This window comes from Procambarus clarkii, chromosome 86 (assembly GCF_040958095.1).
Source record: "Procambarus clarkii isolate CNS0578487 chromosome 86, FALCON_Pclarkii_2.0, whole genome shotgun sequence".
Classification (NCBI taxonomy): domain Eukaryota; kingdom Metazoa; phylum Arthropoda; class Malacostraca; order Decapoda; family Cambaridae; genus Procambarus; species Procambarus clarkii.
Window position 1 is genome coordinate 14,997,283 of NC_091235.1, and position 121,945 is coordinate 15,119,227.

The window sequence follows — 121,945 nt, forward strand, 5'->3', positions numbered from 1 at the left end:
AGGAGAGTAGAAATAGCCTAAAGCTAATTCATCCTTTTGGGATGTTCTCCATTATCTTTTATTTATTTATTTATTTATTTGAATATTTATTTATTTATTTATATACAAGAAGGTACATTGGGTTTATGAGAGTACATAGCATTAATATTAGTTTTTACAATCTTGTAAAGCTACTAACATCCATAGTGTTTCCAGCACAAACATATAACCAAACCTATTTGAACGTCTACATATATACACACATAATAATAATAATAATAATTATAATAATTTTTATTTAGGTAAAGGTACATACATAAAGAGATTTTACAAAGTTTGTTGGCTTTATAGGTAGAGCTAGTACATACAATGCCTAAAGCCACTATTACGCAAAGCGTTTCGGGCGTTTCGGCGTTCCGGTATGTACATATACTACAATACAATACAATACAATACAATACAATACAATACAATTTTATTTAGGTAAGGTACATACATACAATAAATATTTACAAGGATTGTTTAACTTATAGGTATAGCTAGTACATACAATGCCTAAAGCCACTATTACGCAAAGCGTTTCGGGCATGATAAACTTAAATGACAAGCTTAATACTAATTGAGCATAATGAGTAGAATGAAAACAAGAAATGAAAACATAGATGAAAAAGCAGCACAAATACAATTATGTCGACAAACAGCGCTCTTTAAAGAAAAAAAACAGACATTGGTTGACAATAGAAGGGTAAGGTAGGTTACAGGGAATTTATTAGGTATAGCTTCACTTTTAACTTAAACTGGTTGAGAGAGGTACAGTCTTTAACATGGTTGGGAAGGTCATTCCACATTCTGGGCCCCTTGATTTGTAGAGCATTTCTAGTTTGATTAAGTCGTACTCTAGGAATATCAAAACTGTATTTATTTCTGGTGTGATGCTCATGGGTTCTGATACAACCTTCTATGAAGCTTTTGAGATCAGTATTGGCATTATAGTTTAGCGTTTTATATATGTATAATACACATGAGAGAATGTGCAGTGACTTAATGTCTAACATATTCAGAGATTTAAGTAGGGGTACCGAGTGATGTCTGGGGCCAGAATTGGATATTGTCCTAATAGCAGCTTTGTGTTGAGTAATTAGAGGACGTAAGTGATTTTGGGTAGTAGAGCCCCAAGCACAAATACCATAGTTGAGATATGGATAGATAAGGGAGTAATAGGGAGTCACCAGGGCAGGGCGTGGTACATAATATCTGATCTTAGAAAGAATGCCCACAGTTTTTGAAACTTTTTTTGATATGTTTAGAATGTGTCCCTGGAAATTAAGCTTGTGGTCAATGAGAATGCCAAGGAATTTGCCATCTAATTTGTTACAAATTTGGGTATTGTTTATTTTGAGATTTATTTGATTAGAGGATTTATTGCCAAACAGAATATAAAAGGTTTTGTCAATGTTAAGGGTGAGTTTGTTGGCAGTTAGCCACAGATGGACTTTATTTAGCTCAGTATTTACTGTGGCATTTAGAGCAAGGGGATCAGGACTGGAGTAAATGAAGGTTGTGTCGTCAGCAAATAGAATTGGTTTGAGGTGTTGGGAGGCATTTGGAAGGTCATTAATGTAGATGAGAAAGAGGAGAGGGCCAAGTATGCTGCCCTGGGGAACACCAATGTTGATGGGTAGGGTGGGAGAAATTGTATTATTCACAGAAACATATTGGAGCCTGTCAGTAAGGTAGGATTTGAGGTATTGTAGGGAGTGTCCTCTGACTCCATAATGATGTAATTTAAGAAGAAGGTTTTGGTGGTTGACAGTGTCAAAAGCTTTACGCAGGTCCACAAACAACCCAACAGAGAACTCATTTTTATCAAGAGCTGTATGAATCGAGTTAAGCATACTAATAAGTGCATCGTTAGTGCTTTTTTTGGGTCTGAAGCCATATTGGCAAGGGCTAAGTATATTGAGTTTGGCTAGATATGAGTAAAGCTGCTTATAGATTAGTTTTTCAAAAAATTTTGACAAGTTTGGCAGGATAGATATAGGTCTGTAGTTGTTAACATCTGTGAGATTACCACATTTGTGGACAGGCGTTACTCTCGCTTTTTTTAGAATATCTGGGAAGGTTTGGAGTTCAAGTGACTTGTTGAAGAGCAAAGCAATAGCAGGGGCTAAAGATCTGGAGGCTTTTTTGTAAATTAAAGTTGGTATCTCCTCAAGGGCACCAGACTTGGTTTTAAGGGAAAGGATTATCTCATTGACGTCAGTGGAATTAATAGGTTTTAGGTACAGAGACTGTGGATAGTTACCTGAAAGATAGTCATTAATGTCTGTACTGGAAGATGGAATATCATTTGCAAGGGATGAACCAATGGAAGAGAAGAACCTATTGAACTCAGTAGCAGAATCAGAGGCTGAAAGCTGACCATCGTTATTAGACAGGAGAGTCGGTTTGTTATTTAAAGACTTCTTTGATCCCAATATTTGAGAAATTGTTCTCCAAGTTTGTTTAATGTTGCTCTTTATTTGGGTAAATTTATCTTCGTAGTATTTAGTTTTGGCTCGTCTAATTATCTTAGACAGCAATAATGAGTAATTCTTCTACAGTACAGTAATTCTACTGTACATACCTAGATGTGTATATATATATATATATATATATATATATATATATATATATATATATATATATATATATATATATATATATATATATATATATATATATATATATGTTATATATAGGTTTACCCTCACGATGACTGCACATGAATGCATGTATGGGCATTGGTGGCTGATTAGACAGCACGCAGGATACGTAGTCCTGTAGTCCAGGATTCGATTCCCGGCACCGGCGGAAACAGATGGTCAGAGTTTCTTTCACCCTAATGTCCCCTGTTTACCCTAGCAGTAAATAGGGCTGCTTCCTGTGGGTGGGGGGAGGAATTAGGTAGTTAGTAACAGTTGATTGATTGACAGTTGAGAGGCGGGCTGAAAGAGCAGAGCTCAACCCCCTCAAGCTCCCGTGAATACATTGCATTATACATGTTTTTTTTAGTTTGCTAACTGTAGGTAGGAACTAAGTGATTGTAACCTATCCACCGCTGCCCACTGGATGGGGGGGGGGCGGTGTGTAGGACAAACATATCAATTGTGACACTAGCTCTCTACATATGTCAGTTGCTTAATTTAGAAACTGTACTTGTGGTCGATCTCGAACCCATTGTTGATGTGACGACTTATACTGAATTTTGTAACTAGCTCATCAAGATTGTAACTTGCTTAGCTAAATGAATTGTGGGGTTCAGTCCCTGAGCCCATTATGTGCCTCTGTAACCCTTTCCACTACCGCCCACAAAATGGGTATTGGGTGCATAATAAATGACCTAAACTAAAAAAAACTTTTGGTAGCAGTCTTTCTTGTAAACATATGTTGTTGAATATGACCGCAAGGGTAAGATTAATAATTCTAACACGAATCTTCTCAATATTTTTTATGTTTTTCTTCACTGTCGAGGGGAGTTGAAAAATTAACTCTCCAACGTTCATTTTCACACTATATTTATGGTCTGACGCCTATGGAAGCGTTTCGCAAGGCACTCCTTACATTTTCACAGACACATTTTCCATTTGTTGTCGTTTAAGATTCAGTTACTCGGCACAAAAGTTCCAAGTACCACGGGCTATAGTGAGCCCGTAGTGGACTTACCTGGCACAGGAGCGGGGCTGTAACACTCCGTAGCAGAGAGCGGGGGACTTTTCCATACTCTGCCAAGGCTTATATTCGCTTGGGGTGAAATGATACCGGACATGATTGAGATGAACAGGTGAATCAATGGCATAATGGGTATTAATAGGCCATTGCGTGTTATATGTTCTTGCTTCTACTGTTTCTGTGTTGGTTCAGGGTCTTGAAGTGGGTAGAAAGTAATTATGTGTTACTTGGCTGTTGATTGCTAGTTTGGACTTTTTGATGTGTAGGGCCTCGCTGATGTCGAGTCTCCTGGTGCCGTTGTATCTGTCGTTACAAATCTGTTTACATTTCAGGAAACGGTAACCAGCTACTGAGACAAAGGACATCCAGTTGATGTAATATACACGAACGTCAGTAAAGCTTTGGATAAGGTACCGCATGAAAGATTAACAAGGAAAGTACTGTACATGCAAATGGAATAAATGGTAGAATACTGGAATAGATAAAACAATGGTTAAAGCAAATAAATCAAAGGGTCGTGCTAAATGGGAATGACTCTGACTAGAGAAATGTGGTGAGTGGTGTACCACAGGGGTTCATTTTGGGGCCAACTATTTTTGTCATATACATCAATGACAAAGATGTTGCCAGCCACATCATCAAAATTGCAAATGACACTAAGAGATATAGTAAGTTGGGAAGTGAAAAATAACATTGAGGCCTTACAAAGAGATCTATATGAACTCCACAAATGGTCAGAAGACTCAAATATTTTTTATCATTAAAAATACAAGATTTTGCATGTGGGGCATAACAATCTACACCACAACTACCAAATCAATAACATTACATTACAGCAGACTGATGAAGAGAATGACCTTGGGGTCAAAATCCACCACTCACTGAAAGTTACACAACAGGTAGAAACAGCAGTAAAAAAAGTTAACCAAACACTTGGAATAATCAAGCGTACCTTTGACTTTAAGGAAAGAAGGCAGTAATTCAATTGTATCAATCTCTGGTGCGCTCCCCCCCCCCGTTTGGATCATTGTATCAAGCATGGAGACCTCATCTTCAGAAGGACATATCTGTCCTGGAGTAAGTGCAACACCGGGCAACAAAAATGATTCCAGAACTAAGTTATCTTTCGTACCGAACGGTCGAGTGCGACTGACTAACAGCACTACAAACCAGACATGACATGGCGGAGCTGATCGAAACTTTTAAAATACTGAACAATTTAGAGGATATTGATCCTGATATTTTTTTTCAAAAGGTCAGATGTAACACAAACAAGGAGCAACGGTTTCAAGCTCAACATTAAGCCACAGTGTAGGACTGAGAACAGGAGATGCTTTTTCACCCACAGGATTATAAACCCATAGAACCGCCTACTCGCTGAAGCCGTATATGCCAAAACTCTGTTGAACTTTAAAAATCCCGCTGGAATGAATCACGAGGACAAATGGGAGGACAAACCGCCGGCTTCCTGTTCTCGTCGAAGCCACTAGAGTGTTAGTGGCTCTCAGGTAAATTCAGGAAAATATCTGAAGGTGTATTCGGTTCGGCTATTTATTTGCAAATAAAATGTAGTAAGTCTCTCCCAAGTTTAGTGTGAGTTTGCTGGTCGACATCCATGAGTGGACTTTTTTTTATAACTCTTTTGTTTTCAATATTATCTAGAGTGTGTGGATTGGGGGATTAGGTTATTCACTCAATGTTGGGTGCCTTGTTATCGTCAACAATAGCTTGCTTGGTCTCACCTTTCAACGGGTTCTGCTGAGTCGTTCACCTTGGTTTTACCTTAATATAGGCACGAAACTACTTACCTTAATATAGGCACGAAACTACTTACCTTAATATAGGCACGAAATTACTTACCTTAATATAGGCACGAAATTACTTACCTTAATATAGGCACGAAACAACACAATAGGGTGCACAATAAACTACCGCTCATGGTCGTGAGGATGAGTATGGGGTGCACAATAAACTACCGCTCATGTTCTTGAGGATGAGTATGGGGTGCACAATAAACTACCGCTCAAATTCGTGAGGATGAGTATAGGGTGCACAATAAACTACCGCTCATGGTCGTGAGGATGAGAATGGGGTGCACAATAAACTAGTCGCTGTGGGAGACAACGGTCAAATCACCATGATATAGTTATAGAAACAAGGCAGCTGAATAACTACTTAACAAAGACGATGCTGAACTAGAGAACCAATATTGTTCACGCCTCACTACTTCAACGATGTATAATACTAATAATAATAATAATAATAATTATTATTATTGTTATTATTACAATTAAATAGAGCTAAGAGAGACGCAACCACCCACACACAAAGGGTAGAAAATACTAGCAATAGGATTTGTATGAGAACTATGACCTAGTTCTAATTAAGGTACCTAACTACTGTACATGTACTGTAGTGTACATGCACTGTACATGTAATGTACTGTAGTGTATATGTACTGTACCGTACTACTGTACATGACCAGCAGACAGCGTCAACCAAAAGAGATTCAAATGTAGGTATGATAGAACCCAATAGTCTCAGGAATCTGTACACCGGTTGACTGACAGTTGAGGGGCGGGATCAAAAGAGTCCAAAGTTCAACCCCAGCAAGCACAACTAGGTGAGTACCAAACTGCGTGACATTGTAATTGCCAGAATTAGGCTGGAATATCGTTACTTATGATAGACACCTGCAGGTAATGAATCTCTCAACATTGAGCACTTGTAGACTTTGTGAAAAAAACAGATATAGAAGATTGTTATACCGGAATCCATCCCAATACCAAACCTAAACCTGGTTTAGGCTCGTATTGTCTGTCAACACAGGTGGTGGCGGGAGGCCTCATCTCCATCCGATCCCAGGATCGTTGTCACCCCAAAATTAACAACTACTCTTCTCCAAATTGGTGGGCACGCAGGGCCTAGCCCCGCCGATGGTCCTAATAACGAGAACAGCGAGTGGTCGTGGGTAGGCAGGTGTATAGGAGTGCTGGCACCTCAGTAGAGGGCAAGAGCTGTTCACATAGCAAGTGTCATCAAGAAGGGACTAGAGAGGACTGCAGGAGGAACATCAATCTTCACGCCAACTGCACCTTACATTAACAACACGGGTAAGTGTCTGCTCTGTAGGGTAGCCGGGTAAGTGTCTGCTCTGTAGGGTAGCCGGGTAAGTGTCTGCTCTGTAGGGTAGCCGGGTAAGTGTCTGCTCTGTAGGGTAGCCGGGTAAGTGTCTGCTCTGTAGGGTAGCCGGGTAAGTGTCTGCTCTGTAGGGTAGCCGGGTAAGTGTCTGCTCTGTAGGGCAGCCGGGTGTCTGCTCTGTAGGGCAGCCAGGTGTCTGCTCTGTAGGGTAGCCGGGTAAATGTTTGCTCTGTAGGATAGCCGGGTAAATGTTTGCTCTGTAGGATAGCCGGGTAAATGTCTGCTCTGTAGGGTAGCCGGGTAAATGTCTACTCTATAGGGTAGCCGGGGTGCATCCATCTTATGATCATCATCGCCTCTAAATCGTCGACAAGAAGTGTGTGCCCACTATCATTAAAGGTTATGGTTCCCCATAACACCAGAAAATTGACAGTGTGGCTGTGTCTGTTTAAGAACTCTTGTATATCAGCATCTAAAACCAATAAATACCTAAGTTCATCTTTATAGTTTCCTACCTAGTGCTTGAAACTCGCACTGTTGTGTACCCAATTCCCCAATATATGTAACTTATGCCATAAAGCTTTACCATTGTAATCATTACTGTTATCTTATATCATTTTATACACATAGTTTGCTACATTATATCTTGCAATAATCCTCAAATTATGCTAAAATGTTCCTGTGGATAACCCCTTAAATTTACTCTTAACGTACCTACTTTTTTTCTTTGTCAAATTTCTTATACAATGTATTTTTTTATACTTTCTTACAATGTATTTTTATACTTTCTTACAATGTATTTATATATTTTCTTACAATGTACCTGTAAACGTTTTTTTAATTTTGCTAGAAATTACCTTCTTAAAATTATACAGTATGTTAGAATAAGGATCTGCCTGAAACGCTATGCGTGCTAGTGGCTTTACAAGAATGTAAAACTTCAAGTCTCTGAACTCTCATAAACCCAGTGTACCTTCTTATATATAAATAAATAAATAAATAAATAAATAAATATAAATAAAATAAAAAAACATAAAGGCTTATGAAGTAGGATTCATCCAAAATATATCATGGAACACCAACATTTAAATGCCGTCAGTGACAGTCACTTGTGGGACTGATGGTTCAACCTCAAAGCTGAGGGAACTTTTGGCTCTTGCTCTGCCTGACTGAAAGGAAATGTTATTAATTAATAATAATAATTAATTGTCTTGGGGGACAGGAAGCCAGAGTGTATTCATACATGTTAGGCTTATGTCTAGGGCCCCAAACGGTCGAATTACTGACCTCGCCCAGGATGCAACCCCAAAACAAGCTGACTAACTCCTGAGAACCTTTTTACTGCTAGGTGAACAGACACATTAGGTGATAGGAAACGTGCCCAACTATTTCTGTCCCGCCCGGGATATGAACTCGGAATTCTCGATTGTCAGTTGAGAATGGACCCGACTATACTACAGGGAACCTTTATTGTTTTTGCTCTGCTTAGTACTTATATTTCTGTAAGGAGTCCTTCAACTACTCAGATTTATGTGATGTGTTTTCCATATATTCCCAGAGGTTATAGGGAAGTGTGTAGATTTTTATGTCACTGTAATTGGTTTGTCCTTTGAGCATGGTTCCAACATAGGTTTGGCTGACGGGTGCCAGAATTTACCCGAGGGCCACTATTTCTTTAGTGGCCTTGAAATGGACAAGAAGCCGGAGGCTTGTCAAATGTCCCTCCCCCCATTTGTCCTGATGATTTTATTGAGCGGGATATTAATATTCAACAGTATTTTGGCTTTTTCAACAGTATTTGCAGCTTTGATGAGTAAGCGGTTCCATGGATTTTTTAACTCTGTGGACAAAAAAGCATCTCCTGTTATCTGTTCTACATTGTGGCTTGTTAAGCTTGAAACCCTTGCTCGTTGTTTGTGTTACACCTGGTCTTTTGAAGAAGTTGTCTAGATCAATATCATCCAAATTGTTCAGTATTTTAAAAGTTTCGATGAGATCAGCCCCCATTCATCTGGTTTGCAGTGTTGTCAGCCCTGTGACCCTTGCCCATTCCTGGTACAGTATGAGTGTCGACTCAGTTTTAAAAAAAAAATCAGGAATGATTTTTGTTGCCCGGGTTACATACCTGCAGCAAACCTGGAGAGGGATTCGGGAGTTCTTCTACTCTTCCATATTTATGGATTTTCAACAAACAATATATCAAAATCATATAAGCAAAATCAATAAATAAAAACCATATAGGCATCATTCTTGTGGTCAATCGGAAGAACACAGAGGGTAATCAGACACTCGGGACAAACACTGTGAATGCAGGATGTGTTCAGTATAGAGATTCAAATGCTCTGGAGAGAAATTCAGAAATATTGACGGAACAAAGGTAGATGTTTTCAAGAAACATTTAGATAAGTTCTTGGAAGAAGTGCCAGACCAACTGGGTTGTAGTGGATATATGGGCCTGCGGGCCACTTCAAGCAACAGCCTGTTGGACCATGTAATCATGAGACGAGCCTGGCCCCAGGCCGGTCTCATTGGGATAATGCATACAGGTTCATGAAATTTTTTATTTTTATTTTTATTTTATTTATATATACAAGAGTTCTTACATTCTTGTAAAACCACTAGCACACAGCATTTCGGGCATGTCCTTAATCTTAATTTTCCCCGGAATACAACCCACCAAATCGTTTAACAACCAGGTACCCATTCGCTGCTGGGTGAACAGAGGTTACAATTAAGGATTGGTCAATCCCAGTCGATCCTTCCCAGCCAGGATATGAACCCAGGCCAAAGCGGTCGCGAAGCGTCATGCAAGTGTTTTATCACTGTGCCACGGGGATTGCAAATCTTAATATAAAGAACATTATGGAACACCAAAGCAGGCCTTTTATTATGAGCTTGAGCTTGAAGGACCAAAGGGTTTGGCAAGCTGGGGAATGAAGAACTTGAAGACAAGGATGAAATCTCAGGAAACAGGAAGAGGATGGTGTTGAGAGGGCCAAATAGTTCAGTGGCCTATCCACTTTGGCTTCAGTAGTCGTTGGTAGTTGATGTTGTTGTAGTTTCATTCTTTATACGACAATCTTCAATAGGCTGTCTAGCAGCTTGGGAGGCTTTATGGCAAGTTGAGACCAAGGAGGAAGGGTTCAGTCTTGTTGGTAGTGCTGTCTCGAAGGGTATATGGTGATAGATGCCAGGTACTCACTTAGTTGTACTCGCCTAGTTGTGCTTGCAGGGGTTGAGCTCTGGCTCTTTGGGCCTGGCTCTCAACTGTAAATCAACTGATATTTTTTTGTTCACACACACACCCAGGAAGCACCCTGCAGCAGCTGTCTTAACTTCCAGGTACCTATTTACTGCTAGGTGAACAGGAGTATCAGCATGAAAGAAACTGCCCATTTGTTTCTTCCTCTGCCGGGGATCGAACCCGGACCTTTAGGACTACGAATCCCAAGCGCTGTCTACTCGGCTGTCAGGCATTTCATGGTGGTGGTTGTTGGTTGAATTGATCATCTTTGTCATCTGGTTGTGTCTTCTTTCTTGATTCTTCAGTCTTCTTTCTTCATTCTTCAGTCTTCTTTCTTCATGAAACTATCTTCTCAATCTTCTTTGTTTTCTTTGTTGTTGTTGTTGTTGTTGGCGTTCTTTGTATGCTTCTCGGTGCTGTATTGCTTTTTCTAATGTCATACAAGAAATCGTATACAGTATACTGAACAAGATGCTCTCAAGGGATATTATTGTAAAGTAAAAAAGTGTTTAATACTGTATACAATTATGTATTGCAGAGCAGAAAATTTATATATGAATTTTATTTATTTTACTGTATACATGTATACCTTGATACACAGTATGATGAGTTTGGTTATGTCTTGTCAGGCAATTGTCAAATTGTGTAGCTTGGTTAACTACAATTTTGTTATAAAATGTACTGTATATAGTAATGTATAAAGATTAACAATTGCCAAAGAAGGGGAGCTTGATTGTCACAATATATTTAATAACCTTTATATTTCAGATTGAAGTTGGAAAGAGATCATCTTGTTTGGCATCAGTGAGGGATCATCAGCAAAAAAAGTAGTACAAGTCACAGGCAAAATGAGTGAAATAGCTCGACTTGAGCGTGAAAAGCGCCGTGCAGAGAACAAGAACAACCTCCGTGAAGTTGCTAACCTCTCAAACCTTCTCGGTCAGGAGTTGCAAAAAGCTGGAGATTACGAGGGAGCTTTAGCTCAACACCGAGAGGAAGGAGCACTGTGTGAATCTTTAGGAGATACTATAGGAGTTGCAGTTTCCCACCGTCGAATGGGAGAAGTTTACTGTGAAATGGGACAGTGGAAAAAAGCTCTTCAGCACCAACATCTACATTTATCACTGGCTAAGGAAGTGAAGAGTATAGTTGAGAAGCAACGTGCTTATGCTACAATTGGCCGCACTCATCTGCAGAGAGCTGAGGAATGTGGAGCACGTGGACAAGAGGAAGAGCAGGCTACAGCTCTGTCTGAAGCTGAGAAAGCATTTCTGCAATCTCTTTCAACATGTGAGCATCTCAGAGGAGCTGTTGATGCTCAGGAGCACAGTCAGATGCGTTGTCGACTGTATTTAAATTTAGGGTTAGTGTTAGATTATCGAGGAAATACCAATAAAGCTCGTGATTTCATCGGTCAGGCTTTAGATCTTTGTACCAGTCACAGCCTTTATGAAGATGCCCAGAGATGTCATTCTGCACTGGGAGTTATCCTCCTCCGAGAAGGTATCTTAACAGAAGCACTACAAGAAGGTAAAAAATCTTTGGTTTTGTCAACAAAGCTTCATGATAAAGTTCTACAGTGTGAAGGCCATTCATTTCTAGCACAGGTTCATCTTGCTAACACGGACTATGAAGCAGCAAAACGTTGTTTGTATAAAGCTTACAAGCTGAAACATCCACACTTGGAAGATAGACAGCGTATTGAAAAGAATCTGAAAACTGTAGTTGGTCTCTGCTCAGCTGAAGATAATCTACTAACTTGTGGGGAAGCTGAGGGAGATGAAAAGATAAAGTTATATGAAAAATTAGGTGATGGATCGGCAAATCTTTGTCTCTATTCTCAGGCTCTGGAGTATTACCATAAAATGCTGAATCTAGCTCTGAAACTGGATAAAAATTCATCGTTCCTTGCTCCTGTGTATTTATCATTAGCACAAACTTATTCTGATAATAAACAATACAAGGAAGCCAAGTCTTACTACATGAAAGAATTTGACATAAAAGTTAGTGAAGATTACAGTGAGGCTTGTAAAACACTGATCAATGTAGCAGATACCTGTGAAGCATTAAAAGAAAAATATGAGACAGTTAGCCTAATATACCAACAAGCTAAGGAATTGGCAATGAAAGCTAAGAATCGTAAACTTGAAGCTTATGTTTTACATTTGCATTCTTCATTGGAGGGGATCCCTGAATCGGTGAAAAGGGAACTTGAAGAAGAGAAGAATAGGCTTATTGAAGAAAATGACCTTGATCCAGAGCTGGAGTTAAGTGAAGAAGAGAATGAAAGTGAAGATGAGATTGATCTGGACTTGATATACATTTCTGATAGTGACACCGAACAGGAGAATTTTGATAGACCTCGACAATTACGTCAGAAGAAATCATTTGCTGTCAAGAGAAATGAGAAAGGGGAGACTCCATTACACAAAGCTTGTATAGATGGTAACCTAAACATGGTAAAAAAACTTCTTCAGCAGGGTCACCCAGTGAACCCAAGAGATAATTGTGGCTGGCTTCCTATCCATGAAGCTGCAAATCATGGTTTCCATGATATTGTTCTGTCTTTGATAGAAGCTGGTGCCTGGATCAGTGATCGTGGGGGACAACAGTGTGATGGCATTACTCCTATCCATGATGCTGCATCCTGTGGAAATTTGGAAGTTGTAAGGTTATTGATGAACCGAGGAGCATCAGTTATATCCAAGACTGATGATGGTGATACGCCCCTTGAGAGCCTGGTCAAGTATCGTATGAGGACAAACCTATCACAGTGTGAAAAAGATGAATGTTTTATTTTAGAGAACGAGTTAAAGGAAAGAATGGAATTAGCTGGGCATAAAATACCAGAAATAACTCATGACAATTCCACTATAGATGAGAATGAAAAAAAAGAATCTCGTAGGTTGCAGAGAAACCAGAGTGATGGAGTGACATCTTCATATTCAAGGAGGAAAGCAAATGGTATTAAAAGTGAGTTGTACTCAAAAAACAGATCACCAGGAGATACAACTGAATCTTATTCACGGCGAAGTTCAGCCAAAGACGTTGTGAAATCTTCCTCAGATGAGAAAAGGCTAAGCTCTAGAGGTATTAGTGATCTTGAGGGGGATAGTGAAGATGATTTAACCAATGTATTATGTAATTTGGCAGAGGCAACAGGACCAATAGAATCTTTATCCGACAAGGATAATGTTGGCATTGATAAGGAGGATTTTTTTAACCCTTTGTTAGAAGATCTGCATGACGAACAGAAATCTGCTACTGGTACATATGCGAGTGCAATAAGCAGTGTGGGTAGTGCTGCACATAGAGCAGACTTCCAGAGAAGTTCCAGTGCACTGATGCTCAGGAAAGATAAAAAAGTTGCTCTTGTTGCAGAAGAGGAGGATGTTGGAGATAATTGGCTTGATGATGATTTAGGTATCTTCACTAAAAAAAGGAAAAGGATGGAAAAATTGGAGTTTGAATATAAGGAACCAAGGAATAGTAGAAATAGTTTGTCCAAAAATATTTCAAGGATACAAAATCATTCTCGTTCGAAAAAGATACGGCAGATGACGTTAACGTCACTTGTCGAAAGATATCCAAGTAATATTCCTGAGAGAACTGGTATTTCAGATAAACATGAGAATGAAACTGTGGTTGGGATACCTGAAAATCATGTAAATACAGCATCAGAGACAAATATTGCTGCAGATCTGCCATCCAGAAGTAACAGTGGGAGTCCTAATAACAATATTATTGGGACACAATCTGTGGGTGGCAGTGCACTTCGCTTAAGAGTTCGGGTGCAGAATCGAGTGTTACTGGTGCCTGTGGCAGGTGGTGGTTTGGGCCGCACTGTAGGATGGCTGGCAGAGGAGGTTACTCGCAGATACTACCAACTAGCAGGGTTGCGTCCCCATCTCACTCTAACTACACAAGATGGAGCTGTTCTTGATGCTAATGATCCAATAACTCTTGTCCTTCCCACAGAACAGATTGAACTGCAAGCACAAATTAAGGGATGGGATCTTCCACCATTATCAGACCGCTATACTCAGGCTTGCCAAGCTCTTGGATGTACACCTATATCATCTCTGAACTCGATTCTTCATCGTACAGAAGCTTCAACCACTCTAGATCTAAGTCGTGCTGGACGGTTGACAGTAGTACAGCTGCAACCTGTTCTAAGGGCTGTTCAGTGTCAGCAAAATTTGCACTGCCTCAACATTGCAAATTGCCGTCTTGGAGACGATGGTTTCCATCATTTAATGGAGGCTTTACCCTCATTGCCAGCCTTAGAAATTTTAGATCTTAGATCCACAGCTTTAACAACATCTAGTCTTTTTGAACTTACTGAAGCAATCACTGCAAATAAGATTTTAAAAACACTCAGTTCTCTTGACCTCAGTTACAACACCTTTCCTGGAGTTAAAGTGTCACATATAAAAACTCTATTTAATCTACCTTCACTTAGTGTTTTATCATTAAAGCATTGTTGTCTGTCACTGACTGGAGAGCAGCAGCTGCCTGTAGTCACTTCCTCTCTCAAATCTTTAGCTTTAGATTATAATACCATTTGCAGTGTTGCCTTAGCTTCTCTGTTATCCTGTTTGCCTCAGATCTCGGTTATAACTCTGAGTGGATTAAACTGCAAGAAAGACAAACCTTCAGAAGCAAGTACTCGTCTAGGCGTGGCTCTATCTGGGGTCTTGGGTGCTGGGGAGGAGTGTCGGGTACAACACCTTGATTTGAGTTCGTGCAACCTAGTAGATGCTGACCTGGAGGACATATCGGCTTATTTGTACCGGTGTCCTCTCTTAACCTCCATTAACTTGGCCCATAATCCACATCTTACGTCCTCATCTATCAGTGCCCTTCTCAATGAACTCACTACAAATATTATCCTTCCTCTCTCAACCCTGAATCTTCATGGAAACAAATCTCTCTCCTCTGATCTGACAGGCAAGCTAGCTTCTGCTCTACAACACAAAGCTGCCACAACGCATCCCATAACAAATCTTTCCTTATCAGTTGACGACACAGGTACTGTGATACAAGACCTCTGGAAATCTCAGTACCAACATAATGCATCCATTAGAAGAATTGGGGAGGAAATGTTTCTTTCATGTAGTGGTAAATAATTTTTTAATATTGTAAACTCACCAGGTATATAAGAACTTGAAAATGTGATCACAAGGCTGAAAAATACTGGAGTTTGACATTGTAGAAGAAAATTTGCACTATACTGCATTCTTTTTTAAATATCCATTTTATACAGATTATTAGTTTAATTTTGCATAATACATGCTAATAATGATATATATTTGTTTTTGTTATCCTGTCATAAGATAGAGCTAATATATTTTGAATACCTAATGTTTTATATGTTAGTGTTTATATGTCACCGAGTAACAATTGTTTTTTTCCAATGGTTAGTATCTTGTAGCATATTGTAATTGCACATTATCTTGTCTCCAGGTTTAACATCTATTTACTAATCAGTGTTTAAAACATAAGGACATACTTGAATTTACCCGAGGGCCACTAATACTAGTGGCCTCGACGAGGACAGGAAGTCGGCAGCTTGTCGAAGGTCTCGACATTTGCCCTGATGATCTTTTCCAGCTGTAGTTTAAAACCCAACAAAGTTTTGGCATTAACGGTTTCGGCGGGTATGCGGTTCTATGGGGTTAATAACCCTGTGGGTGAAAAAGCATCCCCTGTTCTCTTTAGATGTATAGCTATTGATAATATATGCTCTGCCTCTATCTGTTGTTGGCTCTGGAGATCAGTCTCCCTGTGGCACTGTTTGACCAGGTTGTAAGAGGTAGCTGCATGCAATCTGACACTAGTCACAGCCCAGTTGGTCAAATATCCTTTGTAGATGTTTTATCAACTTTTCTCTTGAACACTGTGAGAAGTAAATGGTAAATTATGAAGTTTTATAAAAAGTATAATTGAGAGCTTGGTGAGAGAAGTAAGTTTAAGAATGTGTTATATGAGAGCAGTAAGAGGAATGTTTGTGATCTCACGGTGTTGGTGTGAGTAAAGCAAGATAAAGTGGTCAAAATAACTGTAGACAGTCATCCCAGTTTATGTATGGCCAGACAGTACAACCTAAGCTGGTATGGGTAGAGAATCCAACTATCAAAATGAGTTGAGGAGTGTGTTGATAGCTGGTGTCATGGGTCAACATCCCTCTCCAATAAAAATGAATAGAAAGCAAGATATAATGAAATTAAAAGTACTTACAGAAATTGTCAAAACAAAAATGGTGTTCAACATAAAAATACATCTGTAAAAACACACAGGAAGGAGGGAAAGGGCTTTACAAGCTAAAAACTTAATCCTACAATAATAAAAAAATTGCAGAAGCTACCCCGGTTAGGACAACTAAAACTAGATGGTAAATTAAACATTACAATGATCATGCTCAATAAAAACCACAAGTAGTCCATGTTGGAATAAACTTTATTTCAAATTATACCATAACAAAATAAGGGTGTGAATATTCTCAAGATCTCTGGAGGCCAGGTGGGAATCAATAATCTAGTGGATGCTGCCCCTCTGGATTTCTACCCTGAGCTGAAACATGTTGAGAACACGTCTCGAGAGAACACGAGCTGAGAACAACCAAGGTAGATTTTCATGTTTTGTCACACATTAGCTATCTTTCATTCTCCAGGAATGAAAAAGTCACACGGGTTATCTGAGTGACCAACAGCATGGCAAGGATTATGGGGAATGTTGAAATTCAGGCTCCCTTTGCTTGGCACTGGACTGTGGCAAAGCTTCTCATGCTGTCACTGACTTCACTGTCATGTATGCCATTGGTAGAGCTTCTTTAGTGATCTTGCTGCCTGGAGTAGAGCTGTAGTGATCTTGCTGCCTGGGGTAGAGCTGTAGTGATCTTGCTGCCTGGGGTAGAGCTGTAGTGATCTTGCTGCCTGGGGTAGAGCTGTAGTGATCTTGCTGCCTAGAGAACATCTTCTATATGCCTGGAGAACAACTTCTATATGCCTGGAGAACAACTTCTATAGTAATCTTGTAGCAAGTAACACAGTATCTATGGTAATCTTGCTGCCAGGTTATAATGATAGAAGAGAACATTGTTTGTGTCTGCAGACTTAACACTTGTTTTGTGTTCCTTAAGTCTGTCGTTCAGTGTACGGCCAGTTTCACCAAAGTATTGGAGAGGACAAGACGAACAGGAAACAGAGTAGACACCAGCAGTATTGGAAGAAGGAGGAGCAGTGTGAATCAGATTGCTACTAAGTGTGTTAGTTTGTCGAAAGCTGAGTTTTACATCAAGAGGGCGAAGGGTATTAATGAGCTTTTTGAGTTCAGATATAAAGGGAAGGCACAACACAGTGTTACCAGAGGATGTATATTTAATAATGACATTAATATGCAAAAGCGTCTAGTGATTTAAATTTTGCCCCGAGGGACGAGTTTATTGGGCAGCGCCACTCATCCTGTGAGTGGACTCTTCCCCATAGCAGCATGTACAACACTCCCTAATAGGAAGAAAACCCGCTGGGTTGTTCTGCCTATCCGTCTCAGTGATGTCGCCAACATTTTATTTATTAACAAGGTTAGGTATATTGAGCAATGTACCGTAATGTACATAAAAGATTACACAGTGTAGATAAAACACTAGCTATAACTTCATCTAATATCCCTATCTCACAGGATGGTCAGTCATACATGGAATCAGGAGAGAACATAAAATGTAAGGCTGTTTTACTAGCCTCTACTAGCACACAATGAGTACAGCACAAGAATATCCTCCAATATTCCTGAGTGTATGAAGTAATTACAGAGCTCAAAGTCAACCCGTTCTCACAAATTTAATAAGTCAATATTGACTTATTAAATATGTGCATAGGTGACATACTTAACATAATAGTTTCCCTTGAAAAGCTTCATAGAAAACACCGACCTTACCTAACCTACTTAGTATGTTAAGATAAACATCTTATTGCTTCGTAATTACAGTCATTACCTAACCTATACCTATAATAGGTTAAGTAACAATTGTAATTACGAAGCTATAAGATGCTTATTTTAACATACTAAGTAGGTTAGGTAAGGTCGGTGTTTTCTATGAAGCTTTTCAAGGGAAACTATTATGTTTAGTATGTCACCTATGCACGCAACTAATAAGTCAATATTGACTTATTAAATTTGAACCCGTTCTCACAAATTTAATAAGTCAATATTGACTTATTAAATATGTGCATAGGTGACATACTTAACATAATAGTTTCCCTTGAAAAGCTTCATAGAAAACACCGACCTTACCTAACCTACTTAGTATGTTAAGATAAGCATCTTATTGCTTCGTAATTACAATTATTACCTAACCTATTATCTCAAAGTACCTCATACCATTTGGTCTGAAGTCACTTATAACAGGGCAGTTACAGCTATACAGTAGTTTTGGAGAGTATGTCCCAACTCTTGTTCACATAGTTTACATTTGGAATGTTCACCATTGGGAGATTCATTACCTGTAGCCACCTGCCATAGATATTGATGTACCAGCCTAATTTTGGCAATTATAATGTCACACTGTTTAGTATTTACCTAGTTGTGTTTACGGGGGTTGAGCTTTGGCTCTTTCGGTCCGGCTCTCAACTGTCACTCAATCACCGGTTTTTCACACATACACACTTGGGCGTTGGTAGCTGATTGGACAGCGCGCGGGACTCGTAATCCTGTGGCCCGGGTTCGATTCCGGGCACAGGCGAGAAACAATGGGCAGAGTTTCTTTCACTCTAATGCCTCTGTTACCTAGCAGTAAATAGGTACCTGGGAGTTAGTCAGCTGATACAGGCTGCTTCCTGGTGTGTGTGTCTAGGAAAAAAAACATTAGTAGATAGTAACAGTTGATTGACAGTTAAGAGGCGGGCCGAAAGAGCAGAGCTCAACCCCCGCAAGCACAACCAGGTGAATACACACGCACGCGCGCGAACAGATGCAGCAGGGTGAAAGAAACTGTCCATTTGTTTCCGCCATCGGCAGGGATCGATCCCCGGTCCACAGGACTACGTATCCCGTGTGCTGTCCTCTCAGCCACCAGGCGCCCTTAGATAGAGGATGTTTTGTGCTGACCGTACATATAGGTTTTGGTTCTTGTTTAAATTAAATTACATTTTTTATTCAGGAAAAGTACATACATAGATGAAGAGTTACAAACATAATGTTGGAATTATAGATAGAGCTAGTACATACAATACCTAAAGCCACTAATACGCATAGCGTTTTGGGCAAACACCCGAAACGTTCCAGTTTTGTTTGTGTCAACATGCTGGACAACACGTACTGAGCGTGTCGGTAGGCTTGTACCGAGGTCCTGAGGTGGAACTACTGACTTTTATATATATTATAAATCAGTTATGTATAAAGTGCAAATACCACCGAGAACTTGGGTCTCTTCAGGTGAATTATGAATCGTACGTCCGCCCATATAACGTGGGCGGTACTGAGTAAGTGGGTGCGGGATATCCAATAATTAATTCTGCAACAAAAATATTCACTTTCTGCACAGAATCGGAATGAAATAACAAATCATTGAAAATAAAACAGTACAAAATTCAACAACAAAGATCATTTGTGGAACAAAAGAATGTATAATTAATTGAAGACTAAATATCCGGGCGGGAATTCCCGGTGGAGCGGACGCCGCGGGCGGCCCTGGGGGACCCCGCCAGTGTCACTACAGACTCCGTCGTGTCCGGTCACGCGCCACCTCACTCTATAAAAGTTATCTGTTTATTTTTCATATTTGAATAAGTGCCATACGGTTTTAGGATTGCCAAAGCCAGTAAGTCATTTTTGTGTTGTATATAAGTTGTAACATTAAGCTTGTACTCACCTAGTTGTGCTTGCTATGAGCTCTGGCTCTTTGGTCCCGCCTCTCAACTATCAATCAATTTGTATACAGATTCTTGAGCCTATTGGGCTCTATCAAATATATATTTGAAACTGTGTATCCTCTTATGTTCCTGTGTATCCTCTTATGTTCCTGTGTATCCTCTTATGTTCCTGTGTATCCTCTTATGTTCCTGTGAATCCTCTCGTGTTCCTGTGTATCCTCTTGTGTTCCTGTGTATCCTCTTATGTTCCTGTGTATCCTCTTATGTTCCTGTGTATCCTCTTATGTTCCTGTGTATCCTCTTATGTTCCTGTGTATCCTCTCGTGTTCCTGTGTATCCTCTTATGTTCCTGTGTATCCTCTTATGTTCCTGTGTATCCTCTTATGTTCCTGTGCATCCTCTTGTGTTCCTGTGTATCCTCTTATGTTCCTGTGTATCCTCTTATGTTCCTGTGTATCCTCTCGTGTTCCTGTGTATCCTCTTGTGTTCCTGTGTATCCTCTTATGTTCCTGTGTATCCTCTTATGTTCCTGTGTATCCTCTCGTGTTCCTGTGTATCCTCTTGTGTTCCTGTGTATCCTCTTATGTTCCTGTGTATCTCTTATGTTCCTGTGCATCCTCTTGTGTTCCTGTGTATCCTCTTGTGTTCCTGTGTATCCTCTTATGTTCCTGTGTATCCTCTTATGTTCCTGTGTATCCTCTTATGTTCCTGTGTATCCTCTTATGTTCCTGTGTATCCTCTCGTGTTCCTGTGTATCCTCTTGTGTTCCTGTGTATCATGTTCCTGTGTATCCTCTTATGTTTCTGTGTATCCTCTTATGTTCCTGTGTATCCTCTTATGTTCATGTGTATCCTCTCGTGTTCCTGTGTACCCTCTCGTGTTCCTGTGTATCCTCTCGTGTTCCTGTGTATCCTCTTATGTTTCTGTGTATCCTCTCATGTTCCTGTGTATCCTCTTATGTTCCTGTGTATCCTCTCATGTTCCTGTGTATCTTCTCGTGTTCCCGTGTATCCTCTCGTGTTCCTGTGTATCCTCTCGTGTTCCTGTGTGTCCTCTGGTGTTCCTGTGTATCCTCTTGTGTTCCTGTGTATCCTCTTATGTTCCTGTGTATCCTCTGGTGTTCCTGTGTATCCTCTCGTGTTCCTGTGTATCCTCTCGTGTTCCTGTGTATCCTCTCGTGTTCCTGTGTATCCTCTTATGTTCCTGTGTATCCTCTCATTTTCCTGTGTATCTTCTCGTGTTCCCGTGTATCCTCTCGTGTTCCTGTGTATCCTCTTGTGTTCCTGTGTGTCCTCTTGTGTTCCTGTGTATCCTCTCATGTTCCTGTGTATCCTCTTATGTTCCTGTGTATCCTCTCGTGTTCCTGTGTATCCTCTCGTGTTCCTGTGTATCCTCTCGTGTTCCTGTGTATCTTCTTATGTTCCTGTGTATCCTCTCGTGTTCCTGTGTATCCTCTCGTGTTCCTGTGTATCCTCTCGTGTTCCTGTGTATCCTCTCGTGTTCCTGTGTATCCTCTCGTGTTCCTGTGTATCCTCTCGTGTTCCTGTGTATCCTCTCGTGTTCCTGTGTATCCTCTCGTGTTCCTGTGTATCCTCTCGTGTTCCTGTGTATCCTCTCGTGTTCCTGTGTATCCTCTCGTGTTCCTGTGTATCTTCTTATGTTCCTGTGTATCCTTTCGTGTTCCTGTGTATCTTCTCGTGTTCCTGTGTATCCTCTTGTGTTCCTGTGTATCCTCTCGTGTTCCCGTGTATCCTCTCGTGTTCCTGTGTATCCTCTCGTGTTCCTGTGTGTCCTCTGGTGTTCCTGTGTATCCTCTTGTGTTCCTGTGTATCCTCTTATGTTCCTGTGTATCCTCTTATGTTCCTGTGTATCCTCTGGTGTTCCTGTGTATCCTCTCGTGTTCCTGTGTATCCTCTCGTGTTCCTGTGTATCCTCTCGTGTTCCTGTGTATCCTCTTATGTTCCTGTGTATCCTCTCATTTTCCTGTGTATCTTCTCGTGTTCCCGTGTATCCTCTCGTGTTCCTGTGTATCCTCTTGTGTTCCTGTGTGTCCTCTTGTGTTCCTGTGTATCCTCTCATGTTCCTGTGTATCCTCTTATGTTCCTGTGTATCCTCTCGTGTTCCTGTGTATCCTCTCGTGTTCCTGTGTATTCTCTCGTGTTCCTGTGTATCTTCTTATGTTCCTGTGTATCCTCTCGTGTTCCTGTGTATCCTCTCGTGTTCCTGTGTATCCTCTCGTGTTCCTGTGTATCCTCTCGTGTTCCTGTGTATCCTCTCGTGTTCCTGTGTATCCTCTCGTGTTCCTGTGTATCCTCTCGTGTTCCTGTGTATCCTCTCGTGTTCCTGTGTATCCTCTCGTGTTCCTGTGTATCCTCTCGTGTTCCTGTGTATCTTCTTATGTTCCTGTGTATCCTTTCGTGTTCCTGTGTATCTTCTCGTGTTCCTGTGTATCCTCTTGTGTTCCTGTGTATCCTCTCGTGTTCCTGTGTATCCTCTCGTGTTCCTGTGTATCCTCTCGTGTTCCTGTGTATCCTCTCATGTTCCTGTGTATCTTCTCGTGTTCCTGTGTATCCCCTCGTGTTCCTGTGTATCCTCTCGTGTTCCTGTGTATCCTCTTGTGTTCCTGTGTATCCTCTCATGTTCCTGTGTATCTTCTCGTGTTCCTGTGTATCCCCTCGTGTTCCTGTGTATCCTCTTATGTTCCTGTGTATCCTCTCATGTTCCTGTGTATCCTCTTATGTTCCTGTGTATCCTCTCGCGTTCCTGTGTATCCTCTTGTGTTCCTGTGTATCTTCTCGTGTTCCTGTGTATCCTCTTGTGTTCCTGTGTATCCTCTCGTGTTCCTGTGTATCCTCTCGTGTTCCTGTGTATCCTCTCGTGTTCCTGTGTATCCTCTCGTGTTCCTGTGTATCCTCTCGTGTTCCTGTGTATCCTCTCGTGTTCCTGTGTATCCTCTCGTGTTCCTGTGTATCCTCCTATGTTCCTGTGTATCCTCTCATGTTCCTGTGTATCCTCTTATGTTCCTGTGTATCCTCTCGTGTTCCTGTGTATCCTCTTGTGTTCCTGTGTATCTTCTCGTGTTCCTGTGTATCCTCTCGTGTTCCTGTGTATCCTCTTGTGTTCCTGTGTATCCTCTCGTGTTCCTGTGTATCTTCTCGTGTTCCTGTGTATCCTCTTGTGTTCCTGTGTATCCTCTCGTGTTCCTGTGTATCCTCTCGTGTTCCTGTGTATCCTCTCGTGTTCCTGTGTATCCTCTCGTGTTCCTGTGTATCCTCTCGTGTTCCTGTGTATCCTCTCGTGTTCCTGTGTATCCTCTCGTGTTCCTGTGTATCCTCTCGTGTTCCTGTGTATCCTCTCGTGTTCCTGTGTATCCTCTTGTGTTCCTGTGTATCCTCTCATGTTCCTGTGTATCTTCTCGTGTTTCTGTGTATCCCCTCGTGTTCCTGTGTATCCTCTCATGTTCCTGTGTATCCTCTCTTGTTCCTGTGTATCCTCTCATGTTCCTGTGTATCCTCTCATGTTCCTGTGTATCCTCTCGTATTCGTGTGTATTTCCTATTGACAGAAGGGTGGAGGTCGAGGGAGCGAATCTCTAATATCAAGAATTCCTATAATACCCCAAGGAGGTCGAGGGGACGGGGCCTTTGACAAGCCACTGGCCTCCAGTCTTCTTCGAGGCCACTAGTGTAAGTGGCTCTCGGGTAAATTGAGGCAATTCGTCTTAGATAAAAGTTCCAGTTGGACAGTTCCACCACTTACTCTCTGTCCCAGAGAGTAAGTGGTGGTCAAAGTCTGTTGCCAAAGACATGCCTGGACCTCCCTCACTGTCAGGAGCAATTAACTTGTCCCCTCTACGTAGAACGACGTCGTTTTTCGCTCGTATTAGCGTTAAATACGGCCAAAAATTGTCGTACATGGAAGCGGCTGGTGAAAGTTACGTACTGTCCCATTTTCTGTATTAGGACACGTTAATTTGACCGTTTTCTTGATTTAGGAAACAGGGTAGACTGACCTGAGAGCCTGCTCACTCCCTTTTCCATCAAAAATATATGTTTTATGATAAATTACATGTTTTAAAAGTTTGGAATGTTTTTTTGCCAGTGTGGTGGCGTTTTAAAAATAATTTTTTCCCCGTTCTGTACCCTGAAAGATATCGCAAGTTGGATGGTTCGAATGTTAATAGCCTTGTTTGACAACGTGTTCACTCGCGATAGTGTGCCAGTCGCGTCTTTGTAATTGGGACACGATATTGTTGTGCTCCATGCTACTGCGGTGTGTCCACTCACAGGATGAGTGACGCTGCCCAATAAATTAGCTCCACTGAAGAAGAATAATTATGACAATTACGAAACAAGTATATCCGCAAACATTCAGACTAGCTGTTTCTACCAGTAATTATTCCATCATTCACAGTTTTTCTCCTTTTGACTGTTTCTTGCCCTGGGATCTCTAGCCGCCTCGTTCCTGCCAGCGTTCCCAAACATCGAGAAACTGTCGTACTAAAGTGCCGTTATCCTAACCTACCAGAGGACCCAAAACAGAAAACGGGACAGAATTTCAATTTCGCCAGCCGCTACCATTGTCTAATACGACAGACTTTGGCCCTTTGGGGAAGTGTACGTACAAAATGCGACGTGCTATGAGGAGGCCGGGTTGGGTGAGGTGGGAATGGTCCGAGTGCCAGCCACCGTGACACGTGGCGCTGCCGCAGTTAACAAGGAGCGTCACTCTGCTGCTGGCACTCGGTGCCGGCACTCAGTGACTCACAGAGCAGCGAGGCGCACATGGCCCCCTCTCCCCTTACATCACCCCTCCCTTAATACCCTCACTCCCAAGGTAAACACCCCACTACCCTCATCCCACCCCACACCCCCACACCCCTCCACATTATACAACACTTAGTAAACACATCAATTGTTTTTCACACATCTTTATCCTTTTGTTGGAATATTTAATTGATATGATGGTTATTAGGGATAATTAGGGTTGAATGATTTTAGATGAGAGGTAATTGATGAGTAATGGGTGGGTGGAGGGTGGTGTGGGGGGTGGGTGAAAGGTAAGGGTGGGTAGTGGGTGGTGTGAGGGTGGGTGAAGGGTGGTGTGGGGGTGGGTGAAAGGTAAGGGTAGGTGGTGTGGGGTGGGTGAAAGGTAACGGTGATACCGTTACCGGTGGGTGATAAGTAAGGGTGGGTGGAGGGTGGACAACAGCAGCCAGGGGTGTTACCACACCAACCCACCCACTAACCATGTCCATCCTTGTTGTACTACAGTAGTCCTAGCTGACTGCTGCTGGTGGGAAGGTTTATGTTATCTCTACGTGTTCCTTGACCAGTGTGTGTCCACTGTACCGCCCATATAGACCCCTACATGACCAGGGGACCCACTTAACCATGACTTTAGTGCCTTGTAACCCAAGATTACAAGCTTCTGGAAGAGGAGGAGGAGCAGGACTGTGCTCCTCAACTTGACATATGTGTTAGTGATCACAGAACACCACTACATAAACTAAACCCTTAAAACTTGCCAATTGACTATGTATATCTTCAGTTGATTTCGGGGCTTAGCGTCCCCGCGGCCCGGTCCTCGACCAGGTCTCCTTTTTGTTACACCCCCCCCCCGAGAAGCAGCCCGTAGCAACTGTCTAACTCCCAGGTACCTATTTACTGCTTTGCGAACAGGGGCATCAGGGTGAAAGAAACTCTGCCCATTTGTTTCCGCCTCCGCCGGGGATTGATCCCGGAACTTTAAGACTACGAATCCCGAGCGCTGTCCACTCAGCCATCAGGCCCCGTGTATCCTACAAATACTTTGGACTCTTGAGTCTCTTGTACCTTAGCAGCAGTTAATGACTTGTCTCAACAATGTAAGGATAGACTCAAGGCTCTGGTAACTGTTGTAGGGTGTTAGTACTCAAGACGGTTGGGTTATAGCCAATCACAGGGGAGTAGGCCTCTGACTTCATGGTCCATGGAGCCGGCACTGGCCGCTCTCGAGGTAGACCTCAGTGTATCACGAGACCAGAGTCAGGTAGGACCTCAGCAGGCCGCATCTATATGTTGACCAGACCACACACTAGAAGGTGAAGGGACGACGTCATTCTCAAGTCGACAATCGACTTGAGAATGGTCCAGGACGGACCGAAACGTCGTCGTCCCTTCACTTTCTAGTGTGTGGTCTGGTCAACATTCTTCAGCCACGTTATTGTGACTCATCGCCTGCGCATCTATAGCTTGTTGCCTTTACCCAATAAACTACAGAAGTGAACTACTGTGTATTCTCTACAACCAAACAAGCACTGTACAGCTAAAGGCATTGAATACTGGTGGCAGCGGTGTGACCCCTCAATACGGTGTAATTATTTGATAAGCTAAAATTTTGTACTTAACATATATATATAATGCCTCTGACAATAGGGCATTGCTCCTGTGCCAGGTAAGTCCACTATGGGCTCACCATAGCACGTGCTACTTGCCCCGCTCCTGTGCCAGGTAAGTTACGGGCTCACCATAGCCCGTGCTACTTGGATCTTGTTCCGAGTAGCTGAATCTGTAACAACAACAAGCCTCTGACAGACTATTATGCACCAGCCCTGGTCTTATATTAACAAGAGCATGATAGACTCGGTGAACTGCAAAATGAAGCCTTCAGAGTTATATTTGGCAGTCACTCACGTACGAACGAACAAGACTGTATTACAGAGATTCTATTTTTAATATGTTCTTAATATATTCCTCACCCAACCACTTGGGCTGGGCGGTAGAGCCACGGTCTCGCTTCATGCAGGTCGGCGTTCAATCCCCGACCGTTCAAGTGGTTGGGCACCATTCCTCTCCCCCCCCCGTCCCATCCCAAATCCTTATCCTGCCCCCTTCCCAGTGCTATATAGTCGTAATGGCTTGGCGCTCTCCCCCTGATAGTTCCCTTCCCTTCCCTTAATATATATTGTTAGTGTGTAATATTCACATTTAGAAGACACACAATGGAAGTACAGTTACTGAGGGAGGAGTCCAAGAACAACCACTGGTATTAAGATAGTTGCAAAAACTGTGCAAGGACGCCTGACAGGTGAGTGGACAGCGCTTCGGATTCGTAGTGCCGAGGTTCCGAGTTCGATCCCCGGTGGAGGCGGAAACAAATGGACAAAAATATTTCTTTCACCCTGATGCCCCTGTTACCTGACAGTAAATAGGTACCTGGGAGTTAGACAGCTGCCACGGGCTGCTTCCTGGGGATGTGTAACAAAAAAGTCCCCGAAATCATCTCAAGATAAGGTCAAGAAGGGTGAGAAGATGTGGTACTTCTTTAAAAGGTCACACGTAATACATTCAATAACAATGTATTATTGTTGTTGAATGATACAATAATACCATTCATTTGTATCTTCAACAGCTGCGGCAACAGCTTCAACTTATTCAAGCTCAACACGCCACAATGTAGCATAGAAAACAGGAGAGGCTTCAGTACACACACATTTGTTCAGGAGAGGCTTCAGTACACACACATTTGTTCAGGAGAGGCTTCAGTACACACACATTTGTTCAGGAGAGGCTTCAGTACACACACATTTGTTCAGGAGAGGCTTCAATACACACACATTTGTTCAGGAGAGGCTTCAATACACACACATTTGATCAGGAGAGGCTTCAATACACACAGATTTGTTCAGGAGAGGCTTCAATACACACAGATTTGTTCAGGAGAGGCTTCAATACACACACATTTGTTCAGGAGAGGCTTCAGTACACACACATTTGTTCAGGAGAGGCTTCAATACACACACATTTGTTCAGGAGAGGCTTCAATACACACACATTTGTTCAGGAGAGGCTTCAATACACACATTTGTTCAGGAGATGCTTCAGTACACACACATTTGTTCAGGAGAGGCTTCAGTACACACACATTTGTTCAGGAGAGGCTTCAATACACACACATTTGTTCAGGAGAGGCTTCAATACACACACATTTGTTCAGGAGAGGCTTCAGTACACACACATTTGTTCAGGAGAGGCTTCAATACACACAGATTTGTTCAGGAGATGCTTCAATACACACACATTTGTTCAGGAGAGGCTTCAATACACACACATTTGTTCAGGAGAGGCTTCAATACACACACATTTGTTCAGGAGAGGCTTCAGTACACACAGATTTGTTCAGGAGATGCTTCAACACACACACATTTGTTCAGGAGAGGCTTCAGTACACACACATTTGTTCAGGAGAGGCTTCAGTACACACAGATTTGTTCAGGAGAGGCTTCAGTACACACACATTTGTTCAGGAGAGGCTTCAGTACACACACATTTGTTCAGGAGAGGCTTCAGTACACACACATTTGTTCAGGAGAGGCTTCAGTACACACACATTTGTTCAGGAGATGCTTCAGTACACACACATTTGTTCAGGAGAGGCTTCAGTACACACACATTTGTTCAGGAGATGCTTCAGTACACACACATTTGTTCAGGAGAGGCTTCAGTACACACACATTTGTTCAGGAGAGGCTTCAGTACACACACATTTGTTCAGGAGAGGCTTCAGTACACACACATTTGTTCAGGAGAGGCTTCAGTACACACACATTTGTTCAGGAGAGGCTTCAGTACACACACATTTGTTCAGGAGAGGCTTCAGTACACACACATTTGTTCAGGAGAGGCTTCAGTACACACACATTTGTTCAGGAGATGCTTCAGTACACACACATTTGTTCAGGAGAGGCTTCAGTACACACACATTTGTTCAGGAGAGGCTTCAGTACACACACATTTGTTCAGGAGAGGCTTCAGTACACACACATTTGTTCAGGAGAGGCTTCAGTACACACACATTTGTTCAGGAGAGGCTTCAGTACACACACATTTGTTCAGGAGAGGCTTTTTCACCCACAGGGTTATAAACACATGGAACCGCCTACCCGCCGAAGTCGTAAATGTCAGTACATTACTGCAATTCAAAATCCAGTTCGAAAAAATCCCCAGAATAAATGGGGGGACATTTCACAAGCCGTCGGCTTCCTGTCCATATCGACGGGCAGGGGAGGTGATGCCTAAATATCCCACCAAGAAACTAATCGCACCTTGCTGCTAAATTAAATACCCTTGAGCACAATATACAAAGTGAAAGCATTACTGAGACCCTATACACGGACGGGCCTGCCTAAGAGTCAGTAGTCGGCTGTTTTAGATTCAGCAACTGGGAACACAAAATTTCAAGCAGCACGGGCTATGGTGAACCCGTAGTGGACTTAGTAGCAGGGCGTCCGCCTTGAACTGTTGGCCACTCCCGCAGCACTCTAGACTACTGAAGACACTGTTGTAGACAGTTTAATTATTTCCAACTCCCTTTTCCTCATTACTGGCATTAACAAAGGTACCCGGTACAATCATGCTGTACCGTGCTTATCTCTCAAGGCAGATATTGTTATGTTCACCCCTGTTCACCCAGCAGTAAAATGGGTTCCTGGTTGCTAAACGACTTGGCGGGTCGTATTCCGGGGAAAATTAGGATTAAGGACCTGCCCGAAACACTATGTGTGCTGGTGGCTAACTTAGTCGAATCGTCTCGTGTCCGAAACGACCTAGATTGTTCTACCTCTCACTTGTTGTGATGTAACGAATATGTCATATGTCGAGAGAGAGAGAGAGAGAGAGAGAGAGAGAGAGAGAGAGAGAGAGAGAGAGAGAGAGAGAGAGAGAGAGATATGAAGAACAACATAGCGGTAGGAAGAGGGAGATGGACAGTGGATGATTGATGAAGATTAAGCCCCACAAGAGGTGGCACGGGCATGAGTAGCCCGTAAGTGGTGGATGTTTGGGATGAATGTGGTCTTTGGTCGTGAATGTGGAAAGTGGAGGAGGGAGGTGAAAGATGAGAGGGTGGAGAGTGAGGGAGAATGGAGGAGGAGTGAGGTGAAAGGGAGAGTGTAGAGGAGAGATAGAAGATGGTATGAAGGGTAGAGTTAATAAGAGAAACAGAGGGGGTAGAAGAAGTTGTTGTTATAGATTCAGCTACTCGAAACCAGTTCCAAGTAGCACGGGCTATGGTGAGCCCGTAACTTACCTGGCACAGGAGGGGGGCTGTAACGGGGGGTGGGGGAAATAGCTCTATCTTGTCCATTATTCCACCCCCCCCAGTTAACTAACGAGGCCGGGGGAAACAGCTCTCTCTTGTCCGTTATCCCGTCCCCAGTTAGCTAACTATTCTAGAGCACTCCCAGAGTTCCTAAGGCAACCTCTCTCGTTCAACACCTTGTAACCTAGGTATTTGACTACCTAGGTGCTAAGACTACAAGGCGCCGTAACTTGATCAGCTACCCGAAACTCTAGAGAGAACTCTAGAATACAGAATCATTGCCACAAACGTATAAGTGAAAACGAAAGGAAAGAAATGAATAGTGAAGTAATTAGTGAGGGTTTGGGGTGAGAGGCAGAGAGGTGGGAGGAGCGAGAAGGGTCATTAGTTGAAAGTGAGAGTTTAGAGAAGGCTGGAGGGAGAGGTGTAGATAGGTAGAAGTAAAAGAGTAGATAGTAGAAGTAGAAGAGTAGATAGTAGAAGACGAAATGCTGCCACCATCCATTCATGATCATTACCTACAAGACAAGGAATGGAACTTGCCTGTATCACAAAATTCTCAAAGGATGTTATCAAGAGATCATTATTAGTAGTTCCCATCTTTATCATGTACTCATTCTAAACCATGAAAACAGTAACCACAGAGGCTTTCTCACCTCAACTCAAAGCTCTAGGGAACAAAGTTAAACACAATTTAAATAATAAATTCATAATTATATTTCACATGAAGTATCATAATTTAGCAATTCAATTAAAATGTTAAAGAGAGTCATCATCCAAGAATTCGAGAACCCTACAACTTGACTGCCCCTGATCATCACACAACATATGTAAACACGACCAAGTCACCTTAATGTTCACTCACCGAGGACTGAGTCTAAGTTGAATAGAGAGGGGGGGGGGGGGGGTCTGTAGTTGACAGAGACTCCCGCCCTGCCGGCCGACAGCCTTCCTGGTAGGGCTGTCTTCTCTCTCTGCTGGCTCGTGTGCTGTTCTGTCTCGTTAATGCTTTCTGCTGGATAGCTCTCCGAGTTTATATTGGGGAACCTAGTAGCTAACTCCGCCCACAAGTAGATAGCCTCCGGCACTACCAAGCCACTCCTTAAACGTCGGCTTGTTTGAAGGCTACCAGCCTACAATTAAGAGCTTAGCGGAAGCAAGGTGAAATTCTCATGATCTGACCTCAGGTCACTTGAGGTCATTAACGCTTTGAGGTGTGAGATCTCAGGCAGACAACTGGCGCCTTTCCAAATCCCTGTCTGTGACTCATATTCTATATATATTTTAAATAAACTAACCCAAACACTTTTACAGTGTTACATCTCCCCTTCTCCCCGAAATAAAGTTTTTGCAACACTGCTAAAGCAAGCTAGCTGTGTGCAACAACTTTATTAACGAAAAAAAAAATACATCCTAGCTAAACAAATATACATCATCCTACTCTAAAAAATGAAATATGTAGACAGACGTCCATTGTCTCTGGCTGGGCGACGTCACTGCTTGGTCTTGTAGATAATCCTGTACCACATTTCTTCAACACAACTGCCTCCGTCGCTTCTCCGTCGTTAACGCACAACAACACTTGGTCAACCCGAAAGCCGTTACTACTTGAACTGAGCACAGGACCGTGGAATTCGGTTGTCCCAGCTGATCTGTAATTGGCCCTACGTCAGTCACCATGAGAGACGTATATTGGGGTTCTTCACAGCTATAGGGACTACAAGTTTCGAGACCTTCATATAGTTGCCAACAGTAGAAATCCCATCCTACTCTTCTTCCTCCCTGTTGCTCCAGCACGCCTCCTTCAGAGAGCTACTTCTGACAGCCACATCAAGTCCGCATGACACAGGAAGAATCACTCAACAGAGCAACATGCTTGTAGGAGGGGCGGCCAGTCAAGGCAAACGATCCTGTCTTGCAATTACGCTCCATGCAATAATGCTGACACCAGCAAGGGACACTAGGTATCGTGTCTCAGCTTGGCTTATCTTCTTCTTTCTTCTCTCTTCTTTCTTCTCTCTTCTTTCTTCTCTCTTCTTTCTTCTTTCTTCTCTCTTCCTCCTCCCATGGGTCTTTGACAAGCGACCTGGGGTCCATTGGGGGTCTGTCCGTCCTGGGGTCCATCCTGGGTAGACCGATGTTGGTGGGACAGACTGGAGTCGTTGTTGCTCCTCTTCCATCATTACTGGGTCGTCTGGGGTCGTCTGCAGAACGACCTGGGGTCCACTGGGGGTCCGTCAGTCTTGGGGTCCACTGGGGTCCGTCCGTCTTGGGGTCCACTGGGTAGACCAATGTTGACCGACCGAGAGGGCTGCATCTTGGGGTCCCCTGGGGTGGTGGTGGTGGTGGTGGCCCTGACATCCAGGTAGGGGCTGGTCGTCGTGGTGGTGAGGAACAGCCGTGAGTGTGGTATAAGGCAGCCGTCTCCCTCTTCTGTATGTGCGTCTCTCCTCTCTTCTGGCTCCCACCTGTGAAATGAACAGAAAGGCGACAATACGTGTTCCCAAGATGTTTGTGTGACCCTGTCGTTTGTATAGGGTTACACAGTCCTATCATACCGCTCTCCTCCTGGCAACAACTACACTTCAATTTTTAATAATTCAATTAACTCTGAATGATATTGACTTGGTGGAACATAAAACAGTAACAGAGTAAAGTTAGAGAAGAGAGAATAAGGTCATCACTACTTAATTTGTCACTAAACCAATCTCCACAATAAATATCAAAACTAATAGACCAAACACTAGCCTAACTTAACTATACCGTTCCTAATCTTAAGTACATAATTAAACGTTACTCCCACCCTTAACCTACAGCCACCTACGTGACCCAGAGTGTCTCCCTAGCATCTCCGCCGGTCAACAACCCCAAACTGTTGCCACCCCTGTGACCAGACTATCTAACGTCGAGCGTCCCCAACGTGAAGTCTACTGACATACTAAGGCTCCCCCTAGCATGCTGTACAAGACCAGTACACCTCGGGTTATTGCGTTCAAATGGAGTAAAACAGTCGATCGCAATAATCTGAGCAGAACCACTACTAAATTCTACTTAAGAACTACACCTGCCACTCCCGTCTGACCTGGAGACCAGCGGTGGCTGGGTGTCCCCGTGGGACATGCGAGGTCACCTGTCACACTCAGCTGACCTGCACTACCAACACCGCTAAGTTCCCAAATCGCCAAATCTTATTACTAACATTAATCACTACACACGCAAGTTCTGGTGAACATTCCCTGAACACCACAAAACTCACAAAATCACTAAACCACAACACCAGAGAATCACAATCTCCTAACCTGAAAAAAGTTCGCTAACTCGCGAATATTAAACACCTGTCAAGATCTCCCTGATAGCGCCTGAGCGGCAAAAAGACACGTGGGACTGAACAATGTTAAAAGAACACCAATACCTTAAACATTGTTCAACACCGCTGCCATCATTGTAACGGGGGGTGGGGGAAATAGCTCTATCTTGTCCATTATTCCACCCCCCAGTTAACTAACGAGGCCGGGGGAAACAGCTCTCTCTAGTCCGTTATCCCGTCCCCAGTTAGCTAACTATTCTAGAGCACTCCCAGAGTTCCTAAGGCAACCTCTCTCGTTCAACACCTTGTAACCTAGGTATTTGACTACCTAGGTGCTAAGACTACAAGGCGCCGTAACTTGATCAGCTACCCGAAACTCTAGAGAGAACTCTAGAATACAGAATCATTGCCACAAACGTATAAGTGAAAACGAAAGGAAAGAAATGAATAGTGAAGTAATTAGTGAGGGTTTGGGGTGAGAGGCAGAGAGGTGGGAGGAGCGAGAAGGGTCATTAGTTGAAAGTGAGAGTTTAGAGAAGGCTGGAGGGAGAGGTGTAGATAGGTAGAAGTAAAAGAGTAGATAGTAGAAGTAGAAGAGTAGATAGTAGAAGACGAAATGCTGCCACCATCCATTCATGATCATTACCTACAAGACAAGGAATGGAACTTGCCTGTATCACAAAATTCTCAAAGGATGTTATCAAGAGATCATTATTAGTAGTTCCCATCTTTATCATGTACTCATTCTAAACCATGAAAACAGTAACCACAGAGGCTTTCTCACCTCAACTCAAAGCTCTAGGGAACAAAGTTAAACACAATTTAAATAATAAATTCATAATTATATTTCACATGAAGTATCATAATTTAGCAATTCAATTAAAATGTTAAAGAGAGTCATCATCCAAGAATTCGAGAACCCTACAACTTGACTGCCCCTGATCATCACACAACATATGTAAACACGACCAAGTCACCTTAATGTTCACTCACCGAGGACTGAGTCTAAGTTGAATAGAGAGGGGGGGGGGGGGGTCTGTAGTTGACAGAGACTCCCGCCCTGCCGGCCGACAGCCTTCCTGGTAGGGCTGTCTTCTCTCTCTGCTGGCTCGTGTGCTGTTCTGTCTCGTTAATGCTTTCTGCTGGATAGCTCTCCGAGTTTATATTGGGGAACCTAGTAGCTAACTCCGCCCACAAGTAGATAGCCTCCGGCACTACCAAGCCACTCCTTAAACGTCGGCTTGTTTGAAGGCTACCAGCCTACAATTAAGAGCTTAGCGGAAGCAAGGTGAAATTCTCATGATCTGACCTCAGGTCACTTGAGGTCATTAACGCTTTGAGGTGTGAGATCTCAGGCAGACAACTGGCGCCTTTCCAAATCCCTGTCTGTGACTCATATTCTATATATATTTTAAATAAACTAACCCAAACACTTTTACAGTGTTACAGGGCAAGTGGCACGGACTATGGTGAGCCCGTGGTGGACTTACCTGGCACAGGACGGGGGCAAGTAGCACGGACTATGGTGAGCCCGTGGTGGACTTACCTGTCACAGGAGCGGAGGGTAGAAGAAGAAGAGTGTAATAAGTAGAGAGGGTTACAATGTGAGAATATTAGATAGAAGATAGAAAGAGGTAGATAGTAAGGTAGTGAAGAGGAAGTATTCCCACCATCCATACCAAAGTTTACCGAACAAGGAATGGCACTCATCTCTGTAATCAGTCATGATAATCAATGTTTATAGTTAAGAAAGGACCGTCTCACTACCTAAAGCTTCCTAGCATTACGTAAATAATGAAGAACTATGCCATATTTACTCACTATAATGTTGGTGCTGAATATAAAACATGAAAAAACATATTTTAACTCTGAAATAATATAATTTAAAATGATATTAGACGAAACTAACTGGCAGGTGACGCTATAGGAAGTCGACGATCCGAACCAGTTAACAAGATCTACCTTTATTGTATGATTATACAATATTTATTTATTTGTATTATAGTTGAGATAATACAATACAATACAGTACAAAGGTTAATGCAAAGTAGTTTCTGTGAAAGACGTTTGCAATTCACAATGTAAAAAATATCACCTTAGGTCTGATTAAAACCTTTTGTGCCCTCTGTAATCATATTTGCACGACCACTCACACTAAGAGTGTGAGGTGCACAATGAACTACCACTCACACTAAGAGTGTGAGGTGCACAATGAACTACCACTCACACTAAGAGTGTGAGGTGCACAATGAACTACCACTCACACTAAGAGTGTGAGGTACACAATGAACTACCACTCACACTAAGAGTGTGAGGTGCACAATGAACTACCACTCACACTAAGAGTGTGAGGTGCACAATGAACTACCACTCACACTAAGAGTGTGAGGTGCACACGTGGACTCCTTATCTTTGCACAAATAAACTAACGCTCTCATTCCATGAATTATTCCACCAGCCAATTATCACATAGATGGTCGAGCAGCTGAGAACTGCGAGACTTACCATAGTGTCCCCATTAACTCTCCCCGGGTCGTTAATGGGGACTCGTCCCTCTTACAAATAACGTCGCTTTCAGTTCTTAAGGTGTTGAAACCTTAGGAGAACTTCCTGGCCTCCTAACCTACCATAGGACTTGCTGTTTTGGAAAACTAATCCAAATTTTATTTTAAATTATTTGTCATTTTTAAATTACGTCCATTTTCGGCCATACGGGTAAATGGTCAAATTCGGACGAAATTTATAAGCGGACAGGTTGCCTCCTTCTCTTAAGAGGAGACTCTGGGAGAGATTAGAGCCCTTGAAGTTATCTTGAGACGATTTCGGGGCTTAGTATCCCCGCGGCCCAGTCCTCGGCTAGGCCTCCTTTTTGTTACATATCCCCAGGAAGCAGCCCGTAGCAGCTGTCTAACTCCCAGGTACCTATTTACTACTAGGTGACAGGGACATCAGGGTGAAAGAAACTTTTTGCCTATTTGTCTCCGCCTCCACCGAGGATCGAACTCGGAACCTCAGGACTACGAATCCGAAGCGCTGTCCACTCAGCTGTCAGGCGCCCTGGACCCTTGCGGGTCCTTGTTGGCGTCAATCATGGAATTAACGTGAGACTTGCTAGAATGTTCTATATATCATATATCCGGACTATGATTGACTACAATGCTCCATTTATCACACTATACAAAGAGCTGAGCTCCCTCGAACTTTGCAGAATGAAGCAATGCGTCTCATCCTTGGGGCTCCAGAGTCCACGAGAATAGTTAATATGAGAGCAGAGTTAAATGTTGACCAGACCACACACTAGAAAGTGAAGCGATGACGACGTTTCGCTCCGTCCTGGACCATTCTCGATTGTCCGACTTCAGAATGTCCGACAGTCACAATTGACATGAGAATGGTCCAGGACGGACCGAAACGTCGTCGTCCCTTCACCTTCTAGTGTGTGGTCTGGTCAACTTACTTTAGCCACGTTATTGCGACTCATCGCCTGCATGTCCTCAACTTAGTTAATGATTAATCAACCAATTAATCCACGGGATAACTGTGATCTATCATTTTATTTTATTAATACACGCAAGAAAGATAGTGTTCACTCTACATTATACAACAGTTAACACTGCAGCATCACTGAGAGTACTCAGGTTATGGGTAACGATGTGTATCAGTGCTATATTGATGGCTTTGTAGGAGAGTCACTCCAAGTGACTTGAGACCAAATGGTATGAGGCACTTTAAGCTCTGTAATTACTTCATACACTCAGGAACATTGGAAGATATTCTTGTGCTGTACCTAGAGTGTACTAGTAGAGGCTAGTAGGCCTTACATTGCATGTTCTCTCCTGATTCCGTGTATGACCGACCATCCTGTGAGATAGGGATATTGGATGAACTTATAGTTCGTGTTTTATCTAACTGTGTAATCTTTCATACAGAATAGGGCAGCAGCATACTTTTACTGTGTATACCCCCTTGAGGTGCTTCCGGGGCTTAGCGTCCCCGCGGCCCGGTCGTCGACCAGACCTCCTGGTTGCCGGACTGAACAACCAGGCTGTTACCTAAGCTTGTTTAAAAAATAATAATGTAGAAGAAGGTGGAAGATGTACCGGATGTGCATATAATATATTTTAAAAATTTTCTCTCGCTCATACAGCAATGCAATGCATCAATGATTGGGTTAGTACGACTTAAACTGATATTGCTCTCATATTCCTTGTCAGTAAACTTTTTAAAAACATATGCAATGTTGCGAAGTGCACTCCTCACACTGAACCCCCATAGTAGTACCACCCAGAAATTAATCAGTGATCTTAGAGTGAATGTTTTAACTGTTAAAGAAAATAGCTTTAAAATTAAATTCCTTTGGATACCATCATATATTGGCCTCTTGATGCATGATACTGTTGACATGCTTGCAAAGACCGCCTGTAGTGGACCAGTGGTAGAAATTGATATAGGTGTTCCATTAGCAGGAGAATCACAGAATTGTTCTTATTGAAGTGTTTAGTAACATTCTCTAAGAAAATTGTCCAGTAGAATAAGGGGGCCGTGCTGGGTGAGGGGAAAGTGTTGGGTGAGGGGACATTGTTGGGTGAGGGGAAAGTGTTGGGTGAGGGGACATTGTTGGGTGAGGGGAAAGTGTTGGGTGAGGGGACATTGTTGGGTGAGGGGACTGTTGGGTGATGGGACAGTGCCGGGTGAGGGGACAGTGCCGGGTGAGGGGACAATGGTGGCACTGTGCCAGTATCAAGAGGAGTGAGGCGCGCTCCTCACCACAACACCCACCTTGAGTCCCATGTTATTTTTTGTTTTTTACTCCAAAGTATGAGTATATTGGGCAGCGTCACTCATCCTGTGAGTGGACACACCGGTATAGTGACAGTATTGGGCAGCGTCACTCATCCTGTGAGTGGACACAGGATGAGTAACGAACACTCGGAACTTTTTGTTCCGAGTATCTGAATCTAAAACAAACAACAACAGCACTGTCCCCAGTTACAGTCCCGCTCCTGTGCCAGGTAAGTCCACTGAGGGCTCACCATAGCCTGTGCTACTTGGAACTTTTAGTTCCCACTAGCTGAATCTAAAACAACAACAACAACAAACACTGTTCCCACAAGAAGAGCAGTTGAAGAATGGGACACACTAGTGAACACTATGCGTCTATATCCGCCACTAAGATAATGTTATTAAAACAAGACTAAAACCAGTATGCTAAAACAGAAGCGAAAAAGAAACTGTGGAAAATGAGGAAACCCCACCTCCATTTAAACCTTTGACCCAAATATCACAGTAACAAGATTATTGCGAATAACCGAACTCAATTACGGGCGGACTCCTGGTTCAACCTTGACGACTAGCGGACGTCCTCCTCCGCCTGGGAGACGCCAGATTTTTTTTTTTTTAATTTTGCCTCTAGGGGCGAGTTTATTGGGCAGCGCCACTCATCCTGTGAGTGGACATACCGCCACAGCAGCATGTACAACACTCCCCAATAGGAAGAAAACCCGCTGGGTTGTTCATCCTGTCACTTGTACCCAGACATAGCTGGGACTTGCTTAACTGTCTCAAGTGAACAGCTAGATCACGTCCTGTTTTCGCGTTTTGGCTTTGCTCCTGCCGTTTGGCATCCCTATTCAACGGTCCGGTTGTACGACGCCTGGCGCACATATCGCCCTGGGTCACGGGATTGTTGGTAGATTTTTTTTGACGTGTTCTGGCTGGTCCTCCTGGTGGATTGACGGTGTTCGGGGGCCGGCTTGGCCGAGAGGTGCCGGGGGTTGGCGGGTCTTGGTGGGCTCCTGGTGTTCCCTCAGCCGTGGTGGGCGGCTGGCTTCTGCTCTGCCGGGGGACACTGGATGACTTTTGCGTTTTAATTGGTGGCCGAGTTTTTAATTTTGCTACCTAGCGTTCTCTGTATGGGGCGAGGTCGGTGCTCGTCACCCTGAGGGACTCCTGGGGCTCCTCAATCATCTGCCTTTCTTTGCCGCGAGGCATATTGGTTTCCAGTGATTGGCATTACTCGTTATGCGATTATGCTTGGCGTTTCACCTTTCCGGGCTTCGCGATTAACCCTTCTTGGGTTGGCCGGGGCGCATCCGATCCCACGATCGTCGTCGCCCGTAATCAACAACAACAACAACAACAATTACGGACTCACCATAGCCCGTGCTACATGGACATTTCGTTCTGAGTAGCTGAATCTAAAACAACAAAATACAGTACCACATCCGGTCCACACCAGCAAGCCTGAGTAACTTCACAAGACATCCATCGCCACTGCGACCCGTTGAGCGGGTTTTAACAACAATGCGCCACAAACGCCTAAAAGTCAGGACTCGCCCAAAGACGGCATGACTTTCACCAAAAGCGACGTCTTGAAGATCCTAAAAGAAGGCACCGTCATTATACCTATCGACCATGGTCAAGAAAGGGAGAATATTGTGCTCCATTTCTCGTGTGTGGAGGATCTCGAAAAAAATTCAAAAATTCGATCGCACACTTCGCTAAGTGCACCACACCTCTGTCCTCTCTTCCCACATCAGTGCACCGCCGACCGAACAGTCTGGCTGGGACGGGCCGCTTTATCAGCGGGACCAGTCGCTGGATCGTGGACCGAGAACAAAGTACCGTGTGATGTACAAGGCACTAGAGTACTGCTCTAATTACAGAACTGTACCTGACGATGCTGCGGGTGGCCACCAGATGGACAAATAGCAGACGACACACACACAGTCGAGAGGTGTATAACACTTCCCCTTGTATATATATAATGACAGTTTACTGTCATTATATATATACAAGGTCGTGGACTGGAGTAAACTGGAGTACTTGCTTGAGTATGCAGGACTCAAGTATACTTGCTTGTAGCGTCATTAATGATCATCCTGGGGTTGATAGGATGTAAGCCCAACACCAAACTAAAAGTAATAGACTTGCAGGGAGTGCAAGCTTGCAGTGTGTGCACTATCTACAATAGGCAAAATATGTTGAATTAAACTTGGATTTTGGGTAAAAAGTTGTCTACATAAAATAAACAGATATGTCATAAACATTATTGACAGAGTTGTGTCCAAACTCGAGGATTTTTGACACATTCAGTTGCATAGTGGAATGTAGATATTTTGCTGACACAGTTTACATTTGGTAGGTCTAATTTTACTGGACGAGCCATTGTTAGTTGTCTCTTCCTGCATAGTAGTATAATGACGCAAGGAATCGTATGATGATACATGAAGTCGCTAGAGCAAATTTCATTTGGTTTCAGATCTATTAAATTTTGTTGAAGTTCTCTTGTACGACCTTTAAGACTGGTGGTAGGGAGCCCAGAGTGGTAATCTTTATATACCCTCTTTATAACTACGGTATATGGTCTAGCTAATGTGTCAGTTCAGGCATACATTGTGAGGCCAACATTATGCCTTGGTTACTTCAGAGACAATTATGTTACAAGATAAGTGTGTAAGAGCGTGAGATAGTGGTGAAGTGTGTGAGTGTGTTATCAAGTGTGTGAGGTGGGTGGGAGCGCCGAGTGGCTGAGGGGGGCCGGCCACGGCACCCCACGAGAGGTGTGGGAAGGAAAGCCTATTGGGCTCTGTCATATCTACATTTGAAGCTGTGTATGGAGTCTCTTCCACAGCTTCACCCAACCACTTGGGATGGACGGTAGAGCGACCGTCTCGCTTCATCCAGGTCGGCGTTCAATCCACGACCGTTTAAGTGGTTGGGCACCATTCCTTCCCCCCGTCCCATCCCAAATCCTTATCCTGACCCCTTCCCTGTGCTATATAGTCCGGCGTATGGATAGTATGGAAAGATCCTATGTGATTCGAGCTCCTTAGTCATGTCCAGCCCCAGCAAGTGGCTTCTCACTTCATTCCTGGTTAGCTCAAGTCAATGCTGATGGCGATATTCCATCTCCCAGTTCAGAAACTTGCTCTTGCTCTATAGCCAACACCGGGAATCTCTTGTTGAGTTTTGCACACACACTTTTGTCCTTCTAAGTGAATGAGTTCCTCCTAGCCTCAGTTTCATCACCTGATTCTCATCTGTTCTTTTCCTCCTAATATGGACTGTGAAGCAACCTGCAATGTCCTTGTTTACCTGCAGTGGCATTTTCAATTATCCCTTCTGCTGTCCTCGCTCAGAAGACCATAGATCTGGCGCTGTGGTTCCCGTCGTTGCTCTCTTGTTATTTTGTTCTTGCAGTTGTCCATGACCTCGTGCTGGTGCACTCTGCTTCTTTACAGTCTTGGTTAAACCTTAAGTTGGTCCAATGTCAATATCCTTCCTTTCAACAGGGATAAATTGGTTGGCTGCTTCCCAGCATTACTTATTGAAATGTTCAAAAATTTTTATGGCATCTTCTTTACGAGCTGTATTTCCCCATGTTGAAATAGAGCTCAAGGTGAGACACCTGGGAGAAAGTATCTCACTTATTCATTCCTTTCCCTTCAGTATGCCTGTCTATACAGTATACCTAGGTCATAAAAGTATTTGTGTGTACGTCTGATACCATACTACTTGTGTAAAGGAGGAAATGTATATGTTTATCTCTCAGAATGTTCGGTAATATGTTTATTGTTTGTGATGTGTGTCTATGTATGCATTAACACGATGTACTGAACGGGGTGAGAATAGCTTGACCTACCTCATCCCTTTGTGTGTATTTTACCTCAATAAACTTATTTCAATTTCAATTTCAATTTCAGTATGCCAGCCTTCTCCCTCTGGTTGTGGCCCCTGACAGTGCATCTCCTTCATAACATACTTAAATGTCCTTTATATCTGACACTGAGTGACTATCACCAGGTCTTGACTGGCTGCCTGATCATTACCACTCATTCTCACCGGCACGTTCACGTACGATGTTTCTGATTGTCACGTCTATTCCTTTAGCTCTCCATGTCTTGCTATCCCCCTAGGGTTCACTATCCTTCCAGTTTATCTTAACACGGTTGAACTCCCCTATGATTAAGGGGGGTAGAAATAGCCTAAGTTACTCTATCCCTTTGAGATGTATTTCTTTCTTGTCTCAATAAACATGAACTTGAACTTGAACCTGTGATTAAGACACAAGACACATTATTGTCTGAAGCTGTCGTAACTCTTCGGGGGACAGTAATGCAGCTCCTGTTGTTTCTGTCATTCTCCCTTCTCGGTTTTTCTGTAATTTCGTGGGAGGTTGTATAGGAATCTTACTATTATGTGATCCAAGCCTGTGTGTGGAGCCTATAGAGGAGGTGATCCAAGCCTGTGTGTGGAGCCTATAGAGGAGGTGATCCAAGCCTGTGTGTGGAGCCTATAGAGGAGGTGATCCAAGCCTGTGTGTGCAGCCTATAGAGGAGGTGATCCAAGCCTGTGTGTGGAGCCTATAGAGGAGGTGATCCAAGCCTGTGTGTGGAGCCTATAGAGGAGGTGATCCAAGCCTGTGTGTGCAGCTGGGAGGTGTGGGAAAGTCTCATCTTGTGTTTACAAACAGAGTGTCAGTACCCAGGCAACTTGAAACTTCATTGTTGCCTCTTTTTATTTGTTAGAGTATTCTTGATTTTTGTCGGCCTCTGTGTCGACAAATTGCTTTATTATGATCCCTTCTCTGTTATTCCAGCCTGAATAATTCTTACCGGGATCCCTACGTCGTCGGCTATCAATTAACACGAGACTCTTTTTATGCGTTGATCAGACGAGTTTAACTGAATATAATGGAAGAGTTACAGTGACTGTTATAGGTGTTGCATACTCGACCCGCCAGCAATTTCGTCTGGGATCGAGCCCTGTCAAGGGAGGATTGATTGGGCACCAAGCCTTAACTGGTCGCTCCTTTTCATCCAGCTGTAATTGGGTATCAAGTGTTGTACCCTGACTGTTTGAAAGAATAAATTTAATGGATTTTTTTTACCTGAGAGCCACTAATACTAGTGGCCTCGACGAGGACAGGAAGCCGGCGGCTTGTCGAAAGACCTCCCCTATTTGCCTGGATCTTTTCCAGCTGTATTTTAAAATTTAACATAGTTTTGGTATTTACAGCTTCGGTGAGTAGGCGGTTCCGTGGGTTTATAACCCTATAGGCGGAAAGGCATTTCCTATTCTCAGTCTAACACTGTGGCTTGTTGAACTTGAAACCGTTGATCTTTGTTTGTGTTACATCTGATCAGCCATTGACCTTTTCACTGACCTTTTGAAAAAATTGTCTAGATCAACCTCTTCCAAACTGTTCAGTATTTTGACAGTTTCAATAAGATCGCTTTGTCATACCTGGTGTGTAGTGTTAAATGTTAGCCCTGTGGCCCTCAACTGTTCCTGAGACGCGAGTTGAGTTAGTTCTGGAATAATTTTTGTTGCCCGGCGTTGCCCTTTCTCCAGAGCAGCTATGTCCTTCTGAAGATGAGATCTCCATGCTTGGATACAGTAATCCAAACGAGGTGGGGGGGGGGGGGGGCGCACCAGAGATTTATTCAGTTGAATCACTGCCTTCTTTTCCTTAACGTCAAAGACACGCTTGATTATTCCAAGTGTTCGGTTAACTTTTTTTACTGCTGCTCCCACCTGTTGTGTAACTTTCAGTGAGTGATGGATTTGGACCGCAAGGTCATTCTCTTCGTTGTCCTGCCTATATATTGAGAGCACCGGGGTTGGTAGGCCCCCAAGTAGGCATGTAAAGACATAGACTACATTTGTCTCCTTAAAGGTGTTCCATCTGGTGTGGGAAGACGGTCGTCATGAGCGAGGAATTTGACAACTGCAAGACCCTGTATTATGTAGAGCATAATGATGAACATCACAATTGTCACATCACCAACACTACTATGCACCTGATTGATGAAAAGAGGGATCTAGGAGTTTATCTTGAGTTTATCTTGAGATAATTTCGGGGCTTAGTGTCCCCGCGGCCCGGTCCTCGACCAGGCCTCCACGACCAGGAAGCAGCCCGTGACAGCTGACTAACTCCCAGGTACCTAGATTCAGATTCAGATTCAGATTCAGATTCAGATGTTTATTCAGGTAAGGTATATACATACAAGTGATGTTACATTAATGGATTGATATATAGATAGAGCTAGTACATACAATGCCTAAAGCCACTATTACGCAATGCGTTTCGGGCAAGAAAAACATTAATATCTAGAACTTAATACTAATTGAGCATAAAGAATAAAAAGTGTTGAGAACAAATACAAATAAAGATAAAAAAAGGGGGAACATGACTGAAAAAGCAGCACAAATACAATAGGTTGACAAACAGTGTTGATTAAAAAAAAAGAAAATAACAGACATGGGTTGACAATAGAGGAGTGAGGTAGATTACAGGGAATTTATTAGGTAGTGTTTAGTTTTTATCTTAAACTGGTTGAGAGAGGTACAGTCTTTAACATGGTTGGGAAGGTCATTCCACATTCTGGGCCCCTTGATTTGCAGAGCATTTCTAGTTTGATTAAGACGTACTCTAGGAATATCAAAACTGTATTTATTTCTGGTGTGGTGCTCATGGGTTCTGTTACAACCTTCTATGAAGCTTTTAAGATCAGGATTGGCATTATAGTTTAGCGTTTTATATATGTATAATACACATGAGAGAATGTGCAGTGACTTAATATCTAACATATTCAGAGATTTGAGTAGGGGTACCGAGTGATGTCTGGGGCCAGAGTTGGATATTGTTCTAATAGCGGCTTTGTGTTGGGTAATTAGAGGACGTAAGTGATTTTGGGTAGTAGAACCCCAAGCACAAATACCATAGTTGAGATAAGGATAGATAAGGGAGTAATAGAGAGTCACCAGGGCAGGGCGTGGTACATAATATCTGATCTTAGAAAGAATGCCCACAGTTTTTGAAACTTTTTTTGATATATTTAGAATGTGTCCCTGGAAATTCAGCTTGTGGTCAATGAGAATGCCAAGGAATTTGCCATGTAATTTACTGCTAGGTAACAGGGGGCATCAGGGGTGAAAGAAACTCTGCCCATTGTTTCTCGCCGGCGCCTGGGATCGAACCCGGGACTACAGGATCACACGTCCAGTGTTCTGTCCACTCAGCCACCGGCTACAGATGGTCATTGTAATCACACGGCTTGCCCTTGGTCAATCTTGGCTAAACGTCCAATATATCAAGTGTTCCATTAACTCTGCATCTATGTATGTACCTTTCCTGAATAAAATATTATTATTATTATTATAATAATATTCACTGGGGTGGAAGAGCAGAGTGGTGCTACACCTTTCGTCCCAACTTCACACAGAAATCACAGACTCCAGCTGTTAATGGAAAAGTAAGGGAGGTTATATTATTGATATTGATGTGTCTCTTATTAAGATATGATCGAATATAGTTCAGTGCAAGGTCTCGGATTCCATAATGATGACGTTTAAATAAGAAGTAGTTATAATAATACCACTTTAGTGCTGGATTTGAATACCCTATATTTTAAAACGTATTTCATCAGCTTACCCTTTTGTTTTGTTTACAGAGCCACAGATCATGAGATGTGCTTGTCCAAATGAAGTTTCCATCCCATGTTTCAATAACTTTTGTGTTTCAACAGTTGTGGACTGAAGGACGGTCACCACAGCAACACCGTCATTGGAACAGGCAGATGACTACTTAAGCTGTCAACCATGTGTGCCACTTGGGATCACTGGCATGCATCACTGAAGTTTCTGTAACTTGATCTACAAACAGTGAATGTTGCAATAAACCAAAGACTAGCTTTTAAAGAAAGATAAATAAGATAAAACTACTGAAACTTATGTGCAAAGCTTTGCCACTCTCTGTTACTGGCAATAATTATGCGTCAGTAACCATTTGTTTTGCTGCACTCAGTAGCAGTGATCATGGCCGTTAGGAAATCTCTATTTCGTTATATTTCTGTAGATGATTCAAACCCAGGGACACCCCTCAGTAGAGGCCCTAAGCCCGATGCACGTTTCATTGCGCTGCTGGAAGCACTGAAGGCACGAGAAATTCAAGGAGTCCGAGCACAGTTACTTCAGGGATTTCCAGTCAACCACCGGGAACCAGCTCTAGGTAACAAGACGCCACTCATCTGTGCCTCAGAGTATGGCTTCGTGGAGGCTGTGGCGGAGTTACTGGGTGCAGGAGCTAACGTCAGCATAGCGGACTCTGCAGGGGCTACACCACTACACATGGCTGCTGGAGGTGGGCACCTTTCCACAGTAAGACTCCTCCTTGCTCATGGTGCCCATGTGGACCCACTCGACACTCACGCCAGTACCCCTCTCCACTACGCTGCTCGAGCTGATAAGCAAGACCCCAAGAGCAGTAGTGTGGTAGCTGTCGTAGAGGTGCTGCTGAGAGCGGGCGCACGGTGTGGTCTGAGAGATGGAGAAGGACGTTTGCCCTTACACAATGCCGCCACTGCAGGCAGTGCCAAACTTATCAAAGTCCTCGCTGCTGGGGCTTACAAAGCTACAGTTAATTTAAAAGATAATGAAGGACGTACGCCGCTACACTGTTCCGTCCTTGGAGCACGGTCTCTGGATGCTGTGGCAGCCGTGCTTGAGCTTGGGTGTAACATAGACTCCCGGGACTCCCAGGGCCACACAGCTCTGCACCTGGCAGCTAAGAGACAGGTTAACTACGTGGACGACGAGTTCGACGGAGCATGTTTGGAGCTGCTCTTGTCGCACGGTGCTTCAGTAGCTGCCAAGAATGATGAAGGCTACAATGGTCTATCTCTAGCCTTGCGGCGCACCATGTGGTGGGGTCGTCCAGGAGCTAGAGATTATATCCTGCATGCTGTGCAGCAGCTGGTAGCTAAAGGTAGCTGTATACAAGACGGGTTTGCCATGTGGAGGATGGTTGAAAGCTTCCCTTCACTCGTACCTGTGGCTCTTAACAGATCAGTGTGTGCCAACACGTCTGCCCGCGACTCTCCTCATCTTCGTCTTGACTTTGATTTTGGTCCATTGTCGGTAAATTCTAAGCAACTTAGAGAAATTCACCGTCAATCTCCACTAAACCCACAATCAGAGTTGCCACCACCGCTTCTTAGGGATTCTGAAGTAGCTATGTTGCATTATATCATGTGGGCCGGGCGCAAGCAACTCCTACTTCACTCACTCTGCAAGTCCTTCCTTCACTTTAAATGGTCAAAAGTTCGAAAATACTTTCTTGCTAATGTTATATTTTACTTTCTTTTTGTATTGAGTCTCACTGCTTTCCTGCTGTCATCCAGTAACTGCCCGGAGAGTATTAATAAGGACAACAATGAGACATTTACAGGAAGGCCTAAGGTCCGTCACACAGCTGGGAGCAACGGTACAACTGTTGTGTGTCGGTGGGCCGGGGAGGAGGCCGGGGTGGTGGGCCTAACATGGTGGTGTCTAGTCATCTTTTCTGCCTTACTCGACTTTCGGGAAGTTATCCAACTGATGCAGAATCCGCTTATATACATCTACAACCTTGGGAATCTCTTAGATGCTGCTTTAGTATTCTGTGTGCCACAGCTGTTGGTAGGAGGTTCGGCAGATGAAACAGCAACCAATGGAGAACTGGCAATGTGTTGCCTAGCAATATGGCAGCAGCGTGTTGCTGCTATTGCCATAATATTGGCCTGGGTGAGGCTGATGCTCTTCACAGGGCAGTTCCCCAGCTGTGGCGTCTACATCGTCATGTTCTCTACCGTGGCCAGAAATGTGCTGAAGTTTCTAGCCATGTATGTCTTCGTGTTGGTGGCCTTCTCTCTGGGGTTCTACGTCCTCCTGCGCTCACTCCCCACCTTCAGGACGCCTGCCACTGCCCTCATCACCTCCCTGGTTAGTATCTACCCACTTATTGGTACATTGGAATTATATTGCTTTTACATTACTGTCGTAAAATTAAATTAGACGACGTAATAGGCCCTAAATCTTCCCAATCAACAAACTAAGCCGTGTTAGGTTAAGTCAGGCAGTTTTTATTTGACCTTGAAATTTTAATTCTTTGAAATGTATGTATTTTTTAGCCATAAAACAAATGACTGTCCTACAATCACATATACCTTGCTCCTTTCTCTTCGTTACCGATCACCTGTATTCTGTTCTTTTTAGACTCATGATTTAACATTTCCATAGTGTCGAGCTCTTTCTAAGTAATTGCCCGTAGGCAGGAGCAGCATTTTAAAAATACTTATATTTTCAAATGGGTCAAAAGTTTTACTTTATAAAGTACAATACCTGCCCCAGTTTTGAATAAACTGCATATTTTGGTTCTTAATGTTATAATTTGTTTTGTACGGGCGAATATAACTAATTTTATTACTGATAACGATTTCCCTCAACCAGTTTACTAACATTTCAAAGCTTCCCCACCCATTTGAAAATATTGCTAGTTTTTATAGTTATATAGGGGGATAGTTAACTACCACTATATAATTTTACTTTTAGTCAAGTCTATTTTCTTCTATAGTTTATTCAACTGATTTTAGTGGAAATTATGCCAAAGCCGAGAGCTGTGATTGGGGTCATGTAAGCCATAGGTTTACATGCCCCCAATCACTTAGAACAGTTGTTCCCAAACTCCTTATGGTCATTACCCCTTTTTCATATAGCGTCGTTATTAATGGCATATTTTCGGTATAAAAAGTCGTAATTTGAAAATGAAAATAGGTGCAGAGAGTCAGAATTCGGCTCAAAAATCACGCCCAGGAGTTAAATGGCCCCCTACACTCAGTAAAGGTTCCCCCTCTGGTAACATAACCTATACACTGCCTCAACTTATGGGTCCCTACATATTGGAAATAAAAGGCCCTGCAGGGAGCCATGGCCCGGTTGGGAACACTAGTGGAAGCCATTTATTACATCCAATATTTTGTAAAGCTATCGCACCGTATGTTTATATTCTTTGAAATAGGATACTACCCTATATTTATAGCACAATTATAATAAAGTTTGTTGGTGTAAGTAATAATTTAGCCATTTTAATATTAACTTTAAACAATTACTCCAATAATAGCCTACGATACTATAGTTATATCTAAGTAATTATCTAAAGAATATATCAAACCTGGGAGACTACATGTAGCAAGCTGTCTAAATTATGTATCGTTTTATCTTTGAATCTCAAATATTTTTACCATCTTCATAACCCATAACTGTTATTGTTATTAAGAATGTTATTAATACCACTCTTCACTATTATAAAGAATATATATTGAAGTATTCACTGTAATATGTGCCACATTATAATGTGTGTGTACATGGGTCATTATATTGTGTGTGTGTGTGTACATGGGTCATTATAATGTGTGTACATGGGTCATTATAATGTGTACATGGGTCATTATAATGTGTGTACATGGGTCATTATAATGTGTGTACATGGGTCATTATAATGTGTGTACATGGGGTCGTCCATACAGGTGATGATGACGGGGGAGCTGGACTACGAGTCTACCTTCCTGGCCGAACCATCTGGCTCCTCGGTGCTCTGTATTTTCATCTTGGTGGTTTTCATTGTGTTGGTCTACATCATCCTCTCCAACCTCCTTGTGGGTCTCGCTGTCAGTGACATGTATGCCATACAGCAGAGGTAGGAATACCAGAATTTCAGTGTTTAATGTTAAACAGATTGATTGATTGATAAGGATTAAGTTACTGTACCCAAGAGGTGATGGCACGGGCATGAATAGCCCGTAAGTGGACGGAAATCAAACGGGTAATCTCATGCTGTCTTATATAACCCATGAGATGGGGTGGGGGAAAGGATATGTGGCTATTTACGGGTCTCTCTCTCCTCAATATCCACCCTTTCCCTGCTCTTCCCCTTTTCCCACTCTCCAACTTTCTTTCCTCTCTCCCTCTGCCTCTTCATCATCTTTCCTTTCACACACATCCCCCACTCTCCCTCCCTCCTTCTCTCTCTTTCTTATAAAAGTAATAACTCAACCTTGAGGACTTGTGGGTGGTCCACCGATGGGAGGAACCTATAGTGTGTGAAATATTGAAAACGTGTAATTTTACCTATTTGCTTTGAGAAAGAGTGAGGACTTGAGAAAGCCTTCTAACCTGTGGGATGATTGTCTGTTTCATGCTACTACAACCCAAGTACAGTATGAATAACATAAAATTAATGTTAATTGTCCAGAGATCAGTGAATGGTGAATATTACTATACAAAAATGATTTTGAAACTTTATTTTCAAAATATTTGGCCAAGTGTAGCTGGAGGGTAGTGCCAAGTTGTTGTTGTTGTTTAAGATTCAGCTACTGGGAACAAAAAGTTCCCAGTAGCACGGGCTATGGTGAGCCTGTAGTGGACTTACCTGGCACAGGAGCGGGGCTGTAAGTGAGAGGAAGTGCCATGATGATGATGATGATGATGATGATTAAGCCACCCAAAAGGTGGCACGGGCATGAATAGCCTGTAAGTAAGTAAGTAATTATCAAAAGAAGGCACCAAACCGGGAATGAATAGCCTGTAAGTGGTGGCCCTTTTGAGCCATTACCAGTATCAAGAGCTGATACTGGAGATCTGTGGAGGTGGGACTGCACCCTGCGTGACGGGAGATGTCTCCTGTGAAGTGCCAAGAATCATCTTGTGTAATATATATAAACGACAAAGAACGACTAAATTATGCAAAGGATAAATAACTACCATTTATGATGTATTATTTATTTTTAATTTTATTACTGTATTTAAAATATATGAAAACTGCAGTTAACATAATCTATATAATTTCAGGTCAGAGGTTCTACGATTAACACGACATGTGGAGCTGATGATCCAGGTGGAAGCTTTGTTTAGGAATCGTTTCCTTCCCCAGAAATTGCAACAGTGCCTCCTCAACAGTATTGGAATTATGGGATCTAAGGAGAAGCCCACTCTCTCTGTTTACCCCAATCTCGAACGGGGTTTTAGTGACTGTTTGTTCCTGTTCTTCTCCAGGGTGATTGGAACACGACGGCTGATGATTAAACTGTTTGAGATATTCATATCTGGGTTCATTCCTCCTGAGCCTGAACCATCACTTCCCTCGCAGCTCATGAGAGAGGCTGTTGATGTGGCACTGCGGGAGCATGAATTAGATAAGAGAGAACGCCTCTTACATCTTCGCGCTTTGCAAATTGGAGCAACTGGGCACCAAAGACAAGGGCAATTAGGGCAACTAGCACAGACACAGCTGCCTATCAATCAAACCACACTCACCAGAGGGCCATCATACATAAGACCTACAAATGTAGCTGTTCGATCTTCCTGGCGCTGGACTTTTATGAGTGATACAGATGGTGAAGATGACGCTGTTAACATGACACCAGGACATGGCCAGCCTTCTATTTGGTCATCTTCTCATCCTGTGGCAACACAACGAACTGTTATTCCAGATCCAAATGCACGCTTGGAAGAACTCAGAAATATGGTTCTTCGCCTGGAGGCTAAAATTGAATCACTTTCTGTAGTCATACAGCAACAAGAAACGGATCATCTAACACTTTCCCAAACTACAAATGGAGTTGAACCAGAAGTAACTGTGTAACATGAAAATTATTGCCTCACTCAACACCGGAGAATGTTTCAAGCACTGTATCGTCTAGTACTTATGATAACCAAGTAGCTGGAAGTAAATACAGTACCCTACACATCAGATTTTGTGATAAAATTTATATATATGCAGTCTGCTGGTTGTTGTTATTGTACTTTATGCTTTATTTTGTCTGGGATCACACTTTCTTCAGTAGAGAAGCTGCATTTCATCTGTCTTCAATTTTAATGACAAAAAAGCACACAAATTCTTTACTGAAGAACTCTACCAGCTGGTTTGGCTAACATAATGCTCAATGAGCTGCTACTCATTGGAGCTAAAAAAACTAGAATTGTGTGTAGTTACATGATGAAAACTACACTTGTGGTGTCCCATCTTCCCAGTACTGTCATATAATGCTTTGAAACTACTGATGGTTTTGACCTCCACCACCACCTCACTTAAATTGTTCCAGCCGTCTACCACTTTGTTTGCAAAGAGAACTTTTTTATATTTTTTGGCATCTTTGTTTCCTTAACTTGAATCTTTGACATGTTCTTGAAGTGGCGATTTCAAAAATTCTTTGTTGTCTATTTTTAAAGATTCTTGTTATTATTTTGTACATAGTGATCATATCACCTCCTTTCTTCTAGCACTGGCATGTTTAATGCCTCCACTCTCTTCTCATAGCTCATGTTTTAAAGTTCCAGGAGCCATTTAGTAGTACAGTATGTCTTTGCATCCTTTCTAATTTGTTAATATGCTTCTTGAGATATGAGCACCACACACCACTGATGAATATTCCAATTTTGATCTCAAATTGTGTTATCAGTCTCTTAAATATTTCTCCATCATATATTTAAACACAGTCCTGAAATTTGCTAGTGTAGCACAGGTTTCTCTCACAATACCCTTTAAGTAGTCCTCCGGAGGCCACTTACCATCCAGAACCACTCCTAGATCTCTTTCCTTGTCAGAGGTTCTTAATATCTTTTTACATAATTTTTAAGTTAAGTGTGTCCTGTTCTTCTCTTTTCTGCATTCCATGGCATTTGTTTATGCTGAATTCCATTTGCCATAATCTCCACTAAATTATGTTGTCTAGGTCATTTTGAAGGTCAATACAGTCATTAAGTACCTAATTCTCCATAGCAACTTTGTTATTGAGCTTGCATGCTTATTATGCTTGCATCATCTGCAAGCATAATGTAATTGTATTCCCTCTGGTAGATCATTTATATAGATAATAAACATTATCAGTGCAAGAAGTAAACCTTGATGTACTCTGGTAGTGATATTTCTCCCCTCAGGTTACATTTCCTCTGATCACTGCTCGTGTTTGTCCGTTAACACATTTCTCATAAAATTTAGAAGCCTGCCTGTCACCCTGTCAATGTGTTCAAACTTTCCAGAAGTTAGAACTGTGTGGGACTTCTCCTGTGTGTGTGGTTCTGTCAAAGTTTTTTTTTTTTTTTTTTAAAGTTCAGGAATATACAATTGGCCCAACCTTCCCATTCTTGCAGCATTACGTAGAAACCAAGTAGATTTGTTACATAAAAACCCTCCCATTTGAAATCCAGTTGTCTGTCCATTATTATGTAGCTACTTTCCACGTACTCCGTCCATTTGATTTTAATAATTTTTTCTATTGATTTACGACCAAGCTTATGAATTATAGTGTAGTGGATCTGCCTGTTTCCATTCTTATAGTTTGGAACTATGTTTGCCTTTTTTTTCATGTCAGCCAGATTCCCTATTGGTAAGGATGTTTGGAAGATAATCTGCAGTGGGGCACTAATCTCAAATGCACATTACCAAAGCCAGACTCCAGCTGATCCAACTGCTTTATTTCTGTTTAGCTTCCCCAGCACTTTGGAACACACTTTGGAACATTTAGTGTTACACACATTTCATTTTTGGTCTCTGCAGTCTTTCTCCCATTTGTACTCTTGTGATTTAATTTTCACTTGCAATTTGCTTTTTATGAAATTTATAGAATAGGCCGGGTTCTGTTTTACATTTTGCAATTTCTTCGTCTCTTCTCACTGGTGTGTAGTTGTTTCTTACTTGTTTGTAGTACTGTACTGGTATGTTTTATAGGTTTGGCCTCTTCTCATACTGGTTTTATTTTTCCATCTATTGTTCTAAGGTCCTTCTTCCAATTTGTATTAAATCACTCACTTTCTATACTTGCTTCTCTGTTTCAGTATTAATGTTTGGCTGCCCTTCTCATATCTTGTAAAAGGCTGGCATATGTCTCATTTATTTTCAGTAGCTAACAACAAATCATTCTAGTCAATCCCAATAAAAAACATTCTTAGATGCCTGTACTGTCATTTCTTAAAATTAAGCTTTTTCTTATTGTATTACTTTCTCCATTATCTTCCCTGTTCACTTACCTATTGAAGGCATGTACTGTATATTATAGAATCTTCCTCATTCCTGGTCAATATTAGTTACATTATGAACGTTCCCTTCCTTCATTCTTGTTGTTTGACATGCTGGTAAAGGAAGAGGTTCACAAATCTATTGATCTAGAAATCTTCTGTCCTTGTATCACAGGCCTTCCAGTCTACTGTTTTCATTAAAAGTCTCCAAGTAGCATGAATCATGTGGGTAAGAATGGTGGGTTTCCCCTGCAAGTAGTTATGGAACAGCATAGAAACGGGAAATAAACACCAAACAAAAAAGAAATTTTACACCAGTTTTTGTTTTATCAATTTAAAAAATGTCTTGTGCAGAATTTGCATTTTCCAAGAATTACGAACATAATCCATTGTTCCACAAGAAAATAACATTTAAAAATTGAAAGCAGCAGTATCATATTCAAATATAAAACAATACTGTATTAAGTTATATTATATGTGGACAACTACAGGAATGTGGAGGTGCTTGTTAATCCAGGATGATATATATAGTTCTATGAATGATATGATGAACTGACTAGTGATAATTTATTTTCATTGATGTCTATAACATTCTTTCAGGCTGGATCAGACTGTCTACTGCATAAATTTTGATCTACAAATTTGTTGACTAATTGATCTGAAAAAAAAAAGCTCTTTATACCTATCCACAAGACAAATAATACAAGTGCTGTGAACAAATTATACACTGGTGCAAAACTGAGTTAAATAGTAACACCCACATGGTCACAAATTGTCCAAGTGATACCTGGCAGTGGTGACTTCTTTAGCTTGTATATTAACCACAAACACTAAGATTATCACATCATTATTCCAGGTGCATTTCCAAATTTAAGAAATGGTGTGAGCAAAAATTGGCTCTTACTCTTCTCAATAATTCATGCATAATTTGGGATTATTATGTAACACAATAATTAATAACACTAACCTTGATGAGTCCATCAGTTTACAAAGCCATTGAGTTCAGTCACTATCAAAGCAAAATACTCTATAATCTCAACTTTAAATGCCTTTTATAGGGGTTAGTTAATGCTATGGTGTAATTACAAAAGTGAGTAAATCTAGAAGATATACGTTTGACATTGCAGAATAATTGCCAAATAAGCCTACGGGGTATTTACCTTGGTACTATACAACCCTGCATATATCATGAAAGGCAAACCTAGATCCTGCCTTGCCCAACCACTTGGGGTGGACGGTAGAGCGACAGTCTCACAAGTCGGCGTTCAATTCCCGACCGTCCAAGTGGTTGGGCACTATTTCTCTCCTATCCTAAATCCTTATCCTGATCCCTTCCAAGTGCTATATAGTGGTAATGGCTTAGTGCTTCCCCTGATAATTACCACCTTGCCTAGAGGCTGACCTATGCATAATAGTAAGGGTTCCCTGTATATATGTTGCCACCATATATAAGTGTGTACAAAACAAAAGTGTGGCGACTCGAGTCTGTGATATGTGCACTGTAAATATTACATCCATTTCTCATAAAGTGTTTCATCATCATTCCAGAAAGCTTATTTATGTAAAAGAAGAAATTATTTGATGTAAAAACATTCAAGCTATTAATTTTTAAGAATTTATACTGAATATTTTTTTTAAATATAATATAATTAAAAAATTTGCTTCTTCATCATCCTGTCATTAAATAATGGGGCAATAGGTCTTCTGCAGTTTCATTTATTTATATCTTCCATTTAGTAATTGTAACCAAGTGTAATGCTAACCATTTTCTCTAATACAGTACTATAAAAATTATTATAAATTCCATAGAGCTATTTATTTACAAGTACTGTATTTGAGTTTATGTAGAGCTTACAAGGTTTTGAGAGAGAAAGACTATAGGTTTGTATCACAGAGTTGGGACATGGCCAATTATACCCAATAGATTACATAGGATTACACAACATGACCAGGTGCAGGTATGTATGCTCTTTAATGAGGTGTATAAGACAGTGTGTCTATGATCTTTAAAGTAAGGCCAGATAGAGAGGGTACTGAAATGCAAAGTAAACAGCACCAGTATGTACATTATTCTAGATAATTGAAAAAAACAAGAGGTAAAATGCAAGGGAGATAAAGCTGTAAGCATGGAAAGAAGGGAGCTTGCAATGTATTCATGTCAGCATGGGCCAGGTATCATGTGCAGGAGCTGGATGAGGAACACAACATTTTTCACCCGAACCAGGGACTCGCCAAGGCAGGAAAAAACAGCAAGGCGAACAGCCGCCTCCTGAGAAAATGCCATAACAACACACGTGCCATTCCAAGTAGGGTTAAAAGTTACCTGGGAATCCACAGAGTTAACCAAGTGCCGATGGATATGTACATCATCAGGGTGAGTACGGTCATCGGTACAAACATCATGATACTTTGCCCACGAAGCGAGGCTGAACAAATCCTGAAAATGTAGCAGGGGAAGCAGGAAGCAAATGAGTGCTAACCCAGGGATGGTGCCAAGAACCCCTATGGAAAGGCACAGTCATGACAATGGAAGGAGAAGCCACACTAGGGGATGAAGTCATTACCACAGGTTGCTTGGAGCTCAACCCAGTCACAGAAGTGGGAGGGGAGCAGCGAGAGTGAGTAGGAGAAATGCTTTCAGTTTTGTATAGGCAAAGAGGAGAGGGAAACAAAGACGTACATTGGTGCACAGTATCCCCAGTATCCCAATCATGGAGGCAAAGCAGAGGGCTACTAAATGACCTATGGTTTTGGTGCTTAGTTTTGACTTCATGCAGTTAATAAGTTATTAAGAAATTCACAAATGTTTACAGTGAATACAAAAGTGTGGGACAGAAAAAAAAAACCTTATAAGGGGATGAACGTTTTATCTCGATAATAAAAATTTACATTTTTCACAAGTCATTTGGAAATTAAAACAACACCTATTGTCAAATTAGATTATTAACTTGATGTGGTCAGAGATAATCTTTTGGCAAGTTGTTGAGCCACACTGGTAGTGACAGAACTTATAGCAGTTAGTCTAGGTTTTGTGTAGTGTGGCGACACTTGTAGGTGTAGAAGACTACATAGGGAGATCAGCTTCTGCTGACATCCACCAACACTCTGTAAGACAACATAATAGTTTACTACACTACATATATACACACAATGCATTGTAGTCAAATCTATAAGAGGACACAATATATTACAACACTACACTATTGGCAGTTAGTCTAAGGTTAGAGTAATATACATATGCTGCAGCTGTAAAGACTACAGAGAGTTCATTATGTTGACAAAAGAATAGAGGGAAACAAAGGAGGTGGTGTAAGGGTGTGAATACCATTACCCACAGGCCAGAGTGTAGGCGGGCCTATCGTAAAAATCCTGGTTAGGCACCAGTTCACCTCCAGAACCTCCCAGTGAATTCAGTAGAGCTCCTGGTTGATAGGAATTTTGTCCTATTGTGGCTGAGTGGGTTAAGGCAGATGTCTGGGAATCACCTGAAGACTCATTTAAGTCACCTCATTGACCCAAAATGATTTTCTTGTTCATATATCATGTCATTGTAATTTCTTTGTCTCATTCATACATATATATGATGACAACACCATTCAGCCACTATGGCTGAATACTGAAGGAACAACCCCCAGGAGGTACCCAAGCCACACCCCAAGCTACTGTAAATCCTGCCTCAACCCCAAAACCTCAAGATGCTTCAGGGGCTGGAAGCAGGGGGAAAGGTTCATAAAAAGGGCGAACAATGCCCAGAGGGCAAGGAAAAGGCAATGTGGACTGGAACCAAGGCAGAGTTTACCAACATCACCAAACTGAGGTTCCTACAAAAATCAGCGGCATCCAACCGGGCACGCAACCCAGACTGTCGCAACCTAAAAAACTTAAAATGCAAAGTGGTTGCTACCAGATAAGCCCAAACCCAACTGGAAGGGCCAGAAGGAGAGCAACAAAGGCAGCAGACCCCACATAACTCAGGGTTAGAGGTGTCACCAACGCAATAGGCAATATGGCCTGGAGGCAGAAGGAATGAATGTTGCCATGTGGCACAGATGATGTGCAAGTCACACAAAATCACAAAGTAAGAGTGGGTTCCGGGGAAGTAGCCAGAGGACTACTGAACCAACGAGGGATTTCCAAAGCCTGCAGGTGAAGTGACCCTTAGTGTCTAGTGACTGAGACACTAAGTAAACACAGCCAGGCTCTTGCTGCTGTGAAGGTCAACCTTGACACAATGAGTGCAGCTCACAAACCAAATGTGCCAGCCAGCCAAAATCACTCCTGACCTGAGCAAAGTCAAAGACAACCAACTCGCCCAGGGCAAACGACCACTACAAGCGAGGAGGACCTCTAATGGAGCAATCCCTGAACACTCCAGGGAAGATAACACTGGCAGCAGAAGGGGAACACTATGGTGCACACAGGGAAGGTTCAAAGGTATGTCACCAGACTAGTACCTAAGCGAAGGGGTATGAGCTATGAGGAGAAACTACAAGAACTAAACCCTCACAATGCTGGAAGACAAGAGTTAGGGGAGACATGATCACCACATGTAAGATTCTGAGGAATTGAGGGGACAGATAAAAACAGTTTATTTAACACAAGGGGCACATGCACAAGGGGACACAGGTGGAAATTGAGTACCCAAATGAACCATAGAGACATTAGAAACAACATTTTTAGTGTCAGTAGTTAATAAATGGAATGCATTTGGAAGTGATGTGGTGGAGGCAGACTCCATACACACAGTTACAAATGTAGATATAATAGAGCCCAATAGGCTCAGGAATCTGTACACTGGTTGATTGACAGTTGAAAGACTGGTCCAAAGAGCCGAAACTCAACCCTTGCGAGCACAATTTGGTGAGGGAAGAGAACCCTGAGCACATGCAGCACAGTACAGTACACAAATTACACAAAAGTGTACAGGAACAGCAACAAAGGCAAAACACCACGACTTAGTTGAAATCAAAACACTGGCGACAGAGTAGACCTGACACATGTCTATCATCAGAATAGAACTAAAGGTGGGGCGGCTGGCTGACCATGGCTGCCTCCCTGCTTCCCCCACGAAGCGCGTGGGGGGGGGGGGAGATGGGACAAACAGCCTGCTGCTAATTTCGTGAATTTTCGACCCCTTGTTTGCACAGTTTAGGGAGTTCTTTTGGCAGTTCTTAAGGTTGCAGTCTGTACAGTGTTTGGTTTTGAGGTTTTCTTTAATTTACTAACTGGGTGCCTTTCCTGGTGGGTAGCAGACATGAATAAATTCCTTCACATGTTATTGTCACCTGCTCCCTGCATCTCTGTAAAGAGGACCAGTTTCTGGGTCATGGCCCCTGGTAGGCCAATAGAACTCGGCGACTAATGGCACCTAGTAGTATGGCACGCTATCAGAGATCAGCCCGTCCTCCAAAAATTGGGTGGTAAATGTAAGAAGACAAATAAGTGCAATTATGTACTATTCATAGCAGTTAGGAATTGTACTTATTTTCACTTAGTATTAAATCGTACTGTCAAATATATTGTGAATATTTGAGTTTACCTGAAAAACTGAATAGAAAACCACAACCTCACCTAACTGTCTTAGTTTTTGAAGATAATTTTATTGCTTCTTAATTACAATTAGTACTTAACCTATAGCTATATTGATATTACAGTTTTATAAAACTAATAAAACAAAACTAAAATATATCAATAAATTGTAAAGTAACTCAGGATATTTTAAAATTTTGTATAAAATCTATATTGTTTAATAAACATGAAAAAGAAATTCCTGATACAGTATTTAAAACTTGTGTATAGCAAATTGAAATTGAAAACTTCATCCTAAAATTCTGAGTGTCTTAACAGAAAATGAGGAGAATTAAATCAGGGGAGGGGGTTGGGTAAATGTAACAGCCCCATAAGTGCAATTATGCACTGTTTATGACAGTAAGAAAATGTACTTACAGGGCTGTATTACACTTAGCATTAAATCGTACTGTCAATTCGGAGGATGGGTTACAGAGATAGTAGCTTCAGGGAGGGGCTTTCCCCAGAAATGTAATTTGAGGAAAGGCAATCAACAACTGTGTGTTTACATACCTTAGCAAGCTGAGATTTGAGAACTGGATTACTCTTGGCTTCAATTTTTTTCAGATTCATTTCCTCAACACTCAATCCTATGAGTTCCTGTAGAACCTAGAAGAAGCAAAGATGCTCTGAACCAAGAGGAAGCATAGCAACATACTTATCATCATTGCTTGCATCTACAGTGTTGTGATAATTAATGGTAATTAAACATGGACAAAATAAAGTGTGACAATTTAACCCTTTTGAGAGTGAGAAAAACAAAGGTCTTCCAAGATTGCAGTTCCAAAAAATCAAAAAGAAAATCTTGCAAAATTAGAAAGCATTTTCTAAGGCATAATGTACAGCATTATTAAACTTAAAATATAGATCACCGAGAGTAATGAAATGCCTAATTAGCACCTTTGCTTAAACACTGGCCATTACAAGAGACTGAACATGCCAGGCACTGGATAGAGTGTCCATCAGGGACATGGGCTTTTGCTATTTATTATTCCTTTGCAAATGGGGATCAGAGATCAACCCAGAATTGAGATAAATCCATCTGCAACAACAAATACAGGTGGTCACAGAATACTTGATCATAACCAGGTGTGAGGTCTGGCCCGCACGAAGTCTGATGTGGTCACTCCACATTCATAAGGGCACCGAGGCCTGGGAACAAGAAGAACAGAGGAAGGGCGAACCATGCCCGAAGGGGAAGGAAGAAGGAGGTGCAGACGTAGCCATCAGTAGAATTTACCAACAACTCTCATTCCGAGTCCCTAACACCAAATGGAGCAGCTCTTGGGGGCATCCACCCGGGAACACAAATTAGAACTGCTGCAACCTAGAAAACCTAACATGCAAACTAGTAGCTGCCTGATAAGCCCTAACCTCATCAGGAGGGTCAGAAAGAAGAATTACATGGGGTGAACAAACCCCACATTATTCAGGGTCAAAGGTGTCACCGACTCAACAAGCAGCATGGTGAAGGCAGAAAGAATGACAGTCATCACTTGGCACGGCCGACGTGCAACCTTCAAACTTGCATACCTGGTTGATGGGGGTTCTGGGAGTTCTTCTACTCCCCAAGCCCGGCCTGAGGCCAGGCTTGTGAAGCAGGAGCAGGAGCAGGTTTAGTGGGTGGCACCATGTGCAATGAGGTACTATAGGACCACCCAACCTACAGGGAATTTCCAAAGCCTGAAGAGGAAACTCAAGCAGAACACACAGGCACTGGAAAACACTATGCCATACCTAAAAGTCAGCATACACAGCCAAGTCTAAGCAGCTACGAAGGCCAACCTCAGCACGCTGAGAGAAGCGTGTGTAAACCACCAGTGCACTCCCCCAGCCATAGTTGCTCCCATTACGAGTGAAGACAGGAAGTTCCAGAGACCCGATTCACCCGAGGATATGGCCACCACAAGCAAGGAAGACCTTTAATGCAGCAACTCTTCAACACTCGAGGGAAGATAACCCTGGCAATGCAAAGACAGCACTAGGTAGCACACAGGGAAGGTATCCCTGTACATATGCACCTCCAATCACACTCTAAGCTTGGTTCACACCCTACACTGCAGTGTACAGAAAATGCCATTAAGGGCAAACACCACAACCAGCACGAAAGAGAGGTAACTTGGTAACCACATCAGCTATAGAACTGGGGCTGAGGCTCCAACTAACAGAAAGGTACCTTCCCTCTCCCCCAAATGAGTGGGGAAAGGTGGGGCGAACAAGCTCATGGAGGTGCCGAGATTTCACTCATTTGTTTACATAGTTGGGGGAGTTCTCTAAGTGGGGTTTGAGGTGTCGGTCTCTTAAACCCAGCAGTTGTTTGTTTTGACTCGCTAACTTTCTGGATACCGTCCCCCAGCTGAGGTGGCAAAAATAAATGTCACAACTCTCTGTTCATCTTTGAATGGGCCAGGTTCTGGTGCTGGTCCCAAGCAGGCCTATAAAATTCCATGGCTGATGTGACCAAGTAGATGGTACCATCTCAGCATAGTAGCTTCAAGAAGTCACAAGGGGCTCTTACTAGAAAACCTGCATATGTATTGCCTAACATTCCTCAAAGTTTTGTACAACATATAAAGACAAATCCTATAATTCATACAGAACAAAGACATTTTCTTTCATACTGGCACTTACATGGTCATCGATGTCCACCTCACACGAAGCAGTTCCATCGTTTATCATGACAGTCAGTTTCCACAGACCTGCCAATTGTTCCAGACGTGACACTAAAGTCATGATGAAACCCTTCACTATGAATTCCTATTAGAAAAGATAAAAATATATTTATTCATTATTCATGTGTTTCATGTTCATTGTTTCATATAATCATAAATGAATATGACACTTCCCTGTCTGTAGTTTAACGATTAAAAATGTAGTTTTTGTACAATTAAAAGCTCTTTTCTGATCCTGTTCCCTGGTTAATGTATGAACTAGCGCTCAGAGTTCACCCAGGTCAATGTTAGGCACGTGAGGCTCCGTCAACCTCCTCCCCCCACTGTCACAAGTATCTGTCCAAATTGTCATGTCACCATGTCATGTGACTTGGGAAAAGGAGACAGTTGGGATTTCTCAATCTTTTGCCAGTTCCTACCAGCAGCACCTCAATGGACACAGAAAAAAAATCAGGAAAAATCTAGTAAAAAATTAAAGGTCCAAGATTGAAGGTTGAGTAAAGAACCAGTAGGCTATCTGCGAACTTGGCACACAAACACTGATCCTTGCAAACATACATAGGAAAGGGGAAAAGGGAGAACATATCAGTAATTTTGTTTACATAGCTTAGTAATTACTTTGGGTGTGCCTCAACTGACCTGGCTCCAACTATAGCAAGGCAAGGCAGGCCCAGAAAGCAACTAGGAAAAGGCAAGCCCCAATCAATGGCACCTATAGCAAAAAGAGGCAAAGGGAAGTGGAATACTACAAAACATAGCCCAGCATACACAACACCTCACTGTAAACAGGAATCTTGTAAATTCCAGAACAAAGATACACACAAGACCTAGTACACAGCAGATCAAACTTGACAGAAACTAAATGAGGGCAGGATGCCCTCAGGTGAATATAATTCCCCCTCCCCCCAAATTTATGTTTGAAAGAGCTTTGAGATTTTTGGAATATGGATTTTGGCAGTTATACTGGGAAGAACTAAGAATTTTGTAGTGTATTCTGTAGCATCAGCATGACCCAACAGAGAACCCTGCTGAGCAGATGCAGCCTTGCGATCTCCCCCCTGACTAAGAATAGACATGTTCTGGTGACATCACATTTTTTGCCTTAGGAAGCAACCAAATAACATAGCTCAGAAAATGGATCTAAATTTCTTAAAAGAAAATACAAAAAATTGTCTTTTTACAAGTATATGGTACAGATGCCAATAGTAAGTTGAGCAGTTTCAAAATGTTTTGCTAGTTAAGGCATGTATGGCTACATAATATATATACATACAGTATTAAACAAATTGACAAAAGATCACGCACCTGAGCAACAGTTGGTTTCGTTGGTATGAAGATCATGTACGTAAAAGGGGGTTCTTGCTTAGACATTTGTGTTACTGTTAGCTTTAAATCTGAAGGCCGTGCCCCGACTGCACCTGGAGCTTCCATATCTAACGATTCAGAGTGTAAAGTTCCTTCACATTCGGAGAGAAAATCTTGTTGAATATCATCTTTATTTTTCACATTCTGCTTAAACTTTTTGGAATCTAATGAACTGTTATTTCGTGAAGATTGGCTCGATTGCTGGGAGAAAAAACTCTTTAGGTTCAATTGCTTTGATTGAAGTTTGTTATTTTTTTTTAATGCTACTGGTTGGTTTAGTTTGCTTAGTTTATTAGCTAGTGGTTGAACATTTGTAATATTTGGCATTGATGTTCTAATACAAGAAGATTTAGCTTGTCTAATGCTTGTCAGTGCTTTACTTTGTAAAGTTGCTGGCAAGTTAGAGAAACTACTCGACTGCTTAGAGGATTCTGATAACGTTTGAGCACTTTTGCGGGTGGACTGAGGTGTTGCTATTGTTGATGTTTCTGAACATGACGATGATTCATTAATTTGACCTTCTGCAGACAGTAAGATCTCATCATCAAAATCATCAGTAAAAAAAGAACTGTCGACATTCATTTCGTCATCCATACCTCCATCCTCCAAGATTAGATTATTATGCGAGACACTTACAGTATTAGTTGGGTTCAAACTCTTACTGCTCGATTCATTAATAGTTCTGTAATTAACATTTCTAGAAGTTCCAGGTACACCCAGATTAGCTTTTGATTGGTTGACAGATGATTTGTTATTTGCCAGCCGGGTGGACTGTGGATGTATTTGAAGAAACCCGCATTGCCTGATTCTCAATTTGGCTTAAAACAGCTTCAATGTCTGAGTCTAGGAAGTCATCATCGCCCAAGTCATCAAAGTCACTGGTGGAATGTACAGAGACACCAGTCTGTTAGGAGTAAACAAAATATAATTATAACTTGGTACAGTACACAATATAGACAACAAATGATAAATCAAGAGTTCAAGAGAGAGAAATCAATTTTATATTCATGACATTCATGCAAAATATATACTATAAGAGAGAGAATGTCTGTGTGTGTGTAGCAAAGTTGGAGGCCAGATGCTTGGGGCTAACCTCATCTAAATTAGCAGAGGGAATGGTCTGATGTACGGGTTGAACATAGGCTCTTTTGGGGGGTCATCAGAATTCAAAAGGGAATATGCTAGTGCTACATTCAGACCCTCCCATGACAATTTTTTACACTGCCCATTGGATACATGGTCAAATATTTTGAAAAACCCTTAAAGAATTTTTTTTGTTTTTTTTTAATGGTGTGTATTCTTATAGTAATACACACCATTATTCACTGATCTTGGAAAAAGTAACAGAAATTTCATGCTATCAATAATTTGCCTGTACTCGCATAAACATTCTTCCCCCTACTTCAAAGGTTTCTTACATCACGCCCTTTCTCTTGAGTACAGGGTAACTGTTTTATTACATACTGCTCAGCTCCCCTTGTCGGCGACAATGTAAACACTAGACAATAATGGCTTTTATGAGAGTGAGAGAGACAGAGACAAAGAGAGAGAGAAACACAGGGAGCTAAGACAGAGAGAAAGAGACAGACAGACAAACAGAGATTAGATAGATGGATGGATACAGTCGATGATGGGTGGGTTGATGGATAAATGGAAAGATGGATGAATGGATAGATGGACAGATGAGTAGATGGATGAATAAAGATAGATGAATAAAGGGATGGATGGATAGGAAGATAGATGAATAGGAATATAGATGAATGGATAGATACATGAATGTTTAGATGAATGGATATAGATAGATGTATGTATGTATGTATACAGATGAATAGAGATGCAAAGATGGATGAATAGATAGAAGGACACAGATATATAGATGGATGGATAGACGCTGCATTGTTTGTTTACCTTGTGACCTTTTCATCTTGCAGCCTTGCTTCGCTTTCTTTCTGAGGGTGTGTTTCTTTGGTGAGTGTTATCTTAAGATGCCCTGCATGGCCTCACCTCTGCGAGGGAGGCCATGTTCTTAACTCTGGTCTCCTGTACGCTATTTAGAACTCCCATGACTGACGTGACATGTATGGTTGGAGTTATCTCAGTGTAGCTAATCAGGGAGCCGCTATTCGGACCCTTCAGAAGTACAGTAATTATACAATGACCTGCATGATTACACATTATAATAGGCTAAATAAATACCTGGCCCCTATTTCCAGATGAAACTTGTGTACCTCCTCTTCTAGGAGGACGAGAATTTTGAGATCGGCTGGGAGCCGAGTTGAGCTGGGAAGGGTAATACTGGGAGGTCTGACTTGGTGCCACCTGCGTAGAAGTTGTCTCTTCATAATCTCTTGGCTGTTCATTTTCCTCAGCACCTCTACAAGACATGATATATTAGATGTTGATAGGTTGTGATCAAAGTAGAGTAAGAGAGAGATATCAACTAGAAGGCATAATTCAGGATACAAATATAAAAGACAATAAGTGAAATGAAATGCCCCTTTCAGAATTTATTCCTCTTTTGGTCCCTGGCCAGCCTCGAGTACATGCCAGAATCTAGTAGACCTTTTCCCCAGTGGTAAGCAACTTTTCAAATGGGGTTTGTCCCAAAGTTGGGGCAGGGAGACTGACGAATCTTAATTCGTTATCAGTCAACTAGTAAAAAAAAAAAAAAAAAAAGGAGAACAATCCACTCAATCCTCCCCTGCAAGATTTTTACTGGAATGATAGAATCACAAGAAAATCCATTTACTCTTATGCTAGATGCTACGTCGATTGTCACCAGATGACATCTACGTCACCACAAAAGAGGTCAGAGGATCGGCAGCCTCCACATAAAGCTTCAGGCCACCCAAGTATGCTTTTAGAGGAGTTTTATGTTAGTATGGAAGTTAAGAAAGAACTGTGAGGTAGTATATTACTCACAGCCCTGATATACTGTAGTGAAACTTGGATATAGAAAAGGGCCGTGTGTGCTCATGAGTACATGCAGTGGATGTTTTGTTTATAAAACTATGCTGGAATGGTATAGCAATGAGGAAATATATGAGAGATGTGTAAGGGGAGAGAATATTAAATGTGTTGTAGTGGGTGAAACACAATACACTGAGGTGATATGCATATGTTAGTAGAATACCTAGTGAACCATTTAACAAGAAGACTGAAAAATGTATTTAATGTTAAGTTCCTCCTGGGAAAATGTCTACTATGGTCACTCCCTGATGAGAAGCTACAGGAAGGTACTAAAACATTGGGGTGTAGATACAGATCAATAAAACACCCCTTCCTCTACCATTTATGGTAGAGGAAGTGGTGAATAAATCTCAATATATTCTCTACTGACTTTCTTGCTTCCATGTCTTTTTCACTTTTTTAATCTTACAAACTTAGGAAACTGAAAAAAAATTGTACATTACTTACAAATGCCTGGCAAGAACATTTTCTAAGGCATTTGGAATAAGCAAGGCCTCAATCTCCCCTCCCAAAATAGTTATGTGCTCTTGAGTCAAGAGCAGAACTCCTCGACGGGCACATATAGTTCCAGATATCATGACCTGCCAAAAAATAACAGATGCTGTAGAGATAAGCTCACATTAGTAAATTCTTTCTGAAGATGATGTCTGTGATTCAGTGATCCTTGTTCAATGTAGACTGAATTAGGGAAAAGTTGTACAGTACTGTATATATAATTTATGAACCTTGAAAATTCCTAAAAAGAGTACAAAATCAATAACATGACACCTAAGTGACCAAACAGTATCTGCACAATTGATATTTAAGAAGATATTTGTTACAAGCTAACATAGTTAAGAAAAGATATGTACCCCTTCCTAGAATGCTATACATCAACAGTGGCATTTTGGAAACAGTCAAGGCTTATACACTGTTCCTGTCAAGACAGCAAGAATTTGCCAGGCTCTGAGTGACTCTAGCCCCAGGCAAACAAGTATCTTAGTAAATAATCGTGTCTGAACTACATGACAGAGCAGGGAACTCAGTGGAGAGTATACCTCAATGAGTCACTTGCCATGAGTTCATCACTTTTTAGTCTTTTAGATTTTCACAGGTAGCTTCATGATCTTTGAGGTCTCCTGCATTGTTTCTCAATCCCCACACATTGATTTCTTGTACCAAAGCTTATCTATCATAGCATATTAGTATGATGGTTAAGCTTAATCAACCCCATGCCCATGGTTTCAGACTAAATTCAAAATGATAAAATGATATAACCTTAATGTAAATTGATAAGGGGGCCAATGAGCTTAAAACAAAATCATCATTAGAGATTCTGGATGGTTATTACTGGCCAATATTTACCCAGTAATCCTAAAGTAGAATTAAAAAAGTAGAATAAAGTAAAAAAATAATATTAACCATTAATACCTTTAAGCCAGGTTTAAGATTGGCATTGAGACTAGGTATCAAACGGTACTCCATGCCCTGTACAACACTTGTCCCATCTGTCATCTGCAGCATCAGCATCCTTGATGGCTTGGGCTCCCAAGCTGGCTGAGGAAATAGAAACAAAGCCATGTCAGGATACGCAATACCTTACACTATCATAAAATATTTAAGAAGATATTTGTTACAAGCAAGACAATAAACAGTATAAATTCTCGGTAAAAACAGAGGAACTAGGATTTATTGTGCACTGAAGGTCAATGAAAACAGTAGATGGAATACCGTATAATGTATACAGTAGATGGAGTATAATGCATACAGTAGATGGAATATAATGCATACAGCAGATGGAATGTGTTTATGGTGGTATAATGATCATAGGCTGCAAGGAAGAATAGGAAGAGCCCCAAAGAGCCCCCAAAATGTGTTATGGGAAGCGGCTTTAGAATTTATAGAATCTACAGTTCATTTATTATATATTAATAGGATTGTTGTATTTATTAGAATTTAATTGTATTTAATCAGAGATCCACAAACCACTGGTTCTCTCATTTAGAATAGAATTCTGGTCCTTTGAGCATATTAGAATTATATATTATTTTATTAGCATATAATCTAGAGCCAGACTTCCCCACAAATGTAACTTCTTAGTTGCATGCCTTGTAACTAAGGCATGTTTACATGCCTTACATATATGCCTTTAATCTATCATGCATGCATGCATGCATGCCTTGCCTTTAAACATCCCTTTATAATCATTGACTAATTTCTTGTACAAATTATCCACCTCACATTATAGTTCAAACATCTACTATGTTCACTGTAATTTTTACATCAAGGTATAACCACAGTTCACTACTGTTCATAGTGCACCATATCACTTAATCACGAATAAGAAGATCCCTGAATAGATTCTGTAAGATAAAAGAATTAGTACCAGATAAGAAATATGACTCGAAGTCATATGGTCTGTGGGTAGAAAAAAAAAAAGAAAGAGACAAGAAAAAAAGATAGAGGATATATGAAATCCTTTCATCCACCAATGATGATGATGATAGCTTACACAAAGAAGAAATTTTGTTTCACCTGATGTGTTTGTTCAGCTGATATAGCTGCATTTACTGTGTCTACACGCTGAACCTTCTGCAGTTGAGAATATGCTGATTGGCCAACATCACGAATCTGGTTCACCTGAAAATTAAGCAAGTTTATATGCAGAGAAACACCTTGGCACTTTACACTCTGTTCAATCCATACAACAGAATATTTAATCATATTGATCTTTTAACCCTCAAAGTGTGGTTATCATCACATGCCGATTCACAGAGCAATGTGGTTATCATACTTTGATTTAAACTATTACTGAATGGGTTTTATACTGATGATGCTAATATGGATATAATAGCTCTTACGATGTAGTGAATCCTTATAGTTAGTAATGTACTCAATACTTGCTTTTTGTAAATTACATGTACAGTATATAAATTAGTTATTTAACACAAATGTTATAGTGAATGAACTAAAATATGAAGAAACGATCACAGAAACACCCAAGGTCAACACAGGAGTCCTACGCCAAACACTGCTGTGTCAGCAAGACATGATTTGGCGTTGACAGATTTGGATGGGTGCCACCCACCAACTTTCTACTCTTCACCTAGCCAGTAAATATATACATGTTTACGTTATTTACATTATTCATACATTTTGCATCAAAATGAATCATTCTATAGGTAAAAATGCAACATTAAATGTAATGAAATGCTAATTTCTGGAGGAGCTCTGGTGGCTCCCTGAAATGGCTTCATACTAAAAGGTCACATCAGCAGCAGCTAGTTCTGTTTGGCCTGCCGGGGACCAGAGCCAGAACCTGGCCCCCCCTCACAGAGGTGCCGAGAGCAGTTGACAATCCGTCACCTCACCAAAAAAGCCTCCAGAAAGTCAGTGCACCTTTACACACATTGGTGGGAAAAGAAACTGAAGCCTCTAAAATCCCCAAACAATTACCACAAATGAGTCGCACAGAACAAGTGATTCACTTAAACACGGCACTGTGCAGAGCATCTTAAGGCGCCCACTCAGGGGTGCACAGATTGCCATAAGGCACTTTTAGGTATAGGGACCGATTCAAAATGCCTGCAGGTACACGAGGTTCACAGCACCACTTAATAATCTATATAAGTAAAAATGTAAATGCTCGTTTGTTCAAAATCGCTAAAATCCGAAAGTTCTTCACCAATTGCTTTGAAATTTTGACAACGTTCCATTCGCATCCGAGCAAGTTTTTATATATATACTATATAGATGTCACATCTGTGACAGGAAAACCATGCTCTTTGAAAAACTGTGTTTTTCACATGTTTTTTTCCATGCGAGGGAACTTTTCGAAACCTATTTACCGATAGCTTTGAAATTTTGACACAATGTTGAATTTGAATAAGTGCGTGTTTTTACATGCCCACTATATATATGCTTTACCTGTGAAAGAAAAAACATGCTTGTTTTGAATAACTGCGCTATCTGTTTGACGTAAGCCAGGGTTTGTGAATCTACGCATCATGCAAAGTGACCTCGCATTCCTTTAGAAAGCAATCTTGTATAAAATGATTCATATTCATGATTTAATGACAAATCATCACTGCTATTTTTTTTTTTTTTTTTTTTTTTTTTTTTTTTTTTTTGAGATATATAGAAGAGTTGTTACATTCTTGTACAGCCGCTAGTACGCGTAGCGTTTCGGGCAGGTCCCTGGAATACGACCCCCACGAAGAATTGTTGTTACAACCAAGTACACATTTTACTGTTGAGTTAAACAGAGGCTACAGTTAAGGCTTTGCGCCCAGTAAATCCTCCCTGGCCAGGATACGAACCCATGACAAAGCGCTCGCGGAACGCCAGGCGAGTGTCTTACCACTACACCACGGAGACTGGTGACGGAGACTATTAATGATAATAGCAGTGTTTGAAGTAACAATAGCAATGCAATGTATGTAGCATATTTCTGGGTATTTTGCTACATCAGATCTCTGCATCTGCATCGAGTGTCTCCGAGCACCTATTCACTTAGCGCTCATAAATTGCTCAACTTTCCTGCTACATCACTGCTAAAGTATGTTACATATATATATACATATTTTTTTTTAGTTTTACATGATCAGAGAATGCATTTTAACAATATAAGAGAAAATAAATTGACTGTCCTGAACATGTCTCCAGGAATAAAGTAATATATGGAAAGATGAATGCTTCCTGCAGACTTCTGCTAAATCTGAATATAATTATTTTTATGGCCAAATTAAAGCAGCAGTGTCATCAAAAGTCAGAGTAGCTGTGTATGTTCCATGGCCAAATTTGTTTGAGCATTGTTTTAAAAGTCGTTGTCATAATACCTGCAGGGCAAAGTGACCAGTGATGTAAGTGGATCTTTTCTGCTGGAGACCAAAGGGCAAACAACATGCTGCCAGCTCAGTCAGGTCACAATACAGCCACTGCTCGTATACCTTTTCTGACACAACTCGGCTGTTGTTTATCTGTAAAAACAATTTTAGTTAATTACACATTTTTGTTAACTTGGCTGGCTGGTATTCTATCACAATAACCAATTCAAGTAATAAAAGCAGAGAATGTCTGGCTAAGTTATCAAGAACCAACAACAATATTTGAAAACAAAATTGTGTTATGTAATTTGTTATCGATTTGTAATACCATTTGATTTAAGTTTACCCTCTCATGAATAGTTTAACTTGGTTCCAACTTGGAAAAACTTATGCCACCTGTGTAATTTGTTAGGTAAACCCCAGAAACAATACTGTCTGGAACAGTACAGTATACTGTATCTGCAAGATGGTACCTCAACTAGAAATATTCTGAACTAAGGCATGATAGAACAGGCAAGGCACTAGTTATTGAACCATGTACCTCCCAGGCTATCAGATTTAAGAATCCTTAAAGAGGAGAGGGAGTAATACATCCTCAAAGAGGAGAGGGAGTAATACATCCTCAGTATAAGAAGGTACATTGGGTTTATGAGAGTATATAGCATGATGTGTTTATATTCTTGTAAAGTCACTAGTATGCATAGCGTTTTGGGCAGGTCCTTAATCTAACAGATAATATTAAGTTGATAATTTCTAGCAAAATTTATAAAATGTTAACATGTACATTGAAGCATTGATAGCTTGAATAATAATTTGACAAAGATAAGATAAAGCACATACACGATGACAGCAATGATCACAAGGTAAAGTTGTATGCTTGGGTACTTATATATTGAGGGATTGGGTAGCACACAATGTGTGTTCAATATAACAACCATGATATAAAAATGATATAAATGATTACAATGGTGAAGTTATATGGCTCAAGTACATATATTGGGGGATTGGGTACCACTAGATACAGTGCGAGTTTAAAGCACTAGGTAGGAAACTATGAAGATGAAATTAGGTACTTTTTGGTTTTATGTTTGAATAAGGCAAAAGTTGGACAGCTTTTCAATTCGTTAGGGAGTTCCATAGACCAGTTTCTTTATTTGCATATTGTGTTTACACAGATTAAGTTTAACTCTGGGGATATCAAAGATATATTTATTTCTGGGGTGATGATTATGGGTTCTATTACATCTGTCCAGGGAGTTTCAGAATAGGGTTTGCATTTAAGAGCAGGGTTTTGTAAATGTAGATGGTACAAGAGAATGTGTGGAGTGAGTTTATGTTTAGCATGTTTAGGGATTTAAACAGGGGGGCTGAATGTTGTCTAAAGGAAGAGTTTGTTATTGTTCTGATGGCAGATTTTTGCCGAGTGATGATGGACTCGAGGTAGTTTGTAGTGGTTGAACCCCATGCTCAGATACCATAAGTAAGATAGGGATAGATTAGTGCATAGTATAGTGAGAGGAGAGCAGGGTTAGGTGCATAATATCTGACCTTACTAAAACATAATATATATTTAAATGTAGCTACAGGCAATGGGTTAAGAAAATGCAAAGCACCAAAGTATGAAGCAACTACACCACTAGCAAGTTATAAAGTCATGATGCAGAGTTGACGAGGCTCTTGACTACTCACATTCACGCCTGCGTTTTCCGATTGAATCCACTCAACACAAGCCGTTATCCATTCCTCTGGCACCGTGATGTGCTTGGAGGCGAGGTAGGCCTTCACAACTGCCTGCACATTCATCATACTGCCGTGGTGGGGGCAGCACCACCTATGGCGAGCACAGCACCCCCTGTAGTAGGGACAGCACCACCTGTGGCGAGCACAGCACCCTCTGTAGTAGGGACAGCACCACCTGTACCTGTGGCGAACACAGCACCCCCTGTAGTAAGGACAGCACCACCAGTGGCAAGCACAGCAGCACCTGTAGTAGACAATACCACCTGTGGCAAGCACAGCAGCACCTGTAGTAGATAATACCACCTGCAGCAAGCACAGCAGCACCACCTGTAGCAAGCGCAGCACCACCTGTAGTAGGGACAGCACCACCTGTGGCAAGCACAACAGCACCTGTAGTAGACAGTACCACCTGTGGCAAGCACAACACCACCTATAGTAGACAGTACCACCTGTGACAAGCACAACACCACCTGTAGTAGACAGTACCACCTGTGACAAGCACAACACCACCTGTAGTAGACAGTACCACCTGTGGCAAGCACAACACCACCTGTAGTAAGGACACCACCACCTGTGGCAAGCACAACACCACCTGTAGTAGACAGTACCACTTGTGGCAAGCACAACACCACCTGTAGTAGAGACAGTACCACCTGTGGCAAGCACAACACCACCTGTAGAGGATACAGTACCACCTGTGGCAAGCACAACACCACCTGTGGCAAGCACAACACCACCTGTAGTAAGGACAACACCACCTGTGGCAAGCACAACACCACCTGTAGTAGACAGTACCACTTGTGGCAAGCACAACACCACCTGTAGTAGAGACAGTACCACCTGTGGCAAGCACAATACCACGTGTAGTAGACAGTACCACCTGTGACAAGCACAGCAGCACCACCTGCAGCAAGCACAGCACCACCTGTGGTGTGTTGTTTACCTCCTGTCTGGCGCCCTACGACAACGCCTCCGGACAAAACTCCCCCGAAAAAAACACCAGCCAAATAATCCCTTAAATCTCTACTAATCCTCTATGACAGCTCACAAAATTTGGGCTTTTCACGTAGTATATTTTTGTTTAGCGTTTGAAGTGTAGTGAGTGTGAGTATGAGTGATGAGGGCGTGTAAGAGGAAGTGATGAGGTATGAGAGCGCATGCGTGTGGTGAAGGTGGAAGGGTTTGCGCCTCTCATGTCGCCTCCTGGCCTATTTTTAGGTATCTTTTACGTCGCGTCTCAGTAAGTGTTGTCAATATTGCATGTGCGTGCCCTGGTGGTGGTTTACCCTGCACGACGGAGGGCGACTGGTGTGTGTGTGATAGGAGTGTGGTGTGGGCAGGTTGAGCCGTGCTTGCATGAGGTAGGCAGCCCTCCTCATCCCTCCTTATCTTGTTAAGAACCTGCTGCTGCTGCTCCCTGCTACTGCTCCTGCTGAGGCCTGCAGCAGGTGGACCTACTGGAGCCGTGGGTGGCCTGGCTAAATACAGTGTCTCGCTTCATGCTTGTGCATTTTTGGTCGTTATAATTAGACGGTTGTCTTATCGCGAGGGTGGGTTATAAATAGGTGGGTACACGTTCACGGTCAGCTCCTCCCAAGGTCAAGCTGGCAAGGTCAAGAACCTTGGGTCACGGGCAAGCTGTCAGGAACCTTGGTCACGAGCAAGCTGTCAGGAACCTTGGTCACGGGCATGTTGTCAGGAACCTTGGTCACGGGCATGCTGTCAGGAACTTTGGTCACGGGCAAGCTGTCAAGAACCTTGGTCATGGGCAAGCTGTCAAGAACGTTGGTCACAGGCAAGCTGTCAAGGTCAAGAACCTTGGTCACGGCACGCTGTCAAGGTCAATAACCTTAGTCATGGGCAAACTGTCAAGGTCAAGAACCTTGATCACGGCACGCTGTCAAGGTCAATAACCTTGGTCATGGGCAAGCTGTCAAGGTCAATAACCTTGGTCATGGCACGCTGTCAAGGTCAATAACCTTGGTTATGGCACGCTGTCAAGGTCAATAACCTTGGTCATGGGCAAGCTGTCAAGGTCAATAACCTTGGTCATGGCACGCTGTCAAGGTCAATAACCTTAGTCATGGCACACTGTCAAGGTCAAGAACCTTGGTCACGGCACGCTGTCAAGAACCATGGTCACGGGCAAGCTCCCAAGGTCAAGAACTAATGTGTTTAGATAATGCAAGGTGCAGGGAGTCGAGCCAAGAATGTACTACAAATAATCACCTTCACCTGCTCATTTGAGAAGGTCAATTAACCATTCGAAATGCTGTGTATACTCCTACCAGCTCAACAAATTCAGCCAATAGCATGTTAGTTGGGTTATTAAGTGTATACAGCTCTTATTTGAGAGGATGTCAGTTGTTTTATTCTGAGGGATCTTTAAAAATACTGAAATGGCATCAAAATATGCTAGTTGTTTATTTGTATTAATTCCTCTAGAGATCAATTAAACTTTTAACTTTTAATTGGCTTAAATCTCCATCTGTAATTACCTCATGCTCAAAGTGACATGCCATTTTTTTTTGTATTAGTTTTATGAAGCATTTTTTGTCATGCACCATGATGTATGAATTTGTATTATCTGAGCCAGTTGTGGGTTCAATGATGATCACTCACGAAGCCTACTTTACAAGTTGCCTTTTAATAGTGTTAGTGGCTGTTAGATTGTTTTAAATTTAGGGATTTATCAATGATGTGTGTTATTTGAATAAGAATCGTGTACAGTACAGTACTATATATACTACAGTATGTTAAATAACATACTTTACAGAAAGGAGGTACGATGGTGTGGAAATACTGTATCTGAAATGAACTACTTGAATGAAAACTAATAGAGAGGGTAAAGTCGCCAGTTTATAGATGCACCAGAATTTTGGAGTCGTGAAACAAAATCACCTTAGTCTTACAGCCGTTCTGGCTTGGTGCCTTCTTTTGATAATTACTCGAGTTTCTTTTTATTTATCTTAAATATTTCAGCATGTTGATAGAAGCATTTAGATAATGCTAAACACCCACTTATTTTGGGGGTTTAGCATTATCCAATGTTGTAAGAACTAGTTTTATTTTTTTAGTTGCAGGTGGCCAATGACTGGCTGAAAACTGGCAACCTTACCCTAGTTGTGAAGTCTAAATACATCTAGTCTATTAAATGCCCACTCATGCTGCTTTTGTGCCCACTATGTACAGTATATGTGTACGAACTGAACTGTATTCTATGAAATGAATGTAATGTTGCCCTAAATTGTTCAGTAATTAAGATATTGGCTATAATAAAAAAATGGGATTGCACTCTCCAAACATCAGGTTAATATTTGTACATTTTGAATACATTTTATTAAAGCTTGATAAAAATGTTATGGTGGCTAACATGCTAAACTAATAATTATGGTATATAGTTTATTAATATTTGAATATATAATTTTTGGTAAAAAATGGAAGGAAAACTTGGACTATATTAGTTGATTTTAATAAGAGTACCATTTTTTGTTACTCCTGAATAATCCCCTTAAATATATACTGATTAACAAGGTCAAATTATTTGTTTTATATTCATGTATGGTACTGTATACTTAACGTTTTTAACATAATTTTATTTATCAAATACAGCTTTGTGTCCTAATGTATATACTGTACAGTATAATATTAACAATAATTATTCTATTTATAAAATATACATCAGAACGTGTTAATGATTAATTAATATGTATCTGTACATAAATCTATTTTATTTATATATAACGTATATATAATACTGTATAATAATTAATTGTCAGGGAACAGGAAGCCAGTGTGTATTCGTACACATTAAACTTTTATCGAGGGGTCTTTCCCAAGGTCCAATTACTGACCCTGCCCAGCATGCAACCCAACAACAAGCTGACTAACTCCTGGGTACCTACTTACTGCTAGGTGAACAGGTACATTAGATGAAAGGAAATGTGCCCAACCATTTCTGCCCCGTGTGGGATTCAGACCCGGAATTCTCGAGTGTGCATTGAGAACGAACCCAACTGTACTACTGGGACCCTGATATATATACAGTATACAGTACAAGAAGGTACAAAGGGTTGTGAAACTACACAAGTTGGTGATTAAGTAGTACAGTTTTGCAAAGTCACTAGCATACATAGCATTTTATGCAGGTCCTTAAGATAACAAGTGTAATTGTAACAGAATTTTAATTCACTCAAAACTTCAGCATAGTGATAAAATAAGTTATGCTTCTACATTGAAACATATTGGGTAGCACAAGATACTGAGTGAGTTAGTAACATTCGGTGAGGGGTGAGGGTGAAGTTTGGTATAAATTTCACAGAAGGGATACTTTTAAATAAAGTAAAAGTTGGACAATTTTTTTAATTCATTGGGGAGTGAGTTCCATGTAATTGGTAATTTTATTTGCACGGTATTTGTATAGATTTGGTCTGACTGGGAATATCAAAGATATTTATTTCTGGTGTGATGCTGACGAGTTGTTACATTTATATAGGAAGAGTTTGAAAAATAGTATTAGAATTTAGGAATATGGTTTTGTTAGTCTCAGTAGGACAAGACAATGTTTAGTTTTGTCTATGTATAGGTCAAGTAACTTTCCCTAATTTTTACTATTAATGTTGACACGGTCTATCTGTATTTTGTTCAGTAATTTGTTTCCAAATAAAATGTAGCTTGCTAAGCTTAGTGTGAGTTTGTTGGCTGACATATTTACTTCTTTTCATCTTGTTATTTGCAATATTATTTAGAGACTATGGATTGAGATTTGAAAAGATGAAGGTAGTACAGCTCAAGCTCTCAGATATTGACTATATGGGAAGGACCCGTCATCAGATAAGCAGAATTCTTATTGGGGATGTCCAAAACTTGCCATATTCACCATTTTTTTTTTTTTTTTTGTACCACAACCAACATAATTCAAATTTTCACACCCTATAAATAAAAAATAATATTTTAAAACAAACTTCAGCTCACCTTGTTGTAGCTCATCATCTTGTTTGATACTGTAGATCTTGAAATGTGTGGCTCTTGAAAATTTACTTAACCTAATCTCCAGTTATCTGGATTTCTGTCTGGATATGGCGAAGTTTTGCTAAAAAAATTATCCAAGACATGATTTTGGCTGCATAACCCAAATATTCAGTTCAACGGTTTTCGGATAACTGAGCTCGTGCAATATCGTCATTAAATAGTATTGGTTCAAGAATGTCTGAGACATTTGGCAAGTCATTAATGTAAAAGAAATATGAGAGCTCATAAGATGCTGCCTGACAATGGTGGCCACTATAGTCTTTGGCCACCATACCAGCTTATTTGTACAGGTATGGTGAATAAAACGGGTAGATACTTATATATAATGTGTGTATATAGCGTAATAACACCACAAGCAGTATTGTTGGAGGAAAAATATTAGTGCGTCTGACCTTGAGGGTGGCAGCCACCAGCTGACTGTGTGAGTAGCTACGTCTTTGTGCCTTTACTCACCATACAAGCTTAGATGTACAGTTATGGTGAACAAAACATGTAAATACTTACATATAACATCTGTGTATAGTGAATAAATGCAAAAACAGTATTGTAGGAGGAGAATGAGGGCAAGTGAGGTGTTGTTGAGGGAGGGAGTGGCAGGCTGGTGTGTGGCGGTCACTCCTCGTTGCATTTTGACTCGCAATACCAACTTAGTGGTTCGTTATGGTGAGCAAAACGTGCAGATACTTATATATAACCTGTGTATATAGTGTAATAACAGCAAAACTATTTGTTTATTGTTTTATGAACATAATAATTGAATGTTTTATGAACATCACCAATATGCACACCATAATTTTGAGTACAGCGATGGTTCACACATTTTATTATATAAATATATCACAATTCACTGTATTGAATAATATTACTGCAAAAAAAACTAAGACAAAATCAGAAACATTGAAATAATTAGGTAATAATATATTTGGTTTTATATATTTAGAGTTTAGTGTTTGGAGACCACAAAGAAAGATAATTATGAAAAGCAATCTCGGACACTATTCATATCCAAAATGCACTTCTCTAGGTGTCTACTACAATGTTATGCTGCAGTTTAAAAAATATATCAGTGAAACAAAAAAGAACATATTAAATAAAATACATGAAAAAATGTCACTTAATTTTTATGGAAGAAACATTCACTGAATCATGGAAAAGTAAGGTTATAATATTAATTTGAATTGTTTCTTTTATATATCTTACATGTTTCAATATTTTTTTGTAGTATAGTACAGTATATTCAAAGAGTTAGTGGTATTTTTTGTGATTTTGTTTTGTACAATGGTGTGTATGCAATAGGTTTTTCTATGTAGATGTCTGGAGACTGGCATCCTTCCAGAAGCTTGCAAACTATAAGTTAACCTATGAAACAATTATAAATTACTATACTAATTCTGAAAATTTTGAATTTTTTTTGTAGTAGGCTTACTTGAAAAATTTATTTTGGAAGAGAAATACAGATTGGTGAGGACAAACTTTATTGTCTTGTGACATCATGGCTGATTCTTCCAAACTGACAACCTGCAAGGATATTCTGAGGGCCATACAACAGATACAACCAGTCTACAGGCCGTTATCTGGCTATGAAGAAAAAATCTCATCGGCTTTTGGGGTGTGCATGGATGAGTGCTACCCAGGGCTCTACATTGGTGACCTGTAAGTGTAATTATATATTTGTTTGTTCATTTATAATAATGTTCTTGAATACTGTACTACAATTCATCTTTATTAGGCATAGTTCACTACATACTATCTAAAATATATAAAACATTTGTACAAAAAAGGAATTGCAACCAACAACAATCCTACAACAAAAAAAAATTGTCTAGTAAATATGAAATTTAGAAATATCACACGCATTTCTATGGGAAGCCCCGGAGGCTTTTTGAAGCTATCCAGACTGAAATGTGCAATATTAGTTTAGAGTCATCAGTCACGAGAGTTCTGTGCCTACCGGAGACCACGAGCCACAACCTGGTCCCCTCGGAGAGGCACAGGGAGCAATGGCCTATGAGCACTCTACATTTAGAGTACAGTATGTCATACTTGCCATCGACTGGGAAAGGCACCCAGAAAGATAGGCAAAACAAAACAAACCCCAAGCTGGTGAAAATTGCAACTTTTGTCCGAACAAGGCAAAATTCCCCCCCCCCCCCCCCTTCCCAATAAAAGACAAGAAAAGCATCATCCAACTAGCATGCATACTCGTTAGCACCTTTTTTTTGGGGGGGGGGGGGGCATTTTCTGGTTGAGCCCCAGAAGCTCCCCGACATTCATTCGGCAGTTCTTCATCATTCAAGAACTGAAGGGTGGAGAGGCTGGCCTGCCTGATTGGCTCCCCCCTACCCCACTTTTTTTTTTAGGGGGGGGGAGGGGGCACTAACAAGTACTGTATGCACGGTAGTTGGATGATTTTTACAAGCTTTTAATAGGTTGCAATTTTTACCAGCTTGGGGTTTTTGTTTTTCCTATCTTTCTGGGTGCCTTCCCCAGTCGATGGCAAGTATGACATACTTTAAATGTAGAGTGCTCATAGGCCATTGCTCCCTGCACCTCTCTAAGCAAACATGGTTCTAAGTCATGGTCTCCGGTAGGCACTGAACTCCCGTTACTGATGATCCCAAACTAATATTGTACGTATCGGTTTGGATAGCTTCAGTGAGCCTCCGGAGCTCGCCCAGAAAATGGGCATTTCATTACAGTCAACGCTGGATTTTTTCTTCCTTTAGATTGTTTGCTAGTAGTAAGTGAATAAAACAGACAAATGAATACTTCTCATCGTCACACTAAGTACTACACTACATCATCTTAATTAATCCCAGCTATAACGATTGGGAGAGAAGGCTTCAGTACCTGGGTAGACATTCTTCGTCTTCCTCGAGAATGTGGATCATTGTCACGGGTATCCCATATGGTGATTCACACTCTTGAGTACTAGGTGTAGCTGGGAAGTCCATCATTCTCATCCCAATGTTACGGACATGACAGCGCTGATTCTTGTGATCAGGCCCAGCATCATGTTGCTTCATCGGAGTTGTCAGAATCAATGGACATGGAGTCAAATCACACAGATAAAGTAGATTATCATCCATCTGGATAGATAAGGCTTGCATAAGTTTGATTTACATCATTGAGCTCAACCTGGTCAACTAGAAGGGTCAGCCTTACTAAATCTAACAAAACATTGAAGTAGCGCTGGATCAAGGGACATAAGTCATGATGGTAATTAACTTCAGTGAGTTGAGCATCAATTAAATTTTAAATAAATACTGCTTGCTTGGGGCTTGTGTTAAAGTAGATAAGAGATCTAATGGAGTGTAGTGCATCTGGAAACAGCAATTCCAAATGTTATTCTGCTAAATTGTGCAATTTCGGTGTTTGATGAATAGCCTTTCACATGATGCCGTTATACCATTTGACCTGTGCATTTCCTGTGGAATGTTAAGGGAATTGTCCTGCTTGTTACAACACTCATTTGAAAAAGGTATGCCTTGAACTCCTGGGACATAAAGTTGGTCATTACACCGAAGCTAAATATTGCTTTGAGGCATTTGATCGCAGTCATTGTGTGAAAAAGAAACGCATAAATACTCAATGATTGTTAGCATATAAGGATTACAGGTCCCTCATGGTAGAGGCCCCCGGATATTAATGCTGACCTACTCTATACGTTGAGAAACCTTGTCGAGCATTGCTTCTCGTTAGTAGTAAAACTGGGGCTTTAATTCTGTGCAAACTTTGCAAGATGCACATGTTTCTTTTACGTCTTCAAGCAAAGGATGATTTTGATCTCATAAAATGTAAGAGCCGAGTCACCCCAGGATGGCAGAGCCCACTATGAATTTGAGATAAGTTGATGTTAGAAATGTTGAACAGCAGAATTTTCTGATCAGTGTATCTATCAGGTTGTCCCTTTTTTTTTTAACCAGGACAGTAATGTACAGTATAGCTGAAGGATGCATTTTGGTATTCTTTATTAGAGTTAACCTTCTGTTGTCCAGCATAAATGCTACAGAGCTTTGGTCAGTAATCGGCACAAAATGACGCTTAGCTGGGGAATGGCTGCACCATTTCCGCACTGCCATTTATAATGGTGATAGCCTCTTTCTATACTGTTTAATAATGTAGTTCAGTAATATGCATAGTACTGGACATAACTGCAATAGGATGGCCACCTTGGTTCAAGACTGCCAAGTGGCAACTTTTGCGGCATCACACTCCACAAATGTCAGGTTATCATCGACGGATTTTAGAGTTGCATCCACAAGTCGTTTTATAAGACATAAATGCTGAGAAGGCTGCTTCACCCAGTGGAAACGTCTTGATTTTTACCAAAGTTTGAATCATGCCTGAAAAATTGGGGATTCATTTAGCATAAGCTAACATCCCCAGTGGCCTCAGACCCTACATTCATAAGTGGTGGTAATTCTTGAAGCAGATACATCTTCTCTGGATCAGGCTTCTCTGGATCTCCTTACACAACAGCTGAGAACATTAATGGAGAATACCAATTTCACAGATTTAGATTCATTAAGTGTCAGGTTTCTGTGATCAATTACTTCTAGAAATTTTTGGAGATGTTCATCATGTTCAGCCTGGGTATGTCCAGTGATTGTAATGTTATCCAAGTAGGGTAAAGTATTCATGAGATTTTCTTCTAAGTTTGTCCATCAAACATTGAAAAGCAGCAACTCTATTTGTAACAATAAATGGTATTCTACAGAAGTGATACAGCCTCCTAACAGCTTCAGAAGCTGTGCACTACTTGTCAGATTCCTTGATTGGAACTTGGTGATGAGCACTCCTCAAGTCAGATGTAGAAATCACATTGTAATTTGCATGATTATGGACCATATCATCCATTTTTGGTGGTGGATAAGCATCAGATTCTGTGTGTTGGTTAATGGTCTGAGAATAACCAACACAGTCTTTTTTGTGTCTGTTAAGAGTATCCTTCATCACAACAACCTGAGCATGCCTTGTTTCAATTACGCCTTCAGACAGAAAATGAGGCTACAAAACTGGTGTTATTACCACATTCCTATCACAAAAATTTTGAATATGAATCCATTTCCACAAGTGTTATATTGTGAAGGAACATGAGGTAGTTTCATGATAGGTAGATGCAGGAAACAATGGCTGGATGCTGTTTCTCTACCTCATGCTGTGAATATCATAACTAACATTGTACAACATCCAGATAATAGTGAATACATAGTCGTTATCAAAATCAGGATAATCTATGACACTATCAATGCAAAATAATTAGTTACCTATTTTATTCACTGTTAATAAGTGGTGCTGTGGGCCCCTAGCTGCACAGCGGTGCTTAGTGCTACTCCTGCATGCGCCAGCCTTGGTTGCTATCTCAGTACTGAGGCTCTCACAGCAAATACGGATGCTGACAAAATTTTCTCAAGATGGCATCTGTTTACTGGAGTCCTGAGGCACATGTGAGCCTCATTTAGCCGCGGGAGTTTTGAATCGCTTCCTATAGATACGGAGGTCTGGTCGACAACCGGGCCACAGGGTCGCTAAGCCCCAAAATCACCTCAAGGTAACCTCGAGGTATACCTAAAAGTGCCATATGGCTCTGTGCACCCCAGATCTTGCGCTTTAAGGTGCTCAGCACAGTGCAGTGGTTTATACCCAAAGGCTGGTAGTTGGGCATGGTTCTAGTTCTAGAACCCAAAGTATAGCCTTCTAGTTCACCAAGTTGTTGTATGTGAACTTAAATTATTATTATTGAAGTAAATCTGGTTTTGTACTTCAATTTGTGTTGTAATTTAAGGTTTGTTTTTCAGTGCTGCAGCAAAGAACAAAGAGTATCTGAAGAAGGTTGGCATAACACATGTTTTAAATGCTGCACAAGGTAATAAATTTGCTACAGTGGATACTGATGCTGAATTTTATAAAGATGTTGGAATAAAGTATATGGGCATGAAGCTCCTTGATATAGCATCTGCAAATATATCCCAGTTTTTTGACAGTGGGTCCCAGTTCATCGATGATGCCCTCTCAAGTGGTGGTGAGTAAAAGGATTTTACCATTCAATATGTCAACATCAGATAAAACTTCATCACTAGAGATTACCTATTTCTGCATAGTATACAAATAAGTTGTAAATATAATATTTTTGGCAAATATTTTCTGTTATCTTCACTCTTGTGTGTTACAGAAGATGATTGCAGTCCTTTGTTTCTATTTCTTTATAGGAAAAGTGCTGGTACACTGCTTCATGGGTATTTCCCGTTCAGCCACAGTCGCAGCAGCCTATCTCATGATGGTAAAGAATATGACGGCTATTGAGGCAATACAAACGCTACGTAAAAACAGAGCCATATACCCTAATGATGGGTTCCTCAGTCAGTTGGCAGATCTTGATAACAAGCTTTCCAAGGAACGTGGAAAACTTTAGTTTGGTTTATATCTTCTAACAGTTCAGAGGTGCTTTTAAACATTGATTTCATTGTCTTTTTCTCTTTGGACACTATTAATATTGTACTAAGTATTACCTAAAACTTTATTTACATTCAAAGGAATGCAATGATGATGGTTGATGTGAACTGGAACATAAAATACTTTGAATTGCTTTTCATTCTGTTTCTATAAAGTTTGAAAAACTTGTGACAATTGCTTCTTTTAGTACAGTACTTTATTATGTAATTATATCATTGTTACAGTAAAAAAAATTGTCTAAAGTATGTTCATGTTTCAGATATTTGTGTTATGGAATTGCTGTTTATACCAATTTCACAATAAATCTACACTTGTATAATAATGTATGTAGCCTTTTGAATCCTGTAATATAGTTAGAAAGATTGTAAATTATATATACAGGTACAGTATAACTGTGTGGGATTACCAGTATCTATTTGTTTGTGTGTGTGTGTGTACTGCATATTATGTTTTACAATTGTATCATATTCATTTATTGTTACATTTTATAAACTATAAAGATAATCCCTTATATTTAAATATCAGACTTCATCTATTTTTAATGGAGTGTTGTGTCATTCAATAATAAGCTTTGAATGCATCCTTGCATGCAGTATGTGAGCTCACCTATTTTATATTTGAAACTGTTATCTGTTCCAGAGATTTAGTCTTCTTCTATAGTTGTGTAAAATAAATAAAGTACAATTCTTGGAGAGGTGCCAGGGTTGGAACCTGGTCACAGTGCTGAACCCATCAGATGGGGTGTCAAAGAAGTAGTCAGGTTTTGAGGCCTTTCTCTCTCCAAAGGCCAAAGGCTCCTAAAGAAAAAGAGGAATGGTTGAGTTTGGAACAGGTAACAAGTCACCGGACATACCCTAGTGGGTTCCTGTCCCTGTATCCATCACTACCTTCCCTGGTGCCCATGAACCCAAGATCCTAGGCTGTCTAGGTGCCTTAATCAAGAGGAGCTGTAAAGCAGGACAAGGAATAGCTTTAGAGCGGCCATATCAGCCACCGGCCAAATTAGAAGAGGCTGAAGGACCAAATACTACTTGGCACAGATAGTGAGAATTGAAGCCTTGAATTTTGCCTAGCTAGAAGAAGAAACTTCACTCAAAGACCCTTCCAGCAGCCACTACAGATTCAAAATTTTGTAATGCAAAATGTGAGCTCACAAATGAATGGTCACCCCTTAAGCTTCCAAATAAGGTGTTTCATACAAGATAGTGCAGTGACAACAAACATACCAGGATAAAAATTACCCTGGACCCATCAAGAGAAGTGTCAGAAAAACTTTGGATTACAATAAAAATTTAAAAACAGGTACTGTACATCTAGCAAAACTGCACGTAGCAAAATCAGTACGAGATAACGAGAGAGTACCATACTTTACGTACCTAAAGTCTAACTTGAGAGTATTATAGTTGAGTATTATTATTGAGATGTAATCTGATCTAACCCTAGAGCTTCATTCGACAAATAATTTGCAGAATACTGTACTTCCTAAAACAATCAAACTGTAGGAATTGGTCCATATCTGGAAGAAAGACGACAGCCTCTGAGAAGATCACTGGTGACAATGATCATTGCACTCAATGTCAGGAAAGATAACCCTTAAACTCAGATGATGTAGCAGTCAAAGTCCCTGACACAGTATAAACCAACAAACACACTGAAGTGAACAGACTTATAGAAGGTTGAAATAAGTTAAGTGAGATGGCAGTGAATGCCAAAACCATCTGTTGTTTTAGTCACATGACAAAGACAACTGGGAAGACAGAGCATCATAGCTCTCATCCTGTAACTATAATTATTTATTTACATAGGTAAAGCTCACTTCAAGATAGCCAGGTTAACATATTTTTAGTCTGGTTTCTAACAAAGGTAAAGCTGATCTCGGTAGCATCACGTAAAAAGTGAGGTCACCTGCCCTCTTGTCAGTAGGGTCATCACCTGGTGGTGAACGAGATAGTTGGTGCTTAGCTTGTTTAGTGTTGTTTAACGTTTCGTTGTTGTCAAACATCATTTGAAGGAAGTTTTGAAGCACTTCTGTGTGTCACAACAGTCAGTTTGTCTCTTGTATGATTGATCTCTGATTCCATATGCTCCCAACCCATTTGAGTGGGCAAAACATTGAAAAGGTGCTTGCCCAGGGCTTAAAGTTGTTGTCCAGAGTCAAATATAATTTTGTGTTATCAATTCATATACAAAATGTACGAGTTAGTTTCCGATCTGTTTCCCAAACGAGCTCCATAATTTTGCAAGTGTGGATGAAATGATCATTGAAATAGCATTTTTTTTTTCCCCCAAAGGGAAAACATTTGGTTGTCACGCATTGCATTTATAACTATTACTGCACTAATACTTGATGCATTATTGTTGAGAGAGGCAGTTATAGAGAAGAACTGTGTAGGGTATGCATTTTGTGGACTTATTTTATGCCTAGACAAACCAAATTTCTTTGTGTGTTGGAGATTGAATATGTCCACGAAAAAAGAATCCCAAATTAGCCGAGTACTCCACGAGTATTCTAATTTGGAAATTTTAGAGCATTATACATCTCTCTGCATTTAGGTGATGTGCGACTCTCTGCAGGCATACAAGTTTCCTCTAACATTTAGCTGTTTCTTCTTTCACATGTCTAGTACAGGAGATATTTTTTTTTTTGTCTCCAAGCATATTAATCAATGAGTTACGTCAGGTTATTCATTATCTTTTTCTAAGATCAAAACACGAGTAACTTGCCGGTGTTGTTCTCGAGATATAATGGCTTGGAGAGTTCTATTATTGTGATTAATGTTCTCTTTCATGTGTCCTGTAAAACTAAGTATGCAATCTGCATAGATCCATCCCTCTGGAATTGGATCTATCCAATTCGTATTAAAATTCCTCTGGAATTTTAATGGGATCTTGTTAAAGTCAGTATTCCACATTATTAACCTGATAACACTGAGGTACACCTGCTTCTATGGCATGTTTGTGGGATGAATGATTGTTGAGGACAACCTGGAATGTTTGGTTTCTTACGTAATTTTAAAATAGAGAAGATCTCTCATCAATCTCGATTGGCTTTAGTCTGCACACCTTTTTTGTGTTATATTAGGAATTGTTTTCTAAGCATTATTGCAAATGGGAAATGCAAAGGTTAAGAAAATTATAAATTTAGTCCATATTAACATAAAGGAAACGGAGAAGACCAGTTGAACTACAAAGCAATATAATTGACCAGTGAAGTAACCAAATCACTAGAAATGTAATAAAACAGAAATGGGTATATTTCAAAATATATGACAACAGAACTCGTAGTTTGGTTTCGAAACATGATCATCATACATCTTTATTCTACTGTAATTACTGTAGTTCAAATGACAGGGTTATCAAGATTCTACAAAATAAGACAATTGGGTCTGAAAGTTGAGAGTGCACAGGAGTAATGGGAAGGCTACTAGCATGGATCAAAAAACTTCTGTGCAGATTGAAGGGCTAACAGCTGTGATTAGAAGCTCTGAATTAGGCTGGAGGAAATTTACCTAGTGGCGCCCTGTAAGGTTTATTAGTAGTAGTAGTAGTGCATATTCATAAAAACACGACACTACTTAACCTGCGATTGTGTAAAGATGTCCTTGCCCCAACCTTTCCTCAACCTTACTCTGACATTTATCGTTTTTATAAAGCTGTCAGCATTTCATTATATTCCTTATTAATACTATATATAAAGAAACTACTTACATATAATTCTTTAACTAATTTTAATACTCTATTTTAATCAACAATTTAAACATAAAATCATAATTTTCTCCATGTATTCAGATGTTGCATTAGACTTAAAACCTCATCTACATCATAAGCATTATTCAGGTACCATCATGCATTACATTTGTCAACAAATTGCTCAACCAATGGGGGTAGACAGCAGTGTGTAAGGTGCTGTCTAAGGGATTCACTGTATCTCTAACAAAAAAGAGCTACATTAGCACTCCATATTTTTCATTGTGGTTTTCTTGATTGTATCCTTTTGTATGATAAAATATTTTTTTGTGTAATACTGTACTGCTACTACTATACATTGTGTAAGTAGTTGGGATGAAGTTGGAGAATACAACTTTTATATATTGAATATACTGTACAAATCATGCTTTTAGAATTTGCTGAAATTTATATGGCATGATTAAGTTTAATTTAGTAGAACAGAAGATGGTTGGTCACACACAAAAACCATAAGGGGTTACCTTGTGATGATTTCAGGCTCAACGTCCCCGTGGCCCGGTCTCCGACCAGTCCTCCTGGTCCATTATATTTTTGGTAAGCAAGTATTCCCTCTACATCCTACAGTATTTTGAAGGATTATAATGTTACAGATGATGTACTTATCAACTTCTTTTGTAAAGCCAAACTCTGAGGTCTTTCTAGGTCCTTGAGACGATAAATAAGCTCTACACTTGATTGTTTTTTATATAAAAAGAGTAAAAATTTGTTTACTTAAAACTAGCAGATATCACCTGAAATACAGGTAGAAAATAAAGGTGGTGCTGAATGTGATCCCATTATTGAATACTGTATTATAAAAAATTCCTTGTACAGTACTGTACTGTATAATAATGTCACAGGACTCATTGACACTTGATTAAACCTCTGGCTGTACCAGCTCTCCGGTCCTGTTATTGTCGAAGCCAAAAGTGCAGCTCTAAAAGCTGAACGTACTTCTGAGTCCCTAACTGGGAAACAATAATGTGAACCATCCACACATGCACACATGCAAGCACAGACAATTTAAAGGAGATGTATGCCAAAAATCATCAGCAGTTTCTTAGCATCATACAACAAAGATTATATGGAAGATTGAACAGCATGAGTAACACTTATGTAACATTACTTCAGCAATTAAACATAATTGCAAAGATATGAGGCATAATTGTCAATATTTGGTGCTACCACCTGAGGTGACACTATTCTGTCATCCATAAATGGTAGTCTTTACTGGGTCCAAGCTTCTATTTTGAAGATCAAGAGGACCTGGACAAAAATTTAATGATTTGAAATGGACCAGTGTTACATTTTACAGCCAAAGGGTTGATAGACCTATCATTAAAGTAATTTTATCTTGTGCCATATAAGAAACATTTTTCCATACCAGTATAATTTATCATTTCACATTGGCAATATGTACTCTATAAGCATCTAAATACAATACAGTAATTTGTTTTTGTTTTCCTCATCAAATAAACCACACAAGTTTTCACAGTTAAAACAAATTACGAATGGGATAATTGCTTAAAATTGTATCTTAATCTATAAATATTGCCTCTTGTTCAGAACACTGCCTTGATCTTTTAGTTAAAAGAGGCTACCCCATCTTTAGTGGAATTTTATATCTAGTAATGATAACTGTTATTGGTTGTACGCGCACAGTGTGAGCTGCAAGGCTAGTCCTGGCTCTCGGGGTCAACAGCAGTATCTATTTTCATGCCCAAGTAAATTGCGGGTTCCCCTAGCCTAAATATAGGGGGGAACATGATGCCATTTATTTTATCTTGGTGGTATTAAGTGTAGGAACTTTGTAAAGATATATTAGTTTTTATATACAGTACTGTATTTAGTAAATTGTGAACAGTTTGTGATATATAAAAAAATTGATATATAATATCAATTCTTTTTAAAATTAACATTTAATTAAGCCAAATCATTAATGTATAGTAGTTACTGTGTAAGTAATGTGCAATTCAGTACAGTACCCATTATAAATTGATTTCTCCGCGTGATAGAATTCTAACGATATCTGAACTACATTTCAACAAATTGGTGGTTGCAGATGGGCACTTTCCAGAGTACAGTATTATTATTAATGCCATTTATCAAGAGTAAGACCTTTGCCTCATTGTAACAAATTTCATATCTATTATTTATATTTGATTTAGGTATAGTATTAATATACAGGATGTGTATGTAAAGCAAATTACAACATTATGGAATTTTATTTGTAAATACTGTACTGTATACAATATTGTGCTTCTCTCTACTAGTCATTTGATAATGTTAAGAGTTGTATACTGTATCTTGAAATAATGTTGGGATGTCATGATTGATTGAATTTGGTGTTTGTTAATTACATTACACTTCATTTTTTTTTTGCTTTAATATGATTTTCTACATTCCTTTATTAATTTCAGTATTGGATGTATTATTTGTTGTGCTTTTGGTATTATATATTCTTATTTAAGGCCTGATTTTGTGATTATTTTTAACAAAATATTGTAGATTGTTAGTATGATAGTGAATGAAATATGTGAAGATTGGTGTGTTAAATATGGTGATCAGTGAGGGTTTATGATATGAAGGTTTAAATACTCTTAATTTGTCTTGCCAAACTTGAGTAAAGTCACTATGAGGAAAATTTAGATTTTTTTTTTTTACATTAAGAAATATTATTTTAATAAAGAAAACCTTGATAAAAGTAGTTTTTCTTGCATGTGGTTTTAGATGCTGTTAAGAGAAGCATGGAACCATTCCTCTTTAACCAAGGATGTGAATCTTTTACACAACCAAAGTGGTGTTTTGTTTGTATTTACCATTTTATTGAGTGAATTCCTTTCCCTAAAGCTAATTGCCTTTGTTAACAGCTTTTTCAAATTTACATGATTTTACTCATGGCTAAATATATTACAATAAGGCAACATTATGTCAATTGCAGTATTTTGAGTGTCTGACAGTATTGGAACCTTTTCCCAGTCGTATTTACATACAGTACAAGAAATATCATTACCCAGTTCCCACTTTCATGGTGGTAATGAGGAATCATTGGTGAAAAGGTGAGTAATATAGTAAATGACAGTTATTTATATTAAATAATAAAATGTTACAAAAACTTATTGAATGAGCTTCACTAAGACATTCATTATCTCATTCTTACTAAAATATACAGCATCAGGGATAAATAATCACTGTTGACCAGACCACACACTAGAAGTTGAAGGGGTGATGACGTTTCGGTCCGTCCTGGACCATTCTCAAGTCGATTCGACTTGAATCGACTTGAGAATGGTCCAGGACGGACCGAAACGTCGTCGTCCCTTCAACTTCTAGTGTGTGGTCTGGTCAACATACTTCAGCCACGTTATTGTGACTCATCGCCTGTAAATAATCACTACTTGAGAAGCATTTTACTTCACAAGATCAGCTGTACCTCAGAAGTTGTCATATACACTATGTAAACAGTAAACATGTTTCCTCCTTACAAATAGTTTCCACTCAGTCTTGTCCATTACCATATTCAATACTGTGAGTTGTTCACTTTTATTCTCTGCCTCCACAAACACTCATGTTTACTAAAATTCACTCTTTGCAAGACAGCCATTCTTGTCTCATCAGCCATTCATTCAACATGCCAAAATCATCTTGGTACGCTTTTTCTTTAATCTTGTGGCTTATTGTCTTTTGCATTCCACATCTCTGTAACATGTGCTTTCGTTATACTACTCTCCTGACACCACACATGCTTGTAAGATTCTACATTACCACTGTTTGAATGCTTTGATTTCCTGGTCATGCCACACTATCATCTTAGTCATACATAACAGTCAGCTTTACTATCGCATCCAAACATCTGGCTGCTTCTATTCCTATCTTCTTACTAATATTAATTAGAGCTATCATTGCACCAGTCACATTTTTTACTATGATTGAACCTATTCTCAACTTGTACAAATTCCTCTTTTAGTGGTCACACAAACCAGTACAGAAATATAACCTGATTGACCTAGCATTTCACAATTCACATTAATTTCACACACAATTTGAGTCTCTCCACTGCCTTGATTTTTATCCACATTTACTTCTGATTATTCTCTTTAGAAGTTTCTTGCCCACTGCACATAGTAAAGTAATGCTTCTAGTTCTTAGTCTTGCTATGTTCTAATGTAGTGTATTATTTTTATACAGTGGTACATTTACCACTCTTTTTCCAATCCTGTTTGATATATTACCACGATCTCTTGCCTTCTAGCAAATTTTCCACATCCACTACATTACTCTTTTCTCCACAACATTTAATAAATTTTGCATATATTTTATCAACATTACTTGTAGATTTCTCACATATCAGCTTCTTCAGCGATGTATTAACCTTTTCCATGGATAACAGCTGTCATATGATCTTTCATGTCTTAAGTTAATCTAATCATGTTCACATTAGTAAATTTTTCATAGTCCCACTGAATGGTTACCCAGTCCTGTTGATAGGCTTCAAGCCTGAGGGCTCCAGCAGTGGGTAACTTGATACTGAATTATAATATAGATGCAAATTATAATGCATTTCAAAACTTATTGAAGCCCAGGGACACAGTATACCATATAAATTGATTTGTTCAATAAATGCCCAAAATACTTGTTAACCATGATATTGAAGAACCTTATCAGAAAAATAAGGATATGTGTATATACAAATTAAGAGTGATGAAGTCTATCTAGAGTAAAACTATAAAACTAAGAAGCACAGTTATAACAATTAAGAAAAGCTAAAATATATTACAGTATATTGTGTATAGCAGGCAGACAAATCTTAAAGGGTTCTTTCGACTACTGTATATCAAGCAAAATGGGCCATTGACAAGGAAATGGTTGGTATTGTAAAGTACTTAGTGTGTATTTACTAGAGAAGAACTTAAATGTATACCTACAGCTGAACGAATCTATGTAGGTGCTTAGGAGGACAAGTTGACAGGTTACAAATTTGAATGTTATTAAAAAATGTGTACAAATTAAAGCCCAACTAGTCCCCAGAACCAGATAAAGCATTTGCAGGGTGTTTATTTTTTTTAACCATGAGCTGTAAATGCAGTGGGTTAAGAACTCTTCAGTTATAGAGCCATTAATTTTTTATTGTGCTAATCATGTTTACTATCTCCAAAACCAACTAAACACAAAATGATAATTCCGGGTAAACACACACAACTGTATACAATTTTCTTATATATGTATTCAGTATTCTGTAGTTTTATCATTATTTATAATTATTATTATTAACAAGCTTGGGTATACACAGCAATGTGCTGCTACAATATTCTATATACAATATTACAATGTAGCTCAAAACTAGCAATATAGTGATGAATACACACTTGTGTGATTTATATTATTTAAATTAAAACTACGAAGAAAACCAATTAGCGATAGTGTAAAGCACAGTTATACGTACTTGACTCAGGCGAGGATCTTGGGGTTCAGTCACCAAGTGGGACACAAGGTTAGACTTAGAGTATTCTTAAATAACTTAAACTCGCCTAGTTGTGCTTGCGGGGGTTGAGCCCTGGCTCTTCGGCCCGCCTCTCAACTGTCAATCAATATCCCCCCCCCACACACACACCCAGGAAGCAGCCCGTAGCAGCTGTCTAACTCCCAGGTACCTATTTACTGCTAGGTGAACAGGTGCATCAGGGGGGGGGGGGGGAAGAAACTCTGCCCACTTGTTTCCACCATTGCCGGGAATCTTGTGCAAGGTCCAAGGGGACCGTGATATGTACAAGCCTATAAGTACAGGCTCCCGGTCCCTGACAATGGGGAAATATATCGTTGCAAGGCTTGGCTGATGATGCTTTCTTCAAAAGACAGCCCGACTTGTATATCATGTCTGGAGATAAAGTACTACACAGATGCCACAACCATTTGTTGTCAGTATCAGTGTATTTACAGATTGTGTTTACATACAGTATTTACATATTGTGTTTCCACTTTGTGTGGACTAGTTAAGTTAGATGTAGTCGATGAAACTTAGATGGATTTGTCTATCCATCCATGTACTCATCTGTCTATTCATCCATCTATCCATCCATCCATCAACCTATCCCTCTATATATCCATCCAGATATCTACTGTGTCCTTCGCTGAAGGGGGTGGTAGGAGAAAAGCACACAGAAACTGTATTGGAGGGGATCTAAATATTCCCTCTAATGCGTTATGCATGGTTTCTTCTATGTGTGTGTGTGTGTGTATATATATATATATATATATATATATATATATATATATATATATATATATATATATATATATATATATATATATATATATATATATATATATATATATATATTTATATATATATATTGGGGAATTGGGTAGCACTAGATACAGTACGAGTTTCAAGCACTAGGTAGGAAATTATGAGGATGAAATTAGGTACTTTTTGGTTTTATTTTTGAAAAAGGCAAAAATTGGACAGCTTTTCAATTCGTTAGGGAGTGAGTTCCATATACTAGGTCCCTTTATTTGCATATTGTGTTTACACAGATTAAGTTTGACTCTGGGAATATCAAAGATATATTTATTTCTGTTGTGGTGATTAAGGGTTCTATTACATCTGTTCAGGAAGAGTTTTAGACCAAGGTTTTGCATTTAAGAACAGGGTTTTGTAAATGGCACAAGAGAATCCATCATCGGTGTTGAATAAACCTTATCGACGTTGATTCCTGAATTTTGACCTGAATTTACCTGAGGGCTACTAACACTAGTGGCCTCGACGAGGACAGGAAGCCGGTGGAGTGTCATCATTTGCTTTGATGATCTTTTCAAGTTGGATTTTAAACTCAACACAGCTTTGGCATTTACGGTATCAGCAGGTAAGCAGTTCCATGGGTTTATATCCCTGTGGGTGAAAAAGCATTTCCTGTTCTCAGTCCTACATTGTGACTTGTTGAGCTTGAAACCACTGCTCCTTGTTTGTGTTACATCTGACCTTTAGAAGAAATACTCTGGATCAACCTCTTCCAAACTGTTCAGTATTTTAAAAGTTTCAATAAGATCCGTCCTGTCATACCTGGTTTCTAGTGTTGTTAGCCCTGTGGCCCTCAACTGTTCCTGATACGCGAGTTGACTTAGCTCTGGAATATTTTTTGTTGCCAGGCGTTGCCCTTTCTCCAGAGCAGCTATGTCCTTCTGAAGATGAGATCTCCATGTTTGGATACAGTAAACCAAATGCACCAGAGATTTATTCAGTTGAATCACTGCCTTCTTTTCCTTAACGTCAAAGGTACGCTTGATTATTCCAAGTGTTTGGTTAGCTTTTTTACTGTTGCTTCTACCTGTTGTGTAACTTTCAGTGAGTGGTGGATTTTGACTCCAAGATCATTTTCTTCATCAATCTGCTGTAATGGAACGTTATTAATTTGGTAGTCGTGGCGTGGGTTGTTATGCCCCACATGCAAGGTCTTGCATTTGTAGATATTAAAAAGCATTGGCCAGTCTTTTGACCATTTGTGTAGTTCATGAAAATCTCTTTGTAAGGCTTCAATATCATTATTTGGACCTTCAATGTCATCCTTTTGGACGTTTGACAAGCTGCTGGCTTCCTATCTTCGTCGATGTCACTAGTGTTAGTGGCCCACAGGAAAAAAATATAATTTCACACGTTACCATAAATCTTTGTGTCATCTGTAAATTTGATGATGTGGTTTGTAATATTTTCATTTACGTCATTAATGTATGTGACAAAAAGGGTTGGCCCCAAAATTAACCCCTGTGGTACCCCACTTACCACATTTCTTCAGTCAGTTCATTCAGATTCAACGTGGATAACAATCAAGAAATAAGTAAGAATGCATTCTATATAAATAATAATAATAATAATAATAATACAATTAATGATTTATTAAAACAAATATAAAATAATGTTATACAAAGGTTTAATACTTGTTAAAGAGTGCGTACATTTAATAAAACCACTAATACGCAAAGCGTTTCAGACATAGCTTAAAATAATACAGTCAGGTTGTTTAAAGGTTTGATGAGGTATACATATAATACTAAAGCAGAAGCAAGCTAGTATTTCAGACTTAATAAGACCCGTTGATTGTCGCAATAAGAGCCAATCCTACTTAAAGAAGTGCATGGGGGGGTCGATCCCAACCAACCTATGACACTCACCATACAAACACCACTCACCTTGCAAAGTTTGGTGAGTCTAGCCCCAAAGCATCTATCCCCATCCTTGAACAAACATTCTCTTTTCTCTTTTATATCACTTAAGAACTCTATGACCCAACCAGAATTCGAACCTCCATTGTCCCATTAACACTAGATAAATTTTGCATAGTTGATTGGAATAAGGCACTTATATTTATAATGCTAATATTCTGAAATTTAAACCAATGTTTAATGTGCTAAAGAGTAATTACATTTGGTTTTGTTTCAGTCGTGGGTGTTGTGGTGCGCGGGAGTGGCTGGTGCAAGGTTGTGCTCGCCCCATCATCATGTGTTATAACCACAACCAGCCTCTATAATATATGAGACTTCTCATACTTCAGAGAGTCTCACACACATCCTTCATTACTATGGGTCTGAATTTGCCCTGATGGGTAACGTTTCAAAGCTCAGCCTTTTTGTTAGTTTGTTATTTAGCCTGTCTTTGATTTGTTCTGAGCTATAAGACCTGCACTCTCAATGTAATAGTGCGTGTTCTCGTCGAAGTGCGTGTTCTCATCGAAGTGCGTGTTCTCATCGAAGTGTGTTCTCATCGAAGTGCGTGTTCCCATCGAAGTGTGTTCTCATCGAAGTGCGTGTTCTCATCTACGTGTGTTCTCATCGAAGTGTGTGTGTGTTATCATTATCAATACAGTATTTATTTCCCCTAAATGAAATACAGTTACATATTCAGTAGTGCTGTATAGGGACCTGAACAACCAAGAATGCAGCAGAGATAGTAACAAGATTCATGCCCATGCCAAACCTGCCCATCATCACGACGGTGCAAGTAACTCACCATTCATCAGTCAGCAGCCAGTCAAAGGCAGACGTGCTGTGATCCTTGCCACTGAGCCCGGGGCCTCCACAGCTTACAGTCAACGCCCACATCTGAAGGTCGATCTCTGAGCAACAGTCAGGATGGGGATGCAAATGAATTTCAAAGGATTGGAATTTCCATCTTGTGAGTTTTAAATGTTTTGTGCAGTATATTGTCTTAGACCAATTTTCCCCTTGAAATGTGTTATTTTTATTTTATATTTTGTGCAACGTTGAAATTAGCTTCTGTACATTTTCAGATATCAACAGTTTAAAATTTCCAAAGGAGAATGGAAAATGCTTGAATCTGTTTAGTTTAAATACCTCGGATGTAGGTTAAGCAAACAGGAATTTGTGTGAGTGAAGCTAATTACGAATAAAGTTAGTGAAGGAAAGACAGTGACACAATGAAAGCTAAGAAATAGTTAAGGCTGTAATGCAGATATTTGTCTAGGAAATTAATTGTGGTGCTAGTTTCTTGAAGCGAGCCTAGTGTGGAAGAGGTTATGTTAGGATAGGTCACTTTCGAGGTAAGGTAATTACGAAGAGAAACACTAAACCAATATATGACCATACAGAACTTGGAGGGGACATTAGGACAAAGATACGAGATGGGGTTGAGAAGATGCCAAGTTCTTCAAATCACTTTTCCTATTGTATTTTCTTATCATTTCATGGGTGCGTTATATGCCCACTCCAACATGTTGAGAAACTGTGTATATATGGCGGGGGATAATGGCAATAATTTGTGCGAAAATCAGGAAGGAGATACTTAAAACATACTTAGGGTATATAGAGTACTGTTAATAGTATGTGGGTTTCGGCCCACATACTATTGTTTCAAATATCTCATCATTATCATGATTTAAAAAAATTCAAATTTGCATTTCTCAAAAATAAGGCTTTGGGCGTAGACTGGAATTCAGTGGTTTTGAATCTTCTATGTTTCATTCCTCCTTTTCCAACCATGTTCTCATATGTGGACCTCTACAACCATCTCTATTATGTGGACCTCTACAACCATGTTCTCATATGTGGACCTCTACAGCCATCTCTCATATGTGAACCTCAACAACCATGTTCTCATATGTGGACCTCTACAACCATGTTCTCATATGTGGACCTTTACAACCATGTTCTCATATGTGAACCTCTACAACCACGTTCTCATATGTGGACCTCTACAACCACGTTCTCATATGTGGACCTCTACAACCATGTTCTCATATGTGGACCTCTACAACCATGTTCTCATATGTGGACCTCTACAACCAGTCTCACATATGGACCCCTACAACCAGTCTCACATATGGACCCCTACAACCATATTCTCACATATGGACCCCTACAACCAGTCACACATATGGACCCCTACAACCACAGTCTCACATATGAACCCCTACAACCACTCACACATATGGACCCCTACAACCAGTCACACATATGGACCCCTACAACCACAGTCTCACATATGAACCCCTACAACCAGTCACACATATGGACCCCTACAACCAGTCACACATATGGACCCCTACAACCACAGTCTCACATATGAACCCCTACAACCACTCACACATATGGACCCCTACAACCAGTCACACATATGGACCCCTACAACCACAGTCTCACATATGAACCCCTACAACCAGTCACACATATGGACCCCTACAACCAGTCACACATATGGACCCCTACAACCAGTCACACATATGGACCCCTACAACCAGTCACACATATGGACCACTACAACAAAACAGACAGTAGCCATTGCTGTGACAAATTCATATAGTTATACGTCACAAGTTCTGCATTGCTCTTCTCAGTTATAACTGCATGTCAATAATAACAGGAGACATTCAGGTCAAAACATTCATTTTTATTTTGTTGGAACACAATATAGTACATACATAGTATTTGTCTCGTGGAACCCTTGTAATTATTCAACTAACCACTGTAGTGTAGATGGCAAGATGGGATATTAATAGGATATGAAAAGTATTAACACAAAATAGAACACGAAACAATGGGTATAAATTGGATACGTTTAGGAAAGACCTGGGTAAATACTGGTTCGGTAGTAGGGTTGTTGATTTGTGGAACCTTATCACCGCGTGATATAATAGAAGTAGGATCTCTCGATTGTTTCAAACGTGGGTTGGACATGTATATGAGTGGGATTGGGTGGATATAAATAGACGCTGCAAGGCATGGAGCAATAGGCCTTCAGCAATTTCTTTCTTTATTATGCACCCCATACCCATCCCGTGGGCGGTGGTGTAAAGGATTACAGAGGCACATAATCGGTTCAGGAGCAGTTACCTTCATTTTTATGTTCTTATGTTCTTTAGGTCTGACTGTTATAGGTGGCGTTGTATTTCCCATGCGTCAGACACTGCGTGGTTTAAGTCATAAATTACTTCATTTTTTTTTCAAAATCTTAGATAAAAATAAAGGCCAATGATTCTTAGAATTATGTGCACAAAATATGATAAATACAAATGTTAATTAATTTTGTTTATTCTTGATGGTTGTGCATTTATAATTGAGTTAGTTTATTCAGAATTTAAGTGTGTTTATATAAGAGAAAGTCATAATAATAGCATAATACCCAATCATTATAATTATATAGTGTATAATCTAAGGTTCATGTAGAGGCTTTCTGCGTCAGAGTTATACAACTGTTCTATTATCATTTAATTATCTTTTCCCATTCAAATTACAAGAGTAATAGTTTAATCATTTAAGAGGAAGATGAGTTCAGTTTCACTATACTGTTCAAAAAACAATATTTACAAGTTCTACCTTATATTTAGTTGATGATTTTCTTTGATTAAGATTATGAGGATCTAAGAGAAATTGTGACGACGGTGGAGACCCGCCTTCGTCCCATTCCTGAGATCAGGATGCACGTCTCCCGCTTCATGGACGGTGCAGACATGGATCAAGTCTACCCTAACCTGTACCTGGGTGACTGGTAAGTCTCCTATCTATCTCTTGAGGTTATCTTGAGCTGATGTGGTGGCTTAGCGTTCCCGCGGCCCGGTCCTCGATCAAGCCTTATTTCTGTTTCACACTCCCAGGAAGCAGCCCGTAGCAGCTGTCAAACTCCCAGGTACCTATTTACTGCTAGGTGAACTAGGGCATCAGGGTAAAAGAAACACTGCCCATTTGTTTCCGCCTTCACCGGGGATCGAACCCGGAACCTCAGGACTACGAATCCCGAGCGCTGTCCACTTAGTTGTTAGGGCTCTACTCTTAACATATTCAACATTATCACAATATATTAACATAATTTTTTTACTTACTTGCGAGGTTGTAGTGCACAATGAGAGAGAGAAACGGTTCAAATTCAATCCGCATGACGATACAAACAGTTGCTATGCAGACGATGAGTCACAATAACGTGGCTGAAGAAATGTTGACCAAACCCCACACCAGAAGATGAAGCCGACAATTAGCCCCAGCCCAAGACCCCAAGACAGCCTACTATTAGCCCCAGCCCAAGACCCGAAGACAGCCTACTACTAGCCCCAGCCCAAGACCAAAGACAGCTTACATAACCTAGTACCAGCCCCAGCCCAAGACCAAAGACAGCTTACATAGCCTAGTACCAGCCCCAGCCCAAGACCAAAGACAGCTTACATAGCCTAGTACCAGCCCCAGCCCAAGACCAAAGACGGCTTACATAGAATACTATCAGCCCCAGCCCCTATCACCTAATGCTTCGGTTCACCTAGCAGTAAATAAGTACCCAGGAGTTAGCCAAGTGTTGTGGTGTTGCATCCTGGGAAAGATCAATAGTTCGACCTTGGGGGCATCTCGATGCCAGCCTAACGTGTGTTATGGCTGGCATCCAGGTCCCCAGGTAGTTATTCAACTGTATAAATATGTGGTGCGTCTCCACATGGATTATTGCATCCAGACATGGAGATCTCATCTTCAGACAGACATACTTGCTTAGGAGAAAGTTCAACACCGGGCAACTAAAATCATTCTAGAGCTAAGTCAACTCTTGTATCAGGAACGGTCGAGAGCCACAGGACTAACAACACTGCAAATCAGGCATGACAGGGCGGATCTTTGAAACTTAAAATACTGAACAAATTGAAGGACAATAATTGAAATCCAGACAACTTCCTTAAAAGGTCAGATGTAACACAAACAAGGAGCAACGGTTTCAAGCTCAACAAGCCATAATATAGGATTGAGAACAGGAGATGCTTTTTCACCCTCAGGGTTATAAACCCATGGAACTGCCTACCCGCCCAAGCCATAAATACCAAAACATTGCTGCAATTGAATTACAATTATTTATTGAGATCGTTTGTTTAGTTTCCACCAAGTCGGAAAACAGAGTTTACACTACCTAAAACATACCCGTGATCTACAACTTGTATTCCATTCCCAAGCCAAACAAAATCATACCATATAAAAACTATCAAATCAGCGGTAGTTGAACAAAGCCACAAGGGCTGTGACGAGGATTCGAACCTACGTCCGAGAGCATCCCAGACGGCCCTTGTGGATTTGTATATTTGATACATCACGTTATTGTGATTTCTGTGTGCAGCGGTAGTTATGTTTGCAGTGACGCAGCCATGAATGAGCAGTACCTCCTCCGGCACGGGATCACACACATAGTCAACGCTGCGGACAACTCTGGAGGCCCTGCACCGGTCAAGACTGGCGCTAAATATTACAAGGTACGTCTTAAGTCATTTATGTTATGTGAAGAGTGCGTGTCTTGTCTGTGGTGATCACCGTGGCTCTCTTTTCATACACTGGTCTTAAGGGCGACATGCCTTCACTCTCCAGAACCCATACATATGTACTTAATATTTTTAATATATTTTACAAGACTAAGTTATATAAAAACGTTCAAAAATAAATAAAAAATATAAATAATACGATAATATAAATAAGAATACGAGAGTGAATAAAATAATTGCAAAGCTCCAGGTACCTCATGCCAACGGGTCTGAAAGGTCTAATAACTGGACATTCGGTGATGTAGTGTGGGAGATCATGCCGCAGTTCCTGCTCACAGAGTTTGCACCTGGAGTGCTCAGGATTGGGAGATCCGTCACCTGTAGCCACCTGCCACAGGTAACGGTAACCCAACCTGATCCTGGCAACCACTGTGTCGCACAGTCTGGTCCACGTTTTGGGCTGCCAAGACGGCTGCGTGAAGAAAGCAGCAAGTCGGGTCCCACATACATTAGCTTTGCCAACATAGACACTTGTGTTCACTGCGAGGCAATCCTTGTGACAAGCATCAGTGACTTACCTCCAGTGACGCCACGCCAACATAGGTGTCTAGGTTTTAATCTATTATTTCATAGAAAATGTATTTTAATGATTACGATGTTTTAAATATATATTTATTTTGTATAACAGCATTATAACAAAAATTTGTTGCAAATATTTTTTTATATAAAAACAATTGTACTAGAAAGCATAGCTGCTATACAACCTATGAGAGAGTAGGTATAGCTGTGTTATACAACCTTTAAGAGAGTAGATATAACTTACACAACCTTTGAGAGAGTAGGTATAGCTGTGTTATACAACCTTTAAGAGAGTAGATATAGCTGTTATACAACCTTTGAGAGAGTAGGTATAACTGGTATACAACATATAAGTGAGAGTAATTATTCTTGACTCCCCAGGATCCTTCCATTACGTACTTGGGTCTTGACCTCATTGATCTGCCATTTATCAACATTTCCTTGCACTTTGAGAAGGCGTCGGCATTTATTGACAGCGCTCTGAGATCCGGAGGTTAGTGCAGCATTTTTATATGAGTGCAGTATATATAATATATGCCCTGGGTTCATGTCTGATAGTTCAGCCTCCAGACATATTTGAAAAATATTCTTTAGTGTATATAGTTTTTACCTATATTCTACAGCCTATCCTATTCAACAAAGTCTACAAATATTCTATATTCTACAGCCTAGCCTAGTCTACAAAGTCAAGCCTGGCCTAGGGCCGGACTTGGGGAGTAAAAGAACTCCCAGAACCCCATCAAGCAGGTACAGGTTAAGTTAAATTCCAAAGTGGTTCACAAATAAATAGTCAAAAGAGAAAGATACATTCGTATGTATTATCTACTGGATGGTGTACCCGGTAGTGCCCGGGTCTCTCTCTCTCTCTCTCTCTCTCTTTCCCTGACTCACACGAGATGAAAGCGTTGTCACTACTTTCATCTCGTGTGTGGGTCGAGTTTTTGCTTCACCCATGTTATTCCCTGCATAGGATTACAAGATTTCTCGTGTCAATTTTGTGCTTGTAACAGCAAACTACTTTATGTATTTGCTTAAACTTGTCAATAACATAAGTATTTGAACTGTTATGTTTATGTTACAGGAAAAGTTTTGGTGCACTGCAGGCAGGGACGGTCGCGGTCTGCCTCAATTGTTGCAGCATTTCTGATGATGTGTTGCAACATGACGGCTGCCACAGCATTGACGCTGATCAGAGAGAGTGAGTCACTTCCATGTAAACTATTATAACATAAACAACTTCAGTATGTCACTACCTAGTGTCTCACAGAAGCAATGTTGTTGTCATGTGAAATGTATTTAAAGAGTTGTGGCTCTCAGGACTACTAAAATAATAGGTTCTAATTTCCGTAAAAAAACAATAACAGAGCTTTGACCGAGATTAATTCAGATTTAGTGTGTTTTGTGTCTTGGTTCTGAATCACTCTCAGAACCATACGAATCAACCAATTGCTTTTGGGTCAAGCAACGTCTGAGGGGACTTACTATGAGTCTGAGGTGGACAATATGTAACTTCTGCCTCAAGCAACGTCTGAGGAACTGAATGCAGCGCCGCTTCATTACAAAACCAGCACCTTATTTGAAAAACACATTATTCATTGTTTATTTTCGGTATTAAAATTCTAATTATTTCCTTTTCATCCTCTCTAGATCGAGAGATTCGCCCAAACAACGGATTTCTTCAGCACTTGGCAGAATTAGACTTAAATCTCTTCAGAATGAGGTTCGATAAATTGAGGAGTGAGTCATCATCATCCGAATCTGAATCAGATGAGAATTCATCAATTGATTGTGAAAATGAAAGTGATGAATCAGACGAGGAAAGGGTATAAATATAATCCAAGATTATTAAACTCGTGACCAAGAGGCTGAGGTGCCACATAAAGAAGCAGGGTAATATGTAATAAGGAGATTACAATGCTTCTATATGCAGATATGTATCAGTACGTATTGATTTGTATATGCTGCTAAACCCACACATTATAGTTCAAGAGGAAGGTTTGGTCGACCTATGGACAATTGTCAAGTTACAACACCAGCACCTGTCCGGGACACTACCAAACATGTGTTCTTTAATGTGTGGATTTTGTGGAGTTTTATTGCCAATACATATATGTTTCATACATACAAACAACGTGATTCGTACACAAACATGATTTACACCCTTGTTTCTTATTTATTTACGTTACTTTTGTTCTCACATTACTAACTTACTCCCAAATACCAGCACCTCCGTCATCAGGTAAGATCTCTTGTCTACTTACACAATCTTCCATATGAAAAAATTCAAGTTAGCACGTAGTGTTTAAACTGAAGTCTGGAGAGAAAGTTCAGAGTTTTGTAACATAAATATTTGAAAAGATTAAAGCAGAATTCATCTTCTTATTCAAATCTAAAAAAAGTTATATAATAAGAATGATACATAGGATAAAATATCACAGTGAACTGTTATAAAACAGGAAATACATGAGGCTGCACATTGTGGCTTCTACCGGATATATATATAGAATACAGGGCATTTAGTAGCAATTTCAAGATTTACAATAACTTCTGGGGTTGGAAAGTGCTGACATAGCCAGAGGAAAAGTGAAACGATTATTGTTTGATGCGATAAAGACCAAAGCAGTGAGGTACAGAAAACATATCCCCATCGATTGAGAGAATTCGCTAAAGATCTCATCTTACCAATGTTGATTGTTTTCTAACTATCCCTTCAAAATAGTAAATTGGCCATCGAAAGATACAATAGTTATCTACAATATGCCAGACATTATGCATTTTTGCCTCTATACAAGAAAGGGAATAAGGATGATGATCAAGGGCCTATTTTATTGAACTTCATCTCTAACACGCATTGTAGTAGAGGTGTTAGAGAAAACGTTACGAATAAAATGGGTCACCACAAAGTGTAACAACCGATTAACAAATAATTTGGTTTAAAGTAAACAACAATTTATCTTTCTTCTTGATAGTAGGTGCAGTTTGCATGAAGGGTTTAGCCACAATTTATCTGCTTCTGTTATTACTCAAGAAAGACACGGGGTGGATAGGCTTTGTTTATAGGCTTCTAAGACACGTTAGATAGGGTCCCTTATAAAAGATTTATCTTATATAATGGATGAAAGATTTGTATCCAAGATTAAACTAGAGGGATGCACGATGGAGCTCAATGCCAACCCTTATGTTCGGATGCCAGACGGCAGTGTTGAATGCGAAAAATCGAGAGCTAGAACAGTGGAACTGGACAATTTGAGAAACGTTTGGCGTTAAGAGAAAATACATACCAAAATAGAGATGGTGTCCAAAAATCTATAAACCTCAAGATTAAGACGTGTATGCTAATGGTTTGAGACTGACTGGGTGATGGTAGACTGGTGAAGAGTGTATATAAATAACTTTAAGGATGAAAGAGGAGAGGAGGTCCTGGCAGTAGGTGGTCTACTGTCAGGACTTCTCATTCCTCTTTAAAGTCACTTGAATACTTTTTTTAGCTGAGTCTACCATTACTTAGTCATTCAATATGCACAAACCATTAGAATGCACGTCTCAATCTTGATATTCACAAATTTGTTGAACAGGACGGGCTGGTGGGATAGCCTCATCAAACGTTGCAGAGTGACTAGTTGTTATCGGGAATGGTCATAAGGGGTGTCTGTCCCCATGTGCCCCCTTTGATGCTTGATAACAACTTCCAAACTCCCTAAACACCGGCCTACATCCTTACAAAGATTCATTTTGCATATTCTACATGACGAAGGCCTACAAATAGGCCTTCGGGAGGTTTATTAGTAGTCCCAAGGTCAAACTACTGACCTTCCCAGGGTGCAAGCCTACAAAAGTTGATTAACTTCTGAGTACCTATTTATTGCTAGGTGAGCAGAGCCATTAAGTGAAAGGAAACGTACTCATCCATTTCTGTCCAACCAGGGATTCGAACCTAGGATTCCCAATTGTGAACCGAGAACGAATTCAACTGTACTACCGACACCCAGGGATTGGCCGGGATTTTAGGTAGATCAGTCCTTCTATCACTGTCGGGCTCTGCCTTTCGACCCAAATCTGGCGTTAGTAAAATTTGTCAGGCCCATTTGTGGGGTTCTTCCAGCTCTTCGGCTCCTATTGGAATCCTGGTTGGTATGTGTCCCAAGTCGTTGGTTCTGTCTGCTAGCCAGGGATACCGTGCTAGCAGTTTCAGCCTTCTGGTCAACCTTCTGAAGACCCAGTTGCCCTTCTCGCTGCTCCTTTACTGTCTCGGTCAGAGCTGGACACCAGGTCAGCGTCCATTTATCCTGCGGCTGCTATTGATCGCTTTGTTTTTTACTCCCTAGGGGGGAAGGGGGGAGATCTGGAGGTGTCGTCTGCTGTTTCTCCGGTTGGCCGTTCTTTGCCCACTTTGGGATCCGGTGGTGCTCACTTAGCTTCCCTTTTTTTGAACCCCTGTTGCATCGATTTCCTCTTTGGGCTTTTCAGGGTTCAGTCCCGCTGTGGGCTCCAGCACTGGTGATCGAGCCTTTTGTTGTTTAAGATTTGCTACTTGGAACAAAAAGTTCCAAGTAGCACGGGCTATGGTGAGCCCGTAGTGGACATTTTTCTTCGAGCCTTTCATTAACGTCTCGGGCGTAGGTTGGGCTTTGTCTGCAGCTGTCGTCATGCGGCCCAGGGTTAGTGAACCCGGGCGTGGGTGTGCACTCATGTCAATGTTTGTGAGATAGCGGCGGTGTGAATGACGCTTCAAGGGTTGAAGACGCAAGGGGACAAAAATACTAGAGAACCCAAAAGCTTACACAAAACGACTGTGTCATTTACTCTTGACATGAAGCTTGTGATTTGTTGAAGATAACAACCTACACAAATCCTGGAATAAGTTGATAAAGCCTGAAAATATAAATTATGTCGGTTATGGTAATAATGGTTAATACGCCCCCCCCCACGCCCCCCTCTCCTGCCCCCACGTCCCCTCCTCCCCTGCCCCCATGCCCCCTCCTCCATCCCCCCCTCCGTTTCTGCTCCCAAGCCCCCCACCTCTTCTCCCCCACGCCCATCCCGCCCCCACCTCCTGCCATAGAGTACACAATGTTCACACCTGGTCTTGAAGTCAAGTCCTCACCAGTGAGTACATTATAATCTAGTCAGGTCAGTGAGAGCACGGAACCAACTGACAGTGAGGTATGATAAACACGATATGTTTCAACACTGAGTGTGGAGCAGGAGGATGTGGTGCTACAGTGTGGCTTGGGGAGCAGGAGGATGTGGTGCTACAGTGTGGCTTGGGGAGCAGGAGGATGTGGTGCTACAGTGTGGCTTGGGGTGCTGGAGGATGTAGTGCTACAGTGTGGCTTGGGAGTGCAGGAGGATGTGGTACTACAGAGGACCCAAAACAGAAAACGGGACAGTATATCAACTTCCCCAGCTGCCACCATTTTTATATACGACAATTGTTTTGACGTACACTCCGGGAGAGTATACGTCACAATGCGACGTTCAGTTAGGAGGACGGGCTGTATCACCCTGATGAGATCAATTACATATAAAGATATAATTAAATGGTAATAATTTTCTAAAGTAAAGTAGCCTTAAAGCACGACTTATATAATGCAGTAATCAACGGCTTAAGAAGATCTACTTTTCTTTAACAAAGTTACTCGAAGAATTGCACAAGAAGCCTAAAGTTTTTACCCTTTACAATCTTTTAAAAAAGAAAATGTTTGCATATTTTAAATTACTTTAATGGAAGATAATAAATGTGTATCCCCCTTAAAAGCCACGTTAAACAATGCAGTAAGAGATTTAATCTGATGCTCCATATACCTGGGCTCTAGGAGGCTCGAACCGGTGACCCCAAGTGTCTCTATTGACCGAGCTATTCGGCCTCACACGCGTGGAGTGTGAGGTGTTCCACGGAGGTGTGGATGACAATATAATCTAATGATATATATGTGTGTGTGTGTATATTCATTATGAGGAGCTTATGTATTGCAATAATATAGAATTTACATATTCAATATGGTGACATAATACCTAGAGCTTATGTATTGTATTAATATATTTACATTACAATTTAGTGATATAATACCTAAACTTTATATATTGCATCAATTTAGCATTTACATATTTATATGTTAATGTAATAATTGTGGTTGCTAGCTACTTGAAGTATTATTGTGTACCCTTTGGCTGGGTCATAGCTATATACACCCAAACATTTACGCTGATTTTGGGTGCATATACGCTAAAGCTTAGCCTAGTTTCCCCAGGAGTTAGATTCACGAAGCAGTTACGCAAGCACTTACGAACCTGTACACCTTTTCTCAATCATTGACGGCTTTATTTACATTTATTAAACAGTTTACAAGCATGAAAACTTCCCAATGAATGTCAACCCATGGTGGACAGGCCACCGAACTTTCAAACCTCCTCTCTCTCTACACCCGCATCCTCTTCCTGAATTTCATCTCCCCACCCCTCTACCTCCTCCATCCTTTCCATTCCCTATGGACATCAAGCCGAAGCTTCCCAATGAACTGTTGTTATTGTTATAAACATCCTCCTTTTGCTTCGGAGCTCATTAACTGTTTATTAATTGTAAACAAAGCCGCCAAAGATTGATAAAAGATGTACAGGTTCGTAAGTGCTGGCGTAACTACTTTGTGAATCTGGCCCGGACCTTAATAACCATCCCGAGGGAGATAGACCTTAAGCTCAACACCACACCTACAAATCTCCCGGATTTAATACCAACAAATCCTTTGAGGATTTCACATTGGTGTTTCTATCTTAGCTTTCAGTACTTTTTCCTTCACTAACACATCTCAGTTCGAGATCAGATCCCAATCTTATAAATTTATGCGTCATTCGGCAGTGTTGATAAATTTATTTCATATTGTGACCTTTTGCTGGTTGCCACATGCTTATATTTCTTTGGTGAGTTCACCGTCGACAAAATTTAGATATATATGTTTAGTTCAGACATACTAAGTTTTAGGTTTATTTTAATTAACAATGTTTTTGATTTAGATTAAGTTTATATTTATTTTAGAAGAGACTAGATCTGCAATGTTAAACTTTTTCGTTGAATAATTTATAGGAAGTATAATTTAGCGTGTTGCTAACACCTACACTATTGTATGTTAAGTACTGTACTGGTGTATGTATTAATACTGGTACGTCACGTGATCCTTATAGCATTATACATCATCTGTACCATGACTCAACATGGCTGCTATGTAATATGACTTACAGCATTATACATCATCTGTACCATGACTCAACATGGCTGCTATGTAATATGACTGTTATACATCATCAGCATTATACATCATCTGTACCATATATGACTTACAGCATTATACATCATCTGTACCATATATGACTTACAGCATTATACATCATCTGTACCATATATGACTTACAGCATTATACATCATCTGTACCATATATGACTTACAGCATTATACATCATCTATACCATGACTCAACATGGCTGCTATGTAATATGACTGTTACAACAATATACATCATCTGTACCATGATTCAACATGGCTGTAATCTGTGGCTTGTAGTGTTTCTTGTACCTTATAAGCACACTGGATTCTGGTTATAAAAAATAAACATTAAATGTTGGTTTTACTTATTTCACCAATAATTTTATCGGTATATACAGGAGAACTCGGATATTGAACACCGGGTTGAACACGGGTACTGGACACTTCTGTCGCTCAGAAATATAATAAAGAAACCATTTAGATGATAGGCATATCAAGAAAATATTAGCTTAGGCTTTAGCGTGGCTTTATAATGTAGCCAGCGTGTTTATCATTAGTTTTTTGTGTAACTTGTGTTATTCTTTTATTAAACAGTCCATTTTTTCCGAATATATATATATATATATATATATATATATATATATATATATATATATATATATATATATATATATATATATATATATGACTTAGCAGTAGCCTAAGGTCAACTAGGTGATTAACAGTAGCCTATTGTGTTGAACAGCAGTATTAGGTAACTTATATAACACATCCTTATAAACGAATAGTACAGTATACGACAGATGAGTATATGTTTAAAATGAGTACTGTTGTACCAACAAAATAGATCCATATTTTGTTCTGTCGATTTTACAGAGGGCCCGAGAATGAATGCAACAGTATGGTACATATTTGTACTACATTAGGCATAAGCTTGCACATATTAGACCTAAGATTCCCTATATTAGACCTATGAGAGGTTAGGGGGACTTTTAATGTATTGTGATATTTCCACAGTACACAACGCAAATTTATCTATGTACAACAGTTTATATTTTGTACATAAATGTTTTTTGATGATGGTACAACATTCACTGTAGCATGGTTGGTGTAATCAGCAAGATTGCAACACTGACGTAATTTGTGTGGGTTGCTGGATATATTTTTTTTTCGTTATTACTGATTTACCAAACAAATGTTTACTGTAAATATCACGCTGGTAATTATTGCCGTTATGATTAATTACATATACCATGCCATTCCTTCAGTTCTCATTAATATTTTGTTTGCGCTATATTCCCTGGTCACGTCTGGCTATCTCTGTAATTAGCAGAGTTAGATTTTCCTGCCTGTTTGACCAGTTAATATACAAATCAGAGTTAGTTTGATAGAGCGTTAGCTTCACCTGAAGCCAGATTCACGAAGCAGTTACGCAAATACTTACGAAAGGGGTACATCTTTCCTCAATTTTTGACGGCTTTGGTTACATTTATTAAACAGTTTATTTGCATAAAAAAACTTCCCAATCAACTGTTCTTGTTGTTATAAACAGTCTTCTGGTGCTTTTGAGCTCATTAACTGTTTAATAATTGTAAACAAAGCCGCCAAAGACTGAGAAAAGATGTTAAGTGCTTGCGTAACTGCTTTGTGAATCTAGCCCGTTGACAGTCGCTTTAACTTGTGTTCAGCAGTCATATTCTGTGTTCAGAAGTCACCTACACAAATATAGCATGTAATACTTAACAATTAAAAGTTTTTTCACAAACAAAATCGAGTCATTATGCAAAGAACCACTTATTTTTCTACCAGAACCATGATTTATTTTATTTTCTTCTGGCTAGAGGGAGCAGCCTGAGCACCAGTCACCCGGGAGCGTGTGTGGGGGCCTGGGAGGAGCGCCAATCACCTGGGAGCGTGTGTGGGGGCTTGGGAGGAGCACCAATCACCTGGGAGCGTGAGTGGTTGCCTGGGAGGAGCACCAATCACCTGGGAGCGTGTGTGAGGGACCTGGGAGGAGTACCAATCACCTGGGAGCATGTGTGGGGCACCAGGGAGGAGCACCAATCACCTGGGAGCATGTGTGGGGGACCTGGAAGGAGCACCAATCACCTGGGAGCATGTGTGGGGGACCTGGGAGGAGCACCAATCACCTGGGAGCGTGTGTGGGGGACCTGGGAGGAGCACCAATCACCTGGGAGCATGTGTGGGGCACCAGGGAGGAGCACCAATCACCTGGGAGCATGTGTGGGGGACCAGGGAGGAGCACCAATCACCTGGGAGCGTGTGTGGGGGACCTGGGAGGAGCACCAATCACCTGGGAGCATGTGTGGGGCACCAGGGAGGAGCACCAATCACCTGGGAGCGTGTGTGGGGGACCTGGGAGGAGCACCAATCACCTGGGAGCATGTGTGGGGCACCAGGGAGGAGCACCAATCACCTGGGAGCATGTGTGGGGGCCTGGGAGGAGCACCAATCACCTGGGAGCATGTGTGGGGGCCTGGGAGGAGCACCAATCACCTGGGAGCATGTGTGGGGCACCAGGGAGGAGCACCAATCACCTGGGAGCATGTGTGGGGCACCAGGGAGGAGCACCAATCACCTGGGAGCGTGTGTGGGGGACCTGGGAGCATGTGTGGGGCACCAGGGAGGAGCACCAATCACATGGGAGCATGTGTGGGGCACCAGAGAGGAGCACCAATCACCTGGGAGCATGTGTGGGGGACCTGGGAGGAGCACCAATCACCTGGGAGCATGTGTGGGGGACCTGGGAGGAGCACCAATCACCTGGGAGCATGTGTGGGGCACCAGGGAGGAGCACCAATCACCTGGGAACATGTGTGGGGGCCTGGGAGGAGCACCAATCACCTGGGAGCATGTGTGGGAGAGACCATGCCTGAAGGAACAGGTGAGTGTCCGGGCCAGTAGCCCGCCACACCCCGTCGAGGGAGGACACGCTCCCCGTCTCCGCCAACTGTTCTCACAGCCGCCTCGCTCCCGTCATCAACAATTAATAACTTTGCAAGAGTTTGTGACTGTGTAAACATGATGACTATAGTGCGGGCTGTTGACACGAAGGAATCGCTCTAAGACAAACATATATATATATATACCGGAAATACTAGTAGTGTGGCTGGTACAATAAGCAAGAAATCGTTAAGGAAGAGCCCCAAGGAGGTCGAGTCACGTGGTAAGTATAAGATGGATCGTTTAAACTGTCGTCTTAAGTGCCTCATTATCTTCACCGCCTCATTATCTTCACCGCCTCATTATCTTCACCGCCTCATTACCTCACTCCATAGCATGTCTATTCAATTATTTTAACGTCTGAAGCCTATTGAGATTTAAATTGATAAATGGGAGGAATATTCAGTTCTGTGTGTTCCTAATGCGTATACAATGTTAATGTTTTTGTTGGTTTACTTGTAAAAAAAATTCGTTGTTTTAATCCACCAAATCGGCAAGGGCTTTGTGTACAGTTGGAACAACATGTATGAATTTGTATGATTTGCTTGTGTAATTTATTCTATGTGCCATGGGCGGTGCCTCCACCGGCGTCTTGGTCATAGTACTGGATGAAGGGCGGGATTATCAGGAGAAGCGCCAAGCCATTATGACTAGAGCACTCGGAAGGGACAGGATAAGGATTTGGGATGAGACGGGGGGGGGGGAAGGAATGGTGCACAATCACTTGGACGGTCGGGGATTGAACGCCGACCTGCATGAAGCGAGACGGTCGCTCTACCGTCCAGCCTAAGTGACGAGCACCGCTGGCGTCCTGGAACACGGCTCCCACTCAGGAGGTGGTAACCTTGTTACCAATACCACTTAAGGTTCTTAGCAAAGTACAATCTTCGAGGAGTAGATGGTTCTATGTGTGGGTCGGTGACGCCACTCCCATGTGTGGGTTGTTCTCTGGTGTATACTAGTGCTTGGGCGCATTTCCTTTCACCTAATGTACTGTTCACTTAGCAGTACCTCCGTACCAGGAGATCCCGATATAAATAGTTACCCACGATAATATATATATATATATATATATATATATATATATATATATATATATATATATATATATATATATATATATATATATATATATATAGCCTCCTCCGAGGCTATGGGTCCCCCTTCTTCCAGCTAGAGGTGGTACTAATAATATATATATATATATATATATATATATATATATATATATATATATATATATATATATATATATATATATATATATATATCAACACCAGCGGAGAACACACTAGGGAGTCACCCTTTAATGATCTTAACTAAGGAGACGTTAACCCTTGAGTTAGTTAAGAAGTGATCTTAAGTCTCGCCGTCTGGGCTAGCCAACTTGCAGATAATTTAACTCCAACAAGAAAATATTAACATTCTCACCTTACTCTGCGTCATTCATAAACATATGAATTCATGCAGTTCCTCAAACAGTAATGTTGTTCATATAATTCTCTGTATTACGTCGTGAGGCCCGCCACTGTGACCAGCCATCAATGGGTCAAGTTAGGGAGGTACTCCTGCAGCCTCTTCCATAGTACTGCTGTTTAAAACAACGAGGAACCCACGTCCGCAAAGTACCACTGCTACTTGAAGTTGTACCATATACGTGAGCTTCCTCTATACAGGCTTCACCATACATGTGTAGTTCCAGTACACAGGCTTCACCATACACGTGTAATTCCTATATACAGGCTTTACCATACACGAAGCTCATACACATAGTTCCCCATACACGAACCTCCCCATACACAAACCTGTAATTCCATTACCATACCATAATAACATTCCCTTATCAAACTCAAATACTATTTACAGAATAAATTTCACCGCGCAGTGTCCTGTCCCGTGTGTACTCCCCCACAATGGACGAGTCCACCCAGTAAATCTCTGACCGCCAGGGGCTCCCTCCCTCGTCTGCGTGAGCACATGTCGCTCCCGCCTCCATAATATTAAATCATCTCAAAACTCATTATATTGTCTCATCATTTTCCTAAATTTTCTAACCGACATTCACAAACGTCCTATAAGACCTCTGGGTACACGATCAAAATATAACAAGCTATACATGGTAAAATATTGGTCTTTTATCGTAAAAGAATGTCGTGAGGACACCTGCCCAACGACGCACAAATATGGCGCCCAACCGGGCCAGATTCACGAAAGCACTTACGCCAGCACTTACGAACCTGTACATCTTTTCTCAATCTTTGGAGGCTTTGTTTCCAATTATTAAACAGTTAATGAGCTCCGAAGCACCAGGAGGCTGTTTATAACAATAACAACAGTTGAATGGGAAGTTTTCATGCTTGTAAACTGTTTAATAAATGCAACCAAAGCCGTTAAAGATTGAAGAAAAATGTACACGTTCGAAAGTGCTTGCGTAAGTGCTTTCGTGAATCTGGCCCCGATTTCATAAACCTTCACTGGATTAACATAAACCTTCATTGTTTCTACCAGCGTAAATCTTCATTGTACCAGCATAAGCCTTCATTGTACCAGCATAAATCTTCCATTATTTGAAGCAGCATAAATCTTCCATTGTTGTACCAACATAAACCTTCAATTATTTGTACCAGCATAAAGCTATTGGTGTACCTGCATAAACCTTTATTGTTGTACCATTGTACCAGCATAAACCTTCATTGTTAGCTTTATTGTTGTACCATTTACCAGCACAGATCTTCGTTGTTGTACAAGCATCAACATTGTTTGTACCAGCATAAATGTTCATTGTTGTATGTGCATAAACCTTCATTGTTGTACCAGCATAAACATTTCAATGTACGAGGATAAACCCTCCACAGTTGTTCCATAATAAACCTCAATTGTAGTACCACCATAAGCCTTCTATTGTACAAGAAAATGTCTTCCAAATGCACGACAACAGGATTAAAACAATACCAAATTTAATCAATATGTTAATTAAGATAGACCAAATGTTTAACATGTTTGATAATTTGATTCTCGGAAGGTCATAACCATATTTTGTGTGTAGTGGTGGTGTTCTGGTGTGGTTGTGTGTGGTGGTGGTGTTCTGCTGTGGTTGTGTGTGGTGGTGGTGTTCTGGTGTGGTTGTGTGTAGTGGTGGTGTTCTGCTGTGGTTGTGTGTGGTGGTGGTGTTCTGGTGTGGTTGTGTGTAGTGGTGGTGTTCTGGTGTGGTTGTGTGTAGTGGTGGTGTTCTGGTGTGGTTGTGTGTGGTGGTGGTGTTCTGGTGTGGTTGTGTGTAGTGGTGGTGTTCTGGTGTGGTTGTGTGTGGTGGTGGTGTTCTGCTGTGGTTGTGTGTAGTGGTGGTGTTCTGGTGTGGTTGTGTGTGGTGGTGGTGTTCTGCTGTGGTTGTGTGTGGTGGTGGTGTTCTGGTGTGGTTGTGTGTAGTGGTGGTGTTCTGGTGTGGTTGTGTGTAGTGGTGGTGTTCTGGTGTGGTTGTGTGTAGTGGTGGTGTTCTGCTGTGGTTGTGCGTAGTGATGGTGTTCTGGTGTGGTTGTGTGTGGTGGTGGTGTTCTGGTGTGGTTGTGCGTAGTGATGGTATTCTGGTGTGGTTGTGTGTGGTGGTGGTGTTCTGGTGTGGTTGTGCGTAGTGATGGTGTTCTGGTGTGGTTGTGTGTGGTGGTGGTGTTCTGGTGTGGTTGTGCGTAGTGGTGGTGTTCTGGTGTGGTTGTGTGTGGTGGTGGTGTTCTGGTGTGGTTGTGCGTAGTGATGGTGTTCTGGTGTGGTTGTGTGTGGTGGTGGTGTTCTGGTGTGGTTGTGCGTAGTGATGGTGTTCTGGTGTGGTTGTGTGTGGTGGTGGTGTGCTGCTGTGGTTGTGTGAAGCAGCTATGTGCTACTGTGGGTGTGTGAAGCAGCTATGTGCTGCTGTGGGTGTGTGAAGCAGCTATGTGCTACTGTGGGTGTGTGAAGCAGCTATGTGCTGCTGTGGGTGTGTGAAGCAGCTATGTGCTGCTGTGGGTGTGTGAAGCAGCTATGTGCTGCTGTGGGTGTGTGAAGCAGCTATGTGCTGCTGTGGGTGTGTGAAGCAGCTATGTGCTGCTGTGGGTGTGTGAAGCAGCTATGTGCTGCTGTAGGTGTAGTAAAGCAGCTATGTGCTGCTGTGGGTGTGTGAAGCAGCTAAGTGCTACTGTGCATGAAGCAGCTATGTGCTACTGTGGGTGTGTGAAGCAGCTATGTGCTACTGTGCATGAAGCAGCTATGTGCTGCTGTGGGTGTGTGAAGCAGCTATGTGCTGCTGTGGGTGTGTGAAGCAGCTATGTGCTGCTGTGGGTGTGTGAAGCAGCTATGTGCTGCTGTGGGTGTGTGAAGCAGCTAAGTGCTACTGTGCATGAAGCAGCTATGTGCTGCTGTGGGTGTGTAAAGCAGCTATGTGCTACTGTGCATGAAGCAGCTATGTGCTGCTGTGGGTGTGTGAAGCAGCTAAGTGCTACTGTGCATGAAGCAGCTATGTGCTGCTGTGGGTGTGTGAAGCAGCTAAGTGCTACTGTGCATGAAGCAGCTATGTGCTGCTGTGGGTGTGTGAAGCAGCTAAGTGCTACTGTGCATGAAGCAGCTATGTGCTGCTGTGGGTGTGTGAAGCAGCTATGTGCTGCTGTGGGTGTGTGAAGCAGCTATGTGCTGCTGTGGGTGTGTGAAGCAGCTATGTGCTGCTGTGGGTGTGTGAAGCAGCTATGTGCTGCTGTGGGTGTGTGAAGCAGCTATGTGCTGCTGTGGGTGTGTGAAGCAGCTATGTGCTGCTGTGGGTGTGTGAAGCAGCTATGTGCTGCTGTGGGTGTGTGAAGCAGCTATGTGCTGCTGTGGGTGTGTGAAGCAGCTATGTGCTGCTGTGGGTGTGTGAAGCAGCTATGTGCTGCTGTGGGTGTGTGAAGCAGCTATGTGCTGCTGTGGGTGTGTGAAGCAGCTATGTGCTGCTGTGGGTGTGTGAAGCAGCTATGTGCTGCTGTGGGTGTGTGAAGCAGCTATGTGCTGCTGTGGGTGCACCACATCATACCGCTTCAGACTTTGGGAAATATCATACTTCCCAAAGTCTGGCATTGGAATTGCTTAAGACTTTCGCGTGGTGATCACCTTGAAGTTCTTGGTGATCAAGTTGGCGCCAAGAGAGGAGGATTTAGAGCCTCTGGAAGGGGGTTCTTGGCTGGCGGGCCAAGTGTATCTTCCAGTGCCCTTGGGACCTGACCTTGTCACCGCGGCGCTCCACACATTTGCTGAATTGCTTCTTGATACCTGCGGCTGTCTGGACGGGTGGCTCCTGTCTCTTGTCACGGAGGTCTCTGATAAGAGACTAGAGCTGGCCACACCCACCTGGCCACATCCACCTGGCCTCACCCACCTGGCCTCACCCACCTGGCCTCACCCACCTGGCCTCACCCACCTGGCCTCACCCACCTGGCCACAGGGTAAGAAAACAAAAGATAAGTTACCATGACGACTGGTGAGGAGGGGACGCCCGAGGGCGGCTTTGTTGTGGTGGCTAAGACAAGCTGAGACGTGCTGAGTGTTGCTGGTGCCAGGGCCAGGGCTGGGGCCAGGGCTGGGGCCAGGGCTGGGGCCAGGGCTGGGGCCAGGGCTGGGGCCAGGGCTGGGGGAGGGGAGAGTGAGGGAGGACTGGTTAAGGTGAGGGGAGATCTCTTGTTAGTTTAGAGTATAACTCAACAACAAATAAATACTCTTACACTGCAGTGTAGCATTGTAATTATATATATAGTTCATTAAACTGGGCACTTGGAACCTCGAACAGCCGACGTATATAGACAGTAGCCAGCTACTCTACCTACTGCGCCACCAACATCCCAAAGTACCTAACTGCTGCTCAACTGGAACTTCAAAGTTCCTTAAGGAACGTTAAAGGAGCAGTGAAAATAGCTCGATGTTGCAGGTTCAAGGCAATATTTCTTAGAGCACTTTACCTAGGCCTGCCCCGACCTGGCTATGCATCTCCCATACCCCACACTCGTCCCCCTACAAATTTTGATGCACAGATTCCAGAGCCTACTGGGCTCTATCATATCTACATTTGAAACTGTGTATGGAGTCAGCCTCTACCACATCACTGCCTAATGCATTTCACCTGTTAACTACTCTGACACTGAAAAAAGTTCTTTCTAACGTCTCAGTGGCTCATTTGGGTACTCAGTTTCCACCTGTGTCCCCTTGTTCGTGTACCACCAGTTTTAAGTAATCTTAACACTGTCAATTTCCCTGAGAATTGTGTATGTGGTGATCATGTCCTCCCTAGCTCTTCTGTCTTCCAGGGACGTGAGATGCAATCCCCGCAACCTTGTCACGACTGACAAACAAACAAATAGCTTGAGCCTGTCTTTGTGTCTCCCATCTATCCATCTATCTATCCAACCATATTTATCTTTCCATCTATCTATCCATCGATCAGTGCATCTATTCATCTATCCCTCCATCTATCTAGCCATCTATTTTTCTATTCATCCAAATGTCTATTATTTATTTATCCAACTATTTATCATCTGTCTATCCATATATACCCATCTATCTATCAATCTCCCAATCCATCAATCTGGATAGATGGATAATCTATCCATTTATCTGTTTATCAATTCCACATATCCACATATCAATTCTTTAACCCATTAATTATTCTATCCTTACATCTACCCATCAATCTATCCATCTATCTATCCATACATATACTTATCCATCTTTTTATTCATATATCTATCTAGACATCTATTCATCCATGTATCCATCTATCTACCTATCTATCCGTCTATCCTTGTTTCTATCCGTCTATTCTTCCATCTATTTATCCAGGTATCTATCCGTCTATCCTTCCATCTATTTATCCAGGTATCTATCCGTCTATCCTTCCATCTATCTATCCATCTACATCCATCTAATCATATATGTATTCATCTATATCCATCAATCTGTCCATTTATGTATCCACTTGTATCGATCTATCCATCCAGCTATCCATCAGTCTATCCATCTATCTAAACATCCACTCATCAATCTAGTAATCTATCGACTCATATATAAATCTATTTTACCATCGATTTATCAATCTATCTAACCATTTGATGAGTCGATGAGTAATGACTTATCTATATCTATCTATCCATCAATCCACTTCCGGATAAGCACAGGACGAAACTATGACGTTGCTAGAACGTTATTAAAACTTTATAACAAGATGAAACAAGTTCGTAACAGGTTGTTACAAGGTAGCAATATGGTCCGTTACGTTGTGTGTTGATGTTGTAGAGTTGTTCTCCACCACTGTACCCTCTCACCCTCCACCACTGTACCCTCTCACCCTCCACCACTGTACCCTCTCACCCTCCACCACTGTACCCTCTCACCCTCCACCACTGTACCCTCTCACCCTCCACCACTGTACCCTCTCACCCTCCACCACTGTACCCTCTCACCCTCCACCACTGTACCCTCTCACCCTCCACCACTGTACCCTCTCACCCTCCACCACTGTACCCTCTCACCCTCCACCACTGTACCCTCTCACACTCCACCACTGTACCCTCTCACACTCCACCACTGTACCCTCTCACACTCCACCACTGTACCCTCTCACCCTCCACCACTGTACCCTCTCACCCTCCACCACTGTACCCTCTCACCCTCCACCACTGTACCCTCTCACACTGTCCTCCACCACTGTACCCTCTCACACTGTCCTCCACCACTGTACCCTCTCACACTGTCCTCCACCACTGTACCCTCTCACACTGTCCTCCACCACTGTACCCTCTCACCCTCCACCACTGTACCCTCTCACCCTCCACCACTGTACCCTCTCACACTGTCCTCCACCACTGTACCCTCTCACCCTGTCCTCCACCACTGTACCCTCTCACACTGTCCTCCACCACTGTACCCTCTCACCCTGTCCTCCACCACTGTACCCTCTCACCCTGTCCTCCACCACTGTACCCTCTCACCCTGTCCTCCACCACTGTACCCTCTCACCCTGTCCTCCACCACTGTACCCTCTCACCCTGTCCTCCACCACTGTACCCTCTCACTCTGTCCTCCACCACTGTACCCTCTCACCCTGTCCTCCACCACTGTACCCTCTCACACTGTCCTCCACCACTGTACCCTCTCACCCTGTCCTCCACCACTGTACCCTCTCACCCTGTCCTCCACCACTGTACCCTCTCACTCTGTCCTCCACCACTGTACCCTCTCACCCTGTCCTCCACCACTGTACCCTCTCACTCTGTCCTCCACCACTGTACCCTCTCACCCTCCACCACTGTACCCTCTCACTCTGTCCTCCACCACTGTACCCTCTCACTCTGTCCTCCACCACTGTACCCTCTCAAACTCCACCCCTGTACCCTCTCACTCTGTCCTCCACCACTGTACCCTCTCACTCTGTCCTCCACCACTGTACCCTCTCAAACTCCACCCCTGTACCCTCTCACTCTGTCCTCCACCACTGTACCCTCTCACCCTGTCCTCCACCACTGTACCCTCTCACCCTCCACCACTGTACCCTCTCACTCTGTCCTCCACCACTGTACCCTCTCACCCTGTCCTCCACCACTGTACCCTCTCACTCTGTCCTCCACCACTGTACCCTCTCACTCTGTCCTCCACCACTGTACCCTCTCACCCTGTCCTCCACCACTGTACCCTCTCAAACTCCACCCCTGTACCCTCTCACTCTGTCCTCCACCACTGTACCCTCTCACCCTGTCCTCCACCACTGTACCCTCTCACCCTCCACCACTGTACCCTCTCACTCTGTCCTCCACCACTGTACCCTCTCACCCTGTCCTCCACCACTGTACCCTCTCACTCTGTCCTCCACCACTGTACCCTCTCACTCTGTCCTCCACCACTGTACCCTCTCACCCTGTCCTCCACCACTGTACCCT

General features: G+C 41.2%; 5 protein-coding genes across 12 annotated transcripts; 4 read left to right on the forward strand and 1 right to left on the reverse strand.

Moving 5' to 3' along the window:
* The first annotated feature begins 6,502 nt into the window (after nucleotides 1–6,502).
* On the forward strand, nucleotides 6,503–15,382 carry LOC123768403 (tonsoku-like protein). Its single transcript, XM_045758893.2, has 2 exons — nucleotides 6,503–6,803; nucleotides 10,844–15,382. The coding sequence occupies exon 2, from the start codon at nucleotides 10,924–10,926 to the stop codon at nucleotides 15,202–15,204; it is 4,281 nt and encodes a 1,426-aa protein (XP_045614849.2). The 5' UTR covers nucleotides 6,503–6,803; nucleotides 10,844–10,923; the 3' UTR covers nucleotides 15,205–15,382.
* A 4,395-nt stretch (nucleotides 15,383–19,777) lies between these two features.
* Nucleotides 19,778–54,472, forward strand: LOC123768314 (transient receptor potential channel pyrexia). 2 transcript variants are annotated; one of them, XM_069317136.1, is made up of 5 exons: nucleotides 19,791–19,892; nucleotides 44,012–44,275; nucleotides 45,864–48,096; nucleotides 49,680–49,849; nucleotides 51,001–54,472. In XM_069317136.1, the coding sequence occupies exons 3-5, from the start codon at nucleotides 46,153–46,155 to the stop codon at nucleotides 51,791–51,793; spliced, it is 2,907 nt and encodes a 968-aa protein (XP_069173237.1). In that variant the 5' UTR covers nucleotides 19,791–19,892; nucleotides 44,012–44,275; nucleotides 45,864–46,152; the 3' UTR covers nucleotides 51,794–54,472. The 2 variants fall into 2 exon arrangements, with proteins under 2 accessions (XP_045614736.1, XP_069173237.1); XM_045758780.2 differs by lacking the exon at nucleotides 44,012–44,275 and having other exon boundaries at nucleotides 19,778–19,892.
* A 2,540-nt stretch (nucleotides 54,473–57,012) lies between these two features.
* LOC123768325 (recQ-mediated genome instability protein 1) lies at nucleotides 57,013–74,222 on the reverse strand. The gene is made up of 11 exons (XM_069317137.1): nucleotides 73,235–74,222; nucleotides 71,558–71,698; nucleotides 69,255–69,359; nucleotides 68,151–68,276; nucleotides 67,188–67,321; nucleotides 65,967–66,144; nucleotides 64,526–64,674; nucleotides 63,711–64,473; nucleotides 62,365–62,490; nucleotides 60,247–60,342; nucleotides 57,013–57,270 (listed from the first exon to the last, which is right to left on the reverse strand). Exons 1-11 carry the CDS (start codon nucleotides 73,349–73,351, stop codon nucleotides 57,109–57,111), a joined length of 2,097 nt encoding a protein of 698 aa, XP_069173238.1. The 5' UTR covers nucleotides 73,352–74,222; the 3' UTR covers nucleotides 57,013–57,108.
* Nucleotides 74,223–74,405: 183 nt separating this feature from the next.
* Nucleotides 74,406–91,202, forward strand: LOC123768369 (dual specificity protein phosphatase 3). Of its 7 annotated transcripts, none has more exons than XM_045758835.2 (4): nucleotides 74,406–74,525; nucleotides 79,764–79,969; nucleotides 84,118–84,341; nucleotides 84,529–91,202. In XM_045758835.2, exons 2-4 carry the CDS (start codon nucleotides 79,809–79,811, stop codon nucleotides 84,729–84,731), a joined length of 588 nt encoding a protein of 195 aa, XP_045614791.1. In that variant the 5' UTR covers nucleotides 74,406–74,525; nucleotides 79,764–79,808; the 3' UTR covers nucleotides 84,732–91,202. The 7 variants fall into 7 exon arrangements, with proteins under 7 accessions (XP_045614791.1, XP_045614782.1, XP_045614836.1 ...); XM_045758826.2 differs by having other exon boundaries at nucleotides 74,410–74,525; nucleotides 79,734–79,969; XM_045758880.2 differs by having other exon boundaries at nucleotides 74,434–74,503.
* Nucleotides 74,536–110,423, forward strand: LOC123768359 (dual specificity protein phosphatase 3). Its single transcript, XM_045758815.2, has 7 exons — nucleotides 74,536–74,593; nucleotides 96,933–97,664; nucleotides 100,355–100,493; nucleotides 102,108–102,222; nucleotides 103,189–103,300; nucleotides 103,889–104,005; nucleotides 104,455–110,423. The coding sequence occupies exons 2-7, from the start codon at nucleotides 97,622–97,624 to the stop codon at nucleotides 104,634–104,636; spliced, it is 708 nt and encodes a 235-aa protein (XP_045614771.1). The 5' UTR covers nucleotides 74,536–74,593; nucleotides 96,933–97,621; the 3' UTR covers nucleotides 104,637–110,423.
* The last annotated feature ends 11,522 nt before the right edge of the window (nucleotides 110,424–121,945 follow it).

Bases quoted from the DNA above. Each gene is read 5' to 3' on its own strand.
- LOC123768403 (XM_045758893.2), top strand. From the start codon at position 10,924: ATGAGTGAAATAGCTCGACTTGAGCGTGAAAAGCGCCGTGCAGAGAAC.
- LOC123768325 (XM_069317137.1), bottom strand. From the start codon at position 73,351: ATGATGAATGTGCAGGCAGTTGTGAAGGCCTACCTCGCCTCCAAGCAC. The intron at 66,145-67,187 runs GTAAGTAATGTA...CATGTCTTGTAG, and splicing joins AATGTTCTTGCCAGGCATTT to AGGTGCTGAGGAAAATGAAC. The intron at 57,271-60,246 runs GTATGTAAACAC...GTTGTCTTACAG, and splicing joins TCAAATCTCAGCTTGCTAAG to AGTGTTGGTGGATGTCAGCA.
- LOC123768369 (XM_045758835.2), top strand. From the start codon at position 79,809: ATGGCTGATTCTTCCAAACTGACAACCTGCAAGGATATTCTGAGGGCC. The intron at 79,970-84,117 runs GTAAGTGTAATT...TTTGTTTTTCAG, and splicing joins GGGCTCTACATTGGTGACCT to TGCTGCAGCAAAGAACAAAG. The intron at 84,342-84,528 runs GTGAGTAAAAGG...ATTTCTTTATAG, and splicing joins TGATGCCCTCTCAAGTGGTG to GAAAAGTGCTGGTACACTGC.
- LOC123768359 (XM_045758815.2), top strand. From the start codon at position 97,622: ATGGGGATGCAAATGAATTTCAAAGGATTGGAATTTCCATCTT. The intron at 100,494-102,107 runs GTAAGTCTCCTA...TTATGTTTGCAG, and splicing joins AACCTGTACCTGGGTGACTG to TGACGCAGCCATGAATGAGC. The intron at 103,301-103,888 runs GTTAGTGCAGCA...TTTATGTTACAG, and splicing joins CAGCGCTCTGAGATCCGGAG to GAAAAGTTTTGGTGCACTGC.
- LOC123768314 (XM_045758780.2), top strand. From the start codon at position 46,153: ATGGCCGTTAGGAAATCTCTATTTCGTTATATTTCTGTAGATGATTCA. The intron at 48,097-49,679 runs GTTAGTATCTAC...TCGTCCATACAG, and splicing joins CTGCCCTCATCACCTCCCTG to GTGATGATGACGGGGGAGCT. The intron at 49,850-51,000 runs GTAGGAATACCA...ATATAATTTCAG, and splicing joins ATGTATGCCATACAGCAGAG to GTCAGAGGTTCTACGATTAA.